Raw genomic sequence first — 140125 nt, 5'->3', positions numbered from 1 at the left:
CTGTTATACAACTGTTATAAACAATGCGCGAATTTCGCGGTACCGCGACGATCTCGGTTCGTCTATTTCCAGCCTAAGGTAACTGTACCGGTTTTTGGCGGGGTAGCTAAAAACGTGAAATTCTGCTCAAATGCGGTAAAAAGTTTCACAAAACACAATTTTGTAGTGAAAGTGTATTTATTTGATATTCACATACGAAGTTTCACACCATTTCATTGCGTATTTTTCAAATTATCAAACAAATTGTGTTTTTTTCGGCAGATTTGCTGTCAACCAATAGTTCGTCAGGTTTTGTGATTAAAAGAACCAGAACGGTAAAACTATGGAAAGCGGTGTACACTAAAGATTTTATGGTTATTTAATTTATTCTATCTTGTTCGGAATTTTAAAATCACGATAAATGAGTTATTTTTCACATTAAATGCTGCCGAAAATAGGTACACACAGTAAATGTTCATTTTTGACAGATCAATGTTGTGGGATGCTGCCGAAACTTGGAACAATAACACACCTTTGATTTTGCTGAATATTCCTTTAAAACTTGATCAGAACACTACAATGGATATGTTGACACATTATAAGACCTTATTCGTATCAAATATCACCAATTTCACGACAAATAATGCAATGGCGTAAGAGAAAAATAATTATTTGTAAGCCAGTTGTACGGCACTATAACCGTCAAGCTGTCACTTTTCAATGGGTGCTCTGTTTATATGTCAAAACGGGACAAAACAAGTAACATAAAATTAATAATTTAAGTGCTTTTCAACATCCATATTATGAAAGTAAGAGTGGTTAATTGCTACAAAGATTTTTTTCTAGCTATTTCCATTGATTGAAACATTTTTTGACCCTTATTCACGTTCCCGAAAATAGGAACAAACTGCCGAAAATAGAAGCAAACCCAATGTTGGCATTTTCGAGAATATTTGTGAAAAAGGGCTTTGAAACGGCAAATAAAAAATAGCATAACGTATAACGATAATGTATCAACCGAAATAATTTCACTTCCATTAATAAATAGTAAAATTTGTAGGCCTATGAGCAGTTTTAGTGAAACTGCTGCACTAGCTTGCCGAAAACTGATACAGTTACCCTTTGTCTATTTGAACGGTCACACCCAGAGTGTGGAAAAGGACAAAGATGTGGAGCAGTACAATAACTTCAGTTTTTACGGAAAAAATGTAAAAAGTGTAAAATTGTATTGTAGATTTGACAGATAACGTCGGACGACGAAATCGCACGTCCGATGTTATCTTTCAAATCTCATATAAATCTCGTCCGATAAAATCGCATCCGATGAGCGTTGCCACGGGCCTAATCGATGAGAATTGCCAAACACGACAAGTACAGGTGTCCCCCGAGATACGACTGTATTTGGGACCGAAAAAATGTCCCAAAACAAGGCGTAAGTCGAAAAAGTCGTATGTCGAATATCTAGGGGAAGGTAGGTAAAGACGGACACGTTAAGGGAAATGGTAAAAATCTAGGGATATATAGAAGCAACGACATTGAAAATGTGCATATATTATCTTACACTCATGTTTTATCAGAAAATGTGTTGAAACTTTTAAGTTTCCATCGATTTTTGCGTTTTTTTTACGAATGAAAAACATGATTTTTTTCGTGCGGTTTTGAAATGTTCGGGTAAGACGGACACCTGATATGGGAAAGATGGACACTGTGGTTGTTATGGGATCTGCATGCTAAGGTTAGCGTAGTGTAACGCATGCTTTAGTTTATAGCAAACCCGAAGCTAGGGAGTGCCCGAAAGAGGCTCTCAGTTAGGCTTTATAAGTAGTGGCAATGTGGTAACGAGGCTCTCTCTTTTGCTCGACACCGAAGCGATCGGTTCGACACACACACACCCATCCTGTTATCTTAAGTGGTGATAATAAAAAGTACTTGTAACCCCTGTAAACCCACAAAACATGGCGATCCTGCCAGGAGCTGTTCGCTTGGATGGTTAATAAAGTACTGTGTGCCGGTAGCCGTTTACGTATAATACAATAATCAGTGCAACGTGGTGAAGTGAAAGTGTAAGTGCCGCAAAGTATTGGACAGTGTTAACAAAAGAGGATCGACGCAACAGCCAACAAAAACGAGGACGAAGAGAGACGAATAACCCTCAGAGCGACGCTCATCCCGATCGAAGTCTATGCGCACGCATACAACCACGCGCACACGCCACCTAACTGCAGAACGCGCTACACGAGCGTACCGTTCATCGCACACATCGTGAGCCGACGCGTACACCGTTCCATCGCACGCATCGTGAGCCGACTCGTGCACCGTTCTATCGCACGCATCGTGAGACGACAGGCCGAAAAAACTGACCGAGAGGAAAGCTGCAGTTACAAAAAAAAAAACGCCGCAAAAAGACACCGTAAGCCGCCACGTGAAGACAATCCAAGCCGCCATCGTAGTGTCTATCTGAAGACATCTATATCCCGCCATCGCGCTGAGCAAAACCACGTGGTCTGAAGACACCTATATCCCGCCATCGCGCTGAGCAAAACTATGCGATCTGAAGACATCTATATCCCGCCATCGCGCTGCTCAAAACCATGCGGTCTGAAGACATCATACTAAGCTGCACACACTTAACCCTTCGAGAGCAAGGTACGTAACCACAAAATTGCTACATATTTTTTTAAAGAGAGCTAGCTAGATAATTTGAATTTTTTTTTTGTTCAATTGCGTCAAATTGCGTTTATATTTATTATATTTATTTTAAACTGCGTAAACTCAAACCGCTAACAAATCGAGTAAAAAGTGTTAAACCAGTGCTAAGTGAAAAAAAAAGCTAAAACTATGATCCCTATATTTTCTCATAATTAGTTATCGCGTTGTTGATTTTAAATAGTTATTCAATACATTCAAATCCGTCCTATATCTTAACCTGAAAGTGCGTTTATTACTAAATCTATTCTACGTAAATTATGCTGTCAAAGTGTTTGATTGTGTTGAAAGTTCGACGAATGCTATAAAGTCCTACAAGCTTGTGGGGTGATCGTTCGTCATTGGTTTCAGTCCGGTTTCTTGCTTTTGATCGTTTTCCTTTTTAACAATATTGGCATATTCCTGAATTTAAAACAATTTGAATAAACCTTAACCATTTAACAAAAGGATCTCGTCCTAAAACTTCATGAAAAGAACAACTCGCGCTACTCGTACACCTCGGCGCATCATTACTGCAGTTGGTAATATTGTAAGGCACAAAATGGCTCCCAAACTTGATATTCAATTGGCTCTGAAGTTGATTAAACCGTTTGATGGTACACCCACATTACTAAATGCATACATTGAAAGTATCGAATTGTTGCAAGATTACGCACAAGAAGTAGATGAAAAGGAAATCCTCAAGTTTGTGAGAACTACTTTAGTTGGTATTGCCCATGGAGTTATCGATACAGCAGAGACGCTAAAACAAGCTTTCGTTCTTCTACGAACACGTTTTAGTGTGCAACTAACACCATTAGCCGTGGAAAAAGAAATCCTGTCTCTAAGACAAGGTGCTAAATCGATTTCTGAATTTGGACTAGAATTGGAGAAAATGGCTGCTAAACTTGCTGCTGCACACGTGTCTACTGGAACGTTTGAAACCGAATTTGCCGCGCATAATATAGTAAACCCTATAGTGATTCGTGCATTCATACAAGGTTTAAACAAAGCCAATACAAAATTCTTCCTTCAAGCTCGCAACCCCTCTACTCTAAATAAAGCCATATCTGATGCTTTGGAGTGCGAACCAGTTAAATCAGCTGGAGAGGAAAGAGAAATGACACTTTGGTGTTCATATCCGCAGAACATTCGTCGATATACCAGACGCCCTCATCACTCGTATTATTCTAGATCATTTTATAATCAACCTTACCGTGGATCCAATTCACAACGTTTTGGTAACAATTCCTCAAGTGAAAATCAATCAAGATTTACCAATAATAACAACAGAGGAACGTATAGAGGTAGGCCTTATTCCAACAATCACTTTAGTCAGTTACCATCTAACAATAATTCCAATAGACGAAATAATACAACAACTCGAGTGCAATTGGAATCTAGTAATCCATTAGAATCAGTTAACGGTAACATCCCAGAATCTGATATTGAACATGAGGAAATAATTAATTTATTTCGCTAAGCTACATTTCAATAGCAGTGTTTAAGCAAAATTTTATTTATTTGGTGAATATCATGATCTTGTCCTTGATACAGGAGCCACCTGTTGTGTATTAAATCTTAATTACTTGCCTAAAAATGCAATTATCAATAAAACAATTGTGTTAAAAATGTATGGAATTAACGGTCCAGCCAAATCACTAGGATGTATTAACACCATCATTTCTACGGATTCAAATAGTTTTCATATAGTGTTTCATGTTGTGGATACATTGCCTTCTCATATCGTAGGATTAATAGGAGCTGATTTTCTTAAAAAAACATAAGGCTATCCTAAACGTTGGAAATATGGATTTAATTTGTACTACCAATAATAATGCAGTAAACCTAATAATTCCGCCTAGAACAGAGATTGTTACATTTTTTGAAACAGCAGAAACCAATACTTGTGTTGTATTAAATCAAGTGCTTCAACCAAATGTGTATGTAGCAAATTCTATAGCCCATCCTAAAAATGGTAAACTTCCAATTCGGATAGCAAATTTCCAAAACAAAACCGTAACTTTAGCAAAGATACTTCCAATCATAAAACCTGCTACAGATTATAAAATATTAGAACTCAATACTCTTCGTCACGATAGTAATCACGCAAATCAACTATTAAAAGAACTCAAACTAACTCATTTATCGGAACCTGATAGATCTATTATTGGGAAAATTTGCATCAAATATAATGATGTATTCTGTCTACAAAACGATCAATTAAATTCAATTCAATTTACGAAGCTTCCTTGAAAGTTAACAACAATACTATGCCAATATATTCCAAACCTTACAGACTACCCTACTCCCAAAAGGCAGAAGTAGAAAATCAAATTAACAAAATGTTGAAAAATAAAACTATAGAAGAAACACAATCGGAGTGGAATAGTCCAATCTCATTGGTCCCTAAAAAGAGTGCTGATGATACAAAGAAATGGAGACTCGTAATAGACTACCGAAAGGTAAATACGGTATTGCAAAACGACAAATTTCCTCTACCTAACATCGATGAAGTCATTGATACGTTGTCTGGATGCAAATATTTTTCGCATTTAGACTTATCCCAGGGGTACTATCAATGTCCATTACGAAAAAAAGACAGGCCTATTACAGCTTTTACAACCCCTACCGGTCAATACCAAATGACTAAGCTACCGATGGGATTAAAAATAAGCCCATCTACGTTTTCAAGGATGATGACGGTAGCTATGTCAGGATTAAATACAGAACAATGTCTGATATATCTAGATGACATTATAGTATTTGGAAAAACAATAGAGGAACATAACAAACATTTAATGAATATATTTGAAAGATTAAGAAAGGTAAACCTAAAGCTGAATCCGGAAAAATGCCACTTGCTTAAAGAAGAGCTAATCTACCTAGGTCACTATATTTCCGCGGAAGGTATAAAACCAGATCCGAGCAAATTGGAATGCATCCAAAATTGGAAAGCCCCAACATCTGCTGATGAAACTAAGAGATTTGTAGCTTTTGCAAACTATTACAGAAAACATATTAAAAACTTTGCTGCAATATGCATGCCACTAAATCGTTTGACAAGAAAAGGTGTTCCCTTTGAATGGACTCCTGATTGTCAATTTGCGTTTGAAAAATTGAAAGAATCATTTGTTAAACCACCGATTTTAGATTTTCCAGATTTTAGTTCAACAAATACTTTCAATTTGCACACTGATGCCTCCAACAGTGCCATAGGAGCAGTCCTTAGTAATCAAAATGGAAAACCAATATCATTTGCTAGTAGAGCATTAAACAAAGCCGAATTAAATTATGCAACAATTGAAAAAGAACTATTAGCAATAGTATGGTCAATTAAACATTACCGTCCCTACTTATTTGGAAGACATTTTAACATCTTCACAGATCATAAACCTTTAACGTATCTATTTACCATGAACGATCCTTCAAGCCGCCTAACTAAATTTCGTTTAGCGTTAGAAGAATACAACTTCACCGTCTGTTACAAAAAAGGAGCAGAAAATGTAATAGCGGACGCCTTATCCCGATTGCCAATTTCTGAATTGAAAGCCATGAGTGTGCGAGATGAAGTGCTAATATCTACTAGATCCAAAACTGAAAGCAACGATACTTACGAAGACATTAATGAGTCAGCAATATCTAAAGTAACCCATGTTGAGCTTCAGTTAAATCCTAATACTAAAGATCTTATTGTTTCTAAACACAAAATAATATTACCACAATCCACCACTATCGTTCGCTTACGAGGAATGATAGTAAGGATAAAATCTTACATCAAATCGTTGAAAAGTAAGATATATTTGGTAATAAGAAAACGTGATGAACATACAACCAAATTCATGGAAAACTTAAAAACCCTCAATGAGAAGGGGATGCCAAAAATAATCATCTAAACGAAGACGTAAAAGTACTTGGAGAACGAGAAAAAGCAAAGAGATTGATTGTTATGAATGATTATCATACACTACCAACCGCAGGGCACGCAGGAATTCAAAGAACGATTAATACAATTAAGCAAAAATACAAATAGCAAAAATTAGAGATATGATAGCAAAATGTAAGCACTGTCAGCTTTTTAAATCAAATAAACCATTTAAAATTCCTCTCAAAATAACAGATACGGCCAATGAAGCAATGGAGAAGATTTTTATAGACCTTGTTGGTCCCCTAGTAAATTCTAACGGATTTGAATATATCTTAACTACGCAATGCGATCTAACTAAATTCATAACAGCCACGCCAATCACAAATAAACGAACAGATACAGTAGCACGAACTTTCGTAGAAAAAGTCATCCTAAAGTATGGAGTGCCAAGAACCATTTGTACTGACAGGGGAACTGAATTTTTATCAGGATTATTTAGCGAAATATGTAAGGTATTGCAAATTCAGAAATTACAATCAACCGCTTACCATCACGAAACAGTTGGAGCGCTGGAAAATTCACATAAACAGCTAGGAAATTTCTTACGGATATATAGCGAAGAGAAAGCACTAGATTGGTTCCAATGGGTAAACTTTTACGAGTTTGCTTATAATAATACCGTGCATACCGCTACAGGATATACACCATTTTACCTAATGCATGGAAGACAGGCTAATGTACCAACCAGCATAATAAATGAGAGCGCAAAGAAAGTGCGACGACTATGCGAATGTATTACAAATAAAATTGAGAATAGCTCATGCAGAAGTCAGGGAAAGGTTGACAAAACATAAGCAAAAAAGCAAAATCCACTACGATGAAAAAACAAAAACGAAAATGTTCCAACCAGGCAATCAAGTACTAATCAGGGAAGAAAACAAAAAAAAATTAGAACCTCCATACACTGGTCCGTACACCGTAATCAAAGATGAAGGAAAAAACGTTAGGCTCGAAGATCATAATAAAAGCGAAGTAATACACAAGAATAGGCTCAAGAAATGGCATAACTAACTAAAAAAAAAAAAAAAAAAAAAAAAAAAAAAAAAAAAAAAAGTGGGCGTGTTATGGGATCTGCATGCAGGTTAGCGTAGTGTAACGCATGCTTTAGTTTATAGCAAACCCGAAGCTAGGGAGTGCCCGCAAGAGGCACTCAGTTAGGCTTTATAAGTAGTGGCAATGTGGTAACGAGGCTCTCTCTTTTGCTCGACACCGAAGCGATCGGTTCGACACACACACCCATACTTTTATCTTAAGTGGTGATAATAAAAAGTACTTGTAACCCCTGTAAACCCACAAAACAGTGGTAGTGTGATACTAACTACAGCGATCGTTAGATATCAGTAGTGGTGTCGTGCCATCAAAACTCATACAGCATCCCGGAGCGTACGAACAGATAATAAAGAGATCACTTGATAGTTATCAACCGAGCAAACCACACGTGTTATTATTGAGTACCACAAACTGGCGACGAGGATTGGATTTTTTTCTATTGAGAAGAAAAAAAGAGTTCAGTGCAAACGAGTTCAAATGCGATGAGATAAAGCACACACAGGACACATGGTGTAAAAGTGATCGCATATGAGCGTAATGTGAGGTGTGGAAAAAAACCGGCGGATCGCATTTGTGAGCAGAACAATAGGCTGGACAAAGCGTATATACAAGCAAATAAACCCCATGGATAATTAAATTTTGTGGCGAAGAGATGACGACGTGATAACATAGGAGTAAGCGAGGTGAAAAATAAATAAAACGTGGGGAAAAAAACGTCACCCTTCGTGAGTAAAGTGGAAAAAAATAGTGTGTAGAAAAAAAAGAAAAAGTAAAAGTGCGTCTAGTAAGCACCTGATGCGTCGGAGGACGTGCAAAAAAAAAAATAATTATAATAAAAAAAAATATAAAAAAAATAATGAAAAAATAAGTATCGGTTCGAAGATAGAGAGCGCCGAAAAAAAAAACTGCGTCTAGTAAGCAGAGAGAAAAAAATGCGTCTGGTAAGCAAAAGTAATCGGGAATAAGCAAGAAGAAAGGGCGTCGAATGAGCATTTGATCCAGGCGAGAGTGTGCACACAGTGGAAGAGCAAAGGTCAAGGTACTGGAAAAAATTATCGGAAAAAAACAGCGCACAGAGAGAGAAAAAAAGCTGAAAAAAGAGCATCCGATAGTGTGTGTAATCACATTCTCGTATAGAGGAGTCCGGTGAAGCTGCGTCGAGAGAGCAGCGGTGGAGTGAGTAATCGTGCAAACGGTTGTGCAGAATAAGAGGAGAGAGAGAGAGAGAAGATGAATGACACGAAACTATTTGCTAAACTACCTCCGCTCGGGATAGCAGGTGTATCATTGGTTGATAGGAGGAAATTATGGGTATCATGGAAGTGGGGATTTGAGATTTGCCTCCGTGCATCGAAGGTTAGCGAAGGGACGGAGAAGAAAGATTTTTTGTTAGCGTGTGGGTCATTTGAGCTACAGGAAATATTCTTTAGTATTCCGGGTGCAGATGTGGAAGCTAATGAGGAACAAGGAATCGATCCGTATACTGTAGCGATTGGGAAATTGGACGAATATTTTGCCCCCCAGCGCCATGAGGCACATGAAAGATTTCTTTTTTGGAATATGAAACCTGAACCGGATGAGTCAATTGATAAGTTTTTGGTTCGCGTCCAAGCACATGGATCGAAATGTAATTTTGGGAAAACAGAGCTGGGAAGCGCGGGAATAGCTGTGAAGAAATGATGTGAAGAATAACTGATAAAATGCTACAGTTTGTACCGAACCAGTTACGAGTCAGGTTACTTCAAGAGCAGGATCTTACTTTAGAGGAGCTAGTACGGCAAGTTAATTCATTTGAAACTTCACGTTCGGCAAATGATCAAATTAGCGGAAATAACACTTGTCCTGGAAATAGCCCAGCATCGGATGCTATCAATTACGTAGCAACACCTTGTGCATGTTGGGGTTTTTCTCATAACCATCAATACTGCCCAGCTCAAGATAAGGCATGCGCGAAGTGTGGGAAACGTAGACATTTTGCGGTGGTGTGCCGCTCTACTTCTATAGCATCGACAAGTGAGAATCTTAATAAAAGACATTCTTTTAATCGGAATGCATTTAAAAGGCCGCAGGGCAACGTCGATTCTTTTAATACTGGACCAATTATAAAAAGATAGGTTTGTAGGCGGCGCGCGCGCCCAATCCACGGTACGCGCCCCGCCTCCGACAGCTGTAGGTATCAGGAAAAAAAAACAGATGAGTTGCTAACATAAGTCGATGGATTTATTCGTATGGTCGACAGCCGTAAGGATATCCGTTAGTAAATCAATCATAGAGAGGCGAAAGATAGGAAATAGCCGGCAGAGTGACAGCCAGGAAAAGAGGCTGAGATGAAAAAAAAAAGGGAAAGGAAAGGGAGAGGGAGAGGGAGAGTTAAGGATGATGGGAAGTAGGAAATGGAAAGGATAACGGGGACTGGTCTTGTGATACAGTAGTTCACTCGCACGACTTCGCAACGTGTCCGTCATGGGTTCAATCCTGAGTGGACTCTGTCCATAGTGGGACGGGCTTTCCCGCTGTGGGTTTATAGGTTACCAAAGGTCAAGCTCATTTGAGGGATGGGGGCAGGCCTTTCCCGACAACGGTTGTTGTAGTGCCAAAGAAGAAGAAGGAAATAAAAGAGAACAGCTCAATGGTTACTGGAGCAAACACTGAAAACTGGTGGTCATTAGGAATTCAAGACTTTGTAAAATATATTTAATGGCATAATCTTACAAATGAGGAAGAACCACAAGAAAATATTTAGCCAGGGAATAGCAATTGGGATAATCTGAAGATCACCCAAGTGCCACAAATCCACTAAACGACCACTAAACGGCTTCTAAACGACTCAAGTTCTCTACCTAAACAGAATATAGAAACTTCGTTTAGCAGACGGCAAACGACTCATGCATTCTAAAAATAGCGAAAAAGCTGGTGGCGCTCTCTGTTGGTGGGATACCCCAACCAGTTGAGCTTCATCGCTTGGAGGAGAGCTTTCTCATTTCCTCTGTACTGTTGTATGGTTTCGCATTGAAGTTATGCATCGCTAGAACTAGAACGGCGATACGATTGTTTAAATACTAAACTCCAACGGAAACCACCAGCACACTGAAGCAAGTGAGATTTGAGTAATGGTCGTTGGTGTTGATACCCACGTATCTGACCACACGACCATTCATATAGATTTTTGCTTAGAAAGTTAGAAGGCTATATAGGTCATGATAAGATGAAACTTATCGAAACACATTGCAAGAAAAGGATAGCAATATAATGATGAGTTGTAATACGCCATCTATTGATCAAACCAATGAAGCTGTGGAGCTTTCATTTTTTTTTTCTATGGATATTCAATTTTCCAGGCGTTTAAGCTTAATCTGTGGCGCTTGGGCAGATAGCAGCGGGAGTATAAACGTGCAAGCAGATATTTGGGAGTAATTGAAATAATGAATTCCACATGTAGATAAATGAACTTTTATACGCTATGATACTTCGATATCAAAGACAAAGGGAGATGTGGTAGTGTGATACTAACGACAGCGATCGTTAGATATCAGTAGTGGTGTCGTGCCATCAAAACTCATACAGCATCCCGGAGCGTACGAACAGATAATAAAGAGATCACTTGATAGTTATCAACCGAGCAAACCACACGTGTTATTATTGAGTACCACAGACACCATGAAGGGTAAGATGGACACCTGCAGAAAACGTTGGAAAGTGAAGAGTTTTACAGTATTTTAACAAATTCTATCGCTTTCCATGTCCTGGTACGTTTATAAACCAATTCTTGGCCTATTGCAACGACGATTCATTGAGCCGTGGTTTTAGGAGTTGTAAGCACCGCTTTTAATATATCGTAGAATGCAGCATCTAAAATGTATTGAAATATCGCGCACTTACAGCTGACGTTGCTTCAGCTTACAGAACAACAGTCTAGAACTACCTTTAAGGAAATTACTACGCGAAAAGACCACGACCCCAGTATTTCTTGAGGGACTTGTTAATAGTTTAATCCATTTTCCACCATTTCAAAATTCAACATTTGATGTTTGTAATCCCAAAGAATTTCTCATCTATTCCTGAACAATATCGTATCAATGCCTCGTCTTTTTATTGTTTAAAGATGTCCAAGTCGTGACAAGATATTGGATTTCGTGAAGCGCCTCATCAGCGTCGAGCGAGTAATAGCATAACGAATCGCTACTATTTTGACCGGTGTTTCATTTCTCGCTTATTTCAATACTTTCTCTAGTTGCTGATTGGTTTATAGCTTCGGAATACCCATATTTAAGGTATTTGAAGAAATCCATTCATCACCAATTGATACAAGAAGTAAAATAAATCAATAAATTTGGTGTCCATCTTTCCCTACAACAAAGTGTCCGTCTTTCCCGCTTTGGTGTCAGGATCTTTAAACTACCAGAAAACAAGATTTTGTGATGCTTTCATGCTCGTTTTTCCGCCAGTTTTTTCATTAATGATCACGACAACTCATTCATGAAATAAAACTTCTGGAAATATAAACAATACAAGTTGTAAAGCTTAAGATCCGCAGTAGTCAAATTAGATCCACAAGCGTGCACACCATTGAAAATTTATTTTGTCCGTGGATTTAACCAATTTTATACATATTATGCCAAAAATGTTCTCAAATATGTTGTTTTACCTTCAGTTTGGATTCTACATTGTTGAATTACTCGAAAATTACCTTTTTCATGTATTTATGAGAAGTGTCCATCTTAGGCAGCGGTCTAATGTTGTTGCGCGCAACATTGTTGCTCGGAAACATATCGCTGAGGTGGTCTATGAATGTTGCTGGCAACATTTCACTTTGACATTGTTTAGCGTCAAAAATTAACCAATTAACAGCTCAGAGTTTATTTTTTATCATTCACTTGTTGAATAAAGTTTTGAAAAATAAAATATACACCAAAAAATGTATAATAAATGCTTAAAATCCAAATTTAGCGGATGTCAACAAAACGCACACTGCTGCTGTGTCATTTCATACACCCGATTACCATGACCAAGGTAAATAGAAAATGTTGCCAGACAAAAATCAAATTGGTTTGATTTTGGCCGGCAACAAAGTTGCGCTAGCTGTCAAAATCCATACATTTTGCCAGCAACAATGTTTCGCGCAACAAGATTAGACCAGTGCCATAGTTGAGGAACCTTAGGTCATTTTAGGAGCGTTAACCATTGGTTTCCGCACACAAAGCATAGCAAATAGAACAGATTTCTTTGTTATTATGTGCATTTTTGTGTGTCTATTGATTTTATCGAAAAATGAGATTTATTAACAAACTATTTGATGGTTTGTTTATGCACGAAATTTAAAATCATGTGAGTAAGAGTTCTAATCTCACGTAAATTGTCCATGCGGCTTGTAGATACAGGGTTTCACACTTTATCTCAAGACCGCGGGACCCCTTCCCGAATCTGTCTTAGCCAAAGCCAAGATTGCGGTATGATGCTTGAAATCGTTGATGATACCTGAATTCATCTGATGCAATGCTGAATCTGCGGCACATTTCTCGAAACACACTGGTCCGCGCCGAGGACATGCGGTCGAATATTTTACAGGGTTTTCAATGATATTATTGACGTGTTCAGCGAGTTGTTGATTCGTTCGGGCATATAATTGACACTTTCAGCGAGATATTGAATTGTTCGGAAGCAGGCGTTGACAAGTTCGGCGATACTATAGAGCTGTCACTTTCGTACCCCTTGGAGTGCAGCTTGGATCATTCTCATCAGAAGGTAAACAAACGGTTTTTGTAAAAATATGTAATGAGGAATCAAACCCTGTAATGAGGAATCAATGTGAAAATTTAAAAAAATAATGATTTCATAATTTGTATCATCAAAAATGTCGAAAATACAATGAATTATAGAATAAATTCACGTAATAACACAAAATAACACACTTTAATCCATGTTTTAATGTTAAATAAGAACGCGCGAAGTCCAAAAAATATTTTTAAAGAATGTTTAATCGAAAAAATGGTGTAGATAAATTATATGAACAAATTTAATAAATGTAAACAAAGTTTGAATCCTGGGGACCTTACGTCAAATGACGAATTGTCAAAATGCACTACCCAGTCAGACAGCCTTCTGTTAATTTACCCAGTCGAGCAGTTTTGTGTCTGTCATAACAGTAATTTAAGAGCAATTTAGCGGTACGAAGTGTTGTCGTTTGTTGTCAGTGAAAAGATGTAAATTAGAACAAAAAGAGTATTGTTTTAATGATCTTTTAGTGGAAGAAGACATCGGAGGTGTGTTTAAAACTGTAAACTGTAAAAAACAGCCGAGAAATTGCATTAATTAATGCTATTTGTGCACCACCTTCTCCGGGTGAAGCGACTGTTTAAGTCGAGTTTGCTTAAAAAAAACATTGTAATCGTTTGTATAAGTTAAGGACAATGATTGAATAAAAGCATTCAACTGTAATATAATACATTTCGTGTTATTTATCAACAATTTGGCCGACAAAAATAAAAATAAAATAGAGGAAGGAATAGGATCTGTCAAAACTGATCGAATGGGTAAATTAACGACTGCTAATTTACCATTAAATTACTCTTAAATTACCGGTAATTTAGCGGTAAGATAGGGGTAAATTAAGTCCGATTTGTCTGACTGGGTAGAGTCCACCACCTGATATTTTTAAATCCACCTTGGTGCGGGGTAATAAAATTTCTCAAGTGACATTTTCGTGCAGATTGTTAGCGTTTTTCGAGTTGCTGGAAGCTTAAGGCCCGTGTCTGTGCTCGATCGGATGCGATTTTATCGGAAGGCCTGTCAAAATTTTTTATGGGATTTGCCAGATAACGTCGGACGTGCGATTTCGTCGTCCGACGTTATCTATCAAATCCCAAATGACAATGGGACCCCCTAAAAATTGGTCAAAAAATGACAGATTTTTGACAGGATCGGATTTTGGTTCGGATTGAATCAAAATCCGATCTTCTCAGAGGTGAGCGAATCAATAGTGAGAAAGCCATGGTGAGTAGCCATAGTGAATTATCGAAAAAAAAGCCAAATCTCACGCCTTTCAATGTGCGTTTTTGTTTCGTGTGGCCATGGCTGCATATACGTCATATCTGTTGTACCTGCGGTGTGTGTTGTGTGGTATTGTGTGTCGGTGTGAATTTTGTGCAGCGTGTGGAAGTTACTGGTGGAAAGTGGGTGGAAGGGACAATGTGTAAACTTTTATTGTGTTGAATTTAACCGCGGTGTGGCTGGTGTCGATCCATGTGCTGGTGTTCATCATCCCGGGTGTGCTGTACATAGGCTATTCCTCGCGCGCTAGGACGATGCAGTTACAAAGCAGCAAAATGCGGCGCTCAATGAACGACGGTAGTGCGGTAAAATCATGCATAGCCTGTTACGCGGTAAGGTACTGTTGTATAATTTGTAGTGCTTTATATGTGTGTAAGGTTTTTTATACTATTTGCAGGTGCTTTTTGAAGCGTTTGTTTTAGATTTCTGCTCTGATTTTATAGTTAGTAAGAAAGATCAACCTAAATCTGGATTATGTAGGTATTTATGGTGTTTTTTGTTTATTATGTAATTTCGTTAAAATTATTTTTGCTTGGTATTTCAGATTAATGATGGTAAATTTGGGATCGTCAAATACGGCTAGTGTGGAGTAGGACATGTCCGTCGCGGAGTCGTAAGTTCAAGTATAGAGTGGATCGAGCCCCGTCCGGCTGCAATGACTGATTTATCCAGCTGCGTCGTATTGAATGAGTCTCAAACGTTGTAATAGGCTGGCATGATCGAGCAGGTCGTTACACCTAATCGATAAAGTTTTAAAAATAAAATGCGATAAAAACTAATACGGTTGAGATAAATTTGAAAAGAAACCCCGATTTGTGGGGATGATTTGTTTTATTTAAGTTGTATTATAGAGCGCAATATATGTATACGTTGAACTTAAGTTTAGTAAAGTAAATATAACTATTAGTCAAATATATTGGGAATACGCTTAATCTGTGTTCTTTGCGTGTATAATATTCACCGTAAAATTATGTTTTGTTAAACCCGACCCTTTGGCACGAATCGAACCAGACATCCAACTCGAAGAAACGTATAGAGTTATATGGAGGTGCTCTGATAGACATCTGGAACAAACAAGACTCGAACCTGTTGAATGAATGGAATATTTTTTTTTATGTTGGATGTCGTGTTAGATTAGTACCAGAGGGCCGGGTAGCTATCGGCTTCAGTTTTCCTGTTGAGTGCTATACTTGAACTTGCACTCCAGCTATACTATCCCTAAATATTAGTGTAATAAATAGCTTGATTTAGTTTAATATATATTAGGTCGCAAATACACGATATGCGTTTCCGCGGGCGCGTTCAAACGCGCATAACAGTTCCGCAGAGATATTCATAATGAGCATCTTTGCGTTTCCGTTGTAGCACATTCGAATGACATTTAATTCCTATGGCTGGATTTTATACGCGTTTATCCGCTGTAGAAGAATCTGAAACATTAGGACGATAAAGCATAACTAATTAATCTTTTAACAATTCCTGTTCCGAACATCTTCCACTGTTTTAAATGATAATTTCTTATACTTATCTGGTTTATCCAGCTATTGCATTTGCTGTCACCCTGTTGTCTTACTGCTTTCTTCCTTCATTATACGTTCGGCTATTCACGGATATATCTTGCAAAACACTTGCACTGCAGTAAAATGAACTAAATAAACACTGTAATTGCCACAAAACCGGTATATTGCACAGGGAATCGCACTAATTTTAAATTTCAGCATGAAACCTTCTTCCAAACAAAACACTTTATGCCGTCTCGCGAATCATCACATATACACACACATCACACAGCCACACACGGAGCCCTCACCATACGGCAGACCGTTCAACTCATATGAGCAAGATCGGCAGCCGATCCAAAATCCGACCTCACTATCATGTGGTAAGGCATCTCATCGAATCGACGGGGCGCGCCAGATCGTCTCATGAGAAAATTTGGCGCTAGCCAGAATGCTCACCATACAAACTTCTGTAACTCACCATGCCGATGAGAAAGACAATGCTCGCTCAGTATGGAGGAGGCAGCCGAAGACAGCGTCTCAGTATGGAAACGTCAAGCTATCATCGGGCTCGCTATAGTGAGATGCTGTCCGATTGTCATTTGGGGGCCATATAAAAATTTGACAGGCCGTCCGATAAAATCGCATGCTAAAAAGCGTTGCCACCGCCCTCAGTGATGGATGGCGCCCAAGGTGTTTGGATATTTGGAGGTGAAGTGCTTAAGAGCGTTTCGACATACACCGAGAAAGCAGCTGAGAGATGGCTGTGAGAGAATTGACAACCGGTTTCTCACGCCGGAAAGCTCCGGAAGCTCCGGAAAGCGCCGAGATGAGACTTTTAAAATTATGTTGTAAAAATCCATTTGAATCGTTAAAATGAAGTAAAAATAATTCTTTTACTTTTTAGTAATATTTCTACGATTATTAGACTGCAAAAATGCAAACTATAATTGATCGTTCGCTATAAACTGCCAATTTAATTTTTCTCAGCTCCATCGTTCTTTGCATGCCGAGGAGAATTCTCTCACCGAAAATGCTTTCACTCGCTGTCAAAGTATACTGTCAGTTATTTTCTCAGCTGCATTCTCGGTGTATGTAGAAACGCTCTTAGAGCTATATTATTAAAAAGTAAAAGAAACTTTTTTGACTTCGTTTTAGCGATTAAAATGGATTTTTTCAACATCATTTTAAAAGTCCCATCTCGGCACTTTTCAGAGCTTCTACACACACCAGCGTGAGAAACCGGTTGTCAATTCTCTCACAGCCATCTCTCAGCTGCTTTCTCGGTGTATGTAGAAACGCTCTGACATTTCACGCCTTGACATAACAATACTGGTGGCACCGTTATTACAATCGGTAAGGTCTGGAGGGGGGTATAGTAAATTGTATGCGATTTGACATAACAATACTCAATGATGGCGCACGGCAAACGCGCTAATAATTTACCTTCTAAATAAACACACCTTGATGGCGCCCGCTAAACGCTAAAGCTGGAAATAGACGAACCGAGATCGTCGCGGTACCGTGAAATTCGCATATGACTTGAGCTGTCAGTTCTGTTATAAAATCTGACAGATAGGCGAGATAATCGCGGTTCGTGTATGAAACCATCCGAGGTCTGGTGACGATTGAATGTGCCAAGAAGAAATATCTTTTATCACTTTGCGAACCAAGTTATTTATTTCACATAGTGTATGCAAAATAAAATACATAACTCGTTTCTCGAACTTGTTAGATGGTGTTTCCGGAGTAGACATGGAATGTGAAATAAAAAAGCCGAAACGAATGATCATCGTCTATGATGTGCCCAATTGCTGCAACTCCGTCTTTTACTAGAATTGCATTCGAAGGAATGATTGTGTAGGGAAAAAGTGGCTTGGATTGATGTTGAATTTGTGGGTGTAAATCTAGGAATAACGAAAAAACGATAAGAAACATGAATTGTGATCGATTTTTGGTGGTTGTGTCCGGTGATCTGTGAGGAAGAGTTGTATAATTACGGCATTAGAAGTGTGACATAAAGTAATGAAAATGTGTACAGTACAAACGCCGTGGATAATACAGTTCAATAATACAGTTCAATTAGCGCAGCGTATATGTACAGATGGTCCCCGAGATACACGGTACCTGTTATACGCGGATTCGGAGATACGCGGTTTTCTAAATTTGACAATTATTTGAGCAAATTGTACTGATTTGACACATCAATTGTAAATTGCCAAATAATTTCCGTTTTGATCGAATGTTAAAAACTATTTCAAAAGGTTTAAAACAGTTATATTCAGTCAGAATCATATCAAATAATTCATAAAGTGACTAAAACCGCCCCCTACTTGCAAAATTACACGAAAATTTGTGATATTTTAGCAGGAAATCACGAGATTCGACTTACGCGGAAATTCGAGATACGCGGTATTTTGCAGCCGTTTTCGGTCCCCATTAACCGTGTATCTCGGGGACCGCCTGTATAGGTATATATATGTATGATAGGAAAAAATTGTTATAAACAAGGCGCGAATTTCATGGTACCACGACGATCTCGGATAGTCTATTTCCAGCCTAATAATTCACCTTCTAAATGAACACACCTTGAGCAAATTGTAGTGATTTGACACATCGAATGTCAAATGCAAAATAAATTTTCTTTTGGTCTAATTTAGAAAACTAATTGAAAAGGTATAAAATTGTAATCTTCATGTAAAATCAGATCTAATAATATATTAAGTGTTTTAAGGCTACCACTTCAAGTAAAATTATACGAAAATTAGTTACAATTTTACTAAAAACCTTGAAATTCGACCTTCGCTAATATTCGAAATACGCTATTACCTCCGGTCCGTATGAATAGCGTATATCGGGGAATACATGTATTGTGTGCAGAAGGCCTTAAAGCTTGAATGTGATACAGAATTTAGGCAGATGTTAGCTATTGATACGCGTCTCTTTTCTTTTGTATGTGGTGTAGTGTGAATGTGTGTATACAGTTTCGAAAATTATTTGTAGAACGCCTTTATGCAGATGATACATTTGTTGAGAGTATGTAACCCAACAATGCTTTGCTATGACAATATTTGAATAATATGTTTTATGTTTTAAATATGTTTTAAAAGTTATGTTTCAAAAGATCGATTTTACCGCTTCCTACATATCAATGAATGTCTATGTGTTAGTGTGCTTGTTAGATGGTGTTTCCGGAGTAGACAAGGAATGTGAAATAAAAAAGCCGAAACGAATGATCATCGTCTATGATGTGCCCAATTGCTGCAACTCCGTCTTTTACTAGAATTGCATTCGAAGGAATGATTGTGTAGGGAAAAAGTGGCTTGGATTGATGTTGAATTTGTGGGTGTAAATCTAGGAATAACGAAAAAACGATAAGAAACATGAATTGTGATCGATTTTTGGTGGTTGTGTCCGGTGATCTGTGAGGAAGAGTTGTATAATTACGGCATTAGAAGTGTGACATAAAGTAATGAAAATGTGTACAGTACAAACGCCGTGGATAATACAGTTCAATAATACAGTTCAATTAGCGCAGCGTATATGTATAGGTATATATATGTATGATAGGAATATATATATATATATATATATATATATATATATATATATATATATATATATATATATATATATATATATATATATATATATATATATATATATATATATATATATATATATATATATATATATATATATATATATATATATATATATATATATATATATACACACACACACACACACACACAATATTTAAAATATGTTTGACAACAGGTTATGTTCAGCACTAACATTGCGCACGAATGTTTTAGTTTTGAATGAATATTATAAACAAACAACAATATGCTGCAAACAAAAGTTGTCGAACATTGTTTTGAGATCTGTGAATGTGAATGGCTTTGAACTCATACACATTGTGGAACCGCATTCAAACTGCAACATGGGATTTTAAGTTTTCAATGTTAAAATGACATGTCTTGACTCGCCTGCAAATTATGTATGTTGTATGTTGAAAAAATTACATGAAAATCAGTTCAACCATGTCTAAACAAACGAATGGAGTATCTTCGTTCGCTGCCTATCCTGCAACACGTGTAATCGGATTCTACAAGTTCCTAGCTCGACATTCCGGTGAGTAATAAGATATTAGTTCAATAAACAGGCTTTTCATAGTTTTTTTTTATTAGATGGGTTTATTGGTTTTTTCCATTATGATTGCACTGTTTGAGATATGTTTATCAATAGTTTTAAATTCACAATATATGTCTACATCTTTCACATGATATTCAACACGTTTTCAATACACATTCAATTGTCGACCTCATTTCAATTTGTGAGTGTTGAAAATGATGTGGAAGAACTGAGAAATTATTGTGTTTTATATACAATATATACGATGTAGTTTATGAATTTCGTTGTGCTCTCGGTTACTGATTTCTTATGTAATTCTTCTGTACAAAGAGAGGAATTTGGGACAATAATGCCATATTACAGAGTCACCTTTGAATGATTAAGTCCAACTGAAATACTTATACTTATTTGAACTTCGTTCAATCTTAATTAAATTATTCTAATCCATAATCCGTTTGCTTTGTTGAGTTAAGCGTTTTGTTTATGGCTTCATTTATAAAAGAAGAAGAAAAAGTGTTTTTTAAAACACATTTTTTAATTCACTAAAAATGCCTTAAAAGCGTGAGGTTAATTTCATTGCTCCTTTCATTAATATTTTAAATCTTATGGTAGAGTTAGTAATGAAAATCTCACGGTTTACAGGGTTTTGAATCATATAACAAAATAGTTCAATCGGTTAAGAGAATGTTTCAAACCGGTAGTGGAATCGAGCAAGCATTCTGTGGAGGTTTGCAATCATATAATGGAACGTTGCAACCAAGGACTTTGTAGGAACGAGGTTAAATTAAAGCCAAAATCGAGTTGGCCATCTCGGATGCCATTTGACAGCAGAGAGTCCTTGAAAGCTCATCATACTTTAATTTATTTTATTACTAGAGGCATACATATTCTTCCTGTACAATTTATTTAACTAATTAACAATTTTACTGCCATTACCAGCCCGGATTTCAGATGTCAAACTGCTGTAACGAATTTTTGGCTACTTGTAAAATCGTTCTACATTACATGACCTGGTTCCTGAAGTCCTTGATTGCAACCGAATTGTGTAATTTTGCAAGCATACTGTGGAGATGCCATCAGACTGAGGGTGCTGTTAAAATTAATGAAAATGTTTTGGGTATGTATAGCACCTACAGTCTGACAACCGCTCTACAGTATGCCTGAAAACTCCACAATTTGGTTGCAGAATTCCATTGTATGATTGCAAACCTCCAGAGTATTTAAACTTTTTTTTTATTATTTGTCAGGTAACCACCAGTTATTCCACCAGTCAGGTATCAGTTTTCGGCGGGGTAACTAAAAACTTAAAATCATGCAAAACCACGTTGAAAATTGTGTCAGCATATTTTTTTTATATAGAGATATGCTCATTTGTTATTCATATACAAAATTTCAAATCATTTCCTTGTATATTTTTCAAAATATCAAACAAAATGTGCAGAGTTCAACATTTTCCGGCAGATTTGCTGTCAGACAATAGTTCTGCAGATTTAGTTATTAAGAGAACCAGGCCAGTAAAACAATGAAAGTGTGGTTTTTATGAAGTATTCTATGGTAGTAGAATTTATTTTAGCCTGCTTGGAATTTTAAAATCACGAAAAACAAGTAATTATTCACTTTAGACAGATCAATCCTGATGACTCTTGCCGAAACTTGAAACAATAACACACTTTTGATTTTGATGGATATTGATATAAAACTTTATTAGAACACTACGATGCGTATGTCGACAAATAAAACAACATTTCTTGTATAAAATATCACCGAATTCAATGTAAATAATCCAATAATTTGTGAGCCAGTCGGAGCCGTACTCTACAGCCGTCTCTTGTCCTCAATGCCTACTTTGTTTTTAGCTCACATCAAGGAGACTATGGCTGGTATTATTGAATCCGTTCGTAAAGGGAACGTACGGCGCTCACATGAAATTCTAGGGATGGCAACACATTTCTTGAGCCCGGTTCTACAACGCCGCGGTGAATGACTGTAGCAACCATCTAGTACGTTAGGAAAATGAGTGTCGGGACGTACGCCGCCGCTACGAACGGATTCAATAATACCAGCCTATAAAATCTACCAGTATAATGACCAAAATAGACAACATAAAATTAATAATTTAAGTATTTTTTAACACTAATCTTAGGAAAGTGAAAGTGTTAAACTGTTTTAAACGTTTGTGTCCGCCTATTTGCATTGATTAAAACATTTTCCGAACGTATTCGCGATGCCGAAAATAGGAGCACAGCCTGCCGAAAATAGGAACAAAAACAGAGATTGCATTTTCACGAATCTCTTTAAAAATACATTTAAATCGACAAATAGAAAATAGTACAGCATAAAGGCCGTGGTATATTGTCCGTGCTCGCTAGTGTAATTTAGATTTTCACTACCGCATCTGGCGGCCGCTGACCGAATTTTGCCAAACAATTTGGAGTCGCTTCCGAAAATGTGTTTTGTCCATGTCTTTTACTTAAACTGAACTGAACAAGCTTTGTAATGGGTAGATAAATATGTTGTGCAAGTATTTCAGCCGTTTTTGCATCGAAAAATGGTGAAAAAACTAATTAATTTTGAGATCCGGCACAACCATTCCCCCGACGACCAAAAAAAGGTTCCACCAGCCGCCACTAGATGCGCTAGTGAAAATTACACTTGCGAGTACGGCCAATGTAGCCCGGCCTTTACATTCTAGATTCACGCTTTCATTCGACAGTCAAGGAAACAAATATCATTTGACACGATATTTTTGATATTGATATTTTCTGCTATATTCATTTGAATTTTTGATTTTGCTGTACTTCAAGTGAACTAGATCTTAATCGAAAATGGGTCATTTTTTGTGTTTTCGCGTGAATTGCTATACTCCTGTAAGTGACCACCATTAAATGGTAAATGCACGATTAAGTAGTTCTGGCGTCATATCAAAAATGTCATGACCAGTGTTGTTAATTGTCGACATTTTTTTATGATATTCGCAGTAAGCGGGTGCCAAATAATTTTTGGATCATGATATTCATGGTTACCATGAAACGACTTTCCAAAAGCGACAATCATTTGTGCATTAACAATCAATGCTTTTGCGATGACATGATTGCAAAAAATGTAGACTGAATGTCATTTGACATTTTTCAGTGAGAATCCAGAACTGCTTAATCGTGCATTTACCGATACTAAGCCATTAGACCACTTGATATTTTCACTCAGTGAACCAGGAAAATGGTGTTCTCTTTTCAGAAATTCACGCGAAAACACGAAAAAAGGACTTATTTTCGATGAAGATCTAGTTCACTTGAGGAACGGCAAAATCAAAAAGTCAAATGATTGTAGCAGAAAAAATATCATCGTGTCAAATGATATTTTTTCCGTGATTGTCGAATGAATGCGTGAACCTAGAATGCGATGCTTCAAAAAGTATCATTTTGCAAAATTTTATGTCGACGACTATCGCCGTTCGCAACACTGGTCATGACATTCATTCTACATTTTTTGGAATCATGTCATCTCAAAAGCATTGATTGTTATTGCACAAATGATTGTCGCTTTTGGAAAGTCGTGTCATCGAAACCATGAATATCATCATCAAAAAATGGTTTTGAAAGCCACTTGTTGCGAGTATCTCTTCTCTATTATAAAATTCTAGTAAAGGCTGATCACCGTTCTTTCCTGCGGTAGTTTCGATGTTTTTTGCTTAGTTTACATCCATAAAATGGCAATCATATTGTCTATAGAAAACGCCACGCCGACTCAGTTTGTAGTGTTTTGAAAGGGATGGAGAAGAATGATACAAATTACAGTCAGAATTTAATAATTGAACGTTTTTCCATGGTCTTTCGAGATTTTGCAATACATGGGCTTAATTTTTGGTCGAAGCATAGCTAAAGAATGTCTTCTACGACATGTAAGTTAAGTTTTCCAAAAAGTGGTCCAAAAAACTGTCCAGCAAGCCTCATCGTCCGAAGATAGGTGGCATACTTTAGGTGGCCGCCACTGTAAATCCGGATGTATGAAAACGTAGCACGAACATACATATGAAAAAGTAACTGAAACAAATAACCTACTTTAAGGAGTAACGGGTCATGCCGGCCTGTACAGGCTTTCGATACTTATTACCACTTAGCCGGATAAACAATCCTTGCTTAGGGCGACGGTCCATGTTCCATGGATGGGTTCCATGGATGGGCATGCTGTTAAGACGACCGAGTTGACGATAGTACCGCTGGACCCCTCGATCCAACAAGAAATAAAAATAGGAAAACTTTACTGGATGGTTCCATTAGTGAGTCAGATTCAGCAGGTACTATAAAGGTCTCGAAATATAAAAGGAAGCAGCATCAGGGCCCGGAATCAGGATCTGTTCCATGACTGATATGGAATCTTAATCAATTAAAAGATCAGTATGTAGTTCACTTCCAGTACCAGAAGGTATATGTTGCAGGATCTGCATGGGGTCAGGATCAGTTTCAGGGCCGTTATGGGTTCAGTGTAAGTTCTGGTGTGGGTTCGCGATCTATTCCAAGGCCGGTACGGTTTTTGGAGCCATTATACCGGTATATATACATTTTCAGTACCGGTAGGGTAAATGTATCGATAGTGGTGCAATGTGTAGGGGTACAGATGTGCTTTAATAGATTTAAAGTGTCGGGAAGTGAAAAATTTACTATCAAATTTAACAAATTTACAAAAAAAGCATAGTTTTGTGACGACTTCCTGGTACAATTATAAATGGTGGTATGCTTCCTAAAGTCGTAGTATTGTGTTACTATAGTATTGGTAAACAAAGACACCTCAAAAACTCTGTATAATATACATAGAACTTAGTTTTGAAGCTGTTTTCATATAAATAGCAAGAATCAAATTCATAATATTGATTTTTTACATAATTTGACCGTAAAAAATATGTAAATTTGAGTGATGAAAATATTGACTGTATAGCGATGGTAGACTCAGTTGGATATGCGAATTTTGGCCTTTTTGGTAGATTACTTAAAGGAAACTCATTTCTGTTGCTTATTTTTCTGAAAACAATACGAAATGTTTACAATATCCCGCAAAAAATCTACAGTGACCTGTTTTTATTCTTTTCATAACTATGACCACTTTTGGAACATGCCTATTACGTGTCCCTATAATGGTACTATGATGGCACTTATATTTTTTATCCTTTTCAAAAGGGATTTCACCACCAGATTTTAAAGATTAGATTTCGTAATGACATAAATATACATAATTACTCTTAAATTATTGTATGGAGCGCATTTTTGAGCCATACCACCACTATTGGTACTACCACCACTACAGGTACGATTACCCTATAGGGTCAAGATATATTTCAGATCCGATATGAGAATGGCATCAACTACACAACCGGTATGGTATCAGGATCTGTTAGAGAACCAGCAAGGGGTTATGATCAGTTCCAGGATCAGGGTCACGATTCATTCTAACACCTATTCGGGAATGGAATCAGTTCCAGCACCAGAATAAATTCTATAAAATTTTCATGGGTTCGGGATTAGTCCCATATGAAATATAAATAATTTTCTCTTCAAAAAACAAAAGGGAATTTGATTGCCTTTTACAAAATCTGTTGCACGCATTCTTACTATACCCCATAACCTTATTATATACCCCAGACATTATCTTGCATAACCCTGTAACCGGACCAAATTAACTAGTCCTAAAACAAATAGTACAAAAAGGTTTTCATTTTCAATCTCTCACTGTACAGCGTTACTTTGTAATTCTATAGTGAGACGATGTTGGTTAGAGAGTTGATGTTATGTGCGGAAAGCTTGGATGTTTTTTTTACCGTGTTGGTTTTCTTCCACACTTTGCACCGACATAGCGATTCATCGATGTAGGCGTTGCACGAAAAACGACAAGGATGTTTTCATCAAACGAACCGACGAATATCGCTCATATGTATGTGAAGTTGTGTAATATTTATGAAGTGATCTAAATAGCATAAAGATTAAATTGGTAAAGGTTAGCTTAAAATTATTTGCAGTAGCTTCCGTGGTATGTTGGTACGAGTGACCAGGGAATCGGCTGCTGCGAGCTGTTAAGCACCTCAAAGCGCTGCGCCGCATTGATCAGCACCTACGCGAAATGACGCCACAGAAGACGCTGACGTTGCTGCCAAGTAAGTCGCAGTTAGCCAACTTTGTGCAGATACGGTCAGACCTGCTACAATCTGGCTTATTTGCTGACGAAATATATTCCCTGGAGGACGCAGAGCACTCTTATGCTATCGGTGTGATGGACAACATATAAGCAAACGATGTACGCTGTAGCTAACACTGGAGTGGATAGCTACGGTTTGACAGAACAATCTATCCTTGATGAACCTGGTGGTACTGGTAAGCAGTTTTTGCTCAAAACTATTATTACGTACACGCGACGCTAATCGAACATTGCAATCGCAATTGCTTTGAGTAGAATTGCTGCTGTGCTGCTGACCGGGGGACGTACGCTACAATCTACATTCAAGCTATCGCTCAGCCTGGACCCTAACAGTTTCTGTAATTTGTAAGTCAGCACAAACTGAATTGATGCAACAGGAATCACTGGCCCTTATCGCCAACGAAAGTCGATAAAATTTATCCGATCGGTTAATATGCTCGAATCCACCGGTGGAATTTATTTTCCACCGGTGGATAATTTTCTCCACTGGTGGATAACTCTTTCCGATTCGAGTAGCCATTGGTTTTGCCTATCTGTCAATCACACTTTTGTTTACATTTAGAGGTGTTGTTTTGCGGAATAAATAAAATAGTAAATTTGGCTTATTTACGGACCATCTAATGAAGAATCCACACCAGAAGTGGCCTTAGACAGTACCGACTGTAGGCCTGTTCAAACAATCCGGATAAAGTGTAAAACAGGTTGTTGGCTGAACAAGTCTAGATGAAACCAAATCGTATGAACTGGAGGATGAGGTTTGAATCCTTCTGAATTTGCCGCTGACCCTTCCCAAATAGCCAAAAAAGCTCAAGCAGCTAATTTTGGCATGTAAAGATCGCTGCTTCAATTCGCCTTTTGCAGTAGATAAACAGCATCAAAGTTCCAGGTGGGTCTTGACCGAGAATCAACTGACATGTTCGACTCGATGTTTGTCTTGTTTATTTGTTTGTGTCTGACAGTGCACCTCCATATGATTATATGGGTTTGTTCCTGTCGGATGTCATGTTCGATTGCTGCTAGAGCGCCGCCTAAGTCATCCCCTTTCCGTTTTTCTGGATGAAATGTGTATAATAATGTCTAGAAAACGTTATCAAACCTGCTTCTCCATAGGACTGTCAAAATTAAACTTGGACGGGTTAAAATTCACATTAAACCAGTCTTGGTACGTACTAGGAGTCAACACAAATTTTGTGAGCGACTAAATATGCAGCATGTTAAGCGAAATAAGCGAAGTGATACGAAACCTAACGTGGCACAGTACTGTGGGTTTTTGCTATGTTTTATTTGCGATTAATTTTTCTTGCCTGTGCTCTGTTCTCGATCTCCTAGCGAACACACACTCACACAACTCTTCGGCTTGTTGCTTGACAGTTCAAAGCGCGGCAAACTGTCAGAGCGCAGTTTACGTCACTCGGTGGTTGTCAGCTGCCATGATGCCAGGCATTAAGACAGCACACATAGCAAAATAACTTGTTAAACCTTTTATTCTCCAGCTCTTGAGTCAAAGGTCAGCATAGGCAACTAAATTTGAATTGAGCGCAAGGATACTGGCAGCTGACCGATTATTGTTTTAGCAGACCGGTTATTGGAAGTACTTCAAAGAATCATTAGTATCGGTTGAAGCTGAGACTCTTTCGTACCTATATAGTAACTGATGAGAAGAGAATAAAACTGGTGATATTTCTGCGGTATTTCTTTGTTGATAAAAATACAACTCGATCTCTTTAGAACTTATATCACGACTCAATTTTTTCATATGATTTTTTGTTGACTTCCGTAGCCTTTATGGCAGTTATTTTGATAGAAACGTAATGAGTCGCAATTTGCCTTTTTAGAATTAAATTTTCCAATATCCCTATTCCAGGCAACCGGGCTACTCGGGTAGCCAGCGACTTTACTGGCTTATAACTTCTAAACGCGTTATCCAAATACTTATATTCGGAATATTCGGATGAAATAAAGCAACTTATCTAGTTTCTATATATGTATGCTATGCTACTCGGGTAGCCAGCGACTTTACTGGCTTATAACTTCTAAACGCGTTATCCAAATACTTATATTCGGAATATTCGGATGAAATAAAGCAACTTATCTAGTTTCTATATATGTACATATATCGTCTCAACTCGTTATCGTTTTAATATAACATTTTTTTTAAGTTGAGAGGTTTGTTTTGAAAAAAAATATGACAAAACGTCAAAATATTGTTTTTAACTACTTTACAAAATTTTCACGACAAATTCACTCTTAGTGTTATTAGATCTATGTAAGAAATGCCTTGCATAAATTTTTGAGAATTTTTCTGTAGGTACAGTTATACGAGTTTTAATTTGAATAAAAACCGTTACATTATGGCGCCATCATGAATTAACATCCAGTAGCAATATTAATGGATTTTTATTTAAATGTCTTTTCGATATATATATATATATATATATATATATATATATATATATATATATATATATACATATATATATATATATATATATATATATATATATATATATATATATATATATTTATTTACATAACTGCTGTCTGAATTGAATTCTTAACAACATACCTATTAACTAAACTTATTAAATATTTGATCGGAGGATGGATCGGAAGGATGGTAAGGAGAGGTGATGGTCAAACAGGTGTGCGCAGGAATTAAACAATCTCACAGTACGTAATAAAGGGTCATTTAAACCAACTGAAGTGCGTCAATTTGGAACAAATAAAGGAGCACGAGGGCGTAAGGAACGAATTGGAACATAGAAATGCAGGGATGAAAAAATGATATGTGAATCCACAGCATTAGATATGAGCGAGGCAACAAACATTATTTGGGAAATGTGACGGCGTTTCTCCAATGAGTCCAGGCCCAACAGCTGGCATCTTTGCTCATAGTCCGGTAGGGTATCTGACGTGAAGCCGGGCATTTTGCTGACAATATACCGAGTAAATGATCTCTGCACTCTTTCTATGCGGTCAATCGATGTAAATGAGGTGGGACACCAAACAACAACACAGTATTCCAAAATCGGTCTTACTAACGAACAATATAACGCTTTTAAACACAGAGGGTCGGTTATGCGGATTGAAAAACGTTTTATCATACCGATTGTTTTACGAGCCTTATTAACGGTAACGTCAATGTGATCGAGGAATGATAACCTGCTATCGAAAGTTACACCAAGATCTTTTACCGAGAGTACACGATTTATAGCTATACCCTCGAAGTTATAAGCAGTCGTAACGGGACAACGTGAACGACTGAAGGACATGACATGACATTTTTCGGGGCATAGAACTAGCTGGTTCGATGAGCACCATGATGCAAATCGGTTGAGGATGTTTTGGAGCGATACGCAGTCACCAACAGACGATATAGATTTAAAAATCTTTAGGTCATCTGCATAACAAAGAAAACAATCGTGTGGAATGACTGAGTTAACATCATTAATAAATAAAACGAACAATAAAGGACTCAACACGCTACCTTGAGGAACTCCCGATTTGGATGAAAAGGATTTGGAAAAACAGGAGTTTAGTTTAACACGAAAAGAGCGATTACTGAGAAACGAATCAAGCCAACGAATGTGTGAGTCAATGAAACCCATTTTGGATAGCTTCGCAAGGATAGGGTGAGGAATACGGTCAAAGGCTGCTTTAAAGTCAGTATAAATGATATCAACCTGAGAACCGCTGTCTAAACTAGAGGTGATAACGGAAGTCAAGGAAATAAGGTTTGTCAAGGTAGAACGTTTAGGAAAGAAACCGTGGTGCTGAGGTATAATGCAGTTTCTTGCAATAAAGAGGATATGTGAGTGGACTATAGATTCAAATATTTTGGAGCTTGCACAGAGGATGCTGATTCCACGATAATTGGTAGCGTTTGCACGATTACCTTTCTTAGGGATAGGAGTAATATGAGCTAATATCCATGTGTCCGGGAATGAACATGATTTAATGGATATACGGTACAGTTTTAATAGGAGAGAACCGAGCACAGTATTGCATTTCTTATATACTGCTGCTGGAATGCCATCTGGACCGGGATTATATGACTGTTTCAGATTTTTTATTGCTTGTAAAACTGTGCTAAGGTGTAAGTTTAGATTACTGTCATTGATTACATCGGTGGGAGTGTTATGAGTGCTATTAGAGATTGATGCTTTGGTTTTGATTGATTCAGCATACACACTTGAAAAATGTTCAGCTAGAAGGTTGCAGCAGCCGTCAGTACCGGATGCAGAGAGATTGCCAAGATTCAGATGAGAAGGGATATCATTAGATTTACGACGTTTATCAGCATATCCCCAAAAGGCTTTAGGGTGAATTTTAAACTGTGCTTGCACTTGGTGGACGTAAGATCTAAAGCAAGCCCTGTTATATATGCGATATGCATTAGAGGCGTATTTGAATATGCGCTTATGATGAGGATCTCGCATGTCTTGATAATTACGTAGTGTGCGATTGCGATCTCTTTTGAGGGAGCGGAGTGTAGAGTCAGACCAGGGAGGGGAGTTGTTAGGTTTATAGGTACAGTATCGGACAGAATGATAGGACCCTAGTGTTTTCAACGCAGCATGCACCCGTTGGGACAGGTTTATGTGTGGTTTGTGTGTTTGTGTGTGTGCATGTGTGTGTATGTGTGTGTGTGTACATGTGTGTGTTCATGTGTGTGTGTGCATGTGTGTGTGCATGTGTGTGTGTGTGTGTATGTATGTGTGAATGTGTATTGGTGTGTGTGTTTGTTTCACAAGTAGGTCGTTTCGGATAGTTTTGTTAGTAGTTTTTTTTGTGTTTTGGGTTAGGTTTTTGATGTAATAAGCAGGACCATTGCCCTCGCGATCAGTGTTTTTTCGATATAATAACAATTTTACGGTCTTCTTTCGCCGTGGTCTTCTGAAGACGCCCGGTTGACTTGCGCGTTTCGGTTGTCCAAGCGCGTTTCCGTTGTCTAAGCACGTTTCGGTTGTCCGAAGCGCGTTAGCCACAAAAGTGCGCGATCGTTCCATTACCATTCCATTCCGTAGGTAGGTTTGACATTTAATTGTTTGGCCGCATTTCCGTCGCGCTCCGTGATTTTTCAATAATTCTCTTGTGTTTTCTGCGTCGCATCGCATTGTTGCCTTTTCTACGGACTATTAAACTGTTTAACATCATCGCTTCGTCTTGGCGAATTGTTTAGTTGCATCACAACTGTGGTTTCCTGCTGTTTTTTCCTGCTCGGCTTAGCAGTGTTGTGCTGTGATTACGCGTGATTTCGCGATGGCGGCTATTTGCTTCTCGTGTGCTGAACCGCTAGAGGCCACCGACTGCATCATCAGTTGTGCATATTGTGACGCTACGTTCCACCGCGGCTGTTGCAAATTGCCACCTGAGCTGATTGACGCAGTATTGTCCAATGTCGACCTGCACTGGAGCTGCATTGGCTGCACTAACATGCTTAAAAATCCGCGCTGCCGTTCGGTAAAAGAAATAGGCGCCCAGGTCGGTTTCCAAGCCGCCCTCAACTCAGCTGTAGCAGCTATTGGCAAGCTCGTTGAGCCTATTGTCGCCGAAGTTCGCAGTGGTTTTACCCTCCTTCAAACTGCATCCACGCCTCACAATCGGAACTCTGATCCTCGACCAGCTACTGGTAGAAAGCGGAGGCGTATAATCGAGGATTCGGCATCTCCTGGTGTAAACAAAATTGTAAACAGTCGCGGCAACACCCTTTGTGCCGCGTCATCGCCAAACGCATACACCAACACCACGATTGCCGTCCAGCCGGCACCTACACAACCGCATGAACTGGTGGGAACCGATCCGTTATCATCACCGCTTCAAGCTGCACCTCGTGAGCCATTCACAGATAGGATCTGGATCCGCCTATCCGCTTATCAACGGCCGTCACTGTGGAACAAGTGGTCGCTTCTGTAAAGCGTCGCTTAGCCACCGATGACGTTATAGCGTATTGCCTGCTGAGAAGAGGGGTTAGTGTGGACAGCATGAATTGGCTTTCATTCAAAGTGAGGGTCCCGGCTATCCTTCGAGATGCGGCACTCACACCATCCACCTGGCCCGTCGGTATCGGTGTACGTGAGTTTTTTCAATCCCGTCAACACGACCACCAAACCTCATCTCCAATAGCCACCCGAAACCGCTTTACTACACGCACACCAGCTACTAGTACTGATCACCGCTACACCACACGCACACCAACAACGACTCACCGTTTAGCCGCACGCACGTCTACTCCACCTGATCCTGAAACAACATCATCACAACAGTGTCACCCCCGGTGAATGATACCTTGGAAGCACCCAACTCAACACTTGTTTCTGGACCGCCCCAAAACCACCGTGCTTCATCTCCGCACCTACACCAGTCTACAATCGATCGCTTTTTTCTCAACTAGACGAAGTTCCGCTCATTGCACGCAACAAACACGCCAAGCCTCATGCTCTGACAACGCAGCTCAATTGACTTACCGTTTACCCGCTTTATCCAACCGCCACAATGACAACGCTACCGCTGAGTATTTAAGCTGCTATTATCAAAACGTTAGAGGTTTGCGTACTAAAACAAAAGAATTTCACTTAGCTGTATCGGAGGCTGACTTCGATCTCATCGCACTCACGGAAACTTGGCTTGTTGACAACATTCCATCTGCTCATCTCTTCAACAACAACTTCTCTGTTTACCGCTGTGATCGCTCTCTCAGCGGCTCTAGCTCTCGCGGTGGTGGTGTTTTGCTAGCCGTTTCTAACGCATACGAGTCGATAGAATTACCTTCCCGTGATCGTTCTCTCGAGTATATTTGTGTGCGCGTCGCCTGTAATAACGCACATCTGTACGTCATGGTAGTATACATTCCACCGCAGCTTAGCTCCGAGATATCGACTCTTCGCTCTCTACATGATTGTATCAGCAGCTTCACTCTCACACTGAAGCCTTCGGATCTGCTGTTTGTTATTGGCGATTTCAATCAGCCTAGCATAAGCTGGTCCACAGCTGATCCTTCGTCCTCGCCAGCATACTCATCAATCACGCACTATGAACCAACTGCGCGCTCACTGGCCAACAACACCTTTGTGGATGGATTTAAATTTAACGGATTAGTGCAACTTAATCACATCAATAATTCGTACGGACGCATGCTTGACCTGCTCTACGCTAACAATGCTGCAGCTAAATTGTGTTCGCCTGTCTTTCCAAGTGTTGTTCCGCTTGTACCTCTTGACTCCTACCATCCGGCGTTAGACTTCAATATACGTATTAACTCGTCGACCCGACGCAATTCGACGACTCGACAAAACTCGACGACAACCGCATTTTATCGTTATAACTTTGCTAAAGCTGACTATGTGAAACTGAACGACATGATATCAATGTTTAACAATAGCTTTCATTGTTCCAATTTTATTTCACTTGACGAAGCAGTATGTTCATTCTCGTCCTTCATGCTGCAAGCTTTTGTTGTATGCGTCCCAGTTCAGCGTCCTAAACCTAACCCCCCCTGGGCGGACCGCACACTCAAACGACTCAAACGTGTAAAAAGAGCTGCTTATCGTCACTACCAAACGCGCCGCTGCCAAAGATCTCGCTCGATCTACTTTGACACGCACTCTTTATACTGCAGCTATAACAGGTTTCGATATCGCAGATATTTGAGTAAAATTCAACGTAACCTCTGCAGGTGGCCTGACTCGTTTTGGCGCTTCTACAACAGCAAAACAAAATCCACGCATACACCGAAATCCATTACGTACAAAGGAGCAACAAGTGCCAACACTAATGAAATGTGCAATCTCTTCGCGGATCGCTTCGCAGATTGCTTTTCACCGGCCATGAATGATACCGATACCATTGATGCTGCTCTCGTCAACACTCCGGCTGGAGCAATTAACATGAGCACTCCTTTCATCGACAGTGAGATCGTTTTATCTGCCCTAGCGCAACTAAAGCATTCCTTCGCTCCTGGACCCGACGGAATTCCTTCTACCGTGCTGAAACGCTGTCAAACGACAGTAGCACCTATCCTTGCAAAATTGTTCAATGCATCGCTAGCCAATGGCTACTTTCCCAAAGCATGGAGGAAATCTTGGATGGTTCCTATTTACAAAAAGGGCGACAGGACAGATGCCATCAACTACCGGGGTATTACATCTTTGTGTGCCATTGCCAAGGTGTTCGAACTAGTGATATACAAAAATCGGCTACATGCATGCCGCAGCCACCTAAGCCCGTATCAACATGGATTCGTGCCAAAAAAGTCGACTACCACAAACCTGGTTGAATTTGTAACCTATTTCACTAGTCAAATTGATGCCGGAGCTCAAGTCGATGCAATTTATACAGATCTGAAAGCAGCATTCGACTCTCTTCCGCACACAATTCTTCTCGCTAAACTCGATAAGCTAGGAGTTCCCAGCCCGCTCGTACAGTGGCTTAAGTCGTACCTAATTCATCGCACATACATCGTGAAAATTGATAAGCACATGTCCAAAGAAATAGTCAGCAGCTCGGGTGTGCCACAAGGAAGCAACATTGGCCCACTTCTCTTCATATTGTTTATCAACGATGTTACCCTCGCTTTACCTCCCGACAGTATCAGTCTGTTTGCCGACGACGCAAAAATTTTTGCGCCTATTAACAACACAGGTGATTGTACATTCCTGCAAGACTGCATCGAAATTTTCTGTTCGTGGTGCAAGCGTAATGGACTGACTATCTGCATCGAGAAATGCTACTGTGTGTCTTTTAGTCGATGCAGGAGCCCAGTGACTGGGACCTACTTCATGGACGGCACTGCAGTTAATCGACAGAATCATGCCAAAGACCTGGGCGTTCTGCTTGACTCTAGTTTGAACTTTAAACAGCATATCGATGACGTTGTAGCCAGAGGAAATCAATTACTTGGCGTGGTTATCCGGACAACTAATGAATTCCGCAACCCCATGTGCATCAAAGCTGTGTACAACTGTATCGTTCGTTCGGTTCTGGAATATTCGTGCGTAGTCTGGAGCCCAACTACCGCTTCTTCAATTGCTCGAATTGAGGCGATTCAACGTAAGCTCACGAGATATGCCCTACGCCTACTTCCCTGGCAGGATCGCAATAATCTTCCTCCGTATGCTGCGCGGTGCCGTCTTCTAGGCCTTGAACCTCTTTCGGTTAGAAGACGCAATGCACAGTGTTCTTTCATCGCTGGATTGCTAAATGGCTCTATCGACTCATCGCCATTGTTGCATCGAGTCGATATCTATGCACCATCCCGAACACTTAGGTCTAGAGAAACTCTACGGCTCGCTCAACCCCGTTCCAGTGCTGGTCGGTCAGACCCTATGTTCCGCATGTCGGCTGTCTTCAACACTGTCTCGGATTGCTTCGACTTTGACATCTCAACTCAGTGCTTCAAGGAACGTCTCCGGCTTTTGCCGTGGCCGCAGTGAATTGCGATGCAAATCTTGTTTTTGCTATGTATTTTTTTTTTATTGAACTGTTACATCTTAATTAGGCCATACGGCCCGTTGAAGATTAATAAATAATAATAATAATAATTACGAACTCGATCGTTTTGCGCTTAATGTCAGCAGCCACCATTCGCTTTATCATATGGCGCTGATAATCGGTACAATGTTTACCTCGACCCATTGTTACTAACATTGCTTGCTTGGACCGTCAAGAACGGGCTGGTTAAAAACTTGGACACGGCTGATCCCGTGCTCTGCCTGCGTTCTACTTCTATACGCGATGACATCGTTGTCGAGCAGCGAAAACATCGCATGGATAAAAACTATCAACGAGTACGCGAGTAAGCGTCTTCCCTTCAAAATCGAGAACAGAATACTGCCGCGCTCATGAAACAAAGCGCCAGCTCAATGCACGCACCAAGTTTTCCATGCGCACACAACGTTCAACGCAGAGATGCACGAAGGCCTTTCAATGGCGTGCACTGGAGAAACACCTGTGAGGGAATGCCGAGTTCATTGCTATTGAGCGCGTGTCCATTTCGCACCGGTGTCGCATTCACATTCATGAAACAGCACACCTGCGTTTTCGTCCGAGGAACAAGCGCTGCTGTCGATGCAAACTTTAGTTTTTATCCAAGTGTAAACGCACGATAATTCACATGATAACACACATAAACAGAATACTTTCAACGCAATCTGACATCATGGCAAGCTACGTTTTTCAGACACAAACCCGCGCACTTGCAAATACACATTAAAAAGCACACTCTCTACTACTACTACACACACACACACACACACACACACACACACACACACACACACACACACACACACACACACACACACACACACACACATGCACACACACACACACACACACACACACACACACACACACACACACACACACACACACACACACACACACACACACACACACACACACACACACACACACACACACACACACACACACACACACACACATGCACACACACACACACACACACACATACACACACACAAACACAAGTAACGTGGCTAAACAAGTGCACGGTGCGTTGAAAACACCAGGGTTCTATCTTAACGTCCGATACTGTAGGACAGCAGGAGGGGAAAGCCGAGATAATATTAGCATTAAAAGCAGTAACCGCATCATTAATTGAAATATCTAAATATATATATTAAAACGGAAAGGGCCCCAAATCCATTAGTTGTAAATGTTCCTCATGTTTTGGAGGGACGAGATGTAACTGGTAGAATACAACAAAAAGGCCACAGTTCAGTTCAAGTTGAATATTCAGAATTTTTAAATATACGAAATATATATATATATATATATATATATATATATATATATATATATATATATATATATATATATATATATATATATATATCTATATATATATATATATATATATATATATATATATATATATATATATATATATATATATATATATATATATATATATATATATATATATATATATATATATATATATATATATATATATATATATATATACGTTACGCACACATTTGTAAGCGATAGTGTTCAGAACATGATTATACTAGGATAAGGATTAGATTGAAGAGAAATATAGAGCATTCGGAGTTGAGCACTCGAAGCAGACGGACGCATCCCGTTTATCTTCTTAACTGGCGCAGTCGTAAAGCGAACATGCATCCTTTCTCATCCCGGTTTATCCATCCCTGAGAGCATATCAGCGCAGTTGCGGAGAGAATCAAAGCGAAGGACAGAAATTGCTCGAGAGCGGAGTGCGTACAAGCACGGAATTTGCTGAGAGACAGCGTACCACCTACGCACAAAAGAGAAGAGACTACATCGACAGACAACTACAAGCACAAACAAAGCGTGTAAGTAGAGTGACACGAGTGACATAAAAAGTGCAAAATCCACCACACACGATGAATCAAGAAAATAATTTCACCCAAGAAGAGCTCTTGGAACACATAAGGCGTTTAACCGATACACAGAATAGCCTAGTCGAAGAAATGAATAAGATGAGGGCGGTTGTAAAAGACGATCCAATGCTTTCCTTTAAAACGCCAGATCCTATAAAAAATTTACCAATATTTAATGGTAACAAAAACGAGACACAAGCTTGGATAGAAGACACCGAAGCAACGCTTAATCTATTTGACACCTATAAGGGCACACAAACGTACGAACTTATTGTTCGAGCAGTGAAGAGCAAAATATTAGGAGAAGCGAGAGAAGCTTTGATAGCTGCAGGGAACTTTAACACGTGGCCAGAGATAAAAGAAACGTTACAGAATTGCTTCGGTGAAAAACGAGATCTCACGTCATATGTTCAATCACTTTTTTACGAACAACAAGGGAATAAAACGCTAACGGAGTTTTATCAAACCCTAAAAAAACTCGATACACGCATAAAATCTGTAACTTCAAATACGGAAGACTATAAAGATCCCAGCCAGGCAATGAATAAGTTCATTAGCTTACTAACACTAACGCGTTTTGTCGATGGACTAGATGGTTCACTAGCGTCGCATGTTAGAAGCTGTAAACCGATAAATTTGGATGAGGCTTTTTCAGTGGTAAAAGAGTACACGAACGCGGCGTATAGAAAGAGTACGAATTACACCAGCACATCACAAACACAGAGAAATGCAATACGCGGTAACAAACCTGTCTCAAACTACGACCGTACACGATCAGATAAATTTAAACCGATGAGTAAGAGAGATGACGATGTAATCATGAGAACAATGTTATCAAAAATGCAGGTCAATAGCCATGAAGCTGGTACAGAACATAACTCAAATGAAGTAGGCGAATTAAATTGGTCAAATATTTCTAATCGAAAAATTCCAAATATAAGAAAAAATAATTTCATTCCTTATCTGGAAATAATTTCAAGCGAAGGAAGCCTTAAATTCTTGGTGGATACAGGGTCGAACAAAAATTACATAATACCCAAAAACGCAAATTTTGAAAATTGTTTTGACGAAAATGGCATTTTTGTTAGTAACATTAATGGAAAACATGCAATTAAAAAATCATTGCTGCTCGACATCTTTAACATTAACAAGAAAATTAAATTTTACATTTTTCATTTTCACGATTATTTTGATGGATTGATAGGCTTTGAAACACTTCGAGACCTTGATGCGTATTTTGACGTAGGGAAAAACATGCTTAAGATTGGAAAGAAAGAATATCAACTTAAAAAGAAATATCCAGACTATCAGACTATTAACAATAGACAATTAACAAAAACATCACACTGGACATCACTGGAAGCAGACGCTCATATTGACGCTCCGTGTTTACATTTGTGATAAACGGTTGTTTTGAGTCCATTACTCGCTAAATTGTGTGTGATCGGTTGCTGTGTAGTGTGTGGATCCGTGTTAACAGCAGTTTGTTTATCACCATTAATATAAACCTGTTCTGGCTGCATTTATAATTACGTATTTTGCCAACAAGCCAAAATTCACCCATATCAACATGTCTGCCGTGTGTCCTGTTTGTAATATCGATATTGGCAATACAGAGCACTACGTGTGTGATGGTATTTGTAAGGGCATTTATCATTGCGGCTGTCTGGGTATCAACAACACCTGTATCAAGGAGCTGAAACGCTCAGCTACACCCCTATCCTGGTTCTGCGGTCAATGTAAACAAAATCGTCAAGATAGTAAGTCAGTTATTGAATCCATAATCAACACTGCAATAGCCGATATAAAGAAAGATGTTTTAGGGCATTTCGATCAACAACTCTCGACAATGTTAGAAACACACAAGAACGATGTATTAGTGTCTCTACGTCAACAACTAGCAGATGCACGAGCTGTGTCCTTAGCACCAACACCCACTTATACTGCACCATCACTAATACCTTCATATGCCACTGTAAATTCATCAAATACACCACGAAATGAACGCACTGATCACACCACAGATGAACATCAATTAGCAAGTGCACCTAAGCGGAGATTGGTTGACCGCTCACCCCCAACCCATAGCCTCCACCTGTCCCTCCAACAAGGCATGGTACAATCAGGAACTGCACTGAGAACGGTACCTTACCCAGCACAGCGCCGATTTTGGATGTTTGTCTCACGTCTCTCACCTGATACAACAGAAGATGAGTTAATGTTATATGTACGACAAAAACTAGGTATAAATGATGTGCTAGTGTTCAAGCTGCTACCAAAAAATCGTATCTCAGTAACTTTTATATCATTTAAAATCGGATTTCCTGAATCGTTTCGAGATCAGGCATTATCCCCGTCTATTTGGCCAATAGGTGTGGTGTTCCGAGAGTATGAGAGACGCACAGTAAATTTTCAAAACGTTTGGCGGCCCACGATCCCAAACACTCCACAAATAATTCCCGTCACAGAATCACAGACGACAACAATTGGGTCCACACCCCAATCTTAACCAACACCACTACAACAGCCACAACCGATAGAACAACATCCACAGACACCGGAACAACACATATAACCGAAATATATTATCAAAACGTCCGAGGACTAAAAACTAAAACAAATGATTTTAAACTATCACTTACTGAAAACGATTATGAAATTATTTCCTTAACTGAAACGTGGCTAGATGAACATGTTCCAACTAGTTTATTGTTCACTAAGGATTACAATGTATACCGCATGGATCGTAACGAAATGAACAGCTCTCACTCTCGAGGAGGTGGCGTGTTGATCGCTGTACGTTCAACAATAGTATCTCGTGAGTGCCGAGTTCCGATTGGGTCGCTCGAAATGGTGTGGGTGAGAATACAACTCATCAGAAGCTCTCTCTTCTTAGGGTGCGTTTACATTCCGCCTTACCTCAGTGCCAGCGATGAAACGTTTCAATGCTTGTCATATTCAATCGACAAAATTCACGACATTATGAGACCAAACGATAAACTGATAATACTTGGCGATTTTAACCAAAATCGAATTGAATGGAGTAGTGGTTCTGCCCAAAGCGCTATAGGTGATAATCATATAATTGATATCATTGATATGTACCTGTTAAAACAAATCAACAATGTGAAAAATCAAACTGGACGAATATTAGATCTTGTATTAGCTGATGACAACTTAGCAAATCTTATGACCGTTAAACAATCTAACTCTACAACATATTTATTACCTGCTGATAATTATCATCCACCTCTAGTCATATGTGTCAAAATGGAAAAAACCTCTGCTCCGCGTGCTTGTTCTAACAGCAACCAACGAAAACTGAACTTCTTTAAAGCCAACTATACTGCACTTAACACTGAAATAGCAAATACGAATTGGAACTTTCTATATGATGAAGGAATCACAATCGACGACGCAGTCTTAAAATTCAACGAAACATTAACAAATGTCATACGTAAAACAGTTCCTCAAAAAAATAAACCACGCAAACCACCCTGGGGTAATCGCCTTCTAGCAGACATGAAAAGGCGAAGTAAAACAGCGTTACGAAACTTTGAGCGTCATAACACAGTTACAAACCGAGAACAACATCGTATTGCGTCGAGAAGATACCGTGCATACAACAGAATGCTTCATGAAAATTATATTACTCGTGTCCAAAACAACCTTCGTAGAAATCCAAGAGCATTTTGGTCATATATAGACTCAAAACGAAATAACAGACAAAGTATTACAGAACTGTCATACAATGGTACCACTGCATCGTTAGAAAGTGACATTTGTGAGTTGTTTGCTTCTCGGTTTCGTGATATATTCAGTCCTCGCATTATTGATCAAGAAAAAATTAACGAAGCCACTTGTAACACTCCTGCTGACATGTTAGTGATGCCATTAATTGAAATAAATTGCAAAATGGTAGAAGCTGCAGTAATTAAATTAAAAATGAACTATAATCCTGGTCCAGATGGGATTCCATCTGTTGTACTAAAGAAATGTGTCATCACCTTATTGCCGTATATGACACAATTATTCCGGATCTCATTCTCTTCCGGAACGGTCCCGAAGATCTGGAAAACTTCCTGGATGACGCCCCTGTTCAAAAAAGGCGATCCAAACCTTGCAGAGAGCTACAAAGGAATTACGTCAATGTGTTCATGTGCTAAAGTGTGTGAAATAATTTTTCATGAGATCCTGCTGAATGCATCTCGGCATTATATCTGCAACGAACAACATGGATTCATGCCGAAGCGTTCAACATCCACAAATTTGGTAAAATTTGTCTCGGATTGTTTGAGTGGCATGGATATTGGCCTACAAACAGACTGTGTGTACACAGATCTGAAAGCAGCTTTCGACAGCATATCACACGATATGCTGCTCGCAAAACTAAAAAAACTAGGACTAACCGAGAGTTCTTTCACTTGGCTTCAATCTTATTTAATAGACCGACTATATTGTGTAAAATGTGGACAAGTTGTATCAAATCCGTTTTACTGTACATCAGGTGTGCCTCAGGGCAGTAATCTTGGACCGCTACTTTTTCTGTTATATATTAATGATGTGAGTTTTGTCCTGCGTGATGTGAAATTTTTAATGTATGCCGACGACATTAAGTTATACTCGTTTTCCAAAGACACTAATTCCCTCCAAATGGCTCTGGACTTATTCGATAAGTGGTGTAAGCGTAATATGTTATGTCTGTGTATTGAAAAATGTGTCGTTGTGTCCTTTACTCGTGCACGTCTACCAGTCTCACATAGCTATAGGATAAACGGACAGCTTCTTCAGAAGAAAAAGTGAGTGAAATACGTGACCTAGGTGTTCTACTTGACACAAAACTGACTTTTAAAACGCATTATGAAGATATCATCAAGAGAGCAAACAGAACTCTAGGTTTATTGTTTAAAATGACGAGGGAATTCAACGATCCAGTGTGTGTGAAAACTTTGTACTGTGCATTAGTTAGGCCTATATTGGAGTACTGCTCAATTGTTTGGTGTCCATCTGCAGAAGTTTGGAAAGAGAGAATGGAAAGAATCCAACGCAAATTCACACGTTTTGCGATACGGCGACTTCAGTGGAGTGATAGTAACACTTTGCCACCATACCATTCGCGTCGTTTACTGCTAGGATTAGAGACTCTCGCTGATAGAAGAAGAAATGCGCAAGCCTTGTTCATTGCTGACCTACTTTGTGGAAATATTGACTGTCCGGAAATATTGGAACAAATTAATTTAAATGCAAACAGGCCAACCACCAGAAATCGACAATTATTAAGAACTAATTTTAGAAATACGCAGTACGGATCTAATGAACCCATTACGGTAATGATGCGCGAATTTAATGCACTTGCAGGACATTTTGATTTTAATGAAACGACACGACAATTTAGAGAGCGAATACGATTTGTATAACATTTCGTCTTTACCTATTACTATTATTATTATTACTAAAGCTTGTGTAACCATTATAAGGCGGACTCGCAACTAAGAAATACAATACAATACAATACAACAATACCGACGAAGTACGTTTCATCAAAATTGAAACAAAAAGTAAAAACGATCTTGTTGTTGGTGAAGAAACAGGTTGTGGACCATATTCCATTCTGCCAGGAATTCACAGTAGTGATGGAACAAGCGCACTAGTTGCAGTAAAAAATAATAATAATATGGATCAAGAAACTAACTTCAATGAGCTTCATCTGCACGAAGAAGAATTTGTAGAAACAGAAGGACCTTCTGAGCTGTCTGAAAAAAAGTTTAAAGTAATAGACAATTATCTTTCCCAACAGGAACAAAAGGCATTACAATCTCTAATTGATGAGCATACAGAAATAAAACACTTTGCAAATGAAAAACTCACATTTACTCATGCTATCATGCACAATATAAGAACAATAGATAACATTCCCATCCATACAAAATTATATCGATACCCCCAAATTTTTGAAAGCGAGGTACAAAATCAGGTGTAAAAAATGTTAAAAGACGGTATAGTACGGGAATCAATTTCCCCATACACATCACCAGTATGGATAGTCCCAAAAAAGGCTGACGCTACAGGATTAAAGAAATATCGTCTAGTAGTTGACTATCGTAAACTCAATAATAATACTATTTCAGACAAATATCCCATTCCGGATATCACTGATATCTTAGATAAATTAGGGCGAGCTAGCTATTTTTCTACAATTGATCTCGTGTCTGGTTTTCATCAGATTCAAATGGAAGAAAAAGACATAGAGAAAACTGCTTTTTCAATAAAATCAGGGAAATTTGAGTTTACTAGGATGCCTTTTGGGCTTAAAAACGCCCCGGCAACATTCCAAAGAGTGATGGATGCAATTTTAAGGGAGTTTATTGGAATTTGTTGTCTCGTCTATATGGACGATATAATTATATTTTCTAGTTCATTAGAAGATCATGTCAAAGATATTCGTAATTTTTTTCAGAAATTGAAAGATGCTAGACTAAAAATTCAAATTGAAAAATGTTACTTTTTGCGAAGAGAAGTTCAATTTTTAGGACACACAGTGTCTGAAGATGGCGTTAGACCAAACTCCGATAAAATAGAAATAATTAAGACATGGCCAGTGCCGAAAACTGAAAAGGAGCTTAAACAATTTTTAGGCACTATTGGGTACTACCGGCGATTTATTAGAGATTTTGCCAAAATGATTAAACCTCTAACACAATTACTTCGCAAAGAATCTGAGTTCCAATTTACATCCAAAGAAATAGCATGCTTCGAGAAGTGTAAATCTTTATTAACAATGGATCCTATTCTAGCCTATCCGGATTACACTAAGGAATTTATTCTCACTACCGACGCTAGTAACTTCGCAGTAGGAGCAGTGCTATCTCAGGGCCAGATTGGTAAAGACAGGCCAATTGCTTATGCTTCTCGGACTCTGAATAAGTCAGGAAAATTATTGTACCACTGAAAAAGAACTCCTCGCAATTGTCTGGGCAGTAAAACAGTTTCGACAATATTTATACGGTCGGAAGTTTAAGTTGGTTACTGACCATCGCCCATTGATTTATGCTTCATCAAGTTTAAATCAAAAGATAGTCCGATGGAATCTAGTTCTAACAGAATTTGATTTCGAAACAATGTATAGGCCGGGAAAGGAAAATGTGGTGGCTGATGCTTTGTCAAGAATAAGACCAAATTTTGCATCTAATGAAATAGGAGTAAATGAGTTGAATGGTGACACAAACGATGAAATGACAATACACTCGTCAGACACGAGTGATGATCATTACATACGTATCACAAAAAAGCCTACGAATCTCTTCAAAAATCAGTTGATTTTTCTTGTTGACTTCAATGTAGCAGAAACGCATGAGGAAGTTTTCCCTAAGTTCCATAGGTTCATAATTTCAAAGCCGCAATATTCTGAGGAAGATATTGTCCACATTATTAAAGAAAAAGTTAAAATTAACGGTACTTCTTGTATTCATTGTCCCAATTCACTTATCCAGCTCATTCAAGAGACGTACAGAAAACACTTTGCAGAAAACAAGATATTTAAAATTTACATCTCTTTAACCTTGTTAACAGATATAAAATCAGAAGTAGAGCAAGATGATATCGTAATGAAAACCCATGAATATGCGCATCGAGGAATCAAAGAAAACAAAGCACAAATTCTAAGCAAATATTTTTTTCCATCTATGGATAAAAAATTAAAGTATTCATTCATACTTGCAGCATTTGTAGGAAAAGTAAATATGACAGAAATCCTCCAAGATTGATTCGCAGCTCTAACTATGCCATCAAACCGTTTGAAAAGGTCCATATTGACATATTTTTCTTAAAAGGAAATAAAATGTTAACAATTGTCGACGCATTTTCGAAATTTGCAAACGTGATCCCTTTACAAACAAGAACCATTATAGATCTTAAAAAGGCTATCACAGATCATATCAGGATATTTGGGAGACCCAAATTAATAATAAGTGATCAAGAACCGGCTTTTGTATCCATAGATTTTGTTGGTTTTCTTCAAGATCTAAATATAGAAATCCATCACGCCAGTGGAAGCAATTCCAATGGCATAGTAGAGAGATTCCACTCAACCTTCATAGAGTTGTATAGAACATTAAATAGAAGATACAATAATTTGGAATTTTTCGATAAGATCAATATACTAGTTGACATTTATAATCATACTATCCATTCGGTTACAGGCTACAGACCAAGAGAATTAATTTTCAACGTTCAAGGAAAAACTGATACGATTGAAATATTAGAATGCTTCAACAAACTGCAATCAAATGTAAAAGTAAGACTTCAAAAACAAAAAGAATTAATAGAAAATGGAAATAAGAATAGAGAACTACCGCATAGTTTAAGCCCCGGGGAGAAAGTATTTGTAAGAGTTACGCAACGAAATACGAAAGATAAAGAACCATTTAAAGCTTCTGAAGTAAAACAAGATAATGAACTAACATTTAGGGATTCGTTTGATTTTAAGGTTCATAAATCAAGGATAAAAAAATGAAATGTTATTTGTTAGGATTCATTAAAACCAAGCGAGGACGCTTGGAACTGAAAGGGGAGCCGTTGCACACACATTTGTAAGCGATAGTGTTAAGAACATGATTATTTATTTTATTTTTTATTTTATTTTTATTTTATTAATTGCTCGGCCACGTTGGGTTACAGCAATAGTGCTTACTGACTATAGTATACAATTATTCACGAAGGAGTTGGAAGGAGTTTATGGTACGGAAAAGGAGCGAAGACGGGATCGGTAGACAGGATAGGATATGTTGAAATCGAACAGATCAGAAGTACTATTAAAAGACGACATAGCTCTTACAAAAAGCTCATTGCGAGCAAAACGTGTACGACATATAGGTAACTGGAGACGAAAACGATAACGTAAGGTGCGACAAGGTGCATACAAATGTAAGCGCGACAGAAGTGAAGGAGTATCAATCGTATTGAGCAATATGCCAGCGACGAAAGAAGCCTGAGCGACCGAGAGGCGGTGCTCCAACTTGGCAAAGCCTAATAGAGTGCATCTATCGTCATACGAAGGAAGCGGAATATAGTGATGACCCAGCGACCTACGAAATACGATCCTTGTAAAACGTCTCTGGATCCTCTCAATCCTTTGGAGCAGAGATAGTTGAACAGGAGACCAGATGACACAGGCATATTCCAAAACGGAACGGACCCAACAACAATAAAGGGACTTAAGACAAAAAGGATCACGAATTTCAGTGGACATGCGACAAATATAACCAAGACTTTTGTTGGCCTTGTTGATGACATAGTCCGTGTGCTCCTTGAAAGAAAGACTCGGGTCAAAGAAGACGCCAAGATCCTTAGACAAGGACGCACGGGGAATAGGGGCATCACAGACACTATAAGCATGAGTTATACTTGTAGAAGATCGGAAGAAAGACAAGACAGAACATTTTTCAGGACACAGGACTAAACCGTTAGAAGCACACCATGTAGAGAATTTACAGAGCCAGGATTGAAGGACTAGACAATCAGCTGTAGAAGATACAGGAAGAAAATTTTTAACGTCATCCGCATATAGCAAGAAGCCGTTAGGAGGAAGGATCGAAGTACAGTCATTGAGGAATAGAATGAACAGTAAGGGACTAAGGACACTACCTTATACTAGGATAAGGATTAGATTGAAGAGAAATATAGAGCATTCGGAGTTGAGCACTCGAAGCAGACGGACGCATACCGTTTATCTTCTTAACTTATGTATATATATATATATATATATATATATATATATATATATATATATATATATATATATATATATATATATAAATATACTAGCTGGCCCGAGAAACTGAGTTATTACAAAAAAAAAAAAAATATTCCATTATTGCTTTTTTACTTGGGATAGTTATATCGTGCCCGTATCCCCTCAGGATCCGATCATCGAGTGTAAACCGCCAGGCACCATACACCAAGTGTCAAAGTGCTGTAACAACAACAATCCTGCTCTGTGTATTTGTAGAAAATCATTAAATTAAGTTTAGTGTAACATCTCAACGATTTTAAAGTCTTAAAACCTATTCTCATACCACCATAAGGTGTGTGCAAAGTTTCGTTGAAAATGATCCAGCCGTTTCGGAGTTTGCTCGCAACAAACACCGTGACACGAGATTTTTATATATACAGATATATATATATATATATATATATATATATATATATATATATATATATATATATATATATATATATATATATATATATATATATATATATATATATATATATATATATATATATATATATATATATATATATATATATATATATATATATATATATATATATATTATGTCTATTTAAACATTCTGAATAATCAACTTAAGTATTTGTAGTCGACACACATTTTTTACAAACTACTTTGTTTGAGGAATGCTCTACACATACTGGTTTACAACATAATGAGCATTCTTTTCTTGTCGCCGTCCGTTTTACACAAAGGTGACATTTGCCTTTTTGTTGTATTCTACCAGTTACATCTCGTCCCTCCAAAACATGAGGAACATTTACAACTAATGGATTTGGGGCCCTTTCCGTTTTAAGTTCGTAGGCTGAAATTTCAGCCTGTCAGCTGTTTGGATTGTATAGCAGTTTTTGAGCAGCTATCTAAGTCGGTATAATGTACAGGTGGGCTTATCTCAAGATGTATGAATTTAGAAGGCTGATTTTCATCGCTTCTGCTTCTGAATGAAGATTGTAAGAGTGTTTTGTGTATTGAAAAAGTCAAAAAGTGATGATTCGCTCTCCTTGGTTCTTTTCTCTTTCTCCGGAAGGCGATAAGCATGCATATATTTGGTCTTTTAGAAGGTAGGAAGATTCAGAATCGCAGATACACCAAATTTCAATGCCATATTTTGCTGGCTTGGAAGGTATGTACTGAGTAAAACCAGTTCGTCCTCGATAAGTGAATAATTGCTCATCTATTGTTAAATTATTTCTTGGTTTAAACCAAATATTTAAGTTCGTATTCAGTATACCAAAAATTTGTGGAATTGCAGCAGCTTTATCAGTCTTTTTGCATTGCTCACGAGTGGGTCCATTATCGAACCGAATAAATCGAGTAATGGAAATAAATCTCTTTAATCCCATTGAAGCTCGAAATAATAGATGGGAATTAGTTTTCCATAATTCTTCCAGAGCTAAATCGTTACTGTGTGTGACACCAGCTTCTATTAGTATTCCATTGTACGCATCTAATTCTGAAGGTGTTAAAGGTTGCTATTGAATGTTTGAATCAGGATGCGAGGCATTGTATTCGGCGCAAAATTGATCCGCTTTTCGATTTGTCTCCCTTATTACAATTTCACAAATTGGAGTTGAAAGGAATAATTTAAATGTGTCCACAGCAGATTTGTCTTTCGTTTTTGAGGTGGGACCTGCTGAGTTATCTTTAATGACATTATGCATAAGCATCTTACGTTTTGGTGGAGGCTGCGTGGTCCAAATTGTACCATCTCTTGCTGTATAAGATTCCGGTGCATTCTCTAGTTCATATTCATCGTCAAAATCTTCATCATCTGTTTCATCGTAATTATACTGAGGTATTTCAATATCCTCAACATCGGAATCATCAAAATTTGCCATCGATGCTATATCGTCTTCTTCTAAATATCCTACAACTTGTTCACTCAGTTCATCTAGTATTTTCTGGCGATAGTTTAATTTATCAGCATCACTCAAAGATTCTAATTTGACTGGAGAAAGTTCTAACCACTCTATATCCGTCATTGCTGTGAAACAATACAACATGCAATCAGTATCCTGTCTTTTTCATCATGATATTTTACCTGATTGTGCTTTTTCAATACTAACTTACTTTTATATATTAAATTTACAAAATCAAGAAGTAACCACGGCCGAAATTGAAATAACAATGCTGGAAAACAATTTTGCTCTGACAATACATTCTGAGCCAGCCGGTGATAATAATGAAATTAAAATTCCCAAAATTCGTATGCGTGCGTGGTTTTCTGGACCGATGTCGTAGGTGTGGCCAGATTTTATTATCCGTTATCGGTATAGAGAGGTTTATACATTTGTTCTTACACATTTGATCCTACTGATAATAAAACGCGATCAAAACTAACACCAAAATAAAATGTATGAACATCAAAGTGTATTTGATTTATAGAAAATATCCATAATTGGAGTAAAAAGTTGAGGACTGCTGGTTTATCGAAAATCTTAGCAATACGAACAAATGGATAATTCTGGTCACTTGGATTGTCATAACATTGGTTGAAAATGCGCCCGGCTATTTAAAGTCGGACATCGCTGGTTGAACTTTGGTTGCTTACCAACTATTGAATATTTGCTTTTAACACAAATCCAAAAAAATAGTAGATATCAGTGTAAAAATATTACGCAAAATATACTAAGACCGGGACATGGTTTGGTGTAACGGTTTTTATTCAAATTAAAACTTGCATAACTTTTTTTTACCTACAGAAAAATTCTGAAAAATTTATGCAAGGCGTGTCATACATAGATCTAATAGCACTAAGAGTGAATTTATCGTGAAAATTTTGTAAAGTAGTCAAAAACAATATTTTGACGTTTTGTCATTTTTGTCATGTCAACAAACCTCTCAACTTAAAAAAAAATGTTACATTAAAACGATAACGAGACGATATATGTACATATATAGAAACTAAATAAGTTGCTTTATTTTTCATCCGAATATTGCATCGTATTTGGATAACGCGTTTAGAAGTTATAAGCCTCCAAAGTCGCTAGCTACCCGGGTAGCCCGGTTGCCTGGAATATGATGTTTTTCCGGTTGCCAGTGACAGGGTTAAGGTCAGGCTCAAGTTGAGGTGACAAGATAGCATGGAGGCCAGCATCTGCCATTATGTCCGAGATAACGGATTGGGAGACGAAGACACGAGATCGTGAGTGGTATCGGGCACTTCTGCAGGAGGCTAAAACCGCGAAGCGGTTGTAGCGCCAAAGCTTGTCAAGACAGCAAAGCGGTTGTAGTACGGGATACGTAAATAAGTGAGAATTGTTTTGTGCTTTTTGTGTAGTGAGATGCTTGGACTGTCTATATTTGTATACTGCCGTTACGGTTAACTCGTTCGTCAAAAAACATTCGTAAATGATTAGTGGACAGGGGTGTACCAATATATTGGGAAGTACAAAATATAGACGGTTTTCTAATTTTTGGTGTAGTTCAAAGTTTGATTAAATGAATGAAAATGAGCGTCGCAGCAGACGATCCCGAGAACGTACGAGTTCATCGGTACGCTGATTTTTATGTCAAGTTATGAAACCCTTTTTCAAATTCGTTATAGTCAAATTATCTACATTTCGAAGCATTCAATAAGCTATTAATTTTTATTGTATTTTTCTATTTTTTAGGAAGGAGGCGAATAGATTTTATGATTCAACAATTAAGCAAGACATTGGTGTATTGTGCTATGATATTTATTAGTTTGAGCTTTTATTTTCCGATGACAGGTAAGTGTATGCTGCAACCAACGATGTTCAAAATTAAAATTAAAATTTGTGCTTTATAATAGCTTTAGTATTCAAGTGTTTACTGGCTCTATATAAAAAAAATGCCGTAAGCACAATCTTTGGAAAAATGTCAGGGTGCCCACTCAACCGGGAAAACTGGACATTAGTTGTGAATTTTATTTTTTTCGGGAAAAAATCGGAAATTTAAAAAAATAATGTTAATGTTTATGTAACACAAAATATACTACTACTACTACTACTACTACTACTACTACTACTACTACTACTATTACTACTACTACTACTACTACTACTACTACTACTACTACTACTACTACTACTACTACTACTACTACTACTACTACTACTACTACTACTACTACTACTACTACTATTACTACTACTACTACTACTACGACGGGGAGATAGAGAAGGGGGGGGGGAAATTAAAAAAAATAATGTTAATGTTTATGTAACACAAAATATACTACTACTACTACTACTACTACTACTACTACTACTACTACTACTACTACTACTACTACTACGACGGGGAGATAGAGAAGGGGGAAGGTACACACTTACAATTGTGGATTCTGTCTGTGGCAATTTTTTGACGCTAAACAATGTCAATGCAATTTTGTTTTGCAAACAAACAATGTCGGTTTAAGCGGTCTAGCAATGTCTGGTAAGCGGATGTTGAGTCCGTTGTCGGAATAGACCACGCTGGGCAAACCACGTCTTGCCACAAACCGACGAAACGCCGCTAGAAATGCATGAGTTGATAGAGACTCCACAAGCTCGATGTGAACAGCCTTTACTGAAAAACACACAAAGAAACACACGAGACACGGGTAGCTCTCCTGGTCCTGGTCCTGCCATTAGCCTAGTAAATCGTGACTTCTTGGGTAGCACCAACGGAAATCTGCTAGAAACTTGCATGGCTTTAGCGCGATGCAAGCGGCCACCAACTCGGAGTAAACCATTACCGTCCAAAAAGGCTCCTAATGTCTTCACTGATGATTTGGGACGTACCGTTTGTCCAGCAGACAACTCCTTTATCTCAGCCGCAAAGTAAATCCGTTGTTCCCTTTTTACCAGTCGAATTTTCGCCTCTGCTAGCTCGCTCACCAACAAAACACCTTTGTCACCTGGATCCTAAAAGCTTTCGTTGGCAACAACGAATAAATCTCATACAATACGCAGTGATCCCCAGTAATTTGTCATAGTTGGAAAATCGATCACACCAATCATCGCTCTCGCTACTTACTGCGGCCACCAATGAGCTCTTCCTTCGTTCCAATAACTCCTCTTCGGGAATTGCCAACACACCGCTGGCATTTTTCTTCCATTCTTCCTCCGATAGTTGTAACCACCCGGGACCATGGAACCGCAGCTTCGATGCTAACAGATCGTTCGGCATAGCTCCACGCGATACAATATCGGCAGGATTGTCAACGCCCTTCAAGTGCATCCATTTTGTAGCCATGCGTCAATTCCTGAATCTCGGATACCCTGTTCGCTACGTACGTAGCCCAAGAATGGGATGGTGCTCGAATCCAATGCAGCACGATTGTCGCATCAGTCCACATAAAGGTTTCCACGTCTGGAAGTCTCAACGCTTGGCGTTCCACTTTCGGCAACCTTGCCAACCTTGCTAACGCTCCACAAAGTTCTAACCGGGCCATACTGACTCTTTTCAGCGGCGCAGGATGAGACTTTGCAGCAAGCAACACCACTACCACTTCCCCGCTGCTACCAATCGTTCTAACATACACGCATGCCCCATAAGCCGCTTCGGATGCATCCGAAAAGCAATGTAGTTGAATAGCAACAAGATTATGCACAACAGCATGGCGCGAAAACTCAACCTCCTTCAGCAACACGAGTTGTGATTGAAAAGCATACCATCGTTCTTGCATGACAGCCGGTATTTCTTCATCCCAGTCATTAGTTGCCAACCACAACGATTGCATATTTATCTTGGCCCAAGATGTCACAGGAGCCACCAGCCCGAAAGGGTCGTATATACGTGCTACCAAAGAGTAAACCTTTCTACGGGATCAGTTCTCGTTGTTCATCTGAATGTTCGATTCTATGTACAGTTGGTCCGATTCTGGTAGCCACGCGATACCTAGAGTTTTTACTGGCTCCTCTGGAACTTCAAACATTTTTACGTTGGATGTTGCTCTGTCTTCCGCTGAAACGCTAGATAAAACATCTGGTTTGTTAGAACTCCATTTAGTTAGATGAAATCCGCCCTTTATCAACAATAGCGTCAGCTCAGCTTGCAACCTAACTGGTTCTTCTTCGCTAGAGGCCCCACCAATGTAGTCATCGACATAGAAGTCCTCTAACAACGCCTGTCTCGCCAAGGGAAAGTTTTCCCCTTCATCAATTACCAATTGTTGCAGTACTCGAATGGCCAGAAAGGAAGACGGGCCAAGTCCAAATTTGACACGCTGCAACTCGTAGACTTCGATGGACTCAACAGATGAGCCTCGCCATAATACACGTTGAAAACGAGTGTCGTCGGGATGCACCTTGACTTGCAGATACATCTGTTTTATGTCTGCCACTAATGCCACGCTCCTCATCCGAAATTTCAGCAACAACGCCAACAAGTTCTCCTGAATCACAGGACCAGTCATTAACAAATCATTTAGAGACTTACCACCGTCGGTAGAGGCCGATCCATCAAACACAGGTCGTACCTTTGTACTGGTACTGGACGCCTTGATTACCGGATGATGCGGTAAGAAATAATGACCATGAGCTTCCTCAGAATCAGGGATCGCAGCCACCTTGACTAACATCCCTTTGTCGATGTAGTCGTTGATAACCGCCGTATACTTTTGTTTCAACCATTAAATCGTCCAACATAGTATACGTGCCACAAGTAACATAATTGCTACCTTCAGAAGCCAGCGGAACTTTCCCAGTTGCAACCCATCCAAAAACAGTGCTAATAAGTGTTGGGAGCGCTGGTAGCTCGAGCCTAATTTTACCACGGTTGTCCGGTTTAAAAAAAGTCGCGTAAAATTCGGAGCTCAACAATAAATCCACTTCAGCATCACTGTCGAAATTAGGATCCGCGAGCACAAAAATCATCGGGAGATTCTGCCTGCTAATTTGGTTTCCAGTTACCGGCCTGTAGCTAGAAATTCTCGGCAACACTAGAAACTGCATACGTTCTTGATAGTTAAAACTTTTGGAACGTATGACAGTCGTTACCAACGTCGTTATGTCCACTTTCGAATGTCCAACTCCCGATAATGCCGTTTTACTTTCGTACTGCGGTAACTTAAGCCGCGCAGCCAAGCCCTTTGTCATCAGGTTCACCTGAGACCCACTATCGATCAATGCTCTTGCCGACAACCATTTGTTACCACACGCACGCACACTCACTATCGTCGTTGATAATAACACAGAAGTGCACTCTCTGTTCGATGACGCGTTCACCACCACATTTTGCGTGCCACTGGTAGATAGAATTTCTTCACGCACCGACGGACCGATCGTTTCACTTCCATTTTCACCGTGCAGAAGGGAATGATGTTTACGATTGCAAATATTGCATCGCGCACGTGACCAACATTTTGCTTGAAAATGCCCTTGCCTCAAACAATTAAGGCAAAGCTTCTTAGCTTCAACCACTTTACGACGACGCGGCAACGTTAAACTACGAAACGAGTCACAATTTTCCACCATGTGCGATCCATAACATTTTGCGCACTTTGCTTCTGCAGCCACATTCGACGCAACACGACGTTCACCTGTAGATTTGGCCTATTGGCCTATCCACAGCAAACGCGTCCATTATGCGCGTCTGTGTGCGCAAAAAGTTTAACAAATCCGTCACCGTTTTTGCTCACTTTCTTCAACGTGCCTTTCCCACTTTTGTTGGGTGCTTTCGCCCAACTTTGAAATGATTATCTGAATAATCAAACATCCCCACTGTTCGGTCACTTCACCTAACTGCTTTAAAATTTTTAAGTTCCTTTCGAAACAATCAATAAGTCCATGAATATCCACCGTGTTCATGACTTTCATCCGTGGCCATTGTAGCATCGCGTTAACATGACGCATTTTCAAAATATATTCGTTTGAATATCGCTTTTTCAACGCATCCCAAGCCACGTCATAATTCGCATTGCAGGCTTGCAAAGTATCCACCACTTTCAGCGCTTCACCTTTCAGAAAACCCTTCAAATAAAGCATCTTTTCAACCTGCGACAATTTCTCGTTCTCATGAACAGTAACAACAAACATGTCGTGATACGGGAGCCATTCGTCATATTTTCCGGAAAATTGAGGAAGCGTCAACTGAGGCAAACGAACACTATTATAATCATCGCACACGCGTTCCTGTTTCACGCTCGGTATCTCCGCTTCAAGCCCGCAGCTTTCCCAATAATTTTCCTTTCAATAGCATGACTTTGTCTTCGATCTCACCATAAAGCACATCGTTATCTTCACTGTCATCTTTTGCGCGAATATTTCGAGCCAAAACCTGAAACTCCCCCCAACGCTCGTTCAATAGATCGAGACGAGGCGTCAATTCTGGGAAATCACTCTCTTTGTACTGCGCCAAAAACGTGTCGATTCTTGTCAACGATTGCACGACTCGGTCGCGCTCGCGCTTTAGGATAATCATATCCAGTTCTTCTGCTTGTGTGTGCAATTGTATTGTTCGGACCCGACGCGTCAGAGAAACCGGCAAAATCTTCACTAACCGACATTTCGAATACGCGACACAAAATGCATACACACGCAAAGAACACCCACTAGCACAATGATTTCTCACGCTTTCGCGATTTTTTCTTATTCAGAAATCCATCAACGCTCGATACGGAACTTTCAGATTTCACACGCGTTACGCGATTTTGCCAAAAGAAATCACACAAAGTTCTTCACTTTAACCAGTCAACCCAAACCGCAAGTATTAGACCATCCTGGTCACGGCACCAATGTTGCGTTCTGGAACATGGTTTGTTGGTTCCTTTCCCCCTTGACGCCCCTACGCCCTACGCTGTGTTTTGTTGTGTCGTCGTCGATCGCCAAAGGAGACAAAGTAAAAGAACACGTCCGGCTCGTCAAGTTTCATGCGCTAGTGCCGCTTTATTCGCCCACATGCTTGAACACAAATTGTCGATCGGCAGTGCTGCCAGAAAAATACATTTTAACTTTTAATTCCCAACTGACAAAACAACCACAAAAAATTCAAAATGACCGTTTCATAACCCTTACATTCCAACAGTTGGGTTGTGGCGAGTAATTAGAATTTTTAATTCATCAGAGTTACGGCTCATGCTTCTGATATTCCAGGACATGGCAAAGAAAGGTGTATTGTTATTTAACGGAGGATGGGAATGTGGAGAATGAATGTTTGAAGTTCTAAAAATATAAAAAAAAAAATATAAAAAATAAGGTGTGATGTATGTGGTCATTGTGGTTGAGAAGTTTTCTTCCTCTCTGACTTAGTCACCTCCATGAATGGGGTATTATCGGGTGAGAGAAGAGGCTCCTCTCCCTTAGAAAATCGGGTGAGAGAAGGGATAGGGATGGGATATCGGGGGGGGGGGGATCTTTGTTGAGGGTGTTTTTGGAGGGGGAGGGAGAGAGGTTTTTTCCCTAAAGGAAGAAGAGCTCTTTGAGAGGGTTCGTTTTTTAAGCGCTTTTGAAGAGGTCGCTTTGCTTTCGTCCAGATGGGACGTGGAGCAAGAAGAGTCTTCAGAATCTTCAGATTGGTCAATTTTTTCAACTTATCTGTGGTTTTGTTCAGATTATAAGTATTAATAAGTTAGGTTTGTTCGATTTGCATGTTTTTGATAGTTTCTTTGAGTAGATCAGTTTCCTTATTTAAAATATCATTTTCTTGTTTAAGTTGGGCAATAATTTCATCTTTTGGTCAGGGTTGGCAACAGATAGAGTGAGTTTTTTTTTAATAGCTCTTCATTTTGTTTTTGTAAAATTGGCAATTTCTTCATCTCTAGAATCTGGTTTAGTAGAAGGAGCAACGTTTGTTTGAGAATTGGGAGACACAACTTGAGCGAGAGTGAGCCGATTTTGAACTGCGCTCTGTTTATATAGGGTAAATGTACCAATAGTGGTGCAATTTGTAGTGGGACCGATGTGTTTTAATTTTTAATTTTTAATTTTAATTTTTTAAAGTGTCAGGAAGGACAATTTCTGAATATTTTAACACATATGTTTTGGAATATGTTTTATCTTTGCAATCACAACCATTTTTACCCAGAAATACATCAAATTTACGAAAAATACATATTTTTGTGGCTGCTTCGTTGTAGCTATAATGGTGGTATGGTTCCTATAGTCGTTGTATTGTGTTCCTATAGTGGTGGTAAACAAAGATGCATCAAAAACGGTGTATAATATCAATGAAACTTAGTTTCGAAGCTGTTTTCGTATTAATAGCAAGGATTACTGCCATAATATTGGTTTCTTGTGTAATTTGATCGTAAAAAATGAATAAATTTGATTGATGAAAATATTCACTAAAGTACTGCATCACACCTGTCGTCAACCTGCACCCGGAAGAGTGTGCTTGATTTGAAGTTAATTTTTCATTCAGCCAGCAAAGCGATTTTTGGCCTGTTTTTGGTAAATTACCTACATAAAACTCATTTCTGTTGCTTATTTTAGTGAAAACAGTACGACATGTCCAAAATATCGCCGAAAAAAATCTAAAATTACCTGTTTTTATTGATTTTAGAACTAGGACCACTATAGGAACATGCCTGTTTTGTGTACCTATAATGGCGCTATTTTAAAAAACACTTAAATGTGCATAAATATGGTCAAAAGGCAAATAATTTTAGTAAAACAATAACATTTCATAACAGTTATGTTGAAAAACTAGTAATTGCGTGGTTATGTGGTCATTTAGAACGTTAACAGAAAAATGAGTTTCGTTATGAAATCCTAAGGATTTTGGAAAAATGTTGACATATTTCACAAAATAATGGATTTTTCGGTCACTAAGTAACGGAATGGCCCCATTTAACTTGTAAACTCTTTGTAAAAGGCTAAAGAACATTTCACATTAACTTAAATAACTTAATTACTTTTAAATTGTCGTATGGTACGCATTTTAGAGCAATAGCACCACTATTGGTACTACCACCACTATAGGTACATTTACCCTACAGGGTGTTCGAGATAAATTTGGCAGTTTCTGAGGGAATAGGAAAGAAATTGTTATCAAATTTATGTTAAACATTAAAAAAAAAATTACTTGATTAAATGTCCTATTAATATCTGTCAATAAGTGTGCGTGTATGTCATTCCACCGAACTTTCCCATAACCCATAACTATAATATATCTGGAACCATACTGCAACGTTGCCAGACTTTTGGGGACTTAGGCGTTACCCTAGACTTTAAATTGAATTTTCATCAGCACTACTCAGATATTTTAGACAAGGCCAACAAAATGGTAGGTTTCATTCGCAGACAATCGAGAGAATTTTCCGACCCACACTGCCTCTTAATGTTGTACAAGTCTCTTGTTCGTCCACTGCTTGAGTCTTGTTCTGTAGTATGGTCTCCTTCATCCAGCGTTTGGTCCAAAAAATTGGAGTCAGTACAGAGAAAGTTTACACGTTTTGTCCTGCGTTTTACCCCGTGTCGCAATCTTGATCCTCGTCCGTCTTATTATTATTATTATTATTATTATTTATTAATCTTCAACGGGCCGTTATGAAACTAGGTGTTTACTGTTTGGGTTAGAGACGCCTGAAAAGAGACGAGAAGTAGCTCAGCAAAAATTTATGTCTAAGCTTATTGTCTGACGCACCCGAACTACTAGCTAGAATTAACTTAAATGTAACCTTTAGAACATTTCGTAACTATCGAGTACTTAAAACTCAACTGGCTAGACGTGCTTATAGTGAAAATGATCCCATGACTGCGATGGCTCTTAAATTTAACGGTAATTATGATAATTTTGACTCGCATCACGCGACTCATTTTTAAACTGTTTACTGTACTGTGTGTTATGTAATGTATTTGTTCGGTTACTGATAAGCTATGTATTGCTAGATTTAATTTATAGGGTAGTAATAAGTAATAATTAAGTAATAAGGCCACCTCGCTCGGCCAATTACTTCCATAATAAACTATACTATACTATATAAGGCAAAGCATGGGTTTGGGATAATATGTACGGGGAATCCGTTGGAGTGGGCAAAGGCGGATAACAGAGGGGGCACAGGTTGCAGCAATACGGAGGAGGAAATATATGGTAGGAATTATTTAGTTGTTAACTTTGCGAGTAAAACGACACACTTGAGTAACTTTTTGATATTTCAAATTGTCAAGGACTCATTCATCCGTCATGTTTTTAAGATCAGAAGTAAAAACATGCATTGGACAGTATTGAGTGGTAGTATGGGGTATGCTGGTTATAAGTGTTCCATTGAAAAGTTTTGTTAGAAATTGAAATCTTTTATAACGAGGCAAAGATCGGGTTTTTTAAAGGTAGTTGGAACCATTAATAATTAGGTTATCTTGTATCTTTCTTCCACAATACCACTTTACCTCTGAACATAAGGTCCACCTGACTAATGTCTTTAAGCACTCACTTCTTAAAAACTTTCACTATCTGTACACCTTACGTAGCGCTTTGAGAAAAGCGAACAACGTAAAGTACGTTGGCATAGTTCTTAAAAATGGTCAAGTGGTCAAGTTCCGTTGAAAAAATGGCAACTGATATCATATTGAGAGTCTACTAAATCATTTTCATCCGTTTGCTTTCCGCTGGTTTGGTGTTTCGGGCAAATGACAATGCTCTGTATGTTCTCCAGCTCGACTGTTCTTGAAACATGTGATACATTTTAAGTAAAATTTTTCAGAACTGGGACTCAAAGTACTTAAAAACTGCATTAATATGTTTCTCCATCTCGTCTCCTATCATTTTCTATCATTTTTCTAGCTCACCTTTCCTCGCTGAGTCCTAGTATCATGACATCATGGTGTTACCGTTACACGAGATTTTGCTGCTGCATCTTAGTAGACTGTTTTCGCTATGGTAGAAGTCGGCCGTATGACCTTGGCGATTTAAACATGTTTTAATTCCTGAATTATTTGATGCACCTTAACAGATTTGGCCACTTTCTGTGTATCGTATAATTAAAAAAAAACATGTTTGTAACAACTCACTCATTCAAGCTATTACATGACCAGCTACGATGAAATGCAGCATGACCCATCAACCAAATGTGACCAATCTCTTTTCCTGACATTATTGGCCATGACAAAATACACTGATTCCTTGGTAAAATTTAAATTTTTGGACATTAAACCGCTTCTTTCGTTAGATTAACCGTCAAGAATGGCTACTTACATGGCAGTTTGTCACACAATTAGTGTCAGAAAAATGGCCAAACTCTGATCAAATGAAGCAACGAGACCTCCCACACATTTTGAAACATTCAAAAATGGGTAGGATAGGTTATGCATAAGTTAAAGATATGATTTTCACCATCATGCTCCATTCATTTAACTCCTCCGCCATTCGTGCCTCTCTGGCCGCTGGAAGTGCAATTAAAGCAACAGAAATGCATTAATTTAGAACAGGGGCCTCCAAACTTTTTAGTTCGCGGGCCGCATTGCTTTAAGCGTAATAATTTAAGCCGAATCCGACCGTTGTGCAATCGAAGACGAAAATTGTGTTATTGAATTGGACAGAGTAGCTTACACCATCTGACGTGTGAGCAAGTGGTAGACAGCGGTGTTCATACAAAACGACTATTGTTACAAACAAGTGAACAGTTGTTTTATATGCTGGTAAACCCTGTATCTAATATGTAAATTTCTATTCTAACCTTACTTTATTATTAAATATAATGAAGCAAATCAGAACCAAATACCTTTTGGTCCTGCTCCAGATTATAGACGGATGTAAGGAAAATAATTATAAAATTATACGCATAACAGGAAAATGTTATGAATGCATCAGCATCTATTGGCGTTTTGGGAGAAGAAACTCCCAAAAGTCATGACAAACTAAATATTAGGATAGAGGGGAGTATGCTACAAAGAATATTTTGCAAGAAAGAGAATGCATCCAGAAGCACATTTTGTATAATGAGCTGTATTCCTCTGATTCGTTAACCAGTTCAATATCAGTAGCTACTCGCACAAAAACAAAGACAGAGTTTAACTTTACAAATGAAGTAAATACTTTGTTTATAGCTATCGATGAATTTTGATTTTTTCGGATAGTTGTAAAACCAAGAACATCGGATTTTTAGTTTTATTACCCCTTCTGAAGGCAGTTCAGGATTTGGAAAAGTATTGGATGAATATTCAAAGACAAACAATATGGGCTGCTTTTCATTACGAATTTGAGAACTACTTTATTTCAATGTACCTGCTGTATCTAATTATTTAAATGCATTTATTCATGTCTTTAGAAATGTGAATTAGACGTCAGAAGCATGTAATAGCATCCACCTAAGTTGCTTATGAAATTTTTTAATATTCGTACTACCTGTGAGTAAAAGTGATGAGAATTAGCTACAATTGTCCTATACAAAGCAGAAAATATTATCTTAAGCAAAATTATTATGTTTTTTCATATATTATGGAACATTACAGTATATTTTAAAATGGTTTATACTATTAGAAACAACAAATACAAGAAAAAAACACAAAATTAAAAAAAAGCAAAGATCCCTTAAAACACTATTTTATGTAGCGCCACCTGGTGGTATGGATGCGAACTACATATAAAATGTTATTTACTATCACAACACTTTACTACAAACGATAAAAACTAACAATTTCTGCAAAAAAAATTTTATCCCGAAATTTGTTCTAAACTGCCCATTGTGCAATCTGGAGAAAAAGAACAGAACGCGGAACACAGGTTCAGGATAACCTGCCACGATTACTTGCTCACTTTATATATGGATAACTTGAAAGTATCCATTGAATATTGTTTAATGTCTTTTATGTACAGTAATCACACATTTTCAATTCAAACAAAGTTAAACAATAGTTTATTGAATGAGTAAAACTAATCTCTCTCTATTGTGTAAAACTGATTGTTTTTGAGTAAGTATCCCAAGTGCCACAAATCCACTAAACGACCACTAAACGGCTTCTAAACGACTCAAGCACTCTACCTAAACGGAATATAGAAAGACTTCGTTTAGCAGACGGCAAACGACTCATGCATTCTAAAAATAGCAAAAAAGCTGGTGGCGCTATCTGTTGGTCGGATACCCCAATCAGCTGAGCTTCATCGCTTGGAGGAGAGCTTTCTCATTTCCTCTGTACTGTTGTATGGTTTCGCATTGAAGTTATGCATCGCTAGAACTAGAACGGCGATACGATTGTTTAAATACTAAACTCCAACGAATACCATCTGCACTGGAGCAAGTGAGATTTGAGTAATGGTCGTTGGTGTTGATACCCATGTATCTGACCACACGACCATTCATATAGATTTTTGCTCAGAAAGTTATAAGGCTATATAGGTCATGATAAGCAGAGTGGCCAGATTGTTTTTGCGGTTTTCGGTAGGCGCATCAAAATTTTATCGGTAGTTTTCGGTAGGAGTTTAAGATTTTTCGGTAGTTTTCGGTAGGCTTTGAAGTGTTGAGCGGGGGGGGGGGGGGGGGGGGTTGCTGGAGATGGAAGCTAATCTGTGGATCAAGTGGAAACAAAAATATTGATTTCGTCAGACGCCGCATCCGATTTTTTCTGTCAAACTAAATGTGTGGTTTTATGTAGGAACAATCTCAACTTAATTTTTCATAATCGTTATATTATTAAAATAATTCAAATAATCGCAATATTATACGAAAAAGCGTTTGACAGCACGTGCGATAAAATCGCATGCGACGGAGCACAGACACGGGCCTAAGACAAAACACCACACATTTAGTTTGACAGATAAAATCGGATGCGGCGTCCGACGAAATCAAATTTTTTTGATTCCGTCGTACGACGAAATCGCACGTCCGACGTTATCTGTCAAATTCCATATAAAATTTTGACAGGCCTTCCGATAAAATCGCATCCGATGGAGCACAGACACGGGCCTTAGTTGTCTCTGTTGAACTTCTGGTTTTAGTTGCTAGTGATTTCCATATAGAGTTTTATACATAAAGTGATTTGGAAAATGGTTATATGATTTTTTGGTTAGTATTACGAAAAAATCTGCGATTTTCGGTAGGATACATGGAAAAGCGGTAGTTTTAGGGCTGTCATCTGTGAATCGGTAGGCATATCAAAAATCGGTAGGAATACAGATAAATCGGTATTTCTGGTCACTCTGATGATAAGATGAAACTTGTCGAAACACATTGCAAGAAAAGGATAGCAATATAATGATGACTTGTAATACGCCATCTATTGATCAAACCAATGAAGCTGTGGAGCTTTCTTTTTTTTTTCTATGGATATTCAATTTTCCAGTCGATTAAGCTTGATCTGTGGCGCTTGGGATAATATACTTATATAAAAACGGTAAACTTAAGTAACTCGATACATAGTGCATTTTTAATTAAAATTTAAGACACTTTGTAGGATTTAATTTTAAATAAAATTAAATATAAATAGCATCTAATAACATCGGTCTATAACAAATACAAGTTAATCTTTATCTTGACCGGTTGGCCATAAAAAAAAAATTTTTAATTATATCAACAGGATTACTCCTGACTAATGCTAAAACTGAACTATGTCTAACTGATTCTAAACTTCGACTGACTAAACCTATCAAGCTAATATGCTAACTAGATCGCTGGTTGCTGGTTGCATCGGTCCGTTCTCACGATCGGTCTACGTGTCGCATTTCGCGTGTCGCGTGTCGCCGTTGTCTGCTCGTGGCCGGTGTAGAAGCGATGGAAGACCTTTGTACAGCGTGGATTTGAAATTATATTTATTTTAATTGATTCAAAATTATTCACACTTTTTTACAATTTGGGTCTTCGCACTTTGATTAATAAATCGCTTCTGTTGCGCATGCCCTTATTTGGTCAAGATTTCTCGTGCGCTCTGCCGATTCCCGATCCTCGACCGTTGACCTGGCGCACGAACCCTGACCGCTTAGAACGATTCCCACCGGTCACCAGCACTCAGAGATCCGCTGAGATTGAAGCTGGCTTTGAAGCTGAGTTGGCGAAATTATTCAACCGATCCGTCGGGTCCCGAAGCCGAAGCAAACCCGAAGCAAAACCCGAACGGGGTTCGGCACGACCCTTCGTTAAAATAGCCCCCTCCCCCTTTTTTGCCAGGATTTCTTTCTAAAATGATACAGTGCGGACCATTATATCAACATGATTCGATTTATTGAATATCGAACCAACATAGAATGCAAAAAAAAAACACAACACATGCACAATAATCACTGCACTTAATTCTAAATTAACGCACATATTAAAAAAAAACACTTTTTACACTCGCACAAAGAAAAATTAAAATCAGCACAGCACTTTCTGCTCCACATCGCTGTCGCGCCTAGTTCTTCTCGCTGCACTGTACGGGCCACCATCTCCAACACCACGACACTGCCACAGGTTTTGTTGTCTCCGTTCGCCGTGAAACAAACACATGAAATGGAAGAAAAATGATATGAATTAGAAGGGGGGATGTTGGTTGATAATTTTAATCACTTTTACTTACCTCAAATTAAACAAAACTCCATTTTTTACGGGGTTTATTCGCTGACAACCAAGAGCTGAAACACCACACAAGCACCAACCTCACTGGACTGAAAGTAAAGCCTACTGCGTGAATGTGTGTATGCGCTTCTGCGAAGCTAACCGCGCCGTACTGCGTGTGTAGCCAAGTGCGTGTGTGTGTGTATTTGCACCACTGGACACAGAACACAAATCTCACCGCACAGCAGAGCGTGTGTCGCCAAGTGTATGCATGTGTGTATTTGCACCACTGAATTCTGAACGTCCACCACACAGCGTGTATCGCCAAGTGCGTGGCTGTGTGTAGTATCACCGTGGACTGCAGAAAACTACCTGCACTAGAACAGAGCGCTGGTGTGGCCAAATGTGTGCATGTGTGTACTTGCTCCACTTAAAGCCGGTATCGCACCAGATTTCGGGTGTAGCCTTGTGCGTGTGTGTGTGTTATTGTCACAGCCAGTGTTGTTAACTGTTGACATTTTTCATGACAGTCACCGTAAACAGCCGGTCAAAATAATTTTTGGCTGATGACATTCAATGCTTCCACGACACGACTGTCATTAAACGAAATTCATTCGTGTCGCTACCGTCAGGGCTGATCCAATGACATGAAATGTAAACAATGTAGTCTGAATGTCATTTGACATTTTTGAACAACACAAATTGATACGATCGGAGGATTATGAAGTATATCGTCGCTGAATATGGGGATTCTAGTGAAATAGCAAAAACTAGTGAAACGAAGGCCTTTGCACCGCACGCTCTGTTGTAGTTTGACATGAATACGGCCGTTTGCAATACGACACAGTTCACGATTCATACAGATTGGCGAATGTCAAATGAATGTATCTTGAAAATGTCTTCATGTCAAATGACATTTTTTGACGGGAATGTCAAATGACAGAGAGAGATGGGAATGGGAAGCTTCAAATCGAATGAATGTTTACAATTTTATGTCGATGAACGTCACCGTTCGCAACACTGGTCACAGCACACTCGTTCGTCATTTTTTTTCGTTTTTTCGCTTGAGCCACTCGATTTCGTTCTTCGCTGATTTTGGCAGCGCACGAAGGGGGTTCGGTTTCAACTTCCAACAACAACAACCACACGAGGAGGCTCGGGGACACTCATCAGGGGAAAATCGCTCAAATTAGAGCGAGAGACAGATAGAAAAAGTGAAAGGTCAATATAAAATCTTCGGCTTTTGACCGTTGGGCACCCAACAGTCAAAAGCCGAAGATTTTATATTGACCTTCGTATTAGTATTAGTATAAATTATTTTCCTTGCCCCATTTATGAATTAATTTAAAGGAATAAACATTAATCTGAGTAAAATTTCAAAAGTCACTTTAAGCGAAAAACTTTTTCCAAATGTAAACCTCGAATTTTACTAATTTGAACTAAACGTTGAACTTATAAAAGGCACAAAATCGGAAGGCAGAAGAATTAACAGAAGGCTGAAGGTGTTGTCAGTACAACGATCCGTAAACGAATGATCTTTATTTTGACATTCAGATTATCGCACAGTTGTCACGGTGATGGTCATATTCCGATCCGGCATATTGGGCACTATGGTCTTATCAGGGGTCAAATCTCCAGGATATTACAGCTCGGCTATCCTGACAAACAAATTGACCTCAATTTGAGCGGCTTTACTGTAGAAATCTGCAATACTTATTGAACAGAGCTGGCATGAGAATAACTCACATACTTTCAATCACAACTGCTTTTCTGACCAACATCTCCTCCGGAAGTCTTGCTGAAGTTTACGGAAGTTACAGCCAAGCATGAGGACGATGCTGATATCGAAAGGTGTTGATCCGGAATGATGTCGTCATGTGATGCGTGCGGTTGAATCAATCTCATAGTGGGTGTAAGTACTGCTGCCGCTGATCGGCATCTCCTCCTGAAGTCTTGCTGACGTTTACAGAAGTTACAGCCAAGCATAAGGACAATGTCGATCAGGATGAACCTGAATACTGAACGACACCACGATGATTGTTGTTCAACAGCTCAGCATGCTACAACTGGTGCCACAGCACTCGAACATGACGCGGCGGTAGAGGGTGGTAGCGGGGTCAATCCATTAAGTGGCGGAAGGCAATACACACGATGAATCGGAGGCGATGACAACACGGCGTGCGGTGCACATGCAATAACAGAAGTGATGCGCGAAGCTTTTCCAGTATTCCAAGTATGAGCGATGATAAAAGAATAGCCAGCGGCTGTATTCATACTAAATGGCGGTGTCGTCATTGTCGTGCAAGATGAACAAGATGGCGGCCACACTAAATGCAAGGCTGGTGTCTTTGGGGTTGCAGGGATCGATATCGTTGTGGCTGGTGAATCTGGCGTAATCTGGTCTAGCCATGAGGCAAATCGTTGCCTAAACATCGAATTGGCTGCCTATACCGGCAAGCACACACAGAAGCTTCTCGTTTTTGCGCATTGCAATGGCAGATGGTAGCGTCATCTCACACACAAACAAACAAACTCTTCGATACACAATCTTGTGCCGTGCTGGATTGGACAGCAAAGCAGGTGCAGGCGATAAGACGTATCCCACTTCTGAGATGTAAAACCTCGAATTTTACCAATTTGAATTAAACGTTCAAGTTATAACAAAGGCACAAAATCGCAAAGTAGAAGAATAAACAGAAGGCTGAAGGTGTTGTCAGTACAACGATCCGTAAACGAATAATCTTTATTTTTGACATTCGGATTATCGCACAGTTGTCGCGGTGATGGTCATATTCCGATCCGGCACTATGGTCTAATTAGGGGTCAAATCTCCAGGGTACTACAGCTCGGCCATCCTAACCAACAAATTGACCTCAATTTATGTGTAAATATATTAGTAATTCAAATTTCGTTAACGGTTTCATACGGCTCACTCCATTTCTTCAACTTGTTTGATTCTAATATGCCATCATATGGCATCTGAGTTATTGGACAGCCCTCAATGTCCCTAATGACATAGCGATCGTTAGGCAATACCTTATGGACTATGTACGGACCTTTATATTTAGGAATCAACTTCTTATTCTGCTGAGTGTTGCTATCAATGTTCCGCATTACTACATAATCTCCAACTTCATATTTAGCTGCTGGTTTATGATTTTTACGAAAATATGCCTCATTGGTAAGCTGAGATTTAATTATATTTGCCGATGCTTCAGCCCGAATGTCGCTTAAATCATTTAGTGTACTTCCACGACGCTCGTCTAAAAACTCCGTTAGTTCATCAATTAAATGACCCCGTTGTTCAATACCAAACAGGAGAACTGAGGGTGAAAACTTCGTACTGGCGTGCTTTGAATTATTCAACGCATATTCAGCATCCAGTAAATGCAAATTCCAATCATCGTGATCATAAGAGTCCGAAAGTTTGCTGAGGATGGGTCGAAGTACGCGGTTTACCCTTTCGACTTGTCCGTTTGCTTGTGGTGAACCAGTAGCGTTGAGTACATGCTGTACCTCATTTGATCTAAGGAAATTTTCGAACTGGTTGGACGTGAAGCAGGTACCTCGGTCACTAATTATCCGTTTGGGTCGGCTGTAATAGGAAATGTATTGTTTGAGAGCATTGCATACTTCCTGACTTCCAGTGGAACGAGTCGCGTATAGCTTAGTAAATTTCGTAAATGAGTCTATCACAACTAATATATACTTCTTTTTGGATTTCGTAAGAGGTAGTGGTCCCAGGTGATCAATGTGAAGTGTGTCAAAAGGTTGGGGAGCTTTCGGTATACTGTGGATGTTCTGATTATTAGTTCTAGTGGGAGCTGAATATATGATACATTTCAAACAATTCTTGATGAAAGACTCAACTCTATTCCGCATAGAAGGAAACCAATAATGACAGCTAATTTTTGAAATTGTTTTGTCAACCGATAAGTGACCTATTTTCTCATGTGTGTGGCGGATGATATTATCTACCATCTCGCGGGGGACATAAAACTGAAGCTCTTTTGAGGGTGACTCATGATATACGAAACCATCTTGCAAAACATATCCAGGTAAATTTTCCAGTTCTAGTTGGGACCTAATGCTTTCAATAGTAGGATCACGAGATTGGGCTAGCTGTAGTTGGAAATCAATATCAAGTTCACTTATAGCACCAATTGCTTCAGTCCGGCTCAGAGCATCCACGTGGGCCATAGAGGAACCTGAGCGATGCTGAATAGTATAGTCATAATTCTCGAGGAATAGGGACCACCGGGCAATCTTCGCAGAAGTGTTACGATTTTTCAGCGTTTGTACAAGAGAATTGCAATCCGTGATTATCTTTAAGGGTAATCCATGGACGTACGAGTGGAACCTTTTCAACGCATATATTACGGATAGAGTTTCCAACTCGTAGCTATGAAGTTTTGATTCTTCTTTAGAGGTGGTTTTAGAAAAATATGCTATTGGGTGAAGTTTCCCATCATTCTGTTTTTGGAATAAGACTGCACCAAAACCGAATGAGCTCGCGTCGCAATGCAGCTCCGTCTCATATTTGGGATTAAATATAGCCAAGACAGGAGACTGGACGAAGGGTTTGAAATGCTTGGATGCAGGAATTATCAAAATCAAATGGCACATCTTTCTGAAGAAGATTTGTAAGAGGTTTAGCTATATGAGAAAATGATGGAACGAACCTACGGAAGTAAGAAAAGAGCCCTAAACATCTTCTTAACTGTTTGACATTAGTAGGCATAGGAAAGTTATATATTGATGTAAGGTGTTTTCCACTAGGTCGTATACCAGAGGCACAGGCTTCGTATCCAAGATATTCCAAATTAGTGTGGGCAAATTTGCATTTATCAATGCGCAGTTCAAGTCCATTTTGTTTAAGTTTCTCGAGAACAGAACTCAACGTCTCAAGATGAGAGTGAAAGTCATTAGAAGCTATTATGATGTCGTCCAAGTAGACAACTAATTTCTCGGAATCTATAAATTCGCGTAATATTGAATTTATGAATCTCTGAAATTCCGCGGGGGCATTTTTAAGCCCAAAAGGCATCTTTAAATATTCATATTGCCCATCAGGTGTTACGAAGGAGGTGTACTTAATTCAGCTTTCATCCATCTTTACCTGATGGAAACCGCTTTTTAAATCAAGCAAACTAAATACACTTTTACCACTCAGGTGTTCGAGGCATGTCTCAATTAACGGTAATGGAAAATTATCCCTTACTGTTATTTTATTCAGGGGCCTGTAATCGACGCACATACGCACTTCACCACTTTTTTTTCTAACTAGCACAAGGGGAGAAGCGTATGGGGAATTACTTGGTTGAATGACTTTATCATTTAACAATTGATTTACTATCTGTCGCACTTGATTCCTCTCCCCATAGGAAAGTCTACGTGGCTTTGCATAAATAGGGGTATCATGAACGAGATTAATTTTCATGGAATACTGAGGATATTCTATATTCTCAATAGGATAGTTAGTGTAGCAATGATCAAATGCGGACAAAATGGCAACAGACTCTTTAGGCGAAAGTTGCTTCCCGATATCTAATTCAAGGGGGCTGTCAAATATCTCCGACACACAAATGTGGCTAAAAGGATCACCTACATCAAGGGACTTAACAGGTTTTGGTATCTTTTCGAAATCTGAATTACCCTCCGGTTCGCGAGCATAATGTGCGGGAATCATACTTGGGTAGTGTGTAAGAAAGATTCTAAATTTTCCTAAAAGGTCACGACCTATTATGAATGGCCAAGGCATACTTCTAGCAGGTAAAATGATAAGCGAGTGTGTCACACTAATATTACGAATTATGATCCTGCACTCCACTCGACTTAACGTCGTGAGCATAGTATTTCCTAATCCTCGGTACCCAGAAGGGGTAGGTTGATGCGGAAAGTTACCTGGTACTACATTGTCTGCTATTAGACTTACAGGGCTGCCTGTATCAAAAAGTGATCGTAAAAACGTTTGTTCGCTCCATGTATGTTGGATATTGAAACTAACACATACCGTTTCAATTTCGCTAAGCAGTATTTGGTCCGCAGTTTCCTCATCGAATCCATGGGAACCCAGATGGTGCACCGCAGCAGTCGTAACGGGCTGGAAGTTTCGGCACTCTCGATGTGTATGTCCCATTTGGTGGCATTTAAAACAAGATCCCTTGGGGCGGCGTGGCATTGGGCAAGCGCTTTGATAATGGCCGAATTGAGAACAGTTAAAGCATCTGGCCGGTTCATTATTGTTGTTCTGCGCCCATTGACGCGAGGGGCCAGTGCTGCGGGGTGGAGCTGGGGGTTTAGTGCGTAACGGTGCTGGTGTAGGAGTCACGCCACGAGTTTGACGAAAAGTTTCGTATTTTTTCAGCAGGGTTTTAAGGTGCTCGAGCGATTTTGCAGCGAAACGTATGGATGACGTATTAATAGGATCATCAATTCCGTCAATTATAATATTGACCAAGTCTTCCTCTGGAATGACGGTGCCCGCTATTTGCTGCATTTCCAACACATACCTTGTGATGCTTTCATGTTGCGAGAGATGTCGTGCCCTTAGTTTTTTAAACACGGTGGCGACATCTCTCGCAACGTGTCGGTGAGCAGGCGGCGCATACAGAAAAATTTCAGCTGGTCGTTTAGTGTGTACAAGCTACATACTTGTTCAAATTCTCGAAACCAGTGCTCCACCCCTACTCCTCCTCTTTCACCACTAAATTTTCCTATGAAGTCTTCAAAGTTGGGTACATACACTGGCAGCACTGTAGGTAGCGGCAAAGGGAGCGGTGGTGACGATGTTAAAGATGGCGGCACTGGCTGCGCTGTAGGTAAAGGCAGCGGTGGTGGTGATGATGATGATGGTAGCGAAGTCGAAGCGATGTTAGATGACTTCAGCATAGCGATTTTCTGACGAAGTTCGAGCACTTGCAGCTCCTTCTGCAGTGTTTCTAATTCCGTCTCTAACCCGCCAGAATTAGCTGTCTTGACAATTTCTTGCTCGTCATTCATTTGCTTTATCGCCAAATCCCCAGTATCAATACTTTCATGCGTTACTTCGGGCGCAAGCTTTTGTTCGGCTACAACGTGACTTCTAGGAAATAGCTCCTCGTACAACATGCGGATTTGAGCAATCGTAGCGATTGGAGGCACCGGCACTTTCGCGTTCTCCAGCGCACACAACATATCTTCTTTAGACGGCATGGCACAATCCCACTTCTGAGATGTAAACCTCGAATTTTACTAATTTGAACTAAACGTTGAACTTATAAAAGGCACAAAATCGGAAGGCAGAAGAATTAACAGAAGGCTGAAGGTGTTGTCAGTACAACGATCCGTAAACGAATGATCTTTATTTTGACATTCAGATTATCGCACAGTTGTCACGGTGATGGTCATATTCCGATCCGGCATATTGGGCACTATGGTCTTATCAGGGGTCAAATCTCCAGGATATTACACAAATGTGTTTTGAAATTCTGAATCGATCTTGTAAAGACGGTTTTTTCATACAATGCGTACTTTTTAAGATATTTGGAAAATTACGGTTCATAGGGTGCGCGGATGATATACTAGCAATGCTATTCCAATGAAATGCTATTCCGCTCTATCAAATTTTCAGCTGAGCGATTTTGTCTGTTTACGTTAGAACCGCTCCATTATTATTGCGCCTTTTACGTCCTCACGCGCGAATTCACAAATAGTTAAAGTGTTAGGCCCGCTTGTGATGAACAGTAGATCCACCTACTACCATGTTTCAATTCTCTGATTAAATCGCACGTAATAAATAAATCGAATATCTCTCCTTCCAATTTCAATTAAAAACACATAACCACTGCACATAAGGTAGGAAGATAGATGAAAGGAGGAGGAGGAGGAGGAGGGGCTATAAAAACGTACGTAAATAAAGGGGGCAGGGCGCGCGTGTGAGCGAGAACGCGGCAGCATACGAGAGAATTTTTTCTTTCTCTTTTGTAGCATTTCGGCTAAACACCCGAGTTTAACTTCGGTAGGAACTGCCTATCAAAGTTGATACACCTTCGGTAGAGAACTTCTATCGAAGTTATATCGAAGCAAATTTACTTCGAAAGAGCTCGGCTTGGTTGGTTGCCCAACAGACAAAGCCGAAGTCGCTCGAAGGAAATAAGGTTCGAGATGGGTTCGAGGGAGCTTATCGCTCGAACCCTTGCTCGACTTCGAGCGGAAGCGATGGCTCGAACCTTTCTTCGTGCAAAAAGCCGAAATTAGTTCGGGTTTCGAATGGGAAAGAAGCAAAACAACACACGCACACACACTGTGCAGTTTGATTTTGGGGCGTTCCTTTTTTTCGCGTTCGCCTTGGGGGGGCAAGGGCCAGGTGGGGTGAACGGCGGGTTAAGCCTGGAGCCGCTTGTGCTTTGTGGAATCCTCTTTGCTGCCTGTTTGCCTGTGAACTGATGGAGAGTTATTTTTGTATATGGATTAAAGGGTACTTACCGCCGGGTCTTGATCCAGCGTTTGTGATGGGAGAAATGTTTGAAACCAGCCGGTCAAACAATTTAACCATTTATTACATCGCGCTTGGCGAGATTATTAATGAAATAAGAATGGATCTTTTCCATTGTTTGAATTTTGTTTAGTATCATAGGCGCAATGAACAGATACCCGCTTACTGCTGAACATTTCAAATATGTGTGTTCGAAGAAAGCAACAGGTTTTTGATAAATATCTTTTAAACTATTCATCGTATCCAAAAACGATCTTCGAGAGCTAGATTCAGCAACTCAAAATATACTTAGAAAAAGTTTTTCATATTTTTGTTTTTTTTTTTCATTACGGGTTCAGAAACTTTTTTTTAAATCGATAATATAATCATTCTTAGCAATGCGGCTTTTTAGCACCGTTCCTATGAAAATATTATCTATAGAAACTTTCACGTGTATTTTAATGAAATATTTGAAAAGTGGTGTGCCTCGTAGTACTGTCGTCAACTCGTCCGACTTAACAACATGCCCGTCATGGGTTCAATCCCCAAAAATAGACCGTGCCGCCATACGTAGGATTGACTATCCTGCTATGGTGGGAAATCAATTAGTCACTGAAAGCCAAGCCCAAAAGTGGTACAGGCAGGCCTTGACCGACAACGGTTGTTGAGCCAAAGAAGAAGAAGAAGATTTGAAAAGTGGGGAAAAATTTAGAAAATGGTGAAAACAATAACATAGTAAGCAAATATTGCAAAGAACATACAGTTTTTCATAATCATGAGCATGAATCGCGCGAAAAAATAGCACACCCTTCCCTCAGCAGCGTTGGTATTGGACTGATAACACCATGGGGAATTGTTCGGGTCTCTCAACTGAACGAGAAAACCCCGCTGCTTCCCATCTTCATCCATACATTCGCTCCGCGCACACACACATCTACACGCGCTGTGTTTGCAGCTGTAAAACTTGATGCAGAATGCATGCTTTCTCGCTCTGGCACAGAGTAAAAGGTTCGAGCGACTTCGGCTTTGTTTGGTGGGAGATAGAAAAAACGAAAGGTCAATATAAAATCTTCGGCTTTTGACCGTTGGGTTGTTCTCTCTCTCTCTCTCCCGATCGTCTATCCTGCTCGCGTTTTATAGCAGTGGTGATCGATTGCGCTCAGATCGATAAACGCACCTCTGTTTGTCCCAACCTTTGTATTGTTTATATTTTGGCGTGTCAACATTCCCCCCACGTGAATCCATGCGGTTTGGATTCACCAGTTGATAAAGACGCGACAATCAACCTACTGTGTTTTGCCGTTCCCACTATCAGCCTTTGCATCATCAATTTCTTCCTCTCTATCAACTTCTTCATCGATCCTCGCTAGTTTTACGACCGGGCGTTTAAAAATTTTCCCGTGCGCTGTTCTCACCATCGCCTGCCTGACTCTACCGTCACAACCAGGAAACACTTTTTCTACAACAGCTCGTGGCCATTCCTTTCGAGCTCCTTCCGTCACGAAGACCAACGCGCCCACTTTCAACTGTTCGCCTTCTTTTTGCCACTTGGCTCGCCCATGAAGAGTCGGGACGTATTCTTTGAGCCATCTGTCCCAAGAGTTCTGTAGATCGGCAATAGCTGTTCCTTAGAGCTTCCGCCGGGTGTGGTACAATGGTTACCATCTCCTTTCTTCCTACCGACGATCCTAAAAGGAAATGGTTTGGTGTTAATGCTTCCGAGTCGGAGAGCGTTTGTGGCATGTATGTGAGGGGGCGCGAATTAATCAGGCTCTCTGAGTCTGCAAGAACTGTGAGTAGAATTTCGTCATTTAATTTTCCCCTATCGTCAAACGCATTCAATGCTTCTTTGACACTCCTCACCATTCACTCGCATAGTCCACCCATGTGCGGTGCTGAAGGTGGATTGAATCGCCACGTAGTGTGTGCGTCGGTAAAGGTATCGGCTAAGGAGTACTTATTGTCTGCTATTTGTTTTTGTAGCTCGTTGTCGGCGCTAGAAATTCGTGCCGTTATCGGAAAATATTTCGGTAGGAGGACCCCTTCGACTCACAAACCGACGAATTGCCATGATGCACGCTACTGTAGACAAGTTGTGTGCGACTTCTAGATGCAATGCTCGTGTAACGAGGCAAGTAAACACAGCTACGTACCGTTTTTCTCGCCGTCTTGCGTTGACCACCTCTATTGGCCCCAGGTAGTCGATGCCTACTGCACTAAACGGACGAATGTGGGAGGTAAGTCTCGCTTCTGGGAGTGGTACCATTCTAGGTATGCTCGGCTGACATTTTCTTATTTTGCACCGTTGACAGTTTTTCATTGTCCTGGAGACACACGAACGCAGGTGTTGTATGTAGTACCGCTGCCTAATCTCATTCACAACCGTTTCGCTATTTGCATGCCCGAACCTGCGGTGATAATCGTTAATGATCAGTTCCGTCACGGCGTGATTTTTCGGGAGTATGATCGGATAACGTGCGTTGAGATCTATCTGCTTTGCTTTGCATGTTCGGCTATTCACGCGTAGAACTCCGTGTGCGTCTTTAAAAGGCGTAAGCGAGAACAGGGGATTTTTTTCTCCAGTTCGGTTGCGGCATCCTGTTTTAGGTCTGGCCGGCTGATCTCTAGCTTTTGCATTTCCGCATGATATGCGTCTTCTTGAGTAAGCTTCCATATCACTATCTCAGCCTTCTCAAACTCTTCGGAGCTCAGGGGTAAGTTTTCGTACGAAACAGATTTTAGAATGTGAGCTTGCTGTTTTTTAGTGGCCTTTAACGTTAACACCGGAAGACCTGCACGTTTTCGTCTACAATTTGATATAAACCGGTACAGAATCGCTACTGTCCGCACAACCACGCTCCATTTAGAAAATCGTTCAGGTTTTAGGCTAAAACTCTCTATTTCTGTGTGCATCATTACATGTCCGCGACGCTCTTCAGTTGTGTTATCGATAGGTTTCTGTGGTGGCCAAGCCTTTTCTGGTTTGTGCAAGAACGATGGTCCAAGTAACCACATTCCGTTTGGCTGAATGTCTGTTTCTTTGCACCATTTTGTTAAGCAGTCTTCACGAAAGGCCGGATTTTCTTTCGTGGGAACATGCCTCCAGTTGTGCAGTTCGATTAGCGTCAGTATTTCACCAACTCGGCAAGCTACAAATTGTTTAAACTCCCGCGTGGGAGAACGGATCCAGGACAAGACAACTTCAGAGTCTGTATGTATGAATTTGTGACGAATATGTAACTCCAAATTTTCGCTCACTGCTTGCATTAGTTTTGCCTCTAGCAATGCTGCTTCGAGCTCCATGCGCGGTATAGACAAATGTTTTAATGGTGCTACACGACTTCTTGCCATCACCAAACAGCAATAATCTCGCTAGCCGTTGCCATGCGGAGGTAGGCTGCACATCCATACCCAAGTTCACTCGCATCGGTGAACACATGAAGCTGAATGCTATTGTAGTCAACCACCGATGCTTTCGAGAAGTACCATCGAGGAATTTCCAGCTTTTCGATACCTGGTAGTAGGTTAACCCATCGTTGCCATTTAAGATGTTCTGAGTCGCTCAACTCAGCATCCCAGTCCAGTCCGGACCGCCATACGTCTTGCATTAGGATTCGGCCATGGATCAGTGCTGGGGCTAGAAGGCCTAGAGGATCGAATAAGCTCATCACAATGCGCAGTACAATTCGCTTTGTCGGCCTCTTTTCACCTACCGCATAAGGTTTCAGAGCATCTTGCCATTTTGCAGCAAATCTTATTACGTCGGTTGGCGTGTCCCAGGTGTAACCCAGAACTCTCGGAAATTGTTCTTTTGTTCCAGTTCTATCGCCTTGTGTTGGATTTTGTTAGCTTTTTCCAAACCTACAAGGGCTGTTGACTCGTTACTCATCCAATTGCGCATATTAAAACCGGTTTTGCTATGTATAAGGTGGACTTGTCGTGCTCTTGCATTTGCTTCTTCCACGGTGTCGCAGCTATCAAAGTAATCATCCATGTAGGTTTTCTGCTTGATTGCAGCAGCAGCTTCTGGGTACGTCTCTTTGTATTGGTCGGCATTCAAGTGCATAACGTACTGAGCAGAACACGGTGAGCAAGTTGCGCCAAACGTAGCGACATCCATTATGTATGTTTTGGGACTTTCGCTCGGATCGAATCGAAAAAGAAATCATTGAGAGTGTGTGTCGGGCTTTTTTATCCGTATTTGGTGGAACATTTTTCAATATCACCTACAAAGGCGACACGTCTCTGTCTGAATTTGCACAACACTCCAGGAAGCTGAACTAGTAGGTCTGGGCCTTTCAGCAGCTTTGAATTCAGAGATACCCCGTTTACTGGCCAACGACGTTTATTGGTAAGTACCATGCCCGACCAGGAGGGGCTTCAAGCACCTCCTCGTTAGATGCTTCATGCGCAAATCCCTTCTCTACGTACATTCTAATCTGATTATGAACTTCTTCTTTTAGGGGTAAATCTTTTTCCAGCTTACGTTCTAATGCCAATAGACGTTTGTTAGCCATAGGAAGGCTATCTGGGAAACATACCTCATCTTCTGCCCACAATAAGCCGGTAGTGAAACGCTCAGCATGTCGTTCGGTTGTAGTCTGTAGAAGATTATTGGCACGGTTTACTTCTACTGGAATATTGACACTGAAGGAAGAAATGTCCGTACCTTCGATTGTGAAATACTTGCGTAGCATTTCATGAGTCGTCTGATCAGCATTTACATTGCTGCTTTCGGCTGAGCTATCTTCCGCAACTGCTGCGATGTTCTGCACGATGTTCACTTCAAGTAGCCCTTGTCGGTCCATGCTGTTCGGATGTTGCACAGTTTCATCTACACTCGATACTCTTTCGTGACGGTTGACCGGGAATGGCGTTGCTGCTGTCGATCCGTCAATGCTTTTTGGAATCGACCAGCCTAGTAGACTTCGCACAGCAATTGGTTGACCTTTCTCGCCTGATCGCACTTCCAGTGGCTTCATCAGCAACACGTCTTGCAGTCCAATCAGCAGTTGAGGTACCGCGTTACGATACTGTATCGCTGGAAGTTCCTGGAAGTAATTCAAATTCAATATCAGTGAAGTGGCAATTGACTGAGTCGGTAAACTTAGCTGATTTATAGTGTGAGCGGCCGCTATAGAGTAGCGCCGCTCACCGCCCCTGGCCGATATCTCCAGCTGCACACGTTGCGATGATTCCTCTCTCCTGCAGTAATTGCCAGTCCAGCACAGCTCTAGAGGATCACGAACACCTTCAAGTCCTAACTGTTGGGCTAACGACGTTTCCACCAGTGTCAGAGAAGATCCTTCATCCAAGAAAGCATACGTGTCGATACTGCGTTGGCCATGATAAACAGTCACCGGAACTATTCGAAATAGCGTCGTCGTCGATTTCTCTACGTGAGCATTACACTGCGCACTTGACGTGGAAGCGGATGGTTCTTGATGGAGCAGTGTATGATGCCGAATACCGCATCCCACCACTCTACAGACGAACGTAGATTTGCATTTTCTCGTTCCATGACTGCCCAGGCAATTCGCGCAAAGTTGCAAACTACGGACTGTAGCATGACGATCTGTAACCGTCATGGCTCTGAAGACCCCACATTGACGGACGCGATGCATTGGATCTTCACATACATAGCACTTCACACTCGTTCGCGATGTTGTAGCTTGCGCATGATGAGAATTTTGGCCGTTCGTGTTTATTCTACTTGCGGATTCAACCGCATTAGACACGTGCAGGAAGGAGTGACCTCGAATGTTTCTTGGTGGCGCACGAAGAGCTTCTACATTAGCAGGCACTGTTAATTCACAACAGTCTTCATTTAGCTCTTCCATGAAAGCGCAAAATTCCTTAAGCGTTGGTTTAACGAAGTTCCTTTTGAATCGCACCCACTCCAAGGCTCTGTTGGCCGGCAGTTTTCTTACCAGTTCTTCCAGCAGTTCCGGATTAGAGAAATGATCTTCCATTTCGTTGGCCGTCAAGTGATCGCATAACTTTTGGACCGCTATACCAAAGGAAATCAATTGGTCCAAGCGCTCTGGTTTCGGGTTCTCGATTTGCCGTGCCTGCTCGATCAATTCTTTTACTAAAAGTCCTGGTCGTCCATACAACTGCTTCAGCAACTTCATGACCTGAGGAGCTGCATCTGGAGAGGTGAACTTGAATTCCACCACTTCTCTTGCTGGTCCGGTAAGCGCTTCTTCAAGCCGGATGATGTTTTCGACCGAAGTAAAACCACACGCCTCGGTTGCCCGATTGTAGTAGCTATAGAACACAGGCCACTGTTTTATCGAACCGGAAAACACTGGTAGCTTTCTACTCCACAATCGCCTCGCACTCTCACGTTCTTCCGCGGTACTTGTGCAGGGGTTAGGAAGTACTTTTCGCTCATGGTCACTGGTTAACCAATCAACGACTTGTGATGTTTCACTAACCACTTCTCTTGCTAACACTGCCATCCTCTATCTGTTGCTTCATCGCTTCGTAATCCGAATTCAATTTCGCGATGCTTTTACTCATTTCAGTTTGAAGCGCTTCGACTTCCAACCTTCGCTCTTTAGCTAAACGTTCTAGCTTCAGTGTCGTCGCCACAGAGCTTTTGCTTCTGCGAGAAACGTGCGATTTAATATCCTTTTGGTTGGGGTTTATTTTGCATCGAGAGCTAAAACCTTCGATCAGACTGGACGCCATTCTGTTCTTTTCCACATGCGCCGTATTTGTCGGCGCAGTACCCGTTTTCGCTCCTAACGCTTCGCTGAGCCATAACTATGTCCGGAGTTGCGACTAAGAACACTTTTGATGAGGCTAACTTTTGGACCGCTGGTTTCTGCTGCGAAGGTACTTCTACGGGTTTCTCTAAAGGGTTTTGGCCATCCTGAGATTGGGCCTTCCCACGAGTAGCCCTACTAGGTTTGCCACTCATCTCGTGGCCTTTCACCTTGGCTGCCTCGTCCTTTTCCCCGCTTTCACACCGTTCACACACCCACTTCACGTACTTCACCTCCTTGGAAACACCAGCGCAATCGAAGTGCCACCACTTAGAGCACGCGTCACATAGCACCATATCCGATACCGCGTTTTCGCGGTCACAACCGACACAGTCGAACTTTGGCTTCGGCATTTTTCTGCGTTGAACACTTTCACGAACTTTTAATTTGGTTGATATTAAAAGAAAAACTTTTAAATTGTAAAAAAGCTTGTGGAAGCGATAACAAGACCTTTGTACAGCGTGGATTTGAAATTATATTTATTTTAATTGATTCAAAATTATTCACACTTTTTTACAATTTGGGTCTTCGCACTTTGATTAATAAATCGCTTCTGTTGCGCATGCCCTTATTTGGTCAAGATTTCTCGTGCGCTCTGCCGATTCCCGATCCTCGACCGTTGACCTGGCGCACGAACCCTGACCGCTTAGAACGATTGTTCTCTCTCTCTCTCGCCCGATCGTCTATCCTGCTCGCGTTTTTTAGCAGTGGTGATCGATTGCGCTCAGATCAATAAACGCACCTCTGTTTGTCCCAACCTTTGTATTGTTTATATTTTGGCGTGTCAACAGAATCCGTTTATAGCGGGAACGTACGGCGCTCACAAGAAATTTTAGTGGTAGCAACAGTTTTCTTGTGCTCGGTCTTATAACGCCGCGGTAAATAACTGTAGCAACCATCTAGTACGTTGGGAAAATGAGTGTCGGGACGTACGCCACCCCTACGAACGGATTGAATAATACCACCCATAATGTTAAGCTGTCTCCGTAGGGTTGCAATTATACTGTACGGTGCACTACCGGAGTGTCCGATTGCCCGGTAATGCACTTTGTCTGTAAGAATAGGGTTATGCCACGGTCCAATAAACGGTGTTCTAAGTTATTGCGGAAGGCTAAACATGTCATTATTATTATTATTATTTATTTATTAATCTTCAACGGGCCCTATGGCCTAATTAAGATGTAACAGTTCATTAAAAAAAAAACATAACAAAACATGATTTGCAGCGCAATTCACTGCGGCCATGGCAAAAGCCGGAGACGTTCCTTGAAGCACTGAGTTGAGATGTCGAAGTCGAAGCAATCCGAGACAGTGTTGAAGACAGCCGACATGCGGAACATAGGGTCAGACCGACCAGCGCTGGAACGGGGTTGAGCGAGCCGTAGAGTTTCTCTAGACCTAAGTGTTCGGGATGGTGCATATATATCGACTCGATGCAACAAAGGCGATGAGTCGATAGAGCCATTTAGCAATCCAGCGATGAAAGAACACTGTGCATTGCGTCTTCTAACCGAAAGAGGTTCAAGGCCTAGAAGACGGCACCGCGCAGCATACGGAGGAAGATTATTGCGATCCTGCCAGGGAAGTAGGCGTAGGGCATATCGCGTGAGTTTACGTTGAATCGCCTCAAGTCGAGCAATTGAAGAAGCGGTAGTTGGGCTCCAGACTACGCAAGAATATTCCAGAACCGAAAGAACGATACAGTTGTAGACAGCTTTGATGCACATGGGGTTGCGGAATTCATTAGTTGTCCGGATAACCACGCCAAGTAATTGATTTCCTCTAGCTACAACGTCATCAATATGCTGTTTAAAGTTCAAACTAGAGTCAAGCAGAACGCCCAGGTCTTTGGCATGATTTTTTCGATTAATTGCAGTGCCGTCTATGAAGTAGGTACCAGTGACTGGGCTCCTGCATCGACTTAAAGACACACAGTAGCATTTTTCGATGCAGATAGTCAGTCCATTACGCTTGCACCACGAACAGAAAAATTCGATGCAGTCTTGCAGCAATGTACAATCACTTGTGTTGTGAATAGGCGCAAAAATTTTTGCATCGTCGGCAAACAGACTGATACTGTCGGGAGGTAGAGCGAGGGTAACATCGTTGATGAACAATATGAAGAGAAGCGGGCCAATATTGCTTGTGGCACACCCGAGCTGCTGACTATTTCTTTGGACATGTGCTTATCAATTTTCACGATGTATGTGCGATTAATTAGGTAAGACTTAAGCCACTGTACGAGCGAGCTGGGAAATCCTAGCTTATCGAGTTTAGCGAGAAGAATTGCGTGCGGAAGAGAGTCGAATGCTGCTTTCAGATCTGTATAAATTGCATCGACTTGAGCTCCGGCATCAATTTGACTAGTGCAATAGGTTACAAATTCAACCAGGTTCGTGGTAGTCGACTTTTTTGGCACGAATCCATGTTGATACGGGCTTAGGTAGCTGCGGCATGCATGTAGCAGATTTTTGTATATCACTAGTTCGAACACCTTGGCAATGGCACACAAAGATGAAATACCCCGGTAGTTGATGGCATCTGTCCTGTCGCCCTTTTTGTAAATAGGAACCATCCAAGATTTCCTCCATGTTTTGGGGGAATTCCATTGGCTAGCGATGCAATAAACAATTTTGCAAGGATAGGTGCTACTGTCGTTTGACAGCGTTTCAGCACGGTAGAAGGGATTCCGTCGGGTCCAGGAGCGAAAGAAGGCTTTAGTTGCGTTAGGGCTGATAAAACGATCTCACTGTCGATGAAAGGAGTGCTCATGTTAATTGCGCCAGCCGGAGTGTTGACGAAAGCAGCATCAATGGTATCGGTATCATTCATGGCCGGTGAAAAGCAATCTGCGATATAAGTATAAGTATCAGCAGTATAAAGAGTGCGTGTCAAAGTAGATCGAGCGAGATCTTTGGCAGCGGCGCGTTTGGTAGTGACGATAAGCAGCTCTTTTTACACGTTTAAGTCGTTTGAGTGTGCGGTCCGCCCAGGGGGGGTTAGGTTTAGGACGCTGAACTGGGACGCATACAACAAAGGCTTGCAGCCTAAAGGACGAGAATGAACATACTGCTTCGTCAAGTGAAACAAAATTGGAACAGTGAAAGCTATCGTTAAACATTGATATCATGTCGTTCAGTTTCACATAGTCAGCTTTAGCAAAGTTATAACGATAAAATGCGGTTGTCGTCGAGTTTGGTCGAGTCGTCGAATTGCGTCGGGTCGACGAGTTAATACGTATATTGAAGTCAAACGCCGGATGGTAGGAGTCAAGAGGTACAAGCGGAACAACACTTGGAAAGACAGGCGAACACAATTTAGCTATAGCATTGTTAGCGTAGAGCAGGTCAAGCATGCGTCCGTGCGAATTATTGATGTGATTAAGTTGCACTAATCCGTTAAATATAAATCCATCCACAAAGGTGTTGTTGGCCAGTGAGCGCGCAGTTGGTTCATAGTGCGTGATTGATGAGTATGCTGGCGAGAACGAAGGATCAGCTGTGGACCAGCTTATGCTAGGCTGATTGAAATCGCCAATAACAAACAGCAGATTCGAAGGCTTCAGTGTGAGAGTGAAGCTGCTGATACAATAATGTAGAGAGCGAAGAGTCGATATCTCGGAGCTAAGCTGCGGTGGAATGTATACTACCATGACGTACAGATGTGCGTTATTGCAGGCAACGCGCACACAAATATACTCGAGAGAACGATCACGGGAAGGTAATTCTATCGACTCGTATGCGTTAGAAACGGCTAGCAAAACACCACCACCGCGAGAGCGATCACAGCGGTAAACAGAGAAGTTGTTGTTGAAGAGAAGAGCAGATGGAATGTTGTCAACAAGCCAAGTTTCCGTGAGGGCGATTAGATCGAAGTCAGCCTCCGATACAGCTAAGTGAAATTCTTTTGTTTTAGTACGCAAACCTCTAACGTTTTGATAATAGCAGCTTAAATACTCAGCGGTAGCGTTGTCATTGTGGCGGTTGGATAAAGCGGGTATACGGGAAGTCAATTGAGCTGCGTTGTCAGAGCATGAGGCTTGGCGTGTTTGCTGCGTGCAATAAGCGGAACTTCGTCTAGTTTAGAAAAAAGCGATCGATTGTAGACTGGTGCGGATATGAAGCACGGTGGTTTTGGGGCGGTCCAGAAACAAGTGTTGAGTTGGGTGCTTCCAAGGTATCATTCACCGGGGGGTGACACTGTTGTGATGATGTTGTTTCAGGACCAGATGGAGTAGACGTGTGTGCGGCTAAACGGTGAGTCGTTGTTGGTGTGCGTGTGGTGTAGCGGTGATCAGTACTAGTAGCTGGTGTGCGTGTTGTAAAGCGGTTTCGGGTGGCTATTGGAGATGAGGTTTGGTGGTCGTGTTGACGGGATGGAAAAAAACACACGTACACCGATACCGACGGGCCAGGTGGATGGTGTGAGTGCCGCATCTCGAAGGATAGCCGGGACCCTCACTTTGAATGAAAGCCAATTCATGCTGTCCACACTAATCCCTCTTTTCAGCAGGCAATACGCTATAACGTCATCGGTGGCTAAGCGACGCTTTACAGAAGCGACCACTTGTTCCACAGTGACGGCCGTTGATAAGCGGGATAGGCGGATCCAGATCCTATCTGTGAATGGCTCACGAGGTGCAGCTTGAAGCGGTGATGATAACGGATCGGTTCCCACCAGTTCATGCGGTTGTGTAGGTGCCGGTTGGACGGCAATCGTGGTGTTGGTGTATGCGTTTGGCGATGACGCGGCACAAAGGATGTTACCGCGACTGTTTACAATTCTGTTTACACCAGGAGATGCCGAATCCTCGATTATGCGCCTCCGCTTTCTACCAGTAGCTGGTCGAGGATCATAGTTCCGATTGTGAGGCGTGGATGCAGTTTGAAGGAGGGTAAAACCACTGCGAACTTCGGCGACAATAGGCTCAACGAGCTTGCCAATAGCTGCTACAGCTGAGTTGAGGGCGGTTTGGAAACCGACCTGGGCGCCTATTTCTTTTACCGAACGGCAGCGCGGATTTTTAAGCATGTTAGTGCAGTCAATGCAGCTCCAGTGCAGGTCAACATTGGACAATACTGCGTCAATCAGCTCGGGGGGCAATTTGCAACAGCCGCGGTGGAACGTAGCGTCACAATATGCACAACTGATGATGCAGCCGGTGGCCTCAAGCGGTTCAGCACACGAGAAGCAAATAGCCGCCATCGCAAAATCACGCGTAATCACAGCACAACACTGCTAAGCCAAGCAGGAAAAAACAGCAGGAAACCACAGTTGTGATGCAACTAAACAATTCGCCAAGACGAAACGATGATGTTAAACAGTTTAATAGTCCGTAGAATAGGCAACAATGCGATGCGACGCAGAAAACACAAGAAAATTACTGAAAATTCACGGAGCGCGACGGAAATGCGGCCGAACAATTAAACGTCAAACGTGAAAACTAATTTGCTCCGCTGTAGCATTCTAGCCGAAATATGGGTTATTCATTGAGTTATTAGCAGATTTGACTGAGCAGGTTCAACTGCTAATATCTCAACGAATAATCCATTTTTCGGCTAGAATGCTACAGCGGAGCAAAGATAAACTTCTATTCTTTGTTAAACAACATACTTGTATCACAAATCGGCACTAAAAGTCCAAAAAATTATTTTTGAAAAAAATGTAAACATCGCGGACGGCTCCAGCGAACATCCCCTGTGAAAAGACTTCATATAATGGATGAAACTGAATGCGGCGGAATAGAAAATTATTTCGGGCCAAATGAAGTAGCACGTCAGAATAGAAATACGTCTCAAGTGAGATGAATTGTGCAGCTCACATCGCAAAGTGACTTGGTAAACCCTGTAAGGCCGGGGGACATTGCCTGTACTCGCTAGTGTAATTGTTATTTTCACTAGCGCATCTGGCGGCGGCTGGTGGAAGCTTGTTTGGTCCTCGAGGAAATGGTCATGCCAAATCTCAAAGTTTAGTAGTTTTTCCATCGTTTTTTGTCATGAAAATGGATGAAATGCGTGCAGGACATGTGCATCTACCTTTTACAACACTTTTTTCGTCCGAATTAAGCTAAAAATATGGAAAAATAACGTATGTTCTGGAGCAGCTCCAAATTGTTTGGCAAAAAGCTTCGGTCAGACGCCGCCAGGTGCGCCAGTGAAAATCAAAATTACACCAGCGAGTACGGACAGTGTCCCCTGGCCTTTAAACCCGCTGTGCAAAGCGACGGAAGAAATCATGCCATCAGAGAATAAATCATGGCCATAAAATCAGAGAATTTTATCATGCCATCTTTTTCCCTCCAACGGCAAGTTTGTCAAGCAGCTCATCGAGTTACCCGTCCCTAGTTTCGCCTCATACCCCGCGCCTGAGAGCGCTGTCGAAGGTTTGGATGTGTTGGTGCGTCAGACGGCCAATCGCTGTCAGCCGTAGTCCGTGCTTTTTCCCTCCATAGCGCTAACTCTTTCTCGCTTGTGGTCAATACTCATGCGTTGCTACGGTGCTTAAAAACGCCGTTAAGAAACATATCAGCGATGAAGTTGCATTTTCACAAATCAAACCAAAAAAGCGCAATGAGTTCAAACGCTGCCAAGTAAAATGACTAAGGAATCGCTAGCTCACGCTGGAGGGTTTGCTGTGCAACGTGCAGAACCCTAATTCGCATTAACACGTTCAACCCGGCGCTGAATTTCATCAACTTTCCTTTCCGCCGGCATCTAGAACGCAAGTTAATTGTAAAACCGGCATACTGGAAAGTCCACTGGCAGTCCCTGGGGCCTGCCATCGAACTGAACGTGTTAAGCATTAAGCATAGCTTTGTAACACTAAGCTTTTGCTTTCGTATGGTGTAGATTACACAGATCCGCTGAGCCGTATGCGCATGGGTGTGAGTTTGCGTGTGTGTACAAAACTGTTGCCGAATGTATGCTGTTCCGGAATGTTATGATCGATCAGTCAAAGAAAGGAAGGATTTCATGACAGTAGCGGAGTAGGAATCAGTCAAAGAAAGGAAGGAGTTAATGAGTAGCGGAGTAGGAATCGGGGGCCTCAGGTGGAAAGACGAGTTGAGGCCCGGGATGACCGGGAGGAGGGGTTGCTGGCAGACAGCTGTTGGGAGATTGAACAGTATACTTAAATTGCCCGCGTAGGGAGGGAGTTGGATGGGCTTCGGTAATGGAACCCCTCCGATCATCGGTCACAGGCGCTAAAATTGTTGACCTAACAAGGCATGGGGAGGGGGGGGGGAGTGCAAATGGTTCTCCAGCCACGGGCCATCTTTCCGCTAATACTTCCGCTAATACTTTGTCCACTTTTAGACATATGGCATATTACAAACCAGAGATCTTCGGGGACCGCCTAGTCTGCCTATTGGTAGATCCGCCGCTGGTTCATGACGGTGTTTTTTTTATCGTGGAGGTGCTTCTTTCCCCCCGATGCAGCGTATGCATCGAGCAGGAGACAGTGTGGCAGTATGCAAGTTGCACGCTGAATAGGAGCGGGCCCGCGGCACCGCCATCATTACGCACATCTGCATGCCCGTCGTGGGTTCTAACCGCGTATGAACCGTCCGCCGTAGCAAGAGCTGACTATCCGGCTACGTGGTACTCAAGTCCTGAAAAGGCTGGCATGATCGCGTTGTCGTAATGACAATAATAATAATAAGAAGAAGAAGAACTTATCATAACAGTCCACACCCGGGGAAGAGTTTTTCTTAACTTTGTTGCTGCAGCATCTACCGCTACGGCGCGACAAATGCACGGAATGCACTCGACCAAAACATGAACCTACCGATCCGAGCCCATTCCAAGACATTGCCGGTCAATCGGTGTCATGATAACGACTCCAAGTCAACAAGCCACCAGATTCTGGACGGACAGGTGCAGCATCGTACACGCACCTAAATAAACAAATTCAGAATCCCCTTTTATATGAATTCGATTCAAGTTTTGTTTCCACTTGCGTCCGCTAGCTGAATTAGAAAGAAATGTGCAACATATCACACGCACGTTTGCTTCTATCGTGTTTCATTTATCACCCCCAACAACAGAACCGAAAGCAAAGATTGTGCTGTCAATCCAATGGTTGTGTTGTCTCACAGGTAGCGAAATCGAAAATGCATGGACTTTATAGCCGCAGCGAATGGAAATGTACGCATCAGAATCAAATAGTTTTGGGGTTTTAACGTGCACACACACACAAACACACACACACACACACACACACACACACACACACACACACACACACACACACACACACACACACACACACACACACACACACACACACACACACACACGCACACACACACACACACACACACACACACACACACACACACACACAAACACACACACACACACACACACACACACACACACACACACACACACACACACACACACACACACACACACACACACACACACACACACACACACACACACACACACACACACACACACACACACACACACACACACACACACACACACACACACACACACGCACACACACACACGCACACATGTACGTACGCGTTCACGCACCCGCGAAAGCGCGAACGCAAGCACGCATCCACGAAAGTGCGAACGCAAGCACACACTTCCCTCTCCACCAGACCAACCCCCCTCCTCCAGCATGATCGATTACGGCTACCTTATCGGTAGAACGGCTGGTTCAGCTTTCTTGTAGCGCATCCTCATCCAAAGCGCCGGGCGCTGTGTGTGTGTGTGTTGCGACCCGAAAATTCGAGACAGATTTCTGCACATTAAAAAAAATTATTGGCACTTTACACTGTGCTACATGATGCTTATAATGTCGTTGAAGCATCAAACATGTTCAAATTAAAAAATATTAGATTAGTGTTAGACGTTCTCCTACGCTTGTTTTAAATAGGCTTCGTCATCCTCGATTGGCGCGAGCATCGAATGGTCTCATCAGCAGCGGCACGAAATAAAATAAACCATCAGTACATCGATAACACTTTGAATCCCAATCCAGGCCGGGAAGGCCGGCCCGCTGCGCAAATTCGAGCAGTTTCCTGCGCAGGAAATGTACCAAAATCTGCGTTAGTCAGCGCAGATTTTGGCCCGATCCCCGAAAAAAAAACACCGTCATGAACCAGCGGTGGATCAAACGGTAGGCGGACTAGGCGGTCGCCGAAGATCTCTAGTCGGTAGTATGCCGTATGTCTACAAGTGGACAGATTATTAGCGACAAGGGCCCCCGGAAAGATGGTCGTTAGGGCTCCGTGGCTGGAGAACCATTTGCACCTCCCCTCCCCCCATGGCGACAACAATTTTAGGGCCTGTGACCGATGATCGTAGTGGTCCCATGGCCACCCCCTCCTCCCCATCCGTCGGCAATTTAAGTATACTGTTCAATCTTCCTACAGCTGTGTGCCAGTACCCCCTGCTCCCGGTCATCAGTTACCATTGACAGGGGCCTCAATTCGTCTTTCCGCCTTTCATGAACCTTCCTTTCTTTGACCATAACATTCCGATCATAACATTCCGCAAGAAAACACATTTGGCGAAAGTGTTGCGCACATACGCACACTCACACCCTTGCGCAGACGGCTCAGTCTATCTGTGTAATGTACACCATACGAAAGCAAAAGCTTAATGCTTAACACGTTCAGTTCGATGGCAGGCCCCAGGGACTGCCAGTGGACTTTCCAGTATGCCGGTTTTACAATTAACTTGCGTTCTAGATGCCGGCGGAAAGGAAAGTTGATGAAATTCAGCGCCGGGTTGAACGTGTTAATGCGAATTAGGGTTCTGCACGTTGCACAGCAAACCCTCCAGCGTGAGCTAGCGATTCCTTAGTCATTTTACTTGGCAGCGTTTGAACTCATTGCGCTTTTTTGGTTTGATTTGTGAAAATGCAACTTCATCGCTGATATGTTTCTTAACGGCGTTTTTAAGCACCGTAGCAACGCATGAGTATTGACCACAAGCGAGAAAGAGTTAGCGCTATGGAGGGAAAAAGCACGGACTACGGCTGACAGCGATTGGCCGTCTGACGCACCAACACATCCAAACCTTCGACAGCGCTCTCAGGCGCGGGGTATGAGGCGAAACTAGGGACGGGTAACTCGATGAGCTGCTTGACAAACTTGCCGTTGGAGGGAAAAAGATGGCATGATAAAATTCTCCGAACGCCATGATTTCTTCCGTCGCTTTGCACAGCGGGCGGGCTACATTGATCGTAAACCGTAGTGTAATTTTTCGCCATCTAGCGGTGACGGGTTGAAGCTAAATGCTTGTATAATTTATCTGTCAACGGGGGCCTTCACGATTCTAGTTAGTTTTTGTACGGAGTTTGACAGTTGGAGGCTGAAATCATGTAAACAATCCATACAAAACCACACAAAAAACTAGCCTGCAATTTTCAGTCTAGAAAATTTTAGCCTAAAAGCTAGAATTAGATTCGAGTACCTGCTCGAAAACACGGTTTTGTTTACATTTATCCCAAGGTGCATTAAAGAAATCAGGTAATCGAATCTGGAATCAAAGTGTATGTAGTCCAGGTGGTCTCATAGCATTTTTTATAACCAAATTTGATTACCACTTTTTGACAGAACGAGTGAAAACTTTTGCTCCAACGAGCTTTCTGGAGGCTTGACGAATACTCAAAACACTCTTAAAATCTTTATTAAGAAGCAGAAGCGATAAAAATCAGTCTTCTAGATTCATACACCTTGGGATAAGCCCACCTGTATATTCTACTCACTTAGATAGTTGCTCGAAAACTGCTATACAATGCAAACAGCTGACAGGCTGAAATTTCAGCCTACGAGCTTCAAAAGGGCCCCAACAATAGTTTTGGGTCGAGGAGGCTATAATATTACGCAATGATGGATAGAGGTTGGAAGATGGGGAAAAATGTTGCCCAGCGCTTTGTATGAATGACTATTTGTCCAACAACAACAAATGACGGCCTACTTTGTTGCAATTAATGGGCGTTTATCAACATTTCAAACGACATACAAGTAGTTTGGTCGAAACTTGATGAGACACCAAGTATGAATAATGTTGACACATAAATTTTACAAACATCTAGCTTGCGCTGGTCGTCGCCAGATGCGCTAGTGAAAATAAAAATTACACTAGCGAGTACGGGCAATGTCCCCCAGCCTTAACACATAGCAATTCATTGATTGCTACAATCCAGTCCAAATAACGCTGTAACGCTGTGTGTCCAAATAACCAATAAGGCCATCCATCAATTACGTAACGCAAAAATTGTAAATTTTCGACCCCCTCCCCCTTAGTGTAACAAACTGTAACGTTGGAAGAAACCCCCCTCCCCTAAATTACGTAACAGATGGACCCCACCCCTTCAAATTGTTTAGTTTAATGAACAAAATCAGTATTTGTGATTTTTTCCCCTTTTTTACTATTTTCTGGTATTTTTTCCATTTTTTAAAAATAACCAAAAAAATTACACTCTGTTTTATATCGAATCTTCAACACGATTTGCCTCATAATTGCATCACCATCATCATTTTTCATCATGCTATCTTCCTGGTCCTTCATAAATATGTTTATTTTAACGCTATTGTAACAGAAATGTTTTTTGGCTTAAGATGTTTTATCATCATCAAATTGAATATTCTATTTCACATAACAGATGATGTTTAATATGTTACGCATGTCCTACAATTTACGAACAAAATCGGTAATGTTTGCTAGAGTTTCGGCTGCATTTTCGATGTATTTTTAAATTACGACCAATGATCAACTCTGATGAAAATAAAAACGGCTGTATCAATTCCATCTTCAATTTGTTTGAAACGAATTGGGTTTGTATGGAGCTGGATTATTATTACATCTGTTTTAAGCGTTACTATTAATTATTGTGTCATTTTCTTCTAATAGCGTGTCGTCGCTTGCGAATCGCATGCTACTATCAACAAATGTCCTCCTGTATAATCGAGTGGCACACGCACACTGTTGTCCTCGCAGTAACGGAATGTAACGTTACTGCGACGATTCTTTGTAAAGTTTTTCCAACCGTCCATCTGTGGTAACCAAGTTCAACATAAAAAGTAGCGAGATCTTTTTTAGACCGGCATAACCGCGATGGTTGTGAAGTCACCAAGAATAATCCTCGTTTTTTACTCATTTGTTATTTTAAAAAAAATAATAAAATCAATAATTTTATTTTGCGTTACGTCACAACTCTCCATGTAACAAATCATAACGGTTGACTACATCCCCTAACCCCCCTATCAGCGTGTGGTAGGTTCGGCGCGCACTTTGCTTACCAGAACCTTGTGCGGTAAGTCAATGCGCGGAATGTGGAGGAAGAGTGCAGAACGAGGCGGGGTATCGCGGCGAGAACGTACTGTAGTTGGTTTACTTGCGAACGAATTGTATCATTCTTTCACTTCGTTAGGAAGAGATGGTCAAGTTACACTTATGCAACGGACGGGTGGAACTACGGGACTTTACTTGCGCGATGGATCGGATTCCACGCGGCGTTAAAACGGTGCGGGAATTTTAACCGATTAAGGTGCAAATTTGCACTTCTTCGGTAGAAGGGGTATTGCTGATCGGTCAACCGACTGAACAGCTGCTAACCAAACGTGGTTATCAATTGGGCAGAGCCTTCTTTTTACACTTATTTTATGTTTACGACTAATTTTGACCAACATTCATTATGTAGGTCCTGCTTCCTTTGTACGTACCAAATCGGCCCATCGTATGAAAGAGAGCAGATGATCGTGCGTTCCAGACCGGATCGAAAAGAATGCTGAGGAAACAGGTTTAAATTGAACCTGGATGATTTGTTTACAGCAAACCGGCTCATCAATACAAAGAGAGCAGAATTAGTGGAGTAGTCTAGCGTTCTAGGCCGGATCGCAATAAGCACTGAGAGCAACCGGCCCAGCACAGATCGCCGAGAACGCTGAGAGCAGCCGGTTCAGATCGGATCGATAAGATCGTTGATAACAGTCGTTTCAGGTTGGATCGCAAAGAACGGTGAGAGCAACAGGTTCACTTTGAACGTGCTTGGGTTAAAAGTAAGGATCGCGGTCCGGATGCTTGCATGCTGGAACGGATTGCACTTATCAGGTTCGGAACGCAACGCGCATCACTAGTCCGTATGCTGGAACGGATCGTACCTGGCAGGTTCGAAACGCAACGCGTATCACTAATGTATTTACTGCCTGGCGTTTCCTTTCGTTCATGCAGGGTGAACATTTATCAATTTTAGCAACTTTGAGTTATGAAATATATAGTCAGAACTAAAACACATCATTCAATTATTGACGATAAACTATCACGTCAAGCAAAATTACACGATACCTAGTGATATTTTGCTTGGAGACCGGAAAATTCCACATACGCGGAAAATAGAGATACGCGGATTTTGCGGACGTTTTCGGTCCCAGTTAATAGTGTATCTCGGGGACCGCCTGTATATCAGATTTCTTACCTTCAGTTATGAAATCGTTATTGCCGATCAATAACTACATCCTAAATTCATATATTTTCATACTTTATCTTTACAGATGCTTGTTCAAGTAGAACAACACCAAAGCCTCGTCCTCCCAGTCCTACAAATAGGCCCAATATTACTTTTCATACATATAAATGCCCTCCAGCGTATGCGGCTTGGTATTGCCTTAACGACGCCACCTGTTTTACGGTTAAAATAGGAGATTCTTTATTATACAACTGCGAGTAAGTATATTTCAGACCCTGGTTTTGTTTGAATAAATATTTAAAAAAATATGTTAAAAACCTACCATTTTCATCAAGTACATTTACACACCTCAAACCTTTTTTGACGACTCTTTCCCCTTCCACTAGAAAAAAGTGTCGGAAAAGATTCGAAAATTGTTTTGCGTTCATATATTATCAATCATGGTCAGATACAATTATTGTAATTTAACAAAATAATAAGAAACAACGTGGGTTATTGTTATGTTTAAGCTGAACGGTACATAATTATAACTGCTATGGATTATCGGCCATTAATCGTCATGTGTATGACCAAAATTGTACATAAGTGAACAACCGCGTACCCGGGTATGCCATATACAGGATTTCGAATCATATAAGAGTTCAATAATACTTCAATCACTTAGGGGAATGTTGCAAATCGGTAGGAGAATATTGCAAGCTGTGGAAGTTTGCAACCGTATAGGGGAGAATTGCAATCGACTTGGGGAATTCTGCAAGCATACTGTGGAGCTGTCGTGGACTTGAACGACTCAATTGCATGCCTGTCATGGGTTCCACCCTATAATGGAGCCTCCCCCCGTAGCAATCTATCTGGCTACCTGATACTCAAGTATTTTCCCAAACTCGATCAAATTCTGGAACGATCGTAGCGATTGGAAAAATGACAAAATGGTGGTTTTCTTTGATGTTTTTCAAACATTTTGACATATTCTACGTAAAATTGAGTAGGATACTCATGAAATAAATTAAAGCAACATCTGTATCTACACAGACAACTTTTTTAAAAATGAAGTTCAGTAATATTTTACTGAAGTTTTGAGCTGAAGATTTAATAATCATTTTATTAAAAATAATGTTTACAGAATTACTCAGTAATGTTCGGTGCTCACCAAAATGACAGCTCGTTTACTGAAATCACAGTGAAGCCTTTTATCATATTACGATTGTTCAGTAGTTGGTAGTGATTAAAAAGTGACGAAATATTTCTTCTAAATTGAGTTCTGATGATGCGTAGTATTGATGTGCAGAGATTGCCAGTCCCTCAGATCATATTCATCCTTATTGTATGTTGTTTGCTATTGTTTTCATACTTTATTTTGCTGGAACAAGTTTTGGTGGTTCAATAACACCACGAAATGTCAGCAAGCACAGAAAATTGTAGCCAAGATTGTACACGCCAATATGGCTGCCAATTCTTTTTAAATTAATCCCGCAAGCCGAAATATCATCTGAATTTTATCGGCCTGCCTGTAAGCGCCTTCCAAATCAATTTTTTGCACATCACGACCACAACGTGATGTATTGTTTTGATGTTCTAACTGACAGGTCGATATGACAGAATGAGTTGCTGCATTTTCAGTAATTTGTTTTACTGATATTCAGTGAAACGACTAATTTAACACTGTTTAATCTTGCGATTTCGGATAATCTTTTGTTGCGTGTTACGGTGTAACTTTTCTAGCGTTCGATATTTACCAGCGGTTGTGACTTGTTCAGTTGCAAAATTGGAAGAGAGTTTATTTCTCAAACTACACTTATACTTATAATGATTTATAATGGTGAGCCCGAACCGAAAGCTTAAAACTCAACGAAATGATCTTCGTGTCTCGTTAAACACGACAAATGACAGGGCTTCCGTTTCTGTGTCGCAACAAACACTGATTTTACTTATTTTCAGTAAATTGTGTTACTGAAAATCAGTAAAAAATGACATTTATGCTGAAAATCAGTAAAATATTCTAGTACTGAACCTTTTCAGTAAAAAACCGTACTGAAGCTGCATGAAAAAAAAATGCTGTGTAGGCACGGCGACTATCTTCGATAGAGTTTGGGAAAATGGCTAACTGAATCAGTCTTGAAAGCCTGCATATGTCATCATGGTTGCGTACAGGCGGTCCTCGAGATACGCGGTTATTGGGGACCGAAAACGGCCGTAAAATACCGCGTATCTCGAATTTCCGCGTAAGTCGAATCTCGTGATTTCCAGCCAAAATATCACTAATTTTTGTGCAATTTTGCAAGTAGGGGGTGGTTTTAGCCATCAAATTAATTATTTGATATGTTTCTAATGAATTGAACAGTTTTAAACCTTTTTAAATGGTATTTTACATTCGATCAATACGGAAATTATTTGGTATTTCACAATGGATGTGTCAAATCAGTACAATTTGCTCAAAGAACTGTCAAATTTTGAAAACCGCGTATCTCCGAATCCGCGTATAAGAGGTATTTTGTATCTCGGGGACTGCCTGTACTACGTTACGCCATAGAGAAGTAGAAAAAGAAGTATTTAATATATACATTATAACTGATTTACCCAGTTTCACACGGGATAAAATTGATGTCTTGTTTTAATTAAAAATAGAAGAATATGCAATCCGAGGAGTACAAAAACAATGATTACAATGATTACAATGATTTTATCCCACAGCTTCGATTCTTCTTATCTGTCGTAATAACCGTAGGTAGGGTAAATGTACCAATAGTGGTGCAATTTGTAGAGGTACCGATGTGTTTTAATGTATTTAAAGTGTCAGGAAGGACAATTTCTGAATATTTTAACACATAGCAATTGGAATATGTTTTATCTTCGTAATCGCAACCATTTTTACCATGAAACACATCACATTTACGAAAAAATACATATTTTTGTGATTGCTTCGTTGTACCTATAATGGTGGTATGGTTCCTATAGACGTCGTATTGTGTTCCTATAGTGGTGGTAAACAAAGATTCCTCAAAACAGTGTATAATATCAATATAACTTAGTTTTGAATATGTTTTCGTGTGAATAGCAACGATTACTGCCATAATATTGGTTTCTTGCGTAATTTGATCATAAAAAATGTATAAATTTGATTGATGAAACTACTCACTAAAGTACTGCATCACACCTGTCATCAACCAACACCCGGAAGAGTGTGCTTGATTTGAAGTCAATTTTTCATTCAGCCAGATAAGCGAATTTTGGCCTGTTTTTGGTAAATTACCTACATAAAACTCATTTCTGTTGCTTATTTTAGTGAAAACAGTACGACATGTCAAAAATTTCCTCGAAAAAATCTAAAATGACCTGTATTTATTGATTTTATAACTATAACCACTATAGGAACATACCTGTTTTGTGTACCTATAATGGCACTATGGTAAAAAACACTTAAAAATGCATAAATATGGTCAAAATGCCAATAATTTTAGTAAAACAATAACATTCCATAACAGTCATGTTGAAAAACTAGTAATTGCGTGGGTATGTGATCATTTAGAACGTTAACAGAAATATGAGTTTCGTTATGAAATCCTAAGGATTTTGGAAAAATGTTGACACATTTCACAAAATAATGGATTTTTCGGTCACTAAGTAACGGAATGGCCCCATTTAACTTTTAAACCCTTTGTAAAAGGCTAAAGAACATTTAACACTAACTTAAATAACTTAAATACTTTTAATTTGCCCTATGAACCGCATTTTAGAGCAATAGCACCACTATTGGTACTACCACCACTAAAGGTACATTTACCCTAATTAAGATCTGCTATGGCAATCATCCGTTTGGATACCACTGAGTTTTTGGATTACCACGGAGTTTATTGGACCCATATACCATGTATAGAATTCAATAGTTGAACGCTTTTTAGTTGGCATGCTTTTTACCTGAACGCTCGATAGTTGGCTGAAAGTTCAATTAAAAAGCATACTTTTGTATGGAAAACCCGGTTTTTGAAAACATCACAAAAATCTCATGGCCTGGTGAGAAAAATTTCATTTTTTTTTGGTATGAAGAAACATGCCAACTAAAAAACACATATTCAATAGTTGGCAGGGAATCGAAACTCAACCAGTGAGTTCAGACTGTGTAGATAGAATATGCTAGTCATTCAATAGCCCCGCTGCCAGACCAAGGCGAAATAAAAATATCAGGTGGTGGATTAGGGCCTTTGGGGGGTCGCCATAGTTGAGGGACTTTACGTCATTTTAGAACCGTTAACCATTGGTTTCCGCATACAAAGCATAGCAAATAGAATAGATTTCTTTGTTATTATGTGCATTTTTGTGTGTCTATTGATTCTATCGAAAAAATGAGATTTATTAACAAAGTATTTGATGATTTGTTTATGCACGAAATTTAAAATCATGTGAGTAAGAGTTCTAATCTCACGTAAATTGTAAATTGAGTTCTAATCTCACGTAAATGCGGCTTGTAGATAATGAGGAATCAATGTGAAAATTGAAAAAAATAATGATTTCATAATTTGTATCATCAAAAATGTCGAAAACACAATGAATTATAGAATAAATTCACGGAATAACACAAAATAACACACTTTAATCCATGTTTTAATGTTACATAAGAACACTCGAAGTCCAAAATATATTTTTAAAGAATATTTAATCGAAAAATGGGGTAGATAAATTACAGGGTTTTCCATTCCAATTAACAACTGTCCACAGTCTACCAGCAATCTTCGATTTGAAAAACACGATTGTCTACCAGTGTTGCGAACGGTGACGTTTATCGACATAAAATTGTAAACATTCATTCGATTTGAAGCTTCCCATTCCCATCACTCTCTCTGTCATTTGACATTCCCATCAAAAAATGTCATTTGACATGAAGACATTTTCAAGGTACATTCATTTGACATTCGCCAACCAGTATGAATCGTGAGTTCTGTCGTATTGCAAATGGCCGTTTTCATGTCAATCTACAACAGAGCGTGCGGTGAAAAGGCTTTCATTTCACTAGATTTTGCTATTTCACTAGAATCCCCATATTCAGCGATGATACACTTCATAATCCTCCTATCGTATCGATTTGTGTTGTTCAAAAAATGTCAAATGACATTCAGACTACATTGTTTACATTTCATGCCATTGCATCAGCCCTGACGGTAGCGACACGAATGAATTTCGTTTAATGACAGTCGTGTCGTGGAAGCATTGAATGTCATCAGCCAAAAATTATTTTGACCGGCTGTTTACGGTGACTGTCATGAAAAATGTCAACAGTTAACAACACTGTTGTCTACCACTTACAAACAAGTCAAGCCGTTTTTGGTACACTGTCCATTTCAATTTCAAAATTGTCGTCTTCGAAAACACATGTCAGATGCGGCACGGTTTACAATTCCAATTTTTTGATCTAGTGTATTCTAACAGTATTCTCAAATAACTAAAGCATACCATCTCTGCTTTTTCACTTGAAATTTATTTAAGTTTTAGCTTTTATTTATTTTTTATCTAAATAATTTTTATTCTTCACTGTGACTCGTTGATTGATGATTAAACCTGTTTTCATGCGAGGTCATTGGCGCCCCGATCAACAAAATCGAGCAGTTTTTGAGCTCGCTTTCTAGCTTTCCGCCGAAAACCGATCGAGAAAGCGAGCAAAAACTTCCGAAGAACCGATCGAAGCTCTTGATCGATTGAAGCGTTTACGGTCGTTCGAGAGAGCGCGCTGTATGTCTTTCTGACAAAAAAGCTTCGGTACGCGACCGTGTTGGCGCAAAAATTATAATGGCCGAAAAATAGTTCATACCCACGTTCTCTTTCTCCCCTCCTTCTCCTCTTCCCCATCCTTTTACCACGCTTTATCATTATTGGTTCTTGCTGTCTAGCTACATTGAGCGAGATGCTGAGCTTTCGATCGTTTTGCGCAGCGGGGCTATAAAGCTATCGCGATTGCGAGGCCTCATATGAGCTCGTAAATTGCAGAATTTGTTCAGCGGGTTTTCAACTCTAGTGTAAACCGCACTTAACATCGAGTGTCAAAGTGCTGTACACCCTACGGGCAAAAAGCGGGTAATTTTTATCATGGTGTGCGTAAAAACCTAGAGTTACAGGGTTTCGAATCATATAAGGGAATAGTTCAACCACTTAGGGGAATGTTGCAAATCGGTAGGGGAATGTTGCAAGCAAGCTGTGGATGTTTGCAATCACTTAGGGGAGTTGTGCAATCGATTAGGGGAATGTTGCAAGCGTACAGTGGAGCTGTCATCAGACTGTGGGTGCCGGTGTAAAAAGCTACGAATTGATACCGATGATGTTTTTTTAAAAACATCGTTTGGAGTTGTTTTCGTGTGGGATTCTGCTGTACACATGATAACCTAAATAAATCCTGCTGCGGAGCCATAATTAAACATGATAAGTTAGTAAGATTGACGAAAATATTTTAAGGTATTTACAGCGGCACCCACAGTCTGATGACAGCTCCACAGTACGCTTGCAACATTCCCCTAATCGATTGCACAACTCCCCTAAGTGATTGCAAACATCCACAGCTTGCATGCAATATTCCCCTACCGATTTGCAACATTCTCCTAAGTGATTGAACTATTCCCTTATATGATTCGAAACCCTGTAAGCCGATGGAAGATTTCCTAGGCTTAAAACAGGGGGCGGGAACGAGTACCACCCCAAATAGCATTGGAGCGTTACGTTTCGCGATTTTTGTATGGAGGCGTTACTGCTCGCTACCTGCTCATAACACTGCTCGATAGCAGTCCTTAGTGAGCACCCGCTGCGCAAAGCGACGGAAGGCGTTATGGCGTTCTGAGAATTTTATCATGCCTTCCTTTTCTCTCCAACGGCAAATTTGTCAAGCAGCTCGTCGAGCTACCCGTCCCTGGCTCCGCCTCATACCCCTCGCCTGAGCGCGCTGCCGAAGGTTTGGATGTGTTGGTGCGTCAGACGGCCAATCGCCAATCAGCCGTCGTCCGTGCTTTTTCCATCCATAGCGCCATCTCTCTCTCGCGTGTGGTCAATGCTCGCGAGCTGTTGTGGCGCCTAAAAATGCCGTTAACAAACAGTGCGGCGATTAAGTTGCATTTTCACATATCAAACCAAAAAAGTGCAATGAGTTCAAACACTTCAATATAAAAATAATTAAGGAATCGCTAGTTTACGCTGGAGGGTTTGCTGTGCAACGCGCTGAACCCTAATTCGCATTGACACGTTCATCCCGGCGCTGATTTTCATCAACTTTCCGTTCCACCAGCATCAAGAACGCAAGCTGATTGTGAAACCGGCATACTGGAAAGTCCACTGGCAGTCCCTGAGGCCTGCCATCGAACTGAACGTGTTAAGCATTAAGCATAACTTTGTTACACTAAGCTTTTGCTTTCAAATGGTTTAGATTACACAGATCTGCTGAGCCGTATGCGCATCGGTGTGAGCCTGCGTGTGTGTGCACAACTGTCGCCAAATGTGTTTTCTTCCGGAATGTTATGATCCATCGGTCAAAGAAAGGAAGGTGCTGATGAAAGGCGGAAAGACGAATTGAGGCACTTGTCAATGGTAACTGATGACCGGGAGGAGGAAGTACTGACACACAGCTGTAGGAAGATTGAACAGTATACTTAAATTTCCAGCGGATGAGGGGGGGGGGTGGCCATGGGACTCCTACGATCATCGGTCACAGGCCCTAAAATTGTTGTCGCCATGAGGGGAGGGGAGGTGCAAATGGTTCTCCAGCCACGGAGCCCTAACGACCATCTTTCCGGGGGCCCTTGTCGTTAATACTCTGTCCACTTGTACACATACGGCATACTACAGCCTAGAGATCATCGGCGACCGCCTAGTCCACCTACTGTTAGGTCCGCCGCTACCTGCAGCGTATGCATCGGGCAGGAGACAGTGTGGCAGTATGCAAGTTGCACGCTGGATAGGAGCGGTCCCGCGGCACCGCCATCATTCCGCACATCTGCATGCCCGTCGTGGGTTCTAACCGCGTATGAACCGTCCGCCGTAGCAAGGGGTGACTATCCGGCTACGTGGTACTCAAGTCATGAAAAGGCCGGCATGATCGCATAGGCCGTATAATAATATTAATAATAATAAGAAGAACTTAGCATATCAGTCCACACCCGGGGAAGAGTTGGTCTTGACTTTGTTGCTGCCGGGTGTCCCGCGGTGGCGCGACAAATGCACGGAATGCACTCGACCAAAACATGAACCTACCGATCCGAACCCATTCCAAGGCATTGCCGGTCAATCGGCGTCATGATACCGACTCCAAACCAACAAGCCACCAGATTCTGGACGGACAGGTGCAGTATCATACGCGCACCGTAATAAACAAAACCAGAATCCTCTTTTGTATGGATTCAATTCAAAATGTTGTTTCCACTTGCGCCCGCTAGCTGAATTAGAAATAAATGTGCAATATATCACACACACGTTTGCTTAGATCGTGTGTCTTTTTAATACCCCCAACAGCAGAGCCGATCGCAAAGATGCCAATGCCAATGGTTGTGTTGTCTCACAGGTAGCGAGATCGAAAATGCATGGACTTTGTAGCCGCAGCGGATGAAAATGTACGCATCAGAATAAAATAGTTTTGGGGTTTCCAAACGCACGCACACACAAAAACACGCGCGCGCAAACTCACACACACACACACGCACACACACACACACACACACACACACACACACACGCGCGCGCGCGCAAGCGATAAGGCACCTACGAACGCGCGCACGCGAGAACGCACCTACGAAAGCGCGCATGCAAGCACGCACCCCCCAACAAATCCCCCTCCCCTTCCGCTATCATCAGCTATCATATAGCGCATCATCATCAAAGCGCCGGGCGGGGTGGGGGATCGCGGCATGATAGAGTGAATGGTCACTTTCCCGCGCTGTGTGTGTGTGTGTGTGTGTGCGTGTGTGTGTGTGTGTGTGTGTCGAGACTAAAAACTCGAGAAAGATTTCGGCACATTAAAAAAAATTTATAGTCACTATACACTGTGCTACATGATGCTTAGAAGGTCGTTGAAGCATCTAACATGTACAATTTAAAAAATATTACATTAGTGTTAGACGTTCTCCTACGCTTGTTTTAAATAGGCTACTTCACCCTCAATTGGCAGGGGCATCGAATGGTCTCATCAGCAGCGGCACGAAATAAAATAAACCATCACTACACCGATAACACTTTGAATCCCAATCCAGCTTCTCCCACAGCGTCTCAAGGTCACACACAAATTAATAAATGCTAACACCCACCAATAACAATACACAACCGCAATGCACATATGAGTATCAACGCATACACCGCAACAGCCAATCAGCTGGCGGCGTAAGGCACGGGCTGAATCGCAAGTAGGCAGGGCAGGGTGAGGGAGGGAGAAGAAGCGGACGAAAAAATGGGCGCCAATATTTTAAATTTTTTTTGACCGTTTTTTTTGCTCCGCCGCCATAAATAGTTCGTCCATTTCGCCAGCAGATGGCGCTAAACTTGCTCGACCCAGCGCAGGAATCGCTGAAGTCCAGCGCGGGGAACGGGCCAAAATCTGCGCTGGCCAGCGCAGATTTTGGCTGCTCTCCCGCGCTGTTCTTCAGCGATTCCTGCGCTGGGTCGCGCAGTTCGGGCAGTTCGGACAGTTCGGGCGGCGGCGGAGCAAAAAAAAAAACGGTCAAAAAATTTAAAAAATAATGGCGCACATTTTTTCGTACGCTTCTCCCTCCCTCACCCTGGCTTGCCGCGCTTCTGCCCGTGCCTTCCGCCGCCAGCTGATTGGGTGTTTGTGGTGTATGCGTTGATACTCATATGTGCATTGCGGTTGTGTATTGTTATTGGTGGGTGTTAGCATTTATTAATTTGTGTGTGACCTTGACACGCTGTAAAGTGTTATCGGTGTATTGATGGTTTATTTTATTTCGTGCCGCTGCTGATGAGACCATTCGATGCCCGTGGCAATTGAGGGTGAAGAAGCCTATTTAAAACAAGCGTAGGAGAACGTCTAACACTAAACTAATATTTTTAATTTGAACATGTTTGATGCTTCAACGACCTTCTAAGCATTATGTAGCACAGTGTAAAGTGGCAATAATTATTTTTTAATGTGTCGAAATCTGTCTCGAGTTTTCGGGTCGACACACACACACACACACACACACACACACACACACACACACACACAGCGCGGGGAAAGTGACCATTCACTCTATCATGCCGCGATCCCCCACCCCGCCCGGCGCTTTGGATGATGATGCGCTATATGATAGCTGATGATAGCGGAAGCGGAGGGGGGTTTGGTGGGGGGTGCGTTCTTGCGTGCGCGCTTTCGTAGGTGCGTTCTCGCGTGCGCGCGTTCGTAGGTGCCTTAGCGCGCGCGTGTGTGTGTGTGTGTGTGTGTGTGTGTGTGTGTGTGTGTGTGTGTGTGTGTGTGTGTGTGTGTGTGTGTGTGTGTGTGTGTGTGTGTGTGTGTGTGTGTGTGTGTGTGTGTGTGTGTGTGTGTGTGTGTGTGTGTGTGTGTGTGTGTGTGTGTGTGTGTGTGTGTGTGTGTGTGTGTGTGTGTGTGTGTGTGTGTGTGTGTGTGTGTGTGTGTGTGTGTGAGTTTGCGTGCGTGTTTGTGTGTGTGTGTGTGTGTGTGTGTGTGTGTGTGTGTGTGTGTGTGTGTGTGTGTGTGTGTGTGTGTGTGTGTGTGTGTGTGTGTGTGTGTGTGTGTGTGTGTGTGTGTGTGTGAGTTTGCGCGTGCGTGTTTGTGTGTTTGTGTGTGTGTGTGTGTGTGTGTGTGTGTGTGTGTGTGTGTGTGTGTGTGTGTGTGTGTGTATGAGAGAGTTTGCGCGCGCGTGTTTGTGTGTTTGTATGTGTGCGTGCGTTTGGAAACCCCACAACTATTTGATTCTGATGCGTACATTTTCGATTTTCTGGATTTGTTTATTATGGTGCGCGTATGGTGCTGCACCTGTCCGTCCAGAATCTGGTGGCTTGTTCGTTTGGAGTAGTTATCATGTCGCCGATTGACCGGCAATGCTTTGGAATGGGTTCGGATCGGTAGGTTCATGTTTTGATCGAGTGCATTCCGTGCATTTGTCGCGTCACAGCGGTAGCCCGGCAGCAACAAAGTCAAGACAAACTCTTACCCGGGTGTGGACTGATATGCTAAGTTCTTATTATTATTATAATTATTATTATTATTATTGGCGTAATAGACAACGCGATCATGCCGGCCTTTTCAGGACTTGAGTACCACGTAGCCGGATAGTCACCCCTTGCTACGGCGGACCCACGACGGGCATACAGATGTGCGGAATGATGGCGGTGTCGCGGGCCCGCTCCTATCCAGCGTGCAACTTGTATAATGCCACACTGTCTCCTGCTTGATGCATACGCTGCAGGCAGGGAGAAGGGTGCACCTCCACGATAAAAAAAAAACACGGTCATGAACCAGCGGCGGACCTAACGATAGGCGGACTAGGCGGTCGCCGAAGATCTCTAGTCTGTAGTATGCCGTATGTCTACAAGTGGACAGATTATTAGCGACAAGGGCCCCCGGAAAGATGGTCTTCAGGGCTCCGTGGCTGGAGAACCATTTGCACCTACCCTCTCCCCATGGCGACTACAATTTTAGGGCCTGTGACCGATGATCGTAGGGGTTCTATGGCCACCCCCCCCTCATCCGCTGGAAATTTAAGTATACTGTTCAATCTCCCAACAGCTGTGTGCCACTACCCTCTGCTCCCTGTCATCAGTTACCATTGACAGGGACCTCAATTCGTCTTTCCGCCTTTCATTAACACTTTCCTTTCTTTGACCTTCTTTTCGTTCGGAAAAAACACATTTGGCGACAGTTGTGCACACATACGCAGGCTCACACCGATGCGCAGACGGCACAGCATATCTGTGTAATCTACAACATACGAAAGCAAAAGCTTAGTGTAACAAAGTTATGTTTAATGCTTAACACGTTCAGATCGATGACAGGCCCCACTGCCTGCCAGTGAACTTTCCAGCCTGCATTCTAGGTGCTGGTGGAAAGGAAAGTTGATGAAAATCAGCGCCGGGATGAACGTGTTAATGCGAATTAGATTCAGCGCGTTTTACAGCAAACCCTCCAGCGTAAACTAGCGATTGCTTAGTCATTTTTACATTGCATCGATTAAACTCATTGCGATTTTGTGGTTTGATTTGTGAAAATGCAACTTCATCGCCGCAATGTTTGTTAACGGCATTTTAAGGCGCCACAACAGCTCGCGAGCATTGACCACACGCGAGAAAGAGATGGCGCTATGGAGGGAAAAAGCACGGACGACGGCTGACAGCGATTGGCCGTCTGACGCACCAACACATCCAAACCTTCGAAAGCGCGCTCAGGCGAGGGGTATGAGGCGGAGCCAGCGACGGGCAGCTCGACGAGCTGCTCGACAAATTTGCCGTTGGAGAGAAAAGGAAGGCATGATAAAATTCTCAGAACGCCATAACGCCTTCCGTCGCTTTGCACAGCGGGACGCTGTGGGTTCTGTATTCGGATGTAAACAAAAACACACACACTTTTTTAAAATTTCGATGCACATTGACCAGTACAACGATAAAATGTATTTCATTTAACTATTATTCAATACTTACATGCCCCAATATATGGTTTAACACGTTTATATACGATTTCAACCATCACTTTGGATGGTATCAACGGATGCCGACGGCGTTGTTGTCTCTGCGTCAGGCACATGTATTGTTGCCGCTTCTAATGCTCGGGTCGTTTTTTCGTTGGCAGTAGCACAACGATTAAACGCACTAATTGTACCACTTGCAAAGCGATACAAATAAAGTAAAACATATAATACACCGTACAACACACTTCTTAACAACACTTGCACATAAAAACCACTTGTCGATGCGGTGATCCAATGTCCTGTTTGCAGTGGAAAAATAACAATGAAAGTTTAGAATGCTTTCAAATATGACATTATTTTATAATACTTTCCTTTCCATGCTATTTTGTGGTGTATGGCAACGTTGGTTTGCTTGAAGATACACAACGACCGGTGTGTTGGTCCAGTTGAGAATGTGCCGATCACGATCACAGCCGGCTTTAGTGATTGTTTTAGAAACTGTAACAAAGATCAATATCATTAAATTCAATTATTTTTACAATTCATTGTGATTTCATGAAAAATAAAGTGAAAAAGTAAAGTAAAAGTGAAAAAGTAAAACATTTCATCTTACCGGCGTCGTATTTCGTCGGCATACACACACACAGCTGCTCGATCATACTCGGACGAATGTTGCCAAATTTCGGGATGAAATGATGTTTTTCCTGTGGAATAATGTGTTCAAACATTAAAAGATAGTTTATTTACTCAAATATGCACAGAACACTTACCTTTTCTCGAGTTTTCACATAAAATTTTACGATTATTCTGCACACAATCTTTACGGGCGGTTGTCCGTGTTTGTTTACGTTTCTGACTTGACAGATATCCGAGCTGTCATGTGACGAAGTGAAATACATTCAAACCTCGCCAATTGCAAGTCTGCTTTTTCAATTGAATACAAAAAATCCGAGTTGTTCACATAAATATGAGAAAAAGTCAGTTAATCCACATTGTATAAAATAACAAACAAGACAAAATACGCAGACATTAGTCGTGTTACAAAATGTCTTTCTAATAAACAAAATCTATCTTTTTTTGTAGACATATGATATAAATGCAATTAGCGAGTTCTAATTGTATCATATATATTGCTATTTTCAAAGCGGTATAAATTATAACAAACATCAGTGCTTTTTTTTTTTAAATAATCAGAAAGATAATTATAAACTCAATAATGATTAAAATGTATTTTATTACATTTATGTACAACGATAACCTAACTATAGTAAGCATGTTCATGCACGTGTGTAATTATTTGATATTTTTTCTGTAATCCCAATATGAATGTTATTAAGTAAAACAGACAATTTACTCTGTTCCTTTTTCAATTCTTCAAGATACGGTTTTTTTAATAGAAACATGTAAGTTTGTTTAAAAAACATATATAAATACATATATTAATACACAAACATATATAAATATAAATATAGAAATAAATAAATAAATAAATAAATAAATATATATATATGTATATATATATATATATATATATATATATATATATATATATATATATATATATATATATATATATATATATAATAATATATGTATATATATATATATATATATATATATATATATATATATATATATATATATATATATATATATATATATATATATATATATATATATATATATATATATATATGTATATATTTATATATATATACTGCCGCATGCGGCCCGCGTCGATAATGAATGCGGCCCGCGAGAATGTTTTGAGTAGTACTGAAAGCACTGCAAACCAAAAATCTGTTATTACTATTTGTTGAAGTGTATTCATTCATTCATTCATATTATTTTCCAGAGAAGAACAATCATTGTGTCGCTATATTTTTCTAAATTAACATTAATGTTCCCATAACGTGTACGTGAATTTATACTACGTGATAACCGTCCAGCCTCATCCCATCCTTTGGCTTGTCTCACACCGATGAATGCACATGAAACCCCACTTCAAAGCATCAATGCAGTGCCTATCGATAATATTCCGAAACCGGCAGAGCAAACCATCAATGAAAAGCCAAATAGTTCATCACCTAGCAATGTACAACCAATAGTGCACGATATGGAGCATTCACCTATCCCAGCTGATCGTACGGCTCAAAACAATGACGTTCATCACGAACACAGCTCATGAAGCTTACGCACACAAGAAGCATCAGCCAGTCGCTATTCGCACACTAACACTTCATGTAATGACCACGCACGCACTAACACAGCAACTCACTTGAAAATGTTTTCAGCTCGCGATATTAAAAACATTTCACATGCCAAACCGACTGACACTGCTTTGAAACCATGTGATATACATTTTCACTACCAAAATGTTAGAGGACTACGTACCAAACTCACAGAATTCGGATTGAACACATTGGACGCTAAATATCAGATAATAATACTCACCGAAACCTGGCTTGACAATTCAATTCCATCATCGCTACTGTTTGACCCGGGCTATTCGGTGTATAGATGTGATCGTAGCTTGTCTAATAGTATGCATACTCGTGGTGGTGGCGCACTGATCGCATGCTCATCCTTATTGAACACCCGTGAACTCACTCTACCACGTAACTTACTTGAGCAAGTGTGGGTTACCGTTCGCCTATCATCTTGCACGATATTCATCGGGACTGTTTACATTCCTCCTAATCGAGCTAACGACACAGATACTCTTACATCTGTGATTGAAAGTGTAAGTGCAATAGTAAACCATGCAAAAACTAATGATCTAATATTTTTGTTTGGAGATTTTAATTTTTCGGCAGTATCGTGGTGTCACTATCACAACAAACATTTGGTCACTCATCATCGTTCGCGCACTATGTGGCAAATTCATCATCTTCGGTCAGATCCCGGTTTTTGGATGAAATTAACGCTAGCGATCTTTATCAAATAAGCTGTATCAAAAACTCGCTTAACCGGCAGCTCGACTTAGTATTCGCAAATTTTATTGCCGCAACTTACTGCATCGATTTGCACCCCTGCCCAACACCGATGCACCTCTATTGCTAAGTCATGTAAATTTGTATGTCCCTACTAGACCTTTAAGAACTCGACAATTTTTAATAACTGACTTTCGCTATCGTCTTTTCTGTGCTAGGGATCCGTTGTTATTAATGTCCAAGAATTTTAATTTATTTTCAAATTTTGTAGACCTGTCCTTTAGTGTACCGAAATGTACTAGCGTCATTCGAGATTGCATTACGTCTAATTTTAGGAACACATAGTTTATAAGACATTAGTTTTAATTGTGTATGTAGGCCATGGAGGCTCGATACTCTATAATAAATAAATAAATAAACACCACTAGTCTCTCCTGACCTGTACCATCCAGCCATCGATTTAACGGTTCGAATTCCAAGCACAATGCCTAATCCTACACTGACTCAAGCAAGTAGACCTAGGATGAATTTTTATAAAACCAATTTTACTTGGCTTGATGAGCTCATAACTAATTTTAATAGCCAGTTCAGAATTAGCCAGTTTAATTCTGTTGATGAAGCTTTATCGATATTTATACGCTTTCTTTTATCCTCGTTTGATTCGTGTGTACCAATTATCACACCAAAGAGCGGCCCTGCTTGGTCTGACCGCCACCTAAAAAAAACTTAAAAAGAGCTAAGGAAGCTGCATTAAAAAAATATACGAAGTACCGATCACCTGTTAACAAAAGCATATTAAATGAAACAACTCGCTTGTACCGTAGTTACAATAAAATACGCTACGGTGGCTACTTGTCTCGGTTGGAGAAGAATTTCATCAAAAGGCCCAAAGCTCTCTGGAGTTTTCGTAAGAAACACAATAGTACAAATGTGACACCTAAATCGATTTACCACAATGACCGAGCTGGTTCAACTGCTTCAGATATTTGTGATATATTTGCGTGTAGATTCGAGGAGGCATACACAATCTCAACTACTGACGACAATATTATCACCAACGCTTTAATTAATACTCCTAATGATGTCATCGACCTTAATTTAACTAATATATCGCAAGAATCTGTTCTAAATGTGCTCAAAGCAGTCAAGCCCAAAGCTAGTCCTGGCCCAGATGGTATTCCTGCCATCATTCTCAGCCGATGCTGTGAGTCCATTGCGCCAATCTTCACCAAAATTTTTAATTTTTCACTGCAACAAGGAGAATTCCCCTCTATTTGGAAGAGTTCATGGATTGTCCCCATATTTAAAAAAGGTGACAAGGAAGATGCAGCCAACTATAGAGGCATAACATCACTCAGTTCTGGAGCCAAAGTTTTTGAGAAAGTGATCCAAACAAGTTTACTCACGGCTTCATATCACTATATTTGCCCTCAACAACACGGTTTCATTCCAAAGCGGTCGACGATTACTAACCTTGTTGACTTTACATCACAATGTCTCCGTAACATGGATAGCAGGATGCAAACAGATGCAGTTTATATGGATTTAAAGGCTGCTTTTGATAGCATCGATCACAACATCCTTTTAGCCAAGATGAATAAGTTGGGACTTGGGCGAAATTTAATATGCTGGTTAGAATCGTACCTTGTCAATCGATCGTATGCTGTATCTTTCTCACGGTGCCATTCAAGGTCTTTCATTGCATCATCTGGTGTGCCACAAGGTAGCAACCTGGGTCCACTACTGTTCGTACTGTTCATCAACGACCTATCGTATGTAGTACCAGCAGCGAATCATTTAATGTATGCAGATGACATTAAAATCTACATGACGATAAAAAATGACACAGACCACTCCGAGCTACAACAATACCTTCTCGATTTTCACCAATGGTGCAATCGAAACCGCCTGAGCCTCTGCATTGAAAAATGCCGAGTCATTTCATTCACACGAGCACGAGAAATTAAGAACACCAGCTACACAGTTAACGGTTTACCAATAGAACGCACTAATGTTATGAAGGATCTCGGAGTCATACTTGATTCAAAGCTGTCATTTGACCAGCAAACAGAGGAGGTGATTACCCGAGGTAATCAATTGATTGGCATGTTGTTTCGGATAACAAGAGATTTCAAAGACCCAGTCTGCATCAAAGCGTTATACTGTGGTATTATCCGCCCGGTACTCGAATACGCCTGTGTCGTCTGGAAGCCCTCAATCCAAAGACTTTCTGAGAGAATGGAATCGATACAGCGTCGCTTATCCCGATACGCAACACGCTTGTTACCTTGGCCACCTGGCAGTCAGTTACCACCTTATGAAACGCGACTTCTGCTCCTTGGACTGCAACCGCTCCACATCCGACGCCGTACCGCACAACAACTATTTGTGGCTGGTTTACTGCAAAGTAACATCGACTGTCCTTCCCTACTCCAGCAGTTAAACTTTTACGCGCCTGCTGTTCAGCTTCGCTCTCGTCCGTTACTTGCCCTGAACCGTAGTCGAACTGGATATGTATCTAGAGACCCCTTCAACTCCATGATTAGGGTGTTTAACGAAGTTCGTCATTTGTTTGATTTTGGAACCTCAGTGCAATCCTTTAAAAACTGCCTTAGAAGCGAATTATTAAGATGATCTTACTACTTATTTTAATCTAATATTAGACTTAAGAACATTCACACGGATCCATTGTTATCCATTGAACGAGTAATAAACAAATTAAACAAATTAAACAAATAACATCTAACAAACTTATTCTACACGTACGTACAGAAAAACCGAGACCCTTAAGAAACATTAAATCGAATGCAAACTCATACGTTTTATGTTTCGATTAAATTCTGAATATTAGCATAATTTTGTGCAGACTCGATTGCACATTCTATATGGAAAAACAGATTTGCGTCTGCCTAGAAACGAAATAGGAATGAAAATAACAAGATACACACACTTGGAAACTTTGCAACAACTAGTGATGGATTGTTAAACCAACAGTTTCGCTCGTTGCCGTCCGAAGTCTATAGAGCCATCTAGAGTCATTCGGAACCGTTGGAGTCATCGGTTGTCGCACGGAGCGGCTAGTCTGGAGTCGGAACCATTTCTGACGGTCCTACCGATCTTAATGCCTCTTACTGCCGAGTAAAGGCTTCAGTCGGCTCCGAATTGCTCCGAACAGATCTGTACGGCTCCGATCTTAGTATGTTACATCTTTGATATTCGATTGGAGCCACTTCTGTTTTTTTTTCCTAATCATCCCACCATAAAAATCAGTTAATATTCAATATGTACGACATATCGAAAGCGTTTGTAGCCAAGTTGAATTTATTTGCATCTCACATTCTACAAAACGAATTGTACTTTGCAACCTCCGCGAAAATCAAAACTAAAATGAAATGATTATGCTTAAGATAAAAAAATTTACATTAAGGATTAAAATAAACGAAATGCCGAAGTTCTGCAATACATAGCTAATTAATAGGTTAGCTTAGACAGTCCTTTCCTTAATTAGCAAATCATTTCCCTTCAAGTGTCAAAAAAATATTTGCCAATCTTTTTGGGTTCATACACCACGAATCTGCGTCGGATAAAAATATCGTAATTTAACAAAATTATTCATGAACAACGGGTTCTTGTTATTAGTAATCGAAAAATGAAAATGAAACCACAAGAACAATTGGGACTTGGAAATTAGCGAAAACTAATGTTTAAACACGATTTATTACAATTTTTCTCTTGAACTGTCAAAAAATTGCTGGCAAATATTTTCTTTATTCATCCAGCGATGAATAGCTCAGAATGCTTTTAAAAAAAATTCGCAACAGGCAGCTAGATTTCCCCTACCTCAGTGAAAAAGTGCGTTTGAGCGATATTTTCTAACAGAACTGCCGTGTGAGAACGGGACAAATGAAAAATATCCTATTTTAATAATAAGGATAAAATGAGATTGCATGTGACTTTAAAAGTATATTAAACATTTTTTTTAATAAAAAAGAGCACAATGGACATCGCAATTTTTTACGACGCAATTACGCAATTAATAAGAAACGATTCCAGATTTGAAGCGAGGAGTATAAAAAGTGAATGTGTTTAACATATATAAATATTGAGGTATATTTTTTTTCTCAACTTTACGGCCCGCGAATCACTGAAAATCTGTACTTGCGGCCCTCTGATGAAATGAGATTGGTACAGCTGGTCTACAACAACAAAAATATTGGTCTTGGTATGGGATTAGAAAATTGAATTAAATTATGTTTAATGTAACATCTGAAAATGATGTAAGTTTTAAAACCTATTCTCATACCACCATAATGTGTGTGCAAAGTTTCGTTGAAAATGATCCAGCCGTTTCGGAGGTTGTTCGCAACAAACACCGTGACTGTGATATAGCTATGTAAATAAGTTATGACAACGGGTGATGCTGTCGCTTCGGAGTGTGTTGCTCGACTGCGATAGTTTGATATATTTCTACATTTTGGACTAACACTACTACTTATGGATAGGCTTACACTAATACGTTTAATATTCTATTATAATCTAATGTGTGAGCTGGTATTATCATTTCTAACACCGATACCAACAAATATATTACACCGTCGCACTAGCCATACCGATACGTATATACGTATATATATAGCTATCTAACTTTTGAGCGAAACGTACGTCAAAACTAGAAAAAGACATAAACATTAACTTCAAAGTTATGGTCTGATCGGCTGTGGTTGATACACAACTTTAACATTTTTTTTATTGAAATAAATAAAAAAATATAATATTTTCTAAATTAAAATTTTACACTGATATGTTAACAAACAATCGGCCTCAGCACCATTTTTCGATCGAAAAAATTCGATAGGCGCTCACGTAAAACTGACAGTATAACTATTTCTTTCATACTCCTGCATGAAGTCGATTCCCATCGAGTTCAGTACTTAGTGTAGGAAAACCATTTTTTTTAATATTTAATAAATGATTTTTTATCACCCAAAATATTGAAAAAGAACCAGAACAATTACCAACTTGCTTTTACATAACGTTTTTCAAAACCATTAACCTTGATTTATGACATTTTTCTGATATTCTAAAATTTCCGCAGCTCAATGCGTTGCGGGTTTTTCGCCATACAAAGCGGAACGATCGAATTTTTGTAGCATAGTTCATTTTGCTCGTGAGTGTCATGGTATACCAGTTTTCAAAAAGACCAGTAAAATGAACACTTTGGCGGCGAAATGAGTGTCAAATGACACCAAAATGACAGCCGGATCGATCGAATTTTTTCGATCGAAAAATTGTGCTGAGGCCGAATATTATGCACCTATGCGCCAGATTTCATGCAAATCTAACTAGAAATTAAAAAAATATACAGTTTTCACAAAAAAAAATCTTTTTTCCATACAAAAGGCCCGATAATTAAACACAAATTGCAAAGACAAGTTATCTGTCATAGGGAAAGATGGACACCGAATTTATTGATTTTTTTTACTTCTTATATAAGCGGTCGGCAAAGTGAACCAACCAACTTAGAAGCGCATCAACGAATGATCAACGAATGACTCCTCGTAGCGTCTTAAATGGACTGCGTACAGAAGTCTGTCGTCGCATAAGAACGTTTCTGCGTTTAACGAAGACAGAGGTACAAGTGGCTACATTACTGGGTTATCTGGGCCGGGAGATCGATGCGACCCGCCAAACAGTGAAATAATATGAGAAACATGAACATACATATCAGGAAGCAGAAATCGCGTCCACTGGCTTCGCAATGGCAAACAATGACGCCAAAACTAATTGCGTTCATATTAGATGAATTTCGGAAGAATTACGACATGCTTATTTGGTACAATTTGGTACAACATCCGTCACATGTGTTCCATCGATTTTTTCTGGACCAACATGATGCAAAAGCTCTACTCTAACAAATTTGTCGCGAAAACTTAGGATGTCCATAATGGCGAAAATTCCGGATAACTGATGGCAACTTCCAAAGTCTTAGATTTATTTGTCCAAGGAAGCTTTAATAATTACCTTTCAAATGTTGTACATGTTACGAAATTATCTCTCCTAGTTCTTTTTCTACAGCCAGCCGAAAAAAGGCATTTTTTCATGTAAACATTACGGGGATATTGATGACGAGTTCGAACATACTGAACGATCCGTCATTCCATGGTACTTTAATTAAAGTTGAAAGAGTACGATGGTACAAAATGTTATTCTAAAAGAAGAATATAGTAATTTGTAATAGTAATTTCTATACGAATAGTTTCTTCCCATCTTTCAAAACCAGTCAAAACCTTTCGAGAACCGGATTAAATGTTGCGGCGGGCCGCATTTGGCCCGTGGGCCGGACTTTGCCGACCTCTATCTTATATCATTTTGTGATGAATAGATTTCATCAATTGTCTTAAATAAGGGTATTTAGAAGATATGAACCTTCCAGCAACTAGAGAATGGAAATATGCGAGAAACGGCAACAGTAAAAAAAGCAACCATTCGTTATGCTATTACTTGCTTGACGTTGATGAGGCGCTTCACGCAATCCAATATCTTGTCACGACTTACGCACTTTATGCAATAAAAGAAGATGCATTGGCCTGTATCGTATACCATTTCGATTGCGATCGAAATCGAAATCCGATGAACAAAAGTTTATGTTGAATGAACACCCCGCTGTGCAAATTCGAGCAGTTTCGCACGTTCGTAGGTGCGTTATCGTGGGTGCGTGCCCGCGTACGCGCTCGCGCGCGCGTGTGTGTGTGTGTGTGTGTGTGCACACACACACACACAACTTTAATTAAAGTACCATGGAATGACGGATCGTTCTGCGCAGGAAATGTACCAACCCGCACGACAAAATCGAGCAGTTTTGTAGCTCGGATTTTCGATCGCTTTCTGCTAAAAGCGATCGAAAAAGCGAGCAGAAATGTCAGGGAAAACGCTTGGATTCCGATCGAAGAAATATCCCGCTGCGCAAATTCGAGCAGTTTCCAGCGCAGAAAATGCACCAAAATCTGCGCTGGCCAGCGCAGATTTTGGCTGGTCTCCCGCGCTGTTCTTCAGCGATTCCTGCGCTGGGTCGCGCAGTTCGAGCAGTTCGGACAGTTCGGGCGGCGGCGGAGCAAAAAAAAAAAAACGGTCAAAAAATTTAAAAAAATAATGGCGCCCATTTTCTCGTCCGCTTCTTCCTCTCCTCTCCCTCCCTCACCCTGGCTTGCCTTACTTGCGCTTCTGCCCGTGCCTTCCGCCGCCAGCTGATTGGGTGTTTGTGGTGTACGCGTTGATACTCATATGTGCATTGCGGTTGTGTATTGTTATTGGTGGATGTTAGCATTTATTAATTGTGTGTGGCCTTGAGACGCTGTGGGAGAAGCTGGATTGGGATTCAAAGTGTTATCGGTGTATTGATGGTTTATTTTATTTCGTGCCGCTGCTGATGAGACCATTTGATGCCCGTGGCAATCGAGGGTGAAGAAGCCTATTTAAAACAAGCGTAGGAGAACGTCTAACACTAATCTAATATATTTGTTTAATTTGAACATGTTTGATGCTTCAACGACCTTCTAAGCATCATGTAGCACGATGTATTGTGGCAATAAAATATTTTTTTTAATGTGCAGAAATCTGTCACGAGGTTTTCGGCTCGCGCGCGTGTGTGTGTGTGTGTGTGTGTGTGTGTGTGTGTGTGTGTGTGTGTGTGTGTGTGTGTGTGTGTGTGTGTGTGTGTGTGTGTGTGTGTGTGTGTGTGTGTGTGTGTGTGTGTGTGTGTGTGTGTGTGTGTGTGTGTGTGTGTGTGTGTGTGTGTGTGTGTGTGTGTGTGTGTGTGTGTGTGTGTGCGTGTGTGTGTGCGCGTGTGTGTGCGCGTGTGTGTGTGTGTGTGTGTGTGTGTGTGTGTGTGTGTGTGTGTGTGTGTGTGTGTGTGTGTGTGTGTCACCGAAGTTATTTGTTCCAATCTGCACGTTCCCTCTGCAAGTACCCTAGGCGCTTTTGGAGTTATATGGACAAACAACGAAAATCTGCTGGGCTACCAAGCATTACACGTTATGTCGGTGACAGAGCCTGTTCCCTGCCAGAAATGTATAAATTGTTTGCCATGCGCTTCAAGGCCAACTTTGCTTCTCAAACTACTGGTCCACAAGATGTGGCCGATGCTCTCTCTAACACACCTGTTGGTGCACTGCTCCCTATGCTACCAGTCATCACTGTCGATACGATCACCTCTGCCATCAAACGTGTCAAATCCTCATATACCCCTGGCCCAGATGGTAACCGACCGTTATCCTAAAGTGGTGTGCTTCTGCGCTTGCTCCCTCGCTGATGAAGATTTTTAAGGACCTTTCCTGCCACTTGGAAATCTTCCTGGATGACACCCATCTACAAGAAGGGCTGTAAGAATGATGCTGTAAACTATCGTGGCATAACCTCACTCAGCGTGTGTGCAAAGGTGTTCGAAATGCTAATCTACGAGCCATTGTTGGCCTCGGCCTGCAACTATATTAGTGTGAATCAACATGGTTTTGTACCCAGGCGATCTACAACGACTAATCTACTAGAATTTGTTAGCAAATGCCATAAATCTATCGATAACGGTTTACAACAGGCAGCATTCGACAGTGTATCGCACTCCATCTTGCTAGCGAAACTCGACTTACTTGGTCTCCCAAACCCTATGATAATGTGGCTTAGATCGTACCTTACAGATCGTCAATATTCTGTGAAGTTAGGCCCGTACATGTCAAGTCCAGTGCATGCATCTTCTGGAGTCCCGCAGGGCAGCAACCTGGGTCCTTTGCTGTTCCTTCTTTTCATCAACGACGTGACGTTGATCCTTCCGGCTGATAATCATCTATTGTACGCAGATGACGCGAAAATTTTTCGTGTTATTCGTGAACCAGAAGACCACGCCCGACTGCAAACTTCCTTGCATGAGTTCCAGTGTTGGTGCAACCGTAATGCTTTATCCCTATGCACACATAAATGTGAAGCCATCACTTTCAGTCGTTCTCGCTGCCCATCATTGTATGAATATGCGCTTGATGGACAGTCCTTGGCGCGAAAACAATGTATTAAGGATCTAGGTGTTTTGCTCGATACAAAACTATCATTTAAGGATCAGCTGGATCACGTAGTAGCCACCAGCAATAGAATGCTAGGACTAGTTATCAATATGACTCGCGAGCTTAATGATATACCTTGCACCAAGGCGCTCTATTGCTCACTTATCCGGTCGTTGATGGAATATGCAAATATCGTATGGTGGCCAACTGCAGCGCGTCCGTTAGTTCGATTGGAATCAATCCAGCGCAAAATTTCACGATTTGCACTTCGCTCATGGAACCAAAGGCTCGATTACCGGACTAGGTGTTTACTACTCGGGCTACCCACCCTAAGTGAGCGTATACGAAAAGCCAGGTTGTCGTTCATCACGGGACTTCTCGACGGCCGTATTGACTCTCCGTCACTACTGGCTGCCATCAACCTGTACGTTCCGGCCAGGCCGCTCCGGACTCGGGCAATGTTTGCCCTCGACGACCGTAGAACGCAATTTGGCTCCTCTGACCCGTTCCTACTCATGTGCCGTGCTTTCAACGCAGTCAGCGACGCTTTTGAGCCGAGGATTTCGCCAACTGAGTTTAATGATCGTGTTTCTGTGTTAAACTTGGTTCCATAGTGCACATTTTTATGTTCTATGTTATTGTAATCCATTGTAAAGAACTTATTGTAAAATATTGCTAAAATGGTTCGAGAGGGCATTATTGTCCATCGATAGACAAATAAACATAAAAAAAACTCATTGCGGTTTTTTGGTTTGATTTGTGAAAATTAAACTTCATCGCAGCAATGTTTGTTAACGGCTTTTTTAAGCGCCACAACAACTCATGAGCATTGTCCACACGCGAGAAAGAGATGGAGGGCTATGGAGGGAAAAACACGGACGACGGCTGACAGCGATTGGACGTCTGACGCACCAACACATCCAAGTCTTCGGCAGCGCGAGTTAAGTGTATGTGTTTCGGATTCACAAATAAGAACGTCTGTTCTCGTTGGATTCTACTTACAGATTAATCTTTATTAGAAAACCTAGCTTAGATTTAACCTATGAATCCTATTTACTTTACATGCATATAAGCAAAATAGTATTACTAAATAGTATTGGTGTTAACTCCTCCCAGCTTAAAAGAACGATGCCCACATCGTAAGGAATCATTTGATGAAACTATAACATTACAGGCATATAACCAAACAAAAACAGAGATGGGAGAAACATTTTATGCATAGAGCCGATGTATGAAATGCCAGGGTGTTCGTCCATAATCTCGATGAAAAACTCCTGTTTGGAGTTGGGTTCTTATGGTTTACCATCCCTTTTTTGCAATCTTTCTTAGATGTTCTACCTGCATCCGATATCAAGCACGAAATAATGCTTTTTGTGCATACGTTGCAAAATTGTCAGGTGATTGGCATTATAACCATATTGTATTATCCACCATAGAAACATTACAGTTTCACGGATATTTTGTGTTTGAACGATAGTGGCCTTTTTCATAATTTTCAATTCTCACTCAAATCTGAATTCACAAGTGTTATATGTCAGCAATGCTCACTCAAGATATAAAGCCTACGAGAGCATGGGAGTTTAACGTGAAGCTGTAAGATAGTTTTAAATTTCTGTTTCACATATTCAGCTGGTTTGAGTTATTTAATTTCTTTTTTTATAACAAATTCTTCCACATTACTAATTATTAGTTAGATATTCTATCTAACTACTAGTAGCCTGTGCAATACATGAAAATGTATATGAACAATGGTGCATAATTATTTAAATTTCAAAATTGCTGATTTCAGAACTCTTTTCTTCAAAAGAGACAAAAATAAGGTTTCATTGATCAACTCAACTCTAAACTATCTCAATTTTCAAATCATTTTTGTGAATTTTTCTATTTTCTTCAAGGTTTACTGTACTATTATTTACCTTAACGACTGTTTTCTTTTTAAATCTGGGTTTGTGCTTTAATCTAGCTTTAGTTTTTTCATAAATAGGTTTGTTTTCTGCTATTTGTACCACCTTTCGTGATTTATTGTGATATTTTAAGACCTGTGATTGTTTTTGAATAAGATTTTGATAAACTGTTTCTATTATTTTAGATGAGTCTTTGGAAGGTAAGATAATCTTTTGAGGTGTGTATTTTGTGGAGGAGTGAATGGTATTATTGTATTTTTGAACTGATATCTGTATGATATCAGGTGGTGATAACGTCGTGTTTTCCATCTTTGAGATTCGATAAATCTCTAAAATGGTTGAATGAAACCGTTCTATAATACCGTTGATTTCACTGTGACCAACAGGTGTGACGTAGGTAGAAATTTCAAGAGATTGGAAAAAAGTTTTCAATTCACGACTGCTGAAGGTCTTTTCACCGTCTAAGACTAGTATTTTTGGAGGATGGTATTTTGTAATCAATTCTTTAATAATAGGAACTACATCTATAGCAGCCCGTGATGGAGTCAATTTAATTTGAGCAAACTTAGAAAACTTATCTATGTAAGTTATGAAATGATGATTTTCTATAAAGAAGATATCTATATGTGTAATTTCAAATGGTTTATGAGGAATAGGAGTTTTTTGTAAAGGGTAAGATACAGGCTTTCTATCGTATTTATTTATGTGACAAATTTCACATTCTTTTATAAATTCAATCATTTTTTTCTAATTTGAGGAAAATAGAATCTTCGAAGAATCTGGCTTTTATTTTCTTCGGCACATCTATGAGCTCTAAAATGCTCTTTTTTATTAAATTGTACTGCTCCTCCTCATCTTCTATATCTTCTAATATTTTTTGAGAAAAACGAATTTTTAAAAGTCTTTGATTCCCAAAAAAGGTCCTATAGACTTCTTGAATTTGACCCATAATAGCTTCAGTAGTAAATAGGCCATTTATTTTGGAGTGATCGAAGTTTTCTTGCAAAATTTTAAGAATAGTAGCTTCGTTAATATTACTGATGAAAATAGTAATTCTTTTATAAGTATTAAACAAAATTTTAGTATTAATATTATCAGGGCCCATTTTTAAAATAATTTGTTGTTTAAATACGTTAATTGGAGCTTCTGTAGCAATAATAAAAAAATCGTCAGAAGTATCTGCTGAGTGTTGCGTACCTGTCATCGAAAATGCAATTCTACTTAGAGCGTCCGCAACTACATTATTTTTACCGGGCCTATAAATTAGTTCATAGTCGTGCTCTTCCAAATAACTTTTCCATCGTTTTAGCTTTGCATTAGAATTTTTCGATGACAGTGCAAAAGTTAAAGGTTGGTGATCGGTAATGATTTTAAAGGTGGCTCCATACAAATAGTTTCTGAAAGTTTTAAGTGCCCAGAAAATCGCCAACATTTCTTTTTCTGGTACAGAGTATTTTTCTTCTGCCTTTGATAAGGTACGTGAGGCAAAATGAATTGGTAGATCTTTTCCATCTTCATCCTGTGATAACACAGCGCCAATAGCAAAGTCGGATGCGTCTGTGTCCAAAACAAAAGGTTTTTTATAATCAGCATAAATAAGTATATCCTCTGATGAAAGTATTTTTTTCATCTTATGGAAACATTCTATTTCATTTTTTTCCAATTCTATTTTTTTGTTGGATGATGGACTCTCCTCTCCCCTTAAGAGGTTTGTAAGAGGTTTTGCAATTTTTGCAAAATCTTTTACAAATCGCCTGTAATAACCCATCATCCCCAAAAATCCTCTTAGTTCTTTTAAGGTTTTTGGAATAGGGTAATTGCTTATTACTTATATTTTTTTAATGTTTGGTCTTATACCATTACATCCAATTACGTAGCCTAAAAATTCAATTTCAGAGTGCAAAAACTCTGATTTGTCGAGTTGAACTTTTAAGTTTGCTTCATTTAATAGTTTCAAAATTTTATCTAAATTAATTAAATGATCAGTTAAGTTTTTTCCAAAGATAATAACGTCATCCATATAAACATAACAAGTTTTACCAATTTCTTCTCGAAGGACGTCATCAATTACCCTTTGAAATATGGAAGGACCGTTATTAAGCCCAAATAGCATTCTAACAAATTCATATTTGCCGTTGTTGATAGCAAATGCCGTTTTTTCTATATCACTCGGTCTCATTTTTATTTGATAAAAGCCAGAGGCTAAATCTAGCGTCGTAAAAAGAGTGTGTCCTTTCAGTTGATCAATAACATAATTGATTTCAGGCATGGGATATCGATCAGCTATTGTTTTTTGATTTAGCTTGCGATAGTCGATCACCATGCGAATTTTTTTTTTCTCCAGAGGCGTCTGATTTTTTTGGAACGACCCATACAGGTGCCGTCCAGGCAGAGTGCGAAGGTCTGATAATACCATTATCCAGCAATTCTGTTATCTGTTTATTGACCTCTTCGGTATACGCTGCTGGATAAGGATATACCTTTTGGTGTATTGGTATATCGTCAGTGGTATTTATACAACACTCAACTCTAGTAGTGCATGTAAGTTTTAATTTGGGCTCATAGAAAACAGACATATTTGAATCTAACACTTTTTTAAGTTTAGTTTGTTCAAAATTATTTAAGTGATTTAATCTAAATGAAGAATTGGATGACTGTGATGAAGAGGTATAACAATTTAATGGTATTTGTAATGTTTGAGAAAAATTATGTAATTTAAGTACCCGTTTTTCTAAATCGATACTTGCATTTAAGTTATACAAAATATCTGTTCCAATTATCCCTACAAAAAAATGATGAAAAGAATGTAACATAAATCTACAAATGCAATTAATTTTAGGATAGAAAAAATTTAAATCGATAGCTGATTTCAATTGAAATTGACCACTAGCACTGGCTATATTTTTTAAAGGTATTTCAAATGGTTTAGCTGTTTCGCAAGATTCTGCAATTTCAGGATTAATAAAACTAACGTTTGCACCTGTATCGATAAGGAATGGAAATTCTCCTTTTCTATTTTTAATAACAATGTATGGGACAACAGGTTCTACCATACATTGTTCATTCCTAAAAAATGGTTCGGTTGCTCTTGTGTATTAATATCTTTACCAGGTGTTTGGTAATTATGTAAATATGTCATCTCGTTGTTATGAGTGATGCGAGTTTCTCTTTCTAACGGATGAATTTGCGGATGAATTAAAATTTGATGGTGATGGTGATAATGAGCTATTAGTGTATTGATTATATAATGTATTCGGATATGTGTTAGTAAACTGGTTATAATGAGCATTAGTGTGCTGTGTAGGATTAGGGACGTACTGGTGTGGGATCGTTTTAGTTGGTTGGTAGAATTCGTTAGTAGAATTCGAATCGCTGTATTGTACAAAATTATTGCTTGTAATTGGGTTATGTAAAGCATTTGAATAAGTATGTGTGGAATGATTATTGCAATAGGGTTAGCTGAAGTATATCGGCTTCTAATACTTTCATCTACCTCCATGGGTACGGGTAGATCTCGTCGCATTTGATGGCTTCTGTTAGTATTTGTGTTACCGATCTGGTTTGGATTATAGTGATTGTTAAATGGTTGCCGGCGAGGTAACGGTACTGGGGGTTTTTGAACTTGAAAATTACCACGTGGAGTGGTAACCGGCAAAAATGGTACCGATAGCTCTTTTGGTTTGGGAATCGGAATAGAAGTATTGTTCATTCTATTACCACTAATGTATGATCTACAATCCATATTTTCATACTCTAAGCAAAACTGATAAGCTTTTGCTAATGACGTAGGGCTAGCAGTTTTAAGCAAAATTGACAAAGGCTTGTCCAAGCCTCGAATGAAAGCATCCAATGCTTTTTCTCTAAAAAAAATCAATATGAATACTCGCGTTATTTTTATAACTATCTTGTGTCTGCACTTGTGTTACCAAAGATGCTAATAGTTCGTTAACCCTGCCATAGTATGAATTTAATGGTTCACTTTTTCCTCTTTTAACGGTTGTCAGCTCAAAATCTAATGTTTTTAAGTCTCGTTTATCGCAATAATATAATAACAACGTTTCTTTAATCTCTGACCATTTTGAGGTAATATTGTTAGAATTTAAGACGTCGGCAGCCTGGCCGCAAATTTTACGTCGGATTGTTTTTTGGATCAACTCATACATTAAAGAAGTTTCTCCTACTCGACACCGTTCGCAAAGATTCATGATGCTTTCTACATCATCTATCCAGTTATTCAACTCGTTTGGTTGTCCATCGGAATTGCGAAGATCTCTCACAAAATCGGGCACCTTACCGAGCTCCAGAATATTTGAAGCCGGTTGAACAAAACTCTGGCTGCCGTTGAACATTTTTTCACTTCGACACTGTCACTTTGCACCACACACTTTGAATACTTACAAAATAATACTCACACAGACACTATTGTTGCTTACCAACGCTGATTTTCGTCGTGCTCCGTCGGTGATGCTCCGTTGTAACTCGTTGGTGATACTCCGTTCGGGGGAAGGTTAGGCAGCTGGTGGAGGGGAATCCTTTTTACCGGTCCGGTTACTAGGGGTCTCGTACAGCGATCGGGTGATAACCACAGTGTCCCAAGCTTCGCTTCGCTCTTTTGCAGTAGTGGCTCTTTGGACCACTGTTTCAGAGAGTATTGCTCTCTGAGATTTGTGAAGACTTTTTTTTCCTGCTCTGTGCTTATCTCTTCCCGTCTAGGGCTCTCCTGATTCGGGCGCCAGTTAAGTGTATGTGTTTCGGATTCACAAATAAGAACGTCTGTTCTCGTTGGATTCTACTTACAGATTAATCTTTATTAGAAAACCTTGCTTAGATTTAACCTATGAATCCTATTTACTTTACATGCATATAAGCAAAATAGTATTGCTAAATAGTATTGGTGTTAACTCGCGCTCAGGCGAGGGGTATGAGGCGGAGCCAGGGCACGGGCAGCTCGACGAGCTGCTTGACAAATTTGACGTTGGAGAGAAAAGGAAGGCATGAGAAAATGCGCGAAAGGGAATGATTTCTTCCGTCGCTATGCACAGGGGGTATTAACGTGTATTTAGTTTTAAACCAAGAGACAAATATGCAAGTTGTAATAACGACATGTTTTACGAAGAGTGTAGAGAAAAACAAACTGACTTGTCGTTTGACAATCGTATTACCATATTTGACAGGTTTGTTTTAGGCTCCTCCATAGAGTACCACACGTTTGTCTTTGTCGGTTTTCGTATGTCGTATACGATAGATTCTAGAGCACTGTCTTGGCAACCAAAACGCCCTTTTTGTTAATCTCCATATTCATCTCCATACATCATGGCTAACAAAATCAGGGCTAATAACCCACTTGTAGTCAAACTAGCCACCTTGGTTTCAACCCAAATAAATTTTTCTCTCGGTCTGACAAAAGATTGTAAGCATAAATTCTGGTTATGAACTCGATGGACCCCTCGAAAAAATTTCAGTGAAAGCTATTCGATATTTTCCAGTAGGGTATGAGTCGGTTAACAAGGCAATTCGATCGTCTTACATTTTACAGACATTTTATTTTGTGTAATTCTTCCACCATAGACAAATTATGTTTAATGAATACTTGAGCATCTAAAGTTATGTTCACACGATGGCGTAATATATTTCATTTCGTACGGTATTTGACACAACACAACACAACAAAAAATGAGATATATTGCATGCACATAGGAGTTGACGACTGTACCACGAGACCGGCTTATAATATATAACTCTTTCAAAATTTTAGATGTGCTGATGGTTATATGGGACCGCGTTGCGAATATAAAGATCTTGATGGTTCATATTTGCGTAAGTATTTTTGCAATGTGATGTTTGTGAATGTGAATTATATTATATTTATATATGTTTTTTTTTGTAGCTACTCGTCCAAGAGTTATGCTAGAAACAGCTAGCATAGCAAGTGGGGCTATTGGATCCTTAGTGTTAATCATCATAGGTTGGTGTTGTTGGTGTGTTCGAAGACATCAGCAACGTAAATGGATTGACAAGGAAACTAGTGTAGATATGGTAGACTCTCCCGGTGTTGTACATGTTGTGCATAGTGAAAGATTACTTCGTCCATTTGGAATTCATCATCTTAAAACGATACCTATGAGCGACTCATTGAAGTGATACGAATTAAATGAATGAAGAATTTAAAACCAGCAAATAATTTTAAGTTTGAATAAAAATCAGAACTCTAGTAAGACATCCATTGTCTAATTCAAGATATGTGTTAAATATTAACGCATGACGGGGAATTTTGCAGATTTTTATGACCTCAGAACTATGATAAAGACATTTAAATGAAAAAAGTAGACACACAATATTACCACGATGTTTTAAATACATGTTTATTTGTAGATTTGATTTCTGATCATCTAGCCTTAAATGCCCATAACTAACATTAATTTTTTTTTTGAACGAAAGAAGAATACCAAATTTATTAAAATTTTTATCATTCAACATATTTTGTATGCATTTAATCAGTTCTAGTAAATGTTTTAGTGATATAATTTTGTTGTAATCAACGTGATCATCCCATCTTGTTAAGAATATTCAGAATTTACGAAGAATTAAGCTTCTATTACTTTCATTATGTCATTTAGTATTCAATAAAGTATTGTATTGCAATGCTTCCTTGCTGATAATAAATAAATGCGTAAACAGTTGTATGTTTTAGGGTGATTAAATTGTTCGATAATTTTTATATCAATGACTTTGTCGTTAATTTGATACTTCGCTTTAGTGGATGCATTCACGTCCTTCACATTTTTTTCTTTCTGAATAATTTGTTCATGCGGAAATTCACCAAATTTGTACATGTCAAATGTATAATGAAGATTATGAAAAAATGAAATTGAAAATCATCGCTTAAGAAAGTATTATCTGGCAGGTCGTTGTTAAAATTTAAAAGTAAATAGATTATACCATAAATATTTATAATTTATCTATTCAGCTTCATAAGATTTTAAAATATAATATTTTTTCTTTCACAAAAAACTATTCTTTGGTGATTATTTTGTCTTCTATTTACGCACAAATAGTTTAGGTTGTGTACCATTGCTTTAATCTACAATATTTTTACTTTACGTTCATATTGTATGTATTCATAAGATTATTATAAAGTATGTTTTATACCTTGAATAACTGAATGTGCCTAATCCGTAAAAAATCTTGATTAGTATTTATTCTAGATATTTTTAAATAACTACATGATTAAATGACAAACAGGATTGGAATTGGTTGCCCACCAAAAAAAAGAAATTGTATTACCTTTAGTCTAAATTAAATCTCACGTATGGCTTAGGAGGAACTGCAAGCAAATAGAAATTTGTCAAACCTATTGGATTGGCAGTATTAAAAAATACTTTTTACATTTACATTAGTTTTTTACATAAATGTATAGAGTATTACCTTTGGGGTTATTTTATTTTATTGGTTGATGAGCCCTACACAAATATTATTAATTAGCAACATTTTGTTAGTTTTGAATACAAAAACAACAAAACATGAAGCTGCATCGAAATATATTCGCTTTAAATTACTGTTTTTCCTTTTCATTGTTTAAAATCAGTGCAGCAAGCTTCTTATTCTTATGAAGTTATACATTTAAATAGTAACACAACAAAGATACAAAAAATACAAAAAATAGTTTTATGTTTGATTCCATGAAACAGTTGAAAGAAAACATAATTTCAGTGTAAACTGATGGAGCTATGTTTGTATCGTTTAGTGATCATGAATTGCGTGAAATTCGCTTCTATTGGGTTGAATATTAAATCGTTTAATTGCATTTTTGTATGTTTGGTTTCATGTTACACACTTTTGAAACTTATTTCATAAAAAAATGTTTAGTATCAAACGAAATTAATTAATTTATGCAATGCTCAATCCAATAATAAAAAAAATTAAATAATATGGAGTCAAAACGATGCAAATGCAGCTACAACTGCCTTTTTACAAAGTTTAGTTTATTTGCGCCTTATTTATCATCAATACATTTTATCTCACTATAAAAAAACCATAACAACTAAAAAAACGAGATCAATGTAGTTACAAAGTGACTTTCACTTAGACAAGGTTGTTGCAGGTTCAGATATGTTGGTGCACCCAACGGCCATATTGAAGTGCACAATTGATCCAAGTATAATATGACATACTGGTGTATATTTGATCGTAGTATCCTATGAAATACTGTTAATAAAATGTTTACTTGTCTTTCAACCACCATATATAGTGAAGGTATTTTAGCTCTGTTAAAAGGTTATGGGCCGATAATAACCCAGTGTAACCCAAGCCTCGAAAATTCTTTAAGCCATTGCAAACATTCATCATGATCGGTTCATGCTAAAGCGAACATTTTTGGAGATCAAACTTGACAAATCTTCAAGTCTGGAATCCCACTTAATTCGTTTCGACCAGCTGATGCGGGAGCCCAAGACGACCGGTGCAAAAATGGACGAAGGGGACATTGTGTATTACTTAATGCTGAACATTCCGGTTTCATAAGAGTCCATGAACACAGCGATGGAAGCGGTATCAGAAAAACTAACTCTGAAGTTTGTGAAAAGCAAGTATTTGGATGTCAAATCGAAATTGAGAGGAAAAAATTCGGGCAGATATTTTTTTTTTCGATTCAGAGCAAGAAGCTTTTGCTGGTAAGACCGGAGGAAAAATCTGTCTGAAGTGTTTCAGCTGTGGTGGATTCGGTCTCAAGAGAGCTGATTATCCGAAGTACGAATATCGTCAAGAGCATGCTGAGAATTTTGAGAAAAGAAAGCCTATGAAGGCCAATGATACTACGACATCTGAATCGTTTATGAAAGGATCATAGTCGACGTTGGATGAAAATTGTAATAGTTGATAGTGGAGCTTAAGATCTTCAGATCAGAAAAGAATTATTAAAAAACCTGGATATGCTGGATTGATCCATACAGCCCGTCTGCATACCAACTGTGAAGAAAGACGTCAAACTGGCTTCTAGACAACGCGGAGAGTTCAACGTTTACTCATGTGTTGATATTTACTTAGCCCTTATCAGCCCTTGTTTATGTATTTATTATTATATTTTATCTACTTTGCTATCCAACACATACTCCCTAACATATTCTCCTAGCATCTGCATTGATCCGGTATAGCCAACATTAAAAATTAATACAATATTTTACACTCTAGGCGCCGGCATTCTGGATAGGCTTTCTGCGGAGGATCCTACATGCAAAGAGCGGGTAATTTTTAACAAAGTGTGCGTAAAAACCTAGAATTAAACGAATCCCGCTGTGCAAAGCGACGGAAGAAATCATGGCGTTCGGAGAATTTTATCATGCCATCTTTTTCCCTCCAACGGCAAGTTTGTCAAGCAGCTCGTCGATCTACCCGTCTCTAGTTTCGCCTCATACACCTAGCCTGAGCGCGCTGACGAAGACTTGGATGTGTTGGTGCGTCAGACGGCCAATCGCTGTCAGTTGTCGTCCGTGCTTTTTCCCTCCATAGCGCTATCTCTTTCTGTAAACGAAGTAGCCGTGTAATCGAAGTAGACTTTAATATATGTAGGAACGATCGATTCATTTAGTAGGTCGCAAATCAACCATTGACGAGAACGGTCGCATAAAAGAGAAACTTGTTAAATACAAAAAAAACTTCCAAGTTATTTCAAAGAACAGAGTTCCTTTAGGTTATGGGCTCCTCTGTAAAGGAAGGTGCTGGCATTCCCCAGCTGAATGGAACGAACTACGGAAAATGGCGTTTTCGAGTTCGTTTGTTCTTGAAAGCTTCGGAAGTTTGGGAGGCGCTCGAAGAAGACGTGCATGAGGCGGTCGGAGAACCGCGGAACAAGTTTTTGCGAATGGACCGGAAGGCAAAATCCTTGCTAGTTGGATTTGTTGGAGACGATTGTCTAGCCATAGTCGAAGAAAAGGGAACTGCCAAGGAAATGTGGAAAGCCCTTGAAGACACTTTTGCGAAGAAGTCGGGGGTAAGCCAGACGATCTTGCGCAAACGGTTGGCCGGCCATGTTACGTATGAAGGAAGGATCGTCAATGCGAAACCATCTTGCCGAAATCGACGACCTGGTGCGTCAGTTGAAAACTGCAGGTGCAAAAATGGAAACAAGCGATTTGGTCTCTCAACTCTTCATAACGTTGCCGAGCAGTTACGATCCATTAGTGTTACGATCGAAGAGAACAGATCGAGCAGACTACTGTGGCGAAGAAAAATCAACAGCTTTTGTCGGTGGAAGTTTTTTCAAGAAAAAGTTCAAAGGGAAATGCCATCGTTGCGGAAAAGTAGGCCACATGCAAAAGGATTGTCGATCCAAAATGCAAGACAGAAACGCCAACTCTGTCGTGGTAGAGAAAACTGTGAGTTTTATGGTGAAATCGCAGCTTCAAATCGGAGAAAAAGAGCTCGTAGTAGACTCTTTCATCGTTGATTCTGGATGCAGTGACCACTTGATCAACAACAGAAAATATTTGAAGAATATAAGGAAGCTTAACGAACTATTCGTCGTGGACGTTGCCAAAGACGGTGTAACTTTGGTAGGCGAATACGAAGGTAGCGTTACAGGAAAAACCAAAGAAGGCATTACGGTGGAAATCAAGAACGTAATTTACCTACCGGATTTGAGAAGCAACCTACTTTCTGTCAAGAAAATGTCGGAAGCTGGAATTGATGTTCTCTTCACTCGCGAAAATGGCTGTGAGAAGGCTATAATGAAACACATGAAGGAAGTGATTGCTGTAGCTCATATGCGGCGAAACCTTTACGAGTTGCAACTAGAGCTGGAGACGACTGGATCATCTGCAAGTATGTGTACATCTGAGGTGAGTACACTATGGCACCGTCGTCTTGGACATGCAAGTCAACACTCTATGGACACTTTAGTGCGGCATAATATGGCAGTTGGTTAGATCCAAAGCCTAAGAAGGTTGGTTTTTGCGACACGTGCGTTCTCGGGAAACTTTGTAGAGAACCGTTTGATGGCAACCGAGTACGAGCCACGCGCCCACTAGAGAGGATACATTCAGATGTGTGTGGTCCTATTGATCCTGTTGCATGGAACGGATCCAAATATTTTGTTAGCTTCATAGATGATTTCACGCACTTTGCGGTAGTATATCCAATTAAAAGAAAGTCTGAGGTATTTGAGCGATTCAAAGAGTATGAAGCAATGGCAACAGCTCACTTCGAGAGAAAAATAAACAAAATAACCGTAGATCAGGGCCGAGAATTTTGTTCCAGTGAGCAGCTAACATATTACAAGCAAAAAGGAATTCAATTGCAGTGTACGGTAGCCTACTCTCCACAACATAATGGTGTTGCAGAACGATTTAACAGAACGTTGGTTGAGAAGGTCAGAACCATGCTTATTGATTCCAACATGCCAAAGCGAATGTGGTCAGAGGCGGTGTTGACGGCTACATATTTGATAAACCGCATCCCAACAAGCGCGTTAGAGGGCTATATGACACCTGCTGAATGTTGGCTGAAGGTAAAACCAGATTTTAGAAAGCTACGAATTTTTGGATGTAAGGTTTTTACATGGATCCCGGACCAGAAAAGAAAGAAACTGGACAATAAGTGTGTTGAGGGAATAATGGTCGGCTATGCTCCGAACGGTTATTGTATTTGGGATCGAAGATCTGAGAAGATTATCATCGCGCGAGACGTTAAGTTCGATGAGAAGTGCTTCACGTTTTGTGAAATGAAGGGTGTTGAAAATCACGATAAACAAATTATTTCTATCCGTTTTCAGCAAGAGGGGGAAACGGAGGATAATAATAATGATGCTGTTAACGTAGAAGAAATCAACACCAACATGCACGAATACGATGATGCCGCCAATATCACGCAAGCACTTCAAGATGTCGCACGTAATGATGAAAACGAAGCCACACCGCATGATGATTTTTATGAAAATAACGAGGAATATCGCGATGCAATATGTGATGATGGATCTCGCGAAACTGGCGAAAGCGAACAATCAATAGCAAAACGACATAGTGAACGAGAACGAAGGCTCCCGAGAAAATTTCGTGATTATTTCACTGGCTTTAGTGCAACAACTGGTAGAAATAGACAGTTGTCAACTGAACCACCATGTACGTACAGCGAAATCGTGGATCGGGAAGATTGTACATTATGGATGAAAGCTATTGAGGATGAATTGTTGTCGATGAAAACAAACGATGTTTGGGCATTAGTGAAGCGACCGACATCGTGTAGACCATTGAAATCCAAGTGGGTATTTCGTGTAAAGGAGGATGAGAATGGTATTCCAGTGAAGTATAAAGCCCGACTAGTAGTGAAGGGTTTTCTGCAGAAGCCTGGAATGGATTATCACGAAACATACGCGCCGGTGGCAAAACTAACAACAATTCAAACAGTACTGGCCGTTGGTATCCAAAAGGGATGTTATTTTCATGACGTCTGACGTCTAACTGCTCGGTCGCTTATCGCTGTGCTCCGCGTTTTTCCAAAAATATTTAAGTGTATTTTCTAACGTACCCAGTTAATACTCGTTCAACTGACTACCAAACTGCTTCCTGTTACTGTTGCGCGTTAGTGTGTTATTTCATTGACCCACGACTTTGTATTAACGTTTTTAATCCGGGTTAACGGTGGTGTGATCAAAACCGCACATAATTTCGCGATGGCGGCTATCTGTTTCGCGTGTGCTGTGTCACTGGATGCTGCCGACTGTATCGTCGGCTGTGCGTACTGTGAGGCTACTTTTCACCGCGGTTGTTGCAGGCTGCCTTCCGAGCTGATTGATGCGGTCCTGACTCACATCGATCTGCACTGGAGCTGCACTGGGTGCACCAATATCCTGAAAAATCCGCGCTGCCGATCAGTCAAAGAGATCGGGGCTCAGGTCGGTTTTCAAGCTGCTCTCACCTCAACTGTTGCGGCTGTGGGGAAGCTTATTGAACCGATTATCGCCGAGGTGCGCAGTGGATTTACTCTACTGCAAAATGCACCCATACCTCAGCTTTGCAATACCGATCCTCGGCCCGTTGCGGGTAGAAAGCGGCGGCGTATCATCGAGGATTCTATGTCCCCTGATGTCAACAAAAACGTAAACATTCGTCAAAATAACATGTTTGCAGCGTCATCGCCAAGCGCGTACACTAACACTACAGTCGGCATCCCACCCTCGTCTACGCTACCGGAAGAACTCATGGGAACCGATTCGCTATCGTCACCGCTTCGAGCAGCGTTTCCCCAGCCGGCCACAGACAGAATATGGATCCGACTATCTCGCTTGTCCACTGCCGTCACCGTGGAGCAAGTGGTCGCTTCTGTGAAACGCCGTTTAGCCACCGATGACGTCCTAGCATACTGCTTGCTGAGGAAGGGAGTCAGTGTTGACAGCGTAAACTGGCTTTCTTTCAAAGTGAGAGTACCGGCCGCCCTTCGTGACGCAGCACTCGCCCCATCGTCCTGGCCTGTCGGTATTGGTGTACGTGAATTTGTACAATCCCGTCAACGAGAGCATGGACACTCATCGTCACCAATCACCATCAAACACCGTTCTCTCACACGCACACCTGTTGTCATCGATCGCCGATCGATGCCTCGCACACCAACATCCACTGTCTATCACGCACCGGCACACGCATCAACTTCACAGGCTCAAACACTAACATCACCACAATTGGGAGAACACACGCTGAACGACACTACTCATGGTCCTAATTCAACACTCATTGACGGCCCGCTTTTAATTCGCCGCACTTCCAACACCAACTTACAACAGACCACACTTGACCGTTTCTTTCACGAATAGACGAACCTCTGTTAAGTTTGCACAAACACCTACCTGTTATGTTCCTGCTGCTAATGCGCTTCGCACTGCCCGTTCCACTGCCTCTGTTTACTATCAAAACGTGCGGGGACTGCGCACGAAGGTCGATGAGTTTCGCCTGTCGGTGTTGGAATCCAATTTCGATGTAATAGTGCTTACGGAAACCTGGCTCGATCCTAGTCTACCTTCGGCTTTGCTGTTTGACGATAGCTTCCGAGTCTACCGATGCGATCGTAGTGTTGACAACAGTACATGTTCCCGCGGTGGAGGTGTGTTGATTGCGTGCTCTCAGTCTCTGACGTCACGGGAGCACACAACGGTGCATCCATCGCTTGAGCTAGTATGCGTTGTAATACAACTAGGCAATTCCCGACTATTCATCATTGCTGCATACCTCCCGCCTAGACTTGCCGCAAATGCTGCCACGCTCCGTGAAATCGAAAATTGCATTCGCTCATTATGCTCAACTATGCATCCCGGAGACGGTTTACTCCTGTTAGGAGACTTCAACCAACCTCTCGTCTCCTGGTCAGCCGCTCAGCATGATCCGGATTTGCCATTTCTGCATTATGAGCCACGTACGCGATCGGCTCTCTCCGCTCTGTTAATGAACGAGATGCATCATAGCGGACTCTTCCAGATCAATGGTCATCTTAACACCAGCGGACGCGTCTTAGACCTGGTGTTTGCAAATAATGCTGTTGCTTCTGTTTGCCTTCCGCTTGAACTTTGCCTCACCCCGCTGTTAGCAATTGACACCTATCACCCGGCGCTTGAGTTGGCCATCCCTGAATCAAACGTCAAACTCGCAACGTAAAAGACGCATTCGCATATAGCTCAGTGTATTTTCTTGAAAATCGCGCTGTTTATCATACTATTTTCCGGTTTCTGTATAATCACAGTATTTTGGAACACGGTTCCATTATCGTTCAATAGTGCGTTTGTCTCTGCTGACCCAAAATACTCCCGTAAATTTCGTTTTTCGGATCGCATCTGAGTTCGCGCGTCCTGACCGCCATCGCTCTTGTTGCTGCAACGACAACCTGCATCGTTCCCGCAGAATGGCCCGTATTTGCAACGCCTGCACCATGGAAATTGCGGAGGCATCTATCAGCTGCTGCCTGTGCGACTCTCCATTTCATCAGCGCTGCACTTCGGTTCCTGCTGATCTGTTCCAGCGCATTTCGGAATATAAACAAATACACTGGTGCTGTGTTGGCTGCAACAACGTATTTATGAATCCGCGCACCAAGTTCGTAAAAGATGCAGCCATGCAATCTGGCTTCCAGGCGGCAATTACAACAGTAGCCGAAAGCATCAAGACCGTTATGGAGCCTTTGACTAGTGAAATCAAATCTGGGTTTGCACGGTTGAGCCAACTTGATCTAAAAACTCCACGTAGCAGTCACCCTCCCGCAAAAATTCGTCGCATAAATCCATCCAAACGTTTGTTTTCTGATGTCACCAAGGACAATCACGCATTGTTTACATTCGGTGCTATGAGCAATCAAAGAAATAGCCAAAACAACAATACGGAGCGAATTGTCGATATTCAACGCAAAACTCATGCACCACCTGTAATAACTGGCACAAAAAGGATATAGCATCTTTTCCTATCAAAATAGTTCCCGCTCATTCAACGGTGCAAAAATGCGCGCTGTATATTTCCCGGCTCTCTCCCGATACAACCAGTGACCAAATTGTACAAATGGTCAAACAAGCTTTATCCATTGACGATGCTACAGCATACTGTCTTATTCGCCAGGGTACTAATACGGCTACACTCTCATTCCTGTCGTTTAAAGTGTTAGTGCCTTTATCACTACGTGACAAGGCTCTTTCCCCTGACACCTGGCCTCTTGGCCTATCAGTACGTGAATTCATTGACTACCGAACTCAACAGCCGAGTGCAAATTTTCGTATACAACCGCCAATGGGTCTCTCCACCCCTACAACTTTGCCTACGGTGCTAAATATTCGGTCACCGCCACTGCTGGATCACACAATTTTATCGGCACACACTCCACGCACATCACCAACACCGCAAACCCACTAATATTCACCGGTATTCAGTCCACGCACATCGCGCACACTTACAATCACACAAATCATCCTGACACGTCTCAAGAAACGAAGAACACCGGCGCTGAAACAACGTTAGTAAATAATAATTGCACTTACCAGACGATTGTTTTTCCTATAACAAACAATATTTTTTCCACTGAGGCAGTGATTGACGAAAGGCGCACGCAACTTAATGATCGTGAAATCAAAACAAACCATCGCCAAAGAACGGACACTACACTCACACAATCGCACGGCTATCATGTCAATCCTACAGGGGTCGCCTGCCGTAATAATCAAGGACGAACAATGACGAATAATGACCTTAGCATTTATTACCAAAACGTTCATGGACTACGCACTAAACTTGAGGATGTGTACATTGCTTCTAGTGAGCTTGATCATGATATTATTGTTCTCACAGAAACATGGCTTGATGATACCATACTTTCGCAGCAAGTAATCTGTGACAAATACGCTATCTATAGAAGCGATAGAAATGCTAATAACAGTGCCAGACAGATAGGTGGTGGTGTCCTGATTGCTGTTTCCAAACGTCTCAAATGCCTTCCTGTGCACACCAATATAACGAGTATCGAACACTGCTGGGTTAAAATCCTGTTGCCTTCAAGTAAAATATTTGTCGGTGTAAGTTACATCCCTCCTGACCTTAGTACAAATACTGCAACTATGACTGCTCTCGACGAGGCTCTTGATAGTGTGAGTGTTTCTATGAACGACAACGATACGATGTGTCTGTTGGGTGACTTCAACCAACCAATGATCTCCTGGCGTGCTATCGATAGGCACTATGAACCCGCGTCATCCATGCCTGGTCAAAATCGCTTTTTGGATTTGATAAATTATCATTGCTTAAAACAAATCAGTGGCATAGTAAATGACCTAGGAAGGCAATTGGATCTTGTGTTTGTTTCAAATGATCTTGAAGATAGCGTGCCTGTGCAGTCAGTCTATGTCTCCCTTGTCGCGATTGTTCCGGTTGATAACCACCATCCACCATTGGAAATCAAGCTGCAGTTTTCCCACACTAGTTCAGACGATAATTCCGGCATAGTCTTGCCTGGTGCTGTATCTGCTTATAATTTTGCCAGAGCTGATTTTGTTAGCATAAAGCAAGCGTTGAGGGACACTGATTGGACTGGACTTCGAAACATGGATGTAGAAGCTGCTTCTGAATACCTTACGTCAGCAGTGTCAGACATTATTGAGCAATTCGTACCTAAACGAATATTTACAAATTCTCAACCATGGTGCACTAGATACCTTAAAAGGTTAGAAAGAATGCGTCGTTCTGCGTATCGTATATTCAGTCGTACACGCAATGAAGCCGATAGAAGCAATTTCCTGGAGGCTGCAAGAATCTTCAAGTTTCATAACCGAAAATTGTATGCTAATTACATTCGCCGTGTCCAGATATCCATTCGGGCATGTCCAAAATCATTTTGGAACTTTATGGACCGTAAGATGAAACGTACTTCCCTCCCATCATGCATGACACTTGATGGTCGATTGTTTACTGACACGCGAGAAATATGTAATGGTTTTGCTGAGCTGTTTGCGCGTAGCTGCACGAGCTTTCCCGAACAAAACCAGAAGGTAGAGGAAGCGTTACGTTTCGTGGCACAAGACTCCGTTGACATTTCATTGCCTTCTTTTACTATCGATGATGTTCGTTCAATGGCTTCAAAGCTGAAACCCTCCTTAGCCTCTGGACCCGATAACATTCCGGGAATAGTTATCGTATCATGCATCGATGAATTGGCTTCACCACTAGCATCCATTTTTAATAATTCACTTCGCACTGGTTTCTTCCCTGACCTATGGAAAAAGTCATGGATATTTCCCGTTCACAAAAAGGCGACAGAACTTCCATCTCAAATTATCGAGCTATTTCGATGCTATGTGCTCCCAGTAAGCTGTTCGAATTATTAGTCCATAAACATATAATGCATGGTGCTATTAACATATTTACACCTTTGCAACATGGCTTCCTACCTGGACGCTCCACCGTCACAAACCTAGTGCAGTTCTTGCATTTTACTTACAAGCAGCTAGACAAAGGGTTCCAAGTAGATACTGTTTACACTGATTTTCACTCTGCTTTCGATAGCGTCAATATCCATACCTTGACTAGCAAACTTTTAAAACTTGGTTTTCATATCAGCATAGTTAGGTGGCTGAATTCGTATCTGTCGCGTCGTTCAGTACGTATTAAGATTGGAGATTGCATCTCTAGTGAATTTAGCAGGGTCTCTGGTGTTCCTCAAGGCAGCATTTTAGGGCCTCTATTATTTAATCTCTTTATTAATGACATTGTTTACGCTATACCTGACTGCCCGGTGCTACTGTACGCAGATGACCTTAAAATGTACTTTCCTGTGCGTAGTTCTATTGACTGTCTCCGATTACAAGGCTTTCTTTCTGTTTTTAACCTTTGGTGTTCCTTAAACTGTTTGTCACTCAATGTTAGTAGAGTGCTCGGTCATTTCGTTTACTCGTGCGAGAACTCCATTATGTTTTAATTATATTCTTTCTGACACTTTATTGCCTCGATCTGAAACTGTTAGGGACTTAGGCATTATATTAGACACGAAACTTGTTTTAGACAAACAATTTGACGACGTAATTGCTAGGGCTAACAGGACTCTTGGACACATAATTAGAAGTAGCAAAATGTTTCATGACCCTCTCTGTTTAAAAATCACTTTACTGTTGCCTTGTTCGTCCTTTGATTGAGTACGCTTCAGTTGCTTGGTTTCCGGAGCAAGTCACTAGAATTGAGAGGCTTGAGAGGATCCAGCGAAAATTTACCCGGGTAGCTATTAAGCGGCTTCCGTGGAGACATAACGACGTGCTACCAGCTTATCATACGAGGTGTCAGTTGTTAGGGCTTGAAACTTTGGAAAAGAGAAGAATGGTTGCCCAAGGAATTTTTATGTTCAAACTATTAACTGGAAGAATCGATGCACCTCTATTGCTAAGTCATGTAAATTTGTATGTCCCTACTAGACCTTTAAGAACTCGACAATTTTTAATAACTGACTTTCGCTATCGTCTTTTCTGTGCTAGGGATCCGTTGTTATTAATGTCCAAGAATTTTAATTTATTTTCAAATTTTGTAGACCTGTCCTTTAGTGTACCGAAATGTACTAGCGTCATTCGAGATTGCATTACGTCTAATTTTAGGAACACATAGTTTATAAGACATTAGTTTTAATTGTGTATGTAGGCCATGGAGGCTCGATACTCTATAATAAATAAATAAATAAATAAATAAATCCCGCTACCACGAGAGGAATCAGCCGTTCCTGCGCTAACATCACGCCTTGACTACGCGCGGACGGACTTTAACAGGCTCCTGCCGATGATCGCCTCGTTCGCGAATGTCTTCGATTGTTCCCATTACGCCACTCTTGACCTCGCTGTGAAAGATTTTGACCGGTTCATGTTGCAAGCCCTGAATGAATGTACGCCGGTGAAACGACCTAAACGAGGCCCCCCTTGGGGTGACAGAACGCTGCGCAGGCTCAAAACGGCTAAAGCTGCTGCGTATCGCGATTTTTTGTTACGTAGGTGTCCCGCTGCATTGCGCAACTATAACACTGCGCACTCTCTCTATCGGCGCTATAACAGGTTCCGCTACCTGGGGCACGTACGGCGTACGGTTTTGCGCTGCCGCGGCAATTCACGTGTACTGTGGAACTTCGCAAACAATCGTCGGAAATCCTCTGGTTTTCCTAGCTCCGTCAGTTACAACGGGCGCAACGGCAACAATCCGTCTGCTGTATGTGATATTTTTGCCTCGCGCTTTGCCGCCACCTTCCTTCCAGCTGTAACTGATGAGAGGCAGATAGCCGACGCATTATCAAACGTACCGGTGGATGCTATGGCCCCAAACTTGCCGATCATCGATGAGTATTCAGTCTCGAAAGCGATTGACAGGTTGAAATCTTCGTTTGCTCCAGGGCCTGACGGGATCCCGGCTTCCACGCTTAAGCGTTGTGGAACCACCATCGCGCCTATCCTGGCCTCGATTTTTAG

At 40.4% G+C, this 140125-nt stretch overlaps 2 protein-coding genes and 1 long non-coding RNA gene across 8 annotated transcripts; 1 reads left to right on the top strand and 2 right to left on the bottom strand.

Annotated features, from left to right (window-relative positions):
• The first annotated feature begins 18845 nt into the window (after positions 1-18845).
• LOC120899514 (protein spitz-like) lies at positions 18846-128426 on the top strand. 6 transcript variants are annotated; one of them, XM_040305460.1, is made up of 7 exons: positions 19044-19224; positions 19359-19739; positions 19969-20325; positions 51300-51398; positions 93786-93957; positions 125939-126000; positions 126071-128426. In XM_040305460.1, the coding sequence occupies exons 3-7, from the start codon at positions 20217-20219 to the stop codon at positions 126322-126324; spliced, it is 696 nt and encodes a 231-aa protein (XP_040161394.1). In that variant the 5' UTR covers positions 19044-19224; positions 19359-19739; positions 19969-20216; the 3' UTR covers positions 126325-128426. The 6 variants fall into 6 exon arrangements, with proteins under 6 accessions (XP_040161400.1, XP_040161398.1, XP_040161394.1 ...); XM_040305461.1 differs by having other exon boundaries at positions 19299-19739; XM_040305466.1 differs by lacking the exons at positions 19044-19224; positions 19359-19739 and adding an exon at positions 18846-18864.
• LOC120899515 lies at positions 66539-67734 on the bottom strand. The gene is made up of 2 exons (XR_005739065.1): positions 66811-67734; positions 66539-66747 (listed from the first exon to the last, which is right to left on the bottom strand). It is a non-coding gene; the product is annotated as an uncharacterized LOC120899515 (long non-coding RNA).
• LOC120899513 lies at positions 73898-79301 on the bottom strand. The gene is made up of 3 exons (XM_040305459.1): positions 78160-79301; positions 78032-78091; positions 73898-75178 (listed from the first exon to the last, which is right to left on the bottom strand). Exons 1-2 carry the CDS (start codon positions 79112-79114, stop codon positions 78069-78071), a joined length of 978 nt encoding a protein of 325 aa, XP_040161393.1. The 5' UTR covers positions 79115-79301; the 3' UTR covers positions 73898-75178; positions 78032-78068.
• Positions 128427-140125: the final 11699 nt, after the last annotated feature.

Source organism: Anopheles arabiensis, chromosome 3, assembly GCF_016920715.1.
Source record: "Anopheles arabiensis isolate DONGOLA chromosome 3, AaraD3, whole genome shotgun sequence".
Classification (NCBI taxonomy): Eukaryota; Metazoa; Arthropoda; class Insecta; order Diptera; family Culicidae; genus Anopheles; species Anopheles arabiensis.
This window is presented reverse-complemented; position numbering and strand designations above follow the sequence as displayed.

Bases quoted from the DNA above. Each gene is read 5' to 3' on its own strand.
- LOC120899513 (XM_040305459.1), bottom strand. From the start codon at position 79,114: ATGCATCGCGTCCGTCAATGTGGGGTCTTCAGAGCCATGACGGTTACA. The intron at 78,092-78,159 runs GTACGGACATTT...AATCTTCTACAG, and splicing joins CAAGTATTTCACAATCGAAG to ACTACAACCGAACGACATGC.
- LOC120899514 (XM_040305466.1), top strand. From the start codon at position 20,217: ATGAAAATCAGTTCAACCATGTCTAAACAAACGAATGGAGTATCTTCG. The intron at 51,399-93,785 runs GTAAGTGTATGC...TTATCTTTACAG, and splicing joins CTTTTATTTTCCGATGACAG to ATGCTTGTTCAAGTAGAACA. The intron at 126,001-126,070 runs GTAAGTATTTTT...TTTTTTTTGTAG, and splicing joins TCTTGATGGTTCATATTTGC to CTACTCGTCCAAGAGTTATG.